We start from the raw sequence: 144,179 nt of genomic DNA, 5'->3' as shown, positions 1-144,179 counted from the left end.
GCAATAGACGGTACACTAAGCACTACGCACATTGCAACCTTAAGACTGGAAGGTGCTGGAGTAAACATCATTGGCAGACCACCAGCACATCCAATTTGCAATAGATGCGAGACTATGTGGGATTGAGATGTACAGAGGCCCAACAAGAACTAACTGGGACAGATACAGAGAAGTTCTAGGGAAAGCTGTACAAAAAATTTCCAACTAACGTGAGAGAACAGAAAGAATTGGATGAGGCAGTGGAACTATTAGAAGAGGTCATTATAGACTCATTCTATGAAAACTGTATTCTCAAAGAAAAGAAAAACACCAAAAAAGTCAAGTGATAGAACAACAAATTAGTCAAAATTAAAAACGAGGTTAGGATTTTGTATAGAATATCACCTAGAAATCATATGTGGGAGGGACGTATATAATAGGAAACTCACTGAGTATAACCTAGAGATACGGAAAGCAAAAAGAAGATCTTGGAGAATGTTCTATGAGAAAGTGGAATCGCACACTGAAACAGCAAGGCTCCAGAAGGTTCTGAAAGCAACCCATATAAACCAAGTGGGGACACTGGAAAAACCAGATGGGTCATTTACTCAGGCGGGAAGGGACATGCTGGAGATACTAATGGCATGTCACTTTCCTGAGGCTGAGGAGATGACAGAAGAAGAAATGGTTGAAACCGAGACCGGAGCTCGAAGAGCAAACTGTAACTGTGCCAACAGAATAATAAAACATAACCATGTAAAATGGGCAATCGATATGTTTCATCCTATAAAGGCTCTGGGGCCAGATGACATACTTCTGATACTCCTACAGGAAGGTGGGAGATACTCGTCAATGCCCTGACGGATCTTTTCAGAGCTAGTCTAGCTTTAAGGTACATGCCGAAGTCATGGTCTGAGCTAAAGCAGTATTTATACCTAAGCCTGGAAGGGGAAATTATGCCCAAGCCAAAGCATACAGACCATTATGTTTAACCTCCTTCATGCTGAAAGCAATGGAGAAAATTCTGGATAAATATATGAGAAGAACTGTGCAACTTAACGTTACATGAAAATGAGTTTGCATATAGACCTGGCAGATCCACTGAAGTAACACTCCACCATTTTGTTTGTAAACTAGAGGAAAGCCTAGAATATAAAGAAATTGCACTGGCGGCATTTCTAGATATACAGTAGAAGGAGCCTTCAGCAATACAACCTATGATTCTGTGATCAAAGCATTGGAAAAAAGCAAGGTGAATAAAACCGTCATCAAATGGAATAAATCCATGTTAGACTGAAGGTAGATAAAAGCAACCCTGTTTGAAGAAACACTGATGGTAAGGGCCACCCGAGATTGTGTTCAGGGAGGAGTTCTTTCGCCTCTGCTGTGGAACCTCGTGGTGAACAACATCATAGCTATGCTCAATGAACAGGGTTTTTATACACAAAGATACGCAGATGATCTCGTGATTGTGGTGCGAGGTAGGGTGACAAGTGTTATCAAGGACCTCACGCAAAGTTCACTTAACCTTGTGGAGAACTGGTGTCAGGAAGAACTATCAGTCAACCTGAACAAGATAACTCTGGTCCCTTTTACAAGAAGGAGAAAATTAGAAGGAAAGAGTTCACTGAAGCTATTTGGACAAAACATATATATGGAAGAACAGGCACTGCACATAGGTGTAGTGTTAGACAAAAATCTAACCTGGAATCCACATACAGAAAGGAACATAACCCAGGCCAAAAACTCACTGTATGCATGTTAAAGGGCTGTCGGGAAGACATGGGGCCTAAGACCATCAGTGGTAATGTTAATGGCCTATGCTGCAACCATCTGGTGGCAGAAAGTAAGTCAAGGAAAAGTCAACAGTAGATTGGATAGCCTACATAGCCATAACTGGGGCCATGAGAACTACGCCGACAGAAGCCTTGAATACTTTACTAGACCTTCCATCAATATGCAATTTCATAAAAGGGCAGGCTAGAATGAGTTCATATAGATTGGCACAATCAGAATGCTGGAATGCACAAAGACCCAAACTAGGACACTGTAAAATTAACAAAGTAATAACAGAGAAAGTTCTTCACATGCCTTCTGATCATATGATACCAAAGTACAACTTTGAAAATCATTTGAGACCCAGATAATAAAAAAGGAAGACTGGGATATCAACAAATGGAATACTAAAAAAGAAGATATAGTGTGGTGGACTGATGGCTCAAAGATGGCACAGGAGGAGGGATCAATGGGGGAAGACCTGAGAGAGCAATCCAGATGAGCCTGGGCAAACAGACTACAGTCTTTCAAGCAGAAGTGATAGCTATCACAACATGTCTTGAAGAAAATCTGAAAATGAACTATAGGAATAAGAACATTTTAATTTTTACGGACAGCCAAGCAGCCATTAAGGCACTAGAAGCAGTCCGGATAATATACAGAATTGTCTGGTATTGCCATTCACTTCTCCTGAAGCTCTCAAAGTACGGTACAACATTGTCAAAATAATATGGGTACCAGGGCATGGAGGTATAGAAGAAAATGAAAAGGCCAGAAAAGGGGCAGAAACATATTTTGTAGGCCCAGAACCTGTATGCAGGATTTCCTATGGACAAGCCCGACACTACATAGGAAAATAAATGGAGGATCCAGGCTTGCAAAAGAATTGATAAAAGGTCCAAACAAGAAGCATACTAAAGAACTGTTGAAACTCAGCAGAGAAAATACAAGATGAGTAGTAGGACTTTTGACAGGGCACTGCCATCTGAAAAAACCCCTACATATAACCGGAGTAATAAGAGACAATATATTTAGGAAATGCAATGAAGCAGAGGAATCAGCTGAACACATACTTTTCGAATGTGAGGCGCTGGGTAGAACCAGACTCTCCACTGTAGCACTACCAGGTGAAGAGAGAGAAAAAATCCAAGAAGACCCAATAAGTACAACCTGCAGCTTTGTGAAGGGAGCAGGTATATCTAGGTGGGAATGAAGGAAAAACATGGTAGCAAAAGATCTTAGAGGTCGATGCTAATTAGGAAGTAATATTTAGAGGCCCCATGAAGGAAAGAAGAGGAACAACAACAAGTACTGGTACTCTTGTAACCTGTACCACATATTTAATTCTAAACATCTCTTAATTGATATATAATACATGTCATAAGTAAACTCAAAACTACACTATCCTATTTACGATCTTATTAAAATGTCAGCCTTGTCTATTACCTACAGATTTTTTTTTTTTTTAATGAGAGCAGCATTGTCTACGGTGATATGATAATATACAAGTAACCACTGTGAACTGTAATTGAGAATTATAGGCACTAGAAACAGTTGAAATAGATAGGCATATAGGCACTAAAATAGCCAAAATAGACACATAAATAGGCACCACTGACATGAAAAAATTACTTACAATTTTATGAGACACTAATTTTAATAAAGGTAGTCTTTCATTTTCATGCCCTTCATGGCTGTTGTCTTCCTTTCACTGATATGTTCATTTTTTCCAAGTTTTGGACCACTTCCATTTATTTATTTATTTATTTATTTCTGATTAGTGATAATAGAGGATGGTTGCCTAGTTGTACTTACTCTTAAAACAATAACTAGTGGGCAAGTGGCTGTGCGGTTAGACGTGTGCGGCTGTGAGCTTGCATCCGGAAGATAGTGGGTTCAAATCCCACGGTCGGCAGTCCTGAAGATGGTTTTCCGTTGTTTCCCCATTTTCACACCAGGCAAATGCTGGGGTTGTACCATAATTAAGGCCACGGCCGCTTCCTTCCAACTCCTAGGTCTTTCCTATCTCACCGTCGCCATAAGACCCATCTGTGTCGATGCGACATAAAGCCACTAGCCAAAAAAACAAACAATAACTACCACCACTACCTGTTTATTCATGTAGGCTGTATGCTTGTATCAAATAAAATGTATTTTATTATACAGTACTACCTGTCTTATGTATGTATCTAAGATGTACCGGTATCATTGTTTTACTAGCCCTTTAACATGAATTACCAGTTTAATCTCAGCCTTTCTCTCCATTATTCCCATAAGCAGTTCTTAAGATTGACTTGATCAATGGTTTTACATGTTACTTTTATAAATGAAAACTCAGTAAAATATTTTCTCTTCTAGGATGTTCCTCAAGTAAGAATGAATTTTGGATTGCCAGAAGGAAATCTCCTCGACTTATACAAAAACAAAGTGGTAAGGAATACTATTTCCATTATTAATGCTTGGGCTTTCTTCACAGACTAGTGATCATAGATGTGCTTACTCCTATGTTGAAAGAGGAAGCGAGTTGTATCTGGATGTTTGTAGAGAGAGTTCATTTATCTGTTTATTTGCCATATTAGTAATGTACCTCAGAAATTTGCACATGTACCATAATAAATAAGTTACAGAATTATGAGTGACAGCAAAAATACATCAAGAAAGTTGTGAGACGAATGGCAGAAAATGGCATGATGGTAAATGAGATAAAAATTCAGGTTTTAAGTTCACCATAAGGAAAAGTCCTCTCAGTTTTAATTACTGTGTTGATGGAGTGGAGGTACTGCATGGGGACCACAGTAAGTACCTAGGTGTTAATGTAAGGAAAGAAATGAATGAGGTTACAGATCTCTTCATTATGTTATGAGGGTATTTAACCCTTGTCTAGTCGCGCAAAAATTATTACGTTGCTAGTCGCGCCCGGAGGTAACTTCCGGGATTAAAAATACACGTCATTTTTGTACTTTGAGATGTTGTTTTGGCATGTTCATTTGCATTATTGTTTGGTATAATTAAAAGAAACCCTTTTAAGTACCTGTAGGTTATTTGTACACAGTTTGTTTGATCTAAAAGCAGAATACCGGTACTGTAGACCTCAACTTATCTTATGATATTAAATTCATGAGACTCGCCATTACCTACGACGATCACATCATATGAAATATGAAATAATATTTTTCTAAAATAAGTTTGGAAGAACAAAACAACAAGGTCATCGACCTCTAAAATAAAAAATTATGCACTAAAATATAAATAAATAAATAAATTAGCCGTGTGAATCCCCTAAGGGCTATAGCCTTCTGCAATGCAGGGACAGTGCTCAGTTTAGCTCATCAGGTGAACAGGTCCTGAAGAGCATTATTATATTGGTTAATCTGTAGTTTGTTTCATGATAACGTATTACGCAATATTGTACACTTGTGTAGTCTCACCCCCGAGTGAATGCAATCGTGTTTTTCTGGATCAACAATTCACGAAAATGCACTGTTGCATTAATGACATGTGTACACTTTTTTCCCAGGGAGGGTTCAGGTTCCTTCTAGGTGAAAGCGTAAACTTGCACTCTTCGTTCTTGCATAGCTTCTTCTCCGAATGTTGTAGACATTTCTTGTCATTTCTTGACCTTATCCTCCATTGAAATTCTCTTGACATACATTGCAAGCGCATATCCTACTTCCACTATGTGTTCCGTGATGAGTTATCATATCACTACTTCATGCAAACGTCTGTCTGTTTGACATTCGTCTTGCTATTCTCCCGAGTGCTCAGAAGATGACCATCATGGTATCCTCTTCGTCGAAGCGTACAATTGTATGTTGTATACTTCGCCCCTGTCCTGAGAACGTACTTCAACATATTTTACATTTGCATGGCTTCTTTCCATAGTGTACGCGAGGATGATATATTCAGCACTTCATAGAAACCTATTTTTATCAATTTTACTGTATTATGCCGTAGTGATCAGAGAAGTGACCTTCAGGTCTCTTTGTGGAAGCACACTGTTGCATATTTCACTGCTGCACAATATCTATAATGTGTGTCTTGATCGACCTATGTTATCACAGGGCTTGAGCAAAGGTGTATGCCGTAAAGTCAGTGATCTCTGCACACAATTTTTCCTAGCTCTTTCCACTCTTGCCTTATCTTTGCTGTTCTTGTCCATTGTTTTCCTTCCCATCTCGCAAACCAGTCTGCCCATCTAGTTCTTTGTCTTCCCACGTTCCGTCTTACTTCTCTGGGATCCCACATTGTCATTTTGCAGGTCCATCGATTTTGCTCCAGTCTCGCTATGTGTCCTCCCCATTTCCACTTTAGCTGATCAGCTGTCGTCAGAGCGTCTTTCATGCCGGTTCTCCTTCGTATATCTTCGTTCCATATTCTGTCTCTCAATGAGACCTGGAGTATTTTTCTTTCCATTTTGTGCTGGCATATCTGGATCATTTTCCTTTGTTTTAGTGTTAGTGCCCAGGTTTGGCATCCATATAGTAGGACTGGTATCACACATTTTTCTAGGACTTCAGCTCTAAGGGTGAGTTTCCCAGTTAGAGTATGGTTCCAAATTCCTCACCAGGATTATTTGACATGAGAAATGGAAAAAGATCCAAAGGAAAGAGCACAATTTGTTCTGGGTGATTTCCGACAAAAGAGTAGTGTTACAAAAATGTTGCAAACTTTTGGCTGGGAAGGCCTGGGAATAAGGAGACAAGCTCCACAGCTAAGCAGTTTGTATAAGGAGTCTTGGTAAATTGTTATGAAGGGCATCAACGAGAACAACATGTTTGTACAAACCTTGTTGATGATGCTTAGAGACTTGATCAACTTCACAATATGTCACTCCATTTTCATAGTGCACTAATACTCTTAGGGCTTATGCCATACTTAAAGGGAATTTTTAATTCACAGGAATCTATGTTCGCAACCCCTACAGTCTCCTACCTTCATGACTTTTCTTTGACCTTCTTACTCTCTCAGCTCGTGCACTAATATAATGAGAGATGGCTGCTTGTATATCAAACCATATGTTAGGGGCATACAGTTCCCCAGTGTATGGTTAATGAACTTCATTTCTTTGTAGCCAGTTTGGTTTTTCATACTTCTTTAACATGTATCTTCAGTGGCGGCTCGTGAAAAAATCGTCCTACGTGCTACAAAAAACAAGCTAAATACGCTGTTTTAAATCTGCATATTGCCATGATGTACAACGCATACTTCAAACTTGGTAATAATAATAATAATAATAATAATAATAATAATAATAATAATAATAATAATAATACAACTTTTCTCACAATTTATAACTCATAACAAACAAAAACGTCCGCCTCTGTGGTGTAGTGGTTAGCGTGATTAGCTGCCACCCCCGGAGGTCCGGGTTCGATTCCCGGCTCTGCCACGAAATTTGAAAAGTGGTACGAGGGCTGGAACGGGGTCCACTCAGACTCGGGAGGTCAACTGAGTAGAGGTGGGTTCGATTCCCACCTCAGCCATCCTGGAAGTGGTTTTCCGTGGTTTCCCACTTCTCCTCCAGGCGAATGCCGGGATGGTACCTAAATTAAGGCCACGGTCGTTTCCTTCCCTCTTCCTTGCCTATCCCTTCCAATCTTCCCATCCCTCCACAAGGCCACTGTTCAGCATAGCAGGTGAGGCCGCCTGGGCGAGGTACTGGTCATTCTCCCCAGTTGTATCCCCCGACCAAGAGTCTGAAGCTCCGAGACACTGCCCTTGCGGCGGTAGAGGTGGGATCCCTTGCTGAGTCCGAGGGAAAAGCCGAACCTGGAGGGTAAACAGATGATGATGATGATGATGATGATGATGATGATGATGATGATGATGATGATGATGATGATGATCATGATGATGATGATGATAACAAACAAAAACAACATTAATTTGGAAGCAGATGAATTCTTCGACAACTGTCTACGAGATAAATAATTCATTCGAGAAATATTGTTTTTACTAACCTAATGGCGCAACTTACATCAGTGCAAATAGAATCGTGGGAATATAGATCCCCACTAAGAACACTAATTTAATTTCACTTTATATACACTGCAGTGGATAAATAATTTGATAAATCTCCGTATGAACTTTAGCACTAACACAATGACAGAAAAAAACACGCACCAGTAATACAACCACGAGATGAAAAACCGCACAAAGCAACTGAAAGAGCTGCCAACTGATTCATTGAGACCTCCCCTATTACCAGAGTAAATGTCCGGCTCCATGGCTAAATGGTTAGCACGCTGGCCTTTGGTCACAGGGATACCGGGTTCGATTCCCGGCAGGGTCTGGAATTTTAACCATCATTGGGTGTATGTGTTGTCTTCATCATCATTTCATCCTCATCACGACTCACAGATCGCCTACGGGCGTCAAATCAAAAGACCTGCATCTGGCGAGTCGAACATGTCCTCGGATACTTCGGCACTAAAAGCCATATGCTATTTCATTTCACCGTAGTAAATTACATTGTAATGCGGGATAACATTTAGGGTCAGTCAAAGATTCTTTGGCTCACCTACGAATTCCTTATTTTTGACACAAAAGGAAGATGGATATTTTAATAAGCATGTGTGAGATAGATTGCCTCCACTTACGCTTTACTTTCGAGCCCAGACGATGCTACTCTCTAGTGGCAGACTTGTTTACCATGTTCAACAACAAAGTAGCAGGAGACATCGAGTACTTCTACCCCCTTGCGGGAGAGGAAGTAACTACAGACGGGATCAGTGAAAGTTGATCCCGGTTTATGGTATACTCCGCCGGCTATGGGGAGTGTTGCAAGCTTGGCTGCGCCTGCGTATTGCTTCCTTCAGGCTACAGGCAAGGGCTCACTTCACATGAGCACGAGCCTTGTTCCCCGGGAGAACGGCGCTAATTGTTCGACAGATCTCGTCCTGATTTGCACAAAACACAAATTCATATCGTACTCAAAACAACGAAAAGGCACCAGGATAATTGTACTGTACATAAATAATATTTCTTAGAGTTCCAAGCTACGTGCTGGAGCCCGGTAGCACGTACTGACCAGCCGCCACTGTGTATCTTTGTACTTTGTGTTAAGAGTGTTTGAAATCGATTGCTTTGAAAGTGGTGAACTGATTTTACCAGAATCACATAGGTTTGAACCTAATATCCTTGATGATTTTGTCAATGCTCTGGACAAAGATGGAAATAAATATTGTTGAAGAAGATGATGTGATAGAACATACATATTTTCCCCTTTGTGCTTCACATGAACTTATTTTCATGTCAGCAGACAAATTAATGTGATCCTGGGTATGACGAGGACTGGACCCATTAACACATAGAAGAATCCACTTTTCTATTGCATAAAAAATGGTATTTACGATACCCAGTCAGCGAACACCAGTCAGTCCCAGGTCTGGAATATGTAACGACAAGGGAAAGGCATTGTGAAAATTGGTGGTCAAAGCCTTGAAATTGTTGATAGTTTCAAATATCTAGGGAGTGAATGCAGATTACAAGGCTGGACATCGAGATTAGATTAGCAAGAGGGCAATGCATTCTACCAGAGTATAAGAAACCTTGTCCGAAATAAGGAAGTACTGGCATAAAAGAGTGGAAAGAGATAATGTACTCATAGAAAATGTATTATGCACCCATATTGACTAACGCAGCTGAGACCTGGTTGGTGACAAGTAAGGAGAAGAGTAGAATTCAAACCAGTGAAATGAAATGCCTAAGAAGTATGATAGGAAAGACAAGGAAAAACATTGAGAAACAAAGATGTGAGAAAGGAGGTTGGAATGGAAAACTTAAATGAAAGAATTGACAGGAGTAAACTAAGAGTAAACTAAAATGGTTTGAACATGAAAAGAGGATGGAGGAGAAAAGAATGCCAAAATAGATGATAGAGATGAAATTTGAGGGAAAGAAAGTGAGAGGGAGACCTAGAAAAAGGCGGATCAATTCAATAAAGAGGAGTGCATGAAGAAGAATCCTGGACTGGGACAAAATGATGGCAGAGGAATGGTGGAAGGAGAGAGGAAGGTAGAAAAGTGCCGTAAATGCTCTGACCAGGCATGAACTGGATAAGGGGAAAGGAAGAGGAGGAGGAGGAAGCAGCAATCAAAGCTTTGCCACTGGAATACATTTTTTACATTTGGTTGTCTTAAATAAGATGCCATCAGGAATGAAGCAGGACATGCCAGAGATTGAAACCTGGGAAATAATTTTCTTCTCTATTTTAATTGCATCTGGATTTAATGACTAAATCAGAATGGGCTTTCAATCGGTGGATAAATTTAAGCCCCTAGCAGAATTGTTCAATTACTGACCTTTAGCTACTCAGGCCCCTAGGAGAGTATGAATTAAAGAAATACTACAAATATGAAACAATAATTAAACCTTATCTTTCTGTATGGAAGGGGGGGAGGGGTATAAGAGACAGACAGGTGGGATGGTACAGTCCCATCCCTAGGTGAAAGAGGAAACATGTCCGCTCACAGAATAACAAGTGAATCAAGATGGTGGCAGGAATGAAGTAAGACGACACGATTATAGGCGGAGCAGTAGATAAATGCGTGACGGATCGTATGATGGACCGGCAACCGCCTCTACGATTCACCACGTAAAATGAGGAGAGAAGTACGAGTTATAGGTGGGGGTAATATCTAACCTGGGAGGAGTGGCTGATAGCGGTGCTGGGTGGGATGGGTCTCTCCTCACAGGGAATGCCGCGTGCAGCCAAAGTTTCTTTTTCTTTATTTTTAGTTAGCTGTAGAGAGTAGATATGGGTTAGTACATTAGAATTAAGGTAGGGGATGCCCTAACATGCGGAGGTGTTCCTCGCATACCAGAGGCATCTCAATAGTTTTAGACAAGTTGGTGCAGTGCTAGGCTGGATTCTGCCAGCACGGACACCACTAAATAAGTAGAGTAGTTAGTAAATTGTTTTGTTTGGTTTATATTATTTTGTGTGGTTTTTTGGGTTCATAGTTAATAGTTTTAGTGTAGATAGTTAGAGCTTTACATTATATACAATAGTATGTTAGTTTATATTGTTTTGTTTGGTTTATATTGTTTTGTTTGGTTTTTTTGGGTTCATGTGTATTTTATGTTCTTTAATGCCTGTAACCGATGGTGCAAACTAGGGTGGCAATAAAGAGTTATCTTATCTTATCTTATCTTTCTGTAGAGACTAGGTGATTAAAGAGGAAACATATTTACAAGAAATTAACAGATATTAAGTACCAATAAATTAAGTGATGTATTTTTGCCAACAGGTTACACACACATATCAATAAGACATCTGTTCTAAAACCACTGTTCAGTATCCTCCTTTTGATGTTTGTAATTTCCGGCTGGATTACTGAGGACTTGGACCTGGATTTAGAAATCTGTGTATGAATAGAAATGGCATGTGCTAGCTTTCCAAAAATGAGAAATCTGCTGTGTGACAGAAGCCTCACCTTGGAGACATGTCACAATTTTGTCAGATGCTACACATATTCAGTCCTTCTGTATGGCACTGAATTATGGGCTCAGAAATATAACACCATTTGGAGAAAAAATGCCTTTGAGATGTGGGTTTTCCTAAGAATGTTACAGATCTTGTAGGCTGACTACATCTTCAATGCTGTCATACTCAGGCATATGAGGAGGGAATGAATGTTGGTGTGTACAATCAAGAAAAGAAAGACAGTCCACCTTGCGTATATCATGAGGAATGATAAGTACAGCTTACTAAAACTGATCATGCAGGGCAAAATTGATGGATGTAGAGGTCGTGGTCATGGTTAAAGGAAACACTCTTGGCTGAGAAACTTCGGGGACTGGACGGAACTAGATTCCAGTAGACTGATGAGGATAGCCGAATATTTTGCAGACTTTGTTTTAATTGTGGCCAACAAGAAGAAGAACTCATATTTCTCTGAAATGTAAAACATACTTGGAAATATTAGGGAAAATCAATTGCACAACTTTCTTGTTATTTCAGTGTGTGTCATTATTTCAAAGTAGAAGTACTCAATACTTCTTGGAGAAGAACAATTCTCAGGTGGCTCAAAATATTTCAGAAACATGTCAAAATATGTGTATTTATACGAAGGCTGTAAATAAAGCCAGCCCCATGGTGTAGGGGTAGCGTGCCTGCCTCTCGTCCGGAGGCCCCGGGTTCGATTCCCGGCCAGGTCAGGGAATTTTCTCTCGACCTGAGGGCTAGTTCAAGGTCCACTCAGCCTATGTGATTATAATTGAGGAGCTATCTGACAATGAGATGGCGGTCCCAGTCTCGAAAGCCCAGAATAATGGCCAAGAGGATACGTCGTGCTGACCACACGGCCCCTTGTAATCTGCAGGCCTTCGGGCTGAGCAGCGGTCGCTGGGCAGGCCAGAGCCCTTTTAAGGGCGTCAAGTGTCGTGGGTTTTTTTTGTTTTTTTGTTTTTGGCTGTAAATAATGTAGTAGCAATGTAGTCCAGACACTCTCAGGAGATCGGATATGGGACCAATCAGGTGGCACTGTTGTCGATGTGTAGTGTGCATTTGACGGGCATCCAGATGGGAGCCTTGTTGCTGTGTGGCATTGAAATGAAGAGTAACGATTTCACCACTCTAAAGCATTTTTTCAAATGGTGATTTCATTCGTGGATTAACATCAAGGTTGCCCATGGCAAAAATGCATCAGAATGTTATCGAGGATTACGTGAAGCCTGCGGTGAGAATGCATTACCATATAGGACAGTTGCACAACGTGTCAAGGTGTTTTGTGTGGGTCAGAATGAGACTGTGGATTTGCACCGCACATGTCTGCCGTCAATTACTCAAGATCAGATTGACATCGTCAGTGGTCTCGTTTCCATAGACCATCGATGGACTGTCTGGGAATTATCCATAGAGGTTGGTCTCGGTCATCAAACGGTGTGGCACATACTGACAAAATGTCTCTACATGAGGAAAGTTGCATCCCGTGGGTTTCACATTAAATCACCGACATACAGAAATGGCACTGGTATGCACTGGCTAGCTGATGACACAATTACCCTATCATGTTGAATGACAATACACATTGTCATGTCGCTAACAATGTCAAGCTCTTATTGCAACGGTGGCATTGGGAGGTCTTAGAATAACCTCCATACTCACCAGAAAAGAATCCTTGTGACTTCGATCCATTTCTGAAGTTGAAGGAACCCCTCTAATACCGCCGATTTCCTGATGTGGCATCTGTACTCCACGCAGTAGGATACTCTGTTGCTGTCATCAACAGAGAATGCCTTGCCATCGGTCCCCAATGGCTTGCCAATATTTAACTACTGTACATCGAAGGAATGTAATTACTTGTTAGTTCATTAAATATTGCGTTCTATCAATATGGCCACTACTGTATTTACAGCTCCCATATGTTTATAGAATTAAGATGAAAAATAAGTAGTTATAAGAAACACAAGCAAGAATGTGTAAAAATGTACCTTGTTTTACGTTAATTCATAATTACTCATATGGAATCTTCCAGACCTCATCGTAGCTCTACATAGAGAACCAATCTTACTTAGCAACAATAAGCTACTCTATAATATTGCTCTTAATGACCCACACTAAATTTCGTAACACCTTTGATGAAACTGATTTATTATTTTATTTCGAATTTGCAGGGCAAAAAACCAAAACTAGTGGCCTTCAATTATGAAAACTGTGGGTCTGATAATGACAAGCTGAGACTTAAACAACTTCAAATCACCCCATCAGCTAATGGTGATGTCGTCATTACTTTTGCTGGTGAAACAGACATTGACATTGTTCCACCAATACAGGTACTGTAATCTTCCTTTGTTATTTTTGTGTTTTACTTTGGTGTAGATAGTATAACAAAACTCTTGGGTAAAACTACAGGAATGGATTTCCCATGTAGAGATAAGAAACAAAATAGACGGGCTACATCTGAGGCACCATTGCAAGGTTTGTGACAGAGAATACATCTTTCTGACAGAAATGTATGTCTACACCTTACTCCGATTTCTTGATACGGAATCAGGGATGAGGTAACTGTGGGTCTGATAATGACAAGCTGAGACTTAAACAACTTCAAATCACCCCATCAGCTAATGGTGATGTCGTCATTACTTTTGCTGGTGAAACAGACATTGACATTGTTCCACCAATACAGGTACTGTAATCTTCCTTTGTTATTTTTGTGTTTTACCTTGGTGTAGATAGTATAACAAAACTCTTGGGTAAAACTACAGGAATGGATTTCCCATGTAGAGATAAGAAACAAAATAGACGGGCTACATCTGAGGCACCATTGCAAGGTTTGTGACAGAGAATACATCTTTCTGACAGAAATGTATGTCTACACCTTACTCCGATTTCTTGATACGGAATCAGGGATGAGGTGAGATGAAGTTACATGGCATGTTTTATGGCCTGATGTCCTTCCTGATGTCAGCCTCAACTGAGGAGCTAATGAAGATTTATTTGTTTAATGTATGGCTTTAGAGACACAATACATACATCATTTTGAAAAACAAACTATAATTTGTCTAAGTTCTGGCATGAGTGTTCTCTCCAAACTTAATTCCAAATGCCTTTCCAATATTTTTCTTTGCCACATTTTGCGTCTGCACTTTTGTCTAATTGTAGTTGCTAAAATAATGAAAGCTGCAGCTGTATATTCTTCTGCTGACCCTATTCATTGTAACCTAAAAAACTGCTTTTTTGGTGTGGACAGAATGTTGAAGAAGTTTGTGAACTAAAGTTCATTAACATTAACATTGTTTAATAACTTTGTTTCCTAACATTATTTATTAACTTTGGTGTGGACTAGGCTTTACTAGTATGGCCACTGTTCATGAAACTCACTCTTATGCAGGATGATTACAAGATAAATGGGCAATACTCAGCTAGTCTCCATTTGTCTTGGATTAGACAGAGATGGTATTAATAATGTGCAGTTAGGAGGCCTGATGACCTCAGGGGTCAGTTTTAATAACATACGCAAGTGGAACGGATTGATCTGTGGTCAGTCAGTGTCTGTCTGTTAAGTTATTAGCCCTAAGAGTGGCTGAATCCTCAAATAGCATCACCATGGGTTGTGCGGATACAGGGAAACCACCAGAACCAATGGCAGTGCTCTAATGAGTTGTAGCCAACTAGCAAAATAAGGAGCGAGGTTGTTTGGCATTGCTTTCATCAATGATTCAGAAAGTGCTACTGCAGCACAACTGACCCCTGAGGTCATCATCAGGCCTCATAACTCCACACATGTTGTATGTTGTGGTTTGTTGAGTATTCAGCCTGAAGGTTGGTTTGATCCTCAACAGCTCCACCATCAGCTGTCATAGATGGCCTAGGTGTCACTGGAGAGGCATTCTAGGGAAATGAGGAGTGAGGTAGTTTCCCATTGCTTTCCTCGCCAAGCCAAAAGTGCTGTTACATATCAGTTTGCCAAGCTCACTGAACTGCACACATCAACCGACCTAACGAGTGACATTTTCACACCACCCATAACAGGTACAGGCTGCGTAAGGCAGTAGCGTAGCCAGGATTTCAGTTTGGGGGGGGCCCATTCATCCAGAATTTTATTTTGATAGGTGTCCAAACTTCCATAGTTTAGGTGGTGTAGAATACCCAAAAAGGAAATGAGTGTCCTTGGATCCAAGTAAGAGTGGTGGATTCGTGCGGATTCCGGAAGCTAATAGTAATTTCCTTCTTCTTCCCCATTTTTCCCACATCTGTGGGGTCGCGGGTGCGAAATGTGTCGCACATGTGGAGTTGGCCCTATTTTACGGCCGGATGTCCTTCCCGACGCCAACTCTATATAGAGGGATGTAATCAGTGTTGTGTGTTTATTTGGTGGTTGGTAATGTAGTATGTTGTCTGAATATGAATATGTTGGGACAAACACCCAGTCCCAAGCCAGAAGAATTATTCAAACGCGATTAAAATCCCCGACCCAGCCGGGAATCGAACCCGGAACCGTCTGAACCGAAGGCCTCAACACTGATCACTCAGCCAATGAGTCGGACTCCGGAAGCTAATATTAATGCACATTATATATAAAATGCTCAATAAAAGAACTTTCGTTAAAACTCCTGGGGTGTCTGGACTCCTTGGACGACAACCCCCCGGTCCCCCGGCTACCTCTGTTACTCCCATCCCAACATAACTGCAGCATTTCATATATTCCGCGTAGAAGTGAAATGAATGCAAGAATAAACACTTTGAGTAAGGATGCAATATTCTGGTTTAGAACAAATACGGTAATGTTATTATAATAATAATGGTCATGTGATAAGCAATAAAGAAGTGACATTTTATACAAGTAATGCGGCAAAGATACACACACAAACACACACGCGCGCGCGCGTCGAATACAGGTTTCTCGTCCTTCTTGTCCATGGCTAGATGATGAAGGCAAGAGAATGATGGCCCACCGTGACTCGTTATTTCGACATTATAAACAAACCCTAGATGACACAGACTTCGAATCTAACCGCATCTTAAGAAATCGCACAAAGCAGTTAATCAGAAGTTTAAAAAATGCATATATTTTCGGATTTCAGCTAACAACTTAAATTCTAATCGCGCATGGGACCAACTTAGAGCTCTGGGAATAGGAAAACATCAACAGAGACAGACAACTCCTGACATTCCACTTGACGAACTGAACGATTACTTTAGTAGAATAAATATTCAACCTACCCAAATTAACTGCACCGACTCACCGCCCTCCCCTCCAGCCAATCCGTCATTCAGATTTCACAGTGTCACAGAAAATCAGGTTAAAAGGCTTTGTACTCGATTAAATCAAAGACTGCAGGTGTATATGATATTCCTATTACTTTTATACATAACATTATGAGTAACCATCAACAGCGTGTAACAGTAAACGACAAGGCTCTAAATGGAAAATGAAACTTAGTGTTGCCCCACAGGGCAGTATTCTACGGCCCCTAAGTTTCTGTATTTATATCAATGACATACCATCTGTGACAAGAAATAACACACATGACCTCTGTGCTGACGATCTTCAAATATATCGCCACTGCAAGACAAGATGTTAACAGGGACCTCCGACGACTCAGTGTATATGCACAACGAAGCTCTCTTATACTAAACTGCAAAAAAACTCAGACAATTATAATTGGATCACGAAAATTACTGAGCTTCTCAAACAATGTCGCAATCCCGCCTATCCTACTGAATGGTAACATTATTCCCTACAGTATAACGGTTAAAAATCCCGGCGTAATGATGAATGTAACAGTTGATTGGTCTGATCAAACGAAAGAAATACGTAAAAAGATTTTTGGAGTACTTCACCCTCTTAAACGACAGAGGAATGTACTGTATTTCCATTTGAGCTACAGGCCAAACTAATACAGACACTCATCCTCCCTATTCTTGATTATTGTGACGTTGTTTTAGTTGACATGACGAGAGAAGAAACACTTAAACTTCAACGAGCACTGAATTCCTGCCTGCGATTTATTTACAATATCGAGTACCGTACGATTTTCATATCACCCCATACTATCAGGCTGTCTCATGGCTGATGTCTGATAAACGTCGGCAGCTGCACACTTTAACGATGGTGATCAGAGTGGTAGCTGAAAGTCAGCCAATGTATATTTCTTCTAAATTCGTCTTTTTATCATCATTTCACTACATTAATACACGTTCTAGATCCATTCTTTCTATTCCACTGCACCGAACAAATAAAATTATTAGATCATTTGTGGTGACTGTCGCCAGATTATGGAATTCCCTGCCAGTTCAGGTCAGAGAGACTAGCTTTTTTAAATCACGATTTAAGGTCACCTGCCGAGACTACCTGGTGAGGACAGCTGACTGAATGGTTGAAATATGAATGTGTGCGTTCCTGAGGAATAGCCATGTTTAAGAGTTTTTAATATTAATTAGTTCTAATATTAATTTACATACATACATACATTATCATTATAGACTGTTATGCCTTTCGGCGTTCAGTCTGCAAGCCTCTGTGAATTTACTAAACGTCGCCACAATCCTCGATTTGCAACTAGTGTTGTGGCCTCATTTAGTTCTATACCTCTTATCTTTAAATCGCTAGAAACCGAGTCTAACCATCGTCATCTTGGTCTACCTCTTCTTCTTTTACACTCCATAGCAGAGTCCATTATTCTCCTAGGTAACCTATCCTCCTCCATTCGGCTCACATGACCCCACCACCGAATATTTAGTAAGTAATTTATTTAAATTTATTTTAAATTCTATTAATTTATGTAGTTTTAACTATTTTAAGAATCTCAGTATTTTATTTAGGATTTTGATTAGTGTGTGGTTAAGTGTACAAGAGGGCCTGGAGCCCTAACTTCGCCACTGTACTGAAGGCACTAATAAATAAATAAATAAATAAATAAATAAATAAATAAATAAATAAATAAATAAATAAATAAATAATGTAAAGCGTATGGGTATAGATATTTTGTTAGTTGGTAAAGAAAAATGCACGTTACAACAAATGCTATGTAGGGTTTACCTTGTCCTGTTAGTTTCCAACGCGGTTAGGGCCACGCAGCTGTGAGCTTGCATCCGGGAGATAGTGGATTCGAACCCCACTGTCGGCAGCCCTGAAAATGTTTTCCCGTGGTTTCCCCATTTTCACACCAAGCAAATGCTGGGACCGTACCTTAATTTAGGCCACGGCCGCTTCCTTCCCACTCCTAGGCATTTCCTATCCCGACGTCCCCATAAGACCTATCTGTGTCGGTGTGACGTAAAGTAAATTGTTAATTACTTTTCCACGCAAGTCTGGGATACAGAATATAGTAGCATAAAGTTAGAGTTTCATGACGCTAATATTCGTATCTATAATTTTTATTAACCTGCCAGAAATCAACGACACTGAGCTGTTGCCATTTCAACACCGTTTTAAGGGTTACCGATCCAATCCGGGATTTGAACCTGCGAACTCAGACACAGAAGGACAGCGACTCAACCAACTGTGCCACATGAAAAGGAGGCGTTTGTGATTATTGTTATAAATAGATGCAGCTAGTATTTTTACAAAGATTTTATGAGGAGCATTTATTAAGGCGTACGTTTTCTTACTGTCCTAAACGCACGAGGCCGGACAGAAGAACTAGCTGGAAGCTAAGGAACCTTGCAGGGGTGTCGCTTCCTTCTCTGTTCACTTTTCCAAATTAAACTCCATGACGTAGCAGCCCCGAAGCGCCATGGCCTACCAAGCGACGGCTGTTCAGCCCGGAGGCCTGCAGATTACGAGGTGTTGTGTGGTCAGCACGAAGAATCATCTCCGCTGTTATTCCTGGCTTTCTAGATCGGGGCCGCCATCTCACCGTTAGATAGCTCCTCAATTATAAACACGTGGGCTGAGTGTACCTCGAACCAGCCCTCAGATCCAGGTAAAAGTCCCTGACCTGGCTGGGAATAGAACCCGGGGCCTCCGGTAAGAGGCAGGCACGCTACCCGTACACTGTGGGGCCGGCTGGTACTTTTAGGTCTCCTTATTTTCGAATTTTACTTAAGACTTCCTGCATTCGATTCCCGACACTGACAGAGTTAAGAAAGGCATGGGATGGGGAGGATACAGCCTTGTTTTTGGGTGCAGTAGAGTTTTCCTTGAGTCTCTCGTAATCGAAATATATACGGCCTAGAAGGTAGTCACCTTCACGGGGTGTAGTACCAAAGTGGTTCCTTTTTTTTAAGAAGACAAATTAAATGAAGATTCTACTTCCTCACAAACGAAGAACGATATTATCAATAATGCAGCCGGTTTATGTTAAAAGAACAAAAGCTATGATTGTACATGGTAACAATCAAAACCAACAATATCTACTGAAGATCCGGTAGGACCGGCTTTCTTTTCATATTCACGGAGCGAGTTGGCCGTGCAGTTAGGGGCGCACAGCTGTGTGCTTGCATCCGGGAGATAGTGGGTTCAAACACCTCTGTCGTCAGTCCTAAATATGGTTTTCTGTGGTTTCCCATTTTCACACCAGGCAAATGCTGGGGCTGTGCCTTAATTAAGGCTACGGCCGCTTCTCAGCCCTTTCCTTTCCCATCGTCGCCATTGAAGACGTACGGTGCGACGTAAAGCAAATTCTAAATAAAAAATAAAAAATCTTTTCACAACCCCTTCCAAGGGAAAGTTGTATCCACACTACTGGCCTGGACTTACACTGAAATTATTTTGTGGGTACGCCACTGCATCCACTCACCATTTAAGGTACAAGGTAAGTCCGAAGAATGGTTGGATACTCAAAATACACCACCATAAATGATGCGGTTCTGACTCAAAAGTATAAGGAAAGATAAGGGACGGGATCTAGTTTTTAAGTAGAATCCGTATCAATAGAACGTGACTTCCCATTTTAAAAATGTTTCATGTATCGACTGCGATTCAAGCCTGGGCCGTCCTGATGAGAAGATAGAAGCATTGGAACTGAGTTATCATGCCCGCCAATTATAAAGTATTTAAACGCACTTTTGATGGTGCTATTTGAGGTTCCAATCAGTCCCCGGGCATTTGACAAAGTATATAGGCCTACCTATCGAACTTAGGCACGCATCCGCGATTGTCTTGGCACTGTAAGAATTTAAAAAAAAAATCATAACTTACCGAGGATGCACTTAGTGTTGGCTTTTCAGTGACAAAACGGTCCCTCTTCAAAAAATATTACTTATATGGCACAAAATGAGGAACTAACGTGCAGATCACAATCCTGTCACAGTCTTCCCAACGCTGCAACTCAAACACAGCACATCTCTCAACCACTGTACAACCCGAGGATCCCTAGGACATTGTTGTTTCCTGGAACCGATCTGCAAAAGCTGACACGATGTTGTAAGCTTGCAGCTGTTTCTGGACGTGGCCCCCGTTATCTCGGTGGTCACGTTCCGGCCCCCTACTGAGTAATCCCTTGCTAATTGGCCCTTTCTTCATGTCTTGACATTTGTTAATTCACGGTTTCATTCCCAATACTGAGGCCTCTACAGGAAAATATCCTCGCGCATCACAATCCTAAGTGTCTTCCTTTCATTCAAGCAGTGCAAATATGGAGAATTATGTATGTCCCTTTGAGCCCTACTAATAGATTCTTGTCGCTACGTTAATTTAACATTTCGGCGTACGTTTTTAAGTTGTCCGTACCGTACGTAAAACAACGGCTAATCCTCGCTCTAGTTTCAGGAATTATTTTGGGGGGGGCCCGGCCCCCCTGGGCCCCCCCCCGGCTACGCCAGTGGCGTAAGGAACGCATTGTTAGCATCGCTCATACATCAGTCACTTTCATATCATCAAAGCCAAGGATAAGACTGACACAGATCAATGAAAATAACAAATTTGATATAGCCCCTACCAGAAGACAAAGTAAACTCTAAACTCTAGGGCTTGCCAACAAAGGCACTTAAAACACAAATAACATTTTAATTACAATTACATTTCTTATTCTGCACATCTGCCTAGATCCATAAAAATATGACACTCATAGGCTTTATGATTACTACAAATAGCCAACTGAACCCCTGTAGTCCTTCATCAATAAAATATTGCATATTATGTATAAAACTTCCTGAAAAATATGCACATAATTCCCACTTATTGTTATGATTCTCAACCAAGACCCAGCATTATTAAAACTCATTTTGACTGATGACACGAGTGAAAATGGTGGAACATACAAAATTAGAGAAGAAAAAAAAATGCCTCGGTGAACATGCGGTCTCGATCAAACTGTTTCTGAGATTGTGGCAGATGATGATGTTGGTGATGATAGTAATGGCATGTTTGTGGCCTCTGGGAAGGTCTGGAGCAGGTCTTTTGAGTTGACCACCCTTGAGTGACCTGCACGTCTGTGAGGATGGGGCCCTCTCTTGGATGAAATCTAATGCTGAAGACGGCACACATATCCGGTCCCCAAGCCAGAGGAATTAACCAATAAAGGTTAAAATCCCAGAACTGGCCAGGAATCAAACCAGGAGCCCCTGGGACAAAAGACCAGCATGCTAACCAGTTAGCCATGGAGCTGGATATGATGGTAGTGCACCAGCTCTGATGTGAGGGTATATAAGTCACAGGTAAGACCCCAACTAGAGTATGCTTCCAGTGTACAGAAACCTCACCAGGATTAGTTGATTTGAGAACTGGAAAAATCCAAAGAAAATCCGCTCGATTTGTTCTGGACAATTTTGAACAAAAGAGGAGTGTTACAAAGATGTTGCAAAGTATGGGCTGGGAAGACTTGGGAGAAAGGAGACGAGCTCCTCAACTGAGTGGTATATTCTGAAATGTTAGTGGAGAGATGGCGTGGAATGACATTAGAAGACGAATAAGTTTGAGTGGTGTTTTTTAAAAGTAGGAAAGATCAAAATATGAATATAAAGTTGGAATTCAAGATGACAATTGGGGAAAATATTTGTTTATAGGAAGAGGAGTTAGAGATTGGAATAATTTACCAAGGGAGGTGTTCAATAAATTTCCAAATTCTTTGCAATTATTTAAGAAAATACTAGATAAACAACAGATAGGGAATCTGCCACCTGGGTGACAGTCCTAAATGCAGATCAGTGCATATCTCCTGCAATGCATACCTATATTTGTCCCATTCCTAACCAAAAATACATTGATTAGAAGAAATGTGTTGCAAAGATTTATTATAATGGTTCTCTTATTTTCAGGTGGATCTGGATTTTCATAAGGATATTTTTGGAGTGATGGTTCCACTCCCATGTTTCAAGCAAATAGGTTCGTGCCATTATGATGACTTCTGCACATTTGGATTGGAAAAATGCCCTTTCCCAGCATTGGATCAAAATCATATTCCCTGCCAATGTCCAATTAAGAAGGTATGTGTTGACTTCTGTTATATTATTCAGAGAAGTTACACTGCCAAAGCAGTGTAAGAGGAAAAGATTGGATAAGAATAAGATGGATGAATAAATTAATGAAGAACAGGAGGAACAAACCAGTTTTCTGAGAGAGGATACAGTAATAATAATAATAATAATAATAATAATAATAATAATAATAATAATAATAATAATAATTTTTTTTTTACAAGGGACTGTGGAAAATCCTCAAAAGACACTTGTGAAGGGTCTGCACTCCACAAGTATGTGGGATTCTTACCCACTAAAAACCACACACCCTTTTCCAACAATGTGTATCATCACCCTGGTACCGCTCTCGCATTACTCCAGGGTGATATCGTGCTTACTTTGTCTTTCAGACTTCTTCTTTCTTCATTTCTCCTTTACGAACGTTTGTACGCTTCCAAATCCTTCTTCTTCTGGCGAAGGACATCCTCCACATACACTGCCACGCGATCCCAAGATTCCTGATTTCGTAGCATTGCAGAAATAATATTATCTGCTGTCAATTCTCCTAGTTCAGTTTCCACACATCTTGTCTGTATCATCCAATGGCTGCACACAAAGAAGGTGTGAAATACGTCATCGATGTCATCATATATGCATGCGGCGTCACTCGCTCTGCCCACTCTATGCAGGAATTTCTGAAAATATCCATGTCCTGTTAGAAGCTGCATGAGGTAATAGTTTACTTCACCATGAACCCTTTCAACCCAGATATACAAGCATGGTATCAGTCGCTTGGTCCATTTACCCCGAGGGTCACTTTCCCATCTGAGTTGCCATCACCTCATCCGTTGACTGAAAGCACACTTCTTTGCACATTTCTTTCCCAGCTCTCCTTGGGTGCGCCAGATTTCTTGTTACTTCAATGCAAGTAGGTCTATTGGGGCTATTGCTGCCACCATGAGGATTGCAGGTTTGGAAACCATGCGGTATGCACATGCAATATGTAAAGCTGCTCTCCATTGTACGGCAGATATCCTTCTCCGATGCCAAGCAAATCTCACGGATTCAGTCCAGATTTCAGAGCCATACAGGAGTACTGACTGAACTGTCGACATGAGAAGAAGTTGTTTACTGGATTTCAGGCCTTTAATATTTCCCATCAGTCTGCTAATTGCAGTCATGTATTTTACTGCCTTATCTGTCGCTCTCTGAATATGATTCCAGAATGTGAGCTTGGAGTCAAGTGTCACTCCTAAATATTTTGTGCTCACAGATGTTTCAATCACTAACTCTCCCACATTCATTGGCACAAGAGTCTCGATCCTTTTCCTCGTCAGAAGAATTATCTCCGTTTTGTGTTCGGCTAGTGTAAGACTGTGACTCATCATCCATTCTTTTATGCGCCGCATCACCTGGTTCAGTTTGATTTGAGCGATTTCAACATTACGAGCTACTATCAAGGCGGCCAAGTCATCAGCATAGTCCACAAGCTTCGTGTCCTCTGGCATCTCCAAACGTAACAAGCCATCTTACATTATGTTCCAAATATCTGTACCAAGGATCAATCCCTGTGCTGCACCAGCCGTCAGACGTTTTGTCTTTTGTCCATCTTATATATCATACAGCAGAGTGCGATCTTTGAAGTAATCTCTCATTATGCGCATAAGATATTGTGGCAGCTTGAAAGTTTCTTCAAGAGCTACCAACATGTCACTCCACCTTGCCAAATTGAAAGCATTCTTCACGTCCAGGGTCACAAGAAGTGTCAATTTATGGGAATGATGATTGCCCGTTTGTGCTCTTTCTGCTGTATTCACCATCTTCCCTTCATAATACCACTACGTCTTTGCACCTCCTCAGCTTTCAACTCTATCCTGGTACACCTCTCCAACCTACACTCCTAGTGAACATCCTCTATCAATTCGTCACATTGCTTTACCAATCTTCTTCATTCATAGTGTATCCACAATTTGTTTGTGCTTGCTTGCTTGCTTGCTGCTTGTTGTTTTAAGGGGCCTAAAATCGAAGGTCATCGGCCCCACAATTTGTTTAATGGTTTGTGGATCCATACTTGGGGTTGGAAATGTCCCGAGTTTCTTCATTACAATCTTGTAACCTAGTCCCCATGGATCATCTTCTACTTCTTTAGCCAATGCCCACCATTTATCGGCTTTACTCTTTCTAATTGTGTTATGGAGTTCGTTCTCTGCTGACTTGTACACCGCTGTGACTGAGATATTCTCTGGACTGCCTCTCATCCTCTGAGCCCTGTGTCGAAGTAGCAGACAATTCCTTCTCAGTTCAGTAATCTCCTTGGTCCACCAGTACGCTGGGCGCTTGCTATTTCGCGGTCTCCTTCGGGACATTGAGACATTGCATGCTTGGTGGATTAGCTGCATGGTGAGTTCAACACATACACCAGCTGCTTCTTTCCCTCTATGACTAAAATATTTTTCTGTTGTGTGGTGGTCAATAACATTGGAAATGTGCCAACATTTCGATGCTCAGGATGCCAGGGAACAATACCGGATGTAACCTTCTCATCAGAGGATATTGTGCCTAAGATTACTGAATGGCAAGTGATCGAGAACCATACGGGGGAGTGATCATCATTACATCATCTTTTGACTGCTCCAGGAATCTCCTCAAGTAAGCAGTGGTCTGGAGCAGTCAAAAGATGATGTAATGATGATCACTCCCCGTATGGTTCTCGATCACTTGCCATTCAGTAATCTTAGGCACAATATCCTCCGATGAGAAGGTTACATCCGGTATTGTTCCCTGGCATCCTGAGCATCGAAATGTTGGCACATTTCCAATGTTATTGACCACCAAACCCGTTCTGGCTGCCATCTTCATTATATGCCATCCTCTGGAGTCTGTTTGTGGCATGCCCCATTCTGACGCTTGAGCATTTACGTTACCAGCGACCACTAGTCTGTTTTTCATTCCGCGTAATGCATCCTCAAGGAAAACAAGTTTCATCTGAAAGTTGGAAACAGATTCATTTGGTGTGAAATAACAGCTTACAATAGTGATTCCCCCAGTCTGTACCCAAACAAAACCATCTTCGCATCCATGTTCTGTTACTGAAACTTTTCCTAGATCTGGTATCCAAATTGCAACTGTTCCAAGGTTATCCACAAACCACCCTGGATGATCCCTCTCTTGATATGGTTCGCTAATAATAACGATGTCTGCTTCCATCTCATAAATCAGCTGTGTCATAAGATCGTTAGCTGTTTGACTCCTGTGCATGTTTGCTTGAAGGATTCGCATCATTTGCTGTGATTTTTGGCCTTTTCCAGAGCTTCACGAAATATTGTACATGCACCCGATCCAGGAACATGATTTTGTTTAGCTTCATTGACACACTTGCCTGTACAAAGCATGCATCGCAAATTATTCTTTTAAAGTCTACTGCATTGTGACCAGATTCTCCATACTTAAAACAGAGCTTACTTCTGTCAGGGCCTGTGCAGTTTCTTGCCAGGTAGCATGGTTCTAGCATGTACTCTGCAGTATAGCCATCCTATCTTAATTCTTCCTGCTTCCAGTAGTCTCTGAGCATCCTCATCTTTAGTTTCGAAGATGGCAAATTTCTGTCCCCAGCTGTTTGGTTTTGTGACTGATATTTTCAGCTCTCCATGGAGATTACCGGAATCTCGTCTTACAGCTTCCTCCACATTTTCAGCGGTAGTAATGCCATCCATGTCTCGAATCTCCAGTGTAGTTCGGGGGATTAAATCCTTTACATCACCATCTCGTCTGAGGGCACCTCTCAGAGATTTACCGAATATTTCCCTATTTTCAATCTTTGTTGTTTTATTGAATTCAAGACGAACAGCCCCAGCTCTTGTTTTGCAGATAGATCAGACGCCTGCTCCACAGTCTTCTGGTTTCACCCTGTTTCCTGATATCCTTCAAAACATCAGCGAAAGTCTTACCGTTCATTGGCTTGATGATTACAGCTTCTGAACGACTCCTAAACGCTGTACTTTCAAGAACATTAACGGCCTATTTCGTAGGAATATCTTTGTGCTTCCTATCCTCACTCTTCTTCTTTCTCTTCTTCTTGGATAGAAACATTTCCCATTTGCCTTGGTCTTCCTCCGAGTCATTTGTCACTGGTCATGTCCTGGACAATTTTTTATTCTCCGTGGTAGTTGATCTCTGTTTTAGTTCTTCTGTAGATTTCTTCCACGACATCCTGCGTGTTGCTCCAGCCCCTAAAGCTTCTTCCAACTTCATGAGGCCATTTTTTATTTCTGTTTTTAGATTCTTAAGAGGAATAGCCATGATGGTCTTCAACAGTGATCTTGCAGTCTCAAGATGCACCTCTTCTTCATACTGATTCTTCATTATCTGCCAACTGATATCATCAATCAGGTTTAGGTCAATACTCCTACCGTTTCTGCCATCGTGGATGCTTTCCCTTGATACTCCAGGCAGCTCCACTGTATCGCACTGAATCTCTGCTTCTGCCATCATGCCAATGAGGGAGTATAATTGGCCGTGTCTTGAACCAAGGGGATGATGTTCTGAGTGGGTGCTGAGAGTGCTTACACTAGAAAATGATTGTCTATCTACCGCAGTGCTACTTCTATGTGATTTTGATCTTTGGCAAGATGGCTGTTCACAACAAGATTTTTTCACCGCAAACTTTTCAATATTTCACTCAATATTCTGTCGTTCCAATTGTAAACAAACACATCTACCATGCAATAGTGCTTAAAATAACCATACAAACTTGTTTCGGTAAGTACCTTCACAATATAAACCTGCTTTCTTGAGCTATCTTGTAGCTGCAAAGTTCACGCGTCCAATAATAATAATAATAATAATAATAATAATAATAATAATAATAATAATAATACCAAGCTCGGTAGCTGCAGTCATTTAAGTGCGGCCAGTATCCAGTATTCGGGAGATAGCGGGTTCAAACCCCACTGTCAGCAGCTCTGAAGATGGTTTTCTGTGATTTCCCATTTTCACATCAGGCAAATGCTGGGGCTGTACCTTAATTAAGGCTACGGCCGCTTCCTTCCCACTCCTAGCCCTTTCCTGTCCCATCGTCGCTGTAATGAGTCGGTGCAACGTAAAGTAACTTGTAAATAAAAAATAAAAATAAAATGCAAATAACAATATCAGTTAACATAGGGTTGATGATAACACTAATTCTAGTAATAACAGTAATAAGAACATTAGAGGACTCGTACTGTTCCGCAGCATTCATTAATTATAAATAAGTCAGATAACTCATCTTGATATGCCTGTCGTAGCCATTTTGTTTTACCTGCACTTGTCAATGGTTTCATGAACATGTAATAATAAGCATGTTATGGTATGCCACAGTTCGTAATTAGAATTCATCCATTCTGACATCATCATGCTCTCTGATTGGTAAAAATCTATCCATATTTTTGCTTTTTTATCCTGCAGTTCTTGATGTAAAGCTCAGTATTGTGTTGTAGAAGGCAATGGTATTTTTAATTGCAGTTCTTCTATATAGAACGGTTGCCTTGTGAGCTCATAGATTAGTCTCGAAGGAGCACCTTTTGCCAGACAGAGAACTTTTTTAAGATACATAGCCTTAACTCTTTCTACTGTAGCTAGGTTATCCTTCGATAGGTGTTCCCAGATAATGTTCAAGGCGTATGTTATGATGGGGTCTGTGCGTAGACATTATTCTCTTAGCAGCATGTAAGTTATTAGGAACGCTCTGCCATCTGTTGAATATATTTGGAAGCTGGGAAAGGTTAGAGAATCAAAGAGTATCTAGTAGGAAATATTCTTCCATGATCAGAGGAAGTGTATACTCTCTGACTTGACATGTAGTATTAAAACATCGCTGCATGCAATAACATTACTAAGGATGAAAATCACATATAGCAGAATATTAATGAAAGTGTTAGTTGCATAGCAACCCGCTAAGTAAGAATGTACTATGGGTTAGGGTAAGCCTTCTCCTGCAAGTATTGGAGTGATCATTTAATGATCAGATTTTATAATGACTCGAAGTTGGCTGAACTTATAAAGGTCTATCAATGTCTCATGATTTACCGACAGTTAATTCCACAGAGAATAAAACAAAAATGATGCAAATCGGTCCAGTAGAAAGGATGGACAGATTTGCCGAAGCTGTTTTTAAGTAAACTCTTTTAATATATAGATTGGTTAACAAGTAACAAATAAATTGAAGGCAAATAGAGAAATTAACTTATTTACTTAAATAATTACACAAAATAATAATTAGCCACCATACATAAGAAAAATTTAATTTAAATTAATATTGAAAATGGCCTCCCCTGTGAACCATGTGACCTTGCCATGATGGAGAGGCTTGCGTGTTCCAATGAAGCAGATAGTCGAGCCGCAGGTGCAACCATATCGAATAGGTATCTGTTGACAGACCAGACTCATGAATGGATGATCGAAAGGGGGGTAACAGACTTTCGGAAGTTGCAAGGGCGGCAGTCTAGATGATTGACTGATATGTCCTTGTAATAATACTGAACATGGTCTAGCTGTGTTGATACTGCTATACGGCTGAAAGCAATGGGAAACTACAGCCGTAACAAACTCCTGAGGACATGCAACTCTCTCTGTATGAATGGTGTACTGATGATGGCTTCCTCCCGGGTAAAATACTCCAGAGGTAAAAGTAAAATAGTCCCCCATTCGAATCTGTGGGTGGGGTCTACATGAGAGGGGGCAAACATCAGGAAGATGGATACTGACATTCTGCGAGTCGGAGCGTGGAATGTTAGAAGTTTGAATCGTTGTGGTAGGTTTGATAATATGAAAAGAGAGATGGAAAGACTAAAGTTAGATGTAGTTGGTATAAGTGAAGTACATTGGCAGGAAGAGCGGGATATTTGGTCAGGCGACTAGAGAATTATCAGTACAAAATCAAAGAGGGGAAATGCAGGAGTTAGTTTAATAATGAATAAGAAAATAGGGCAGCGGGTAAGCTATTGTGACCGGCATGTTGAAAGGATTATTGTCGTCAAGATAGACATCAAACCAATGCCCATCATAATAGTGCAGGTCTATATGCCTTCTAGTTCAGCAAATGATGAAGAAATCAAAAGAATATATGAAGAGATAGGAGATTTAATACAGGATGTAAAAGGTGATGAAAATCTAATTGTGATGGGAGAGTGGAATGCAGTGGTAGGCCAAGAAAGAGAAGGTAATTCAGTAGGAGAATTTGGATTGGGACGAAGGAATGAAAGAGGAAGTCTGGTGGTTGAATTCTGCACCGATCATAATTCAGTCCTTGCTAATACTTAGTTCAAATACCACAAACAATGGCTGTATATGTGGACTAGACCTGGAGACACTGGAAGATATCAAATAGACTTCATTATGATTAGGCAGAGATTCAGAAAGCAGGCCCCGTGGTGTAGGGGTAACATGCCTGCCTCTCGCCTGGAGGCCTCGGGTTCGATTCCCAGACAGGTCAGGGATTTTTCTCTTGACCTGAGGGCTGGTTCGAGGTCCACTCAGCCTACGTGATTAGAATTGAGGAGCTATCTGACAGTGAGATGGTGGCCCCGGTCTCGAAAGACCAGAATAATGCCCGAGAAGATGCGTCATGCTGACCATACGACCCCTCGTAAACTGCAGGCTTTCGGGCTGAACAGTGATCGCTGGGCAGGCCAAGGCCCTTTCATGGGCGTTAAGTGCCATGTGGTTTGGTTTTTTTTTTTTTTAAGAGATTCAGAAACCCAGTGTTAGATTGCAAAACTTTCTTAGGAGCAGATGTGGACCTTGACTACAACTTGTTGGTCATGAAATGCCATCTGAAGTTGAAGAAATTGAAGAAATTAAACAATACAAGGAGATGGGATTTTTGGCAAGTTGAAAGAAAAGAGAGTGAGGAACTGTTTCAAGGAACATTTTGCACAAGAACTAAATGAAAAGGCTGATTAAAACAGGATACAGGAAGAATGAGGTCTCTAGGGCTGCTAAAGAAATGTTAGGAAGAAAGGAAAGATCAACTAAGAATCAATGGATAACTCAGGAGATACTAGACCTGATTGATGTACAATGAAAGTACAAGAACGCAAAAAATGAAGAGGGCAGAAATGAATACAGGCAATTAAAAAATGAAGTGGATAGAAAATGCAGGATAGCTAAGAAAGAATGGCTGAAGGAGAAGTGCAAGGATGTTGAAGGTTGTATAGTCCTAGGAAAGGTAGATGCTCATACAGGAAAATCAAGGAGACGTTTGGAGAAAGGAAAACTAGATGTATAAATATTAAGAGCTCAGATGGAAAATCACTTCTGGGGAAAGAAAACAAGGCAGAAAGGTGCCAGGAACATATCCAGCAGTTGTTTCAAGATGAAGACTTAGATGATATGTTTCTGGAACAAGAAGAGGCTGTTGATGCTGATGAAGTGGGAGACCCGATTTTGAAGACAAAATTGACAGAGATTTGAGAGACCTAATTAGACATAAGGGACCTGGAATTGATGATATTCCCTCTGAATTACTGACTGTCTTAGGAGATACCAGCATGGCAAGGTTATTCCATTTAGTGTGCAAGATGTATGAGATTGGAGAAGTGCCATCCGATTTTTGGCAGAATGTTGTTATACCTACTCCCAAGAAAGCTGGTTCTGACAAGTTGAAAATTATTGTGCCATTAGTTTAGTATCTCATGCCTGCAAAATTTTAACATGTATTATTTACAGAAGAATGGAAAGACAAGTTGAAATTGAGTTGGGAGAAGATCAATTTGGCTTCAGAAGAAATGTAGGAACACATGAAGCAACCCTGATTTTATGTCTGATCTTAGAGGATTGAATTAAGAAGGACAAGCCCATGTACATGACATTTATAGATTTGAAAAGGCATTTGATAATGTTGATTGAACCAAGCTATTTGAGATTCAGAAAGTCATCAAGATCAGGTACCGAGAGTGAAGAATTATCTACAATCTATATAAAAATCAGTCTGCAGTAATAAGAATCAAGGGCTCTGAAAAAGAAGCAGCAATCCAGAACAGAGTGAGGCAAGGTTGCAGTTTGTCACCTGTCCTCTTCAATGTTTATGTACTCATAGAACAGGCAGTAAAGAAAATCAAAGAGGACTTTGGAAAGGGAATCACAATCTGAGGAGAGGAAATCAAAACCCTGAGATTTGCTGATGATATTATTTTATCTAAGACTGCAGAAGATCTGGAGAAATTGATGAATGGTATGGACAGAGTCTTGGGTAAGGAGTACAAGATAAATATTTCGTGTGGCTATGTTTAGCCGAGTGCAGCCCTTGTAAGGCAGACCCTCCGATGAGGGTGGGCAGCATCTGCCATGTGTAGGCAACTGCGTGTTATTGTGGTGGAGGATAGTGTTATGTGTGGTGTGTGAGTTGCAGGGATGTTGGGGACAGTACAAACACCCAGCCCCCGGGCCATTGAAATTAACCAATAAAAGTTAAAATCCCCAACCTGGCCGGGAATTGAACCCAGGATCCTTTGAACCGAAGGCCAGTATGCTGACCATTCAGCCAACGAGTCGGACAGGAGTACAAGATGAAAATAAATAAGTCCAAAATGAAAGTAATGTAGTGCAGTCGAACGACGTCAGGTGATGCAGGAAATATTATATTAGGAAATTAAGTCTTAAAGGAAGTAGATGAATATTGTTACTTGGGTAGTAAAATAACTAATGATGCCAGATGTAAGAAGGACATAAAATGCAGACTAGCACAAGCAAGGAAGGTCTTTCTTAAGAAAAGCAATTTGCTCACTTCAGACTTTTTTGTGCGGATACAAGAGGAGTGAGAACAAAGTGGAATGAGGAGCAGTCCATTGTATAACATGCATTCGTGCTTAGCCCTGACGGACAACAACCCAGAAGAAGACCAAAGAAACGGTGGTTGGATTCCCTTCATGAGGATATAAGAAGTGTAGGCATCGATCCTACTGATGCCACAGACTGAATGAAGTGGAGAGAAACATGCAGAAAGGCAGACTCTACACGCCTAGGAAGAAGAATTATTCAATCATCTGGATTTAGGGCTGTTACCCAGGTAGCAGATTCCCTATCAATTGTTTATCTATCCTTTTGTTAAACATTTTCAGAGAGCTTGGAAATTTATTGAACATTTCCCTTGATAAATTATCCCAATCCCTTACTCCTCATCTTACAAATTAATATTTCCCCCACTTTGTCCTCTCAAACTTGGTCTTCATACTTTTAAAATTTCTGCTCGAACTTATTTTCTACTAATGTCATTCCACACCATCTCTCCACTGACAGCTCGAAACATACCATTCACAAGTATTCCCAGCCCAAAGTTTGAAACATTTTCATAACGTTACTCCTTTGTCGGAAATCATTCAGAATAAATCATGCTGCTTTCCTTTGGATCTTTTCCAGTTCTCATATCAAGTAATCCTGGTGTGGGTCCTGTGTACTGTACTCTAATTGGAGTCTTACCAGAGATTTATATGCCAGCAGCCCTGAAGATAGTTTTCCATGGTTTCCCGTTTTCACACCAGGCTGTACCTTAATGAATGCCACGTCCACTTCCTTCCCACTCCTAGCCCTTTCCTGTGCCATCGTCACCATAAGACCTATCTGTATTGTGCAACGTAAAACAACTTGTAAAAAAAAAAAAAAAAAGAGAGAGAGAGAGAGTGTGAGAGAGAGAGATTTATATTATGCCCTCTCCTTTAAATCCTTACAACCCCTAAATATTCTTGTAACCATATAAAGAGATCTGTAGCTTTTCTTAACAACTCGTTATTTTGATTACCCTAATGAAGATCATTCCTGGTACTACTGGTACTGCTAGTTCTATAAATGGCAATCAGAGTGAAAACTATCTTGAGACTTATAAATATCCTTCTTTACCTACATTAGCAACATTCTTTGCAAGCACTTATTAGTTGTCTAATCACCACAGGACTATTAACAGACTCCACATCTTACAAATGTAAAAACAGACTCAATTTGCTGTAATTGGATGTACAACCATAGTGGAAAAAAGTAATACCAAATGTGATTTCAATATTTTAGTACATACTGTGCTTTTTGTTCTACCAGGGTCTATACACTATCAACATGGGCTCATTCCCAGTTCCAAGAATGCCAACAGCTGACTTACTGAAGGGCAGCTATAAGGGTAAAGTTCTTGTCAAGAACGCGAAGAACGAACTGTTGGCTTGTTATAATGGAACCGCAACTCTCGATGCTATTGAGGTTCCATAGCTTAGTTACCTTATGTGTATTGTTATATACTTATGTTCATGAATTAAAACCATTTTCATAGAATTTATTTCACATCTGATAACCACAACTGAATCTGTAAAATTTATGTCAAATTGTAAGCAATAAAATGTACATTATTCCATACCCTGTTTCCAACAGATGAGTGAAGAGTTAGGTGAATGTTTTCACTTCTTTCCTGACATAAAATTTACATAAAGAATTTATATGTAAATTTTTGTTGCAAATTAATGTTATGAATACAGTATTTACATATTAGTAAATACTGATCTTTTCATTATTATAATTTCATCTTTCATCAGTGACCTTGAAGATCAATGCAGAAGAGCTGGGACTGACTAAGAGAGAGTCCATCTACGTGAAGTTGAGAACCATTCAAAAAGAAATGAGCCAGAGGCTATAAAATGAAAACCCCTGAAAGGATCGTGATGCAATTGCCTGCAGAAGAAGGTGTGGTCCCTATAAGAGCGCTGAGGTCCTAAACTCGCTGCTGGAGGGACATGGGTGCACACCACATGACGACAGAGTAAGCATGTGCACCCGTTGATCGTCCACTGCATCCAGTTGTGCTGACAACAGTGAAATGGAGGCTTCAAAAAAAGAGCAAAGGGGTGTAGAGTGTTTCCTGACAGCAGAAGGAGTGAAGGGAACAAAAATTCATTAAAGGACGGCACAAGTGTACGGAGAACACTGCATGTCTGTTACACGTGTCAAGACATGGCACAAGCGATTCAGGCAAGGGTAGATGTCATTGACCACACCGCATCACCGATGCCATTGTCCAGCAGGTGGATGTGCTCATTATGCAAGATGGGTGAGTTCAGTAGCAGCCATTGCCGCAGAGGTCAGAATGAGCGTAGGAAGTGTTCACGTCATCATTAAGGACAGATTGAAATTTCGCTAAACGTGCACCCAATGGGTGCCTCACAGTATTCAACAAGCACAGGAAGCATGTCAAATGGACCTCTCTCTTGAACATCTGCTGTGTTATGCCACGGAAGGGGATGAGTTCCTGTCATAAGCGGTCGCTGGAGATGAGACATGGTGTCATCACTTCGAACCCGAGTCAAAACGACAAAGTCTCCAGTGTAAACATGCAGGGTCGTCGCCACCATAAAATCCAGTGTGAGCAAAAGAAGGCTCTGAGAGGCAAACGATTTACCTCAAACGATGACAAGCAGTATGTTTGGAACTGGTTCACAACGCAGCCCCAGGAATTTTATGAGATGGCCCTTCATCGCCTTGTGTCGCAGTAGACGAGTGCCTTAACAGTGTTAGGCAATACTTTTATTTCATTTTATAGCCTCCGGCTCATTTATTTTTTGAATGGCCCTTGTATGAAGATATGGAGACTATCACAGTCCCTTCTTTTTGCTGCTTCCTCATCCCAACTGACCTGTTACTGTATAACTATAGGAAAGGAACAAATGGAGGGGGTGTGTATAAGAAAGGAACACATATTAAAAAAAATAGGACGAGGGTGCAACATACACAGGAGACAAGGACTAACATGGAAACACAAAAGGACAAGGACAATTATCCCACTGGGATGCTTATCTCCTTTTGTATTTGTCCTGTTTTCCTATTCTTTTACCAGCTGTATTTATCGTTGTCTTATGTTTCTTCCCTTTTCCTGTACTTATCCAGCTTTCTTCTTTTTCTACACAATATTTCTAAATGGGTGTGAAACCTGGGCACTTTATTACCATCATGACATAAAGAAACTGGAAGGCTTCCATCAGCAGAAACTTAGATCCATCGTGAATGTCAAATGGGATGTCTACATAAGCAGTGTGGCAGTTCTTGACAAGGTGCATATAAATAGCATAAAAGACTTCATCATCACTCATTGGCTTAGATGGGTTGGTCACATCTAGTGTACGAATGATAGCAGACTGCCTACACAACTTCTCTACGGTGAGATTAGTCATGGCAAAGGGCCTCAAGGTGTTCCTTTGAAACGTTATAAAGACCAGCTTAAGAAGACTATGAGTAGCACCAACAAAAATGCTAACACCTGAACAACAACTGCACAAAACTGTGTTCTTGGGTGAAAAGCTACTGCAGAAGGTGTTTCACTGTTTGAGCAGGCACGTTGCAGACAAGAAATTGAAATCCATGAAAAGCAGAAACTACGTCAGATCCAACCACGTCCTCCACCCACCCATCCACCCACTGGTGTGGTCGCATGTTTCATGCAAAGATTGGCTTGATCAGTTATCAGCGACATCTCCATTAGCGGTTAATAGGTTACCTACATACGTTCAAAATCAGGTTAGATATGAAGTTAAGCGAAAGTTACTTTCATCTTTCAATCAGAAACATACTGGTTCTGGCAAACCCAATAAAGAACAAGTCACCAACATATGCAATCTCAAAAAGAAAATTAAAGATAACGATTTAACAGTAACTAAAGCAGATAAAGGTAATGCTACTGTAGTTATGGAGAAAAGTGACTATGTAAATAAAGCACAATTCTTCTTTACTAACAATAACTTTAACACAGTAAAAAAAGATCCTACTAATAGAATACAAAGAGAACTGAAAGCTTTAATTAAGAACTTTTTATTTTTGTTTAATGACGTAGAAAAATCAAAATTGATCATCATGAATCCCAAGTTACCTACGGAAAAAGCGTTACCAAAGATTCACAAGGCGGATGTCCCCATAAGGCCCGTTATTAACTTCAGAAGTAGTCCAACGTACAAAATATCCCAATTTATTTACAATTTTCTTAAAACACATTATTCCTTTCAAGCTAACACGTCAGTTAAAAATTCCCTGGAATTCTGCAATAGAATAAAAAGTCTCACATTACCGAAACATTACACCCTTCACTCCTTTGACATAGTAAATATGTACGCGAATGTACCCGTCAATAAAACCATCGAAATAGTAAAAAACAATCTTTCCAAATTCAGTAAATTCACTATAGGGGAGATAGAAGAGTTTATTCAGATCCTCAAGCTTCTTTACTTTTAATAACATCATAATACCAACAGAAGGGGCTTTCTATGGGGTCACCGGCCTCGGGAATCCTCGCTGATATTTACGTAGATTTCCTCGAATACACTCACATTATAGGTAAAATTAATGGGATCAAACATTGGACTCGGTATGTGGATGATACTTTTATTATCCTGGATTCTCACATTACTGACAGCAACACCGTTCTTGCATTACTTAATAACCTGGATCCACACATAAAGTTTACGATAGAATCCGAGAACAACAATTCCCTTAATTATCTCGATTTAACTATTACTCACAATCAGAATAAAACCGTTTCTTTTAATATTTACAGGAAGCCCACTCACACAATAAACACAATCCACCAAACTTCTCTACACCCAGGGACACAGAAGAAGACAGCTTACAATAGTATGATTTTCAGAGCTCTTAATGTTCCTTTATCCCGTAAGAATTTTAGAAAGGAAATCAACACCATTTATGCAATAGCCGAAGGTAATGGTTTCAATAAAGCTTTCGTGAATAAAATTCTCAATAAATTTAGAAATAAACCCAAGACCACCTTAGAAAAACAATCTTCCCATAAAGAGAAGTTCACCACATTTACCTTTAATAATAATAATATATATATCCTATTTCAAACATCTTTAAAAAACACAAGTTAAAAGTAGCTTTCAAGACCGTTCACACCAATACAAAAATGTTTTTTAATTCTCATACTGTCAACAGCAAAAAATTTTCTAACTCTGGAATATACAAATTAAAATGCCAATCATGTCTTTCAACGTATATTGGGCAAACAGGCCGCAGTTTCAATGTAAGATACTCCGAACATCTTAATGCCCTAAAGTATAATCGCTACTCAGCCATGAGCGAACATTGTAGAGAGAAAAATCATAAATACACAACAATTGATCAAGATTTAAAGGTCCTGCATTACGAACAGAAAGGTCCCTTACTTAATATACTAGAGAATATATGTATATATAGATATCGACCAATATAACAATCCTGTCTATAACTTAAATGAAATCAACAAAAAGAAAAATATTTTATTGGAAACCTTTGTCCCGCTCATCTGCGAACAGTTCATTAATAAAAAAGAGTTGCACTACCGACATCCTAGAACAAGACCCGCCCTTCCATCAACACCCTCCTTCCGCGAATCACAACGTCCCTCCCTCCCTGCCCCTCCCCCTCCATTACCCCTCCCAACCACATCGACACAGATACACAGTAAGCCACACACAGGCTTAGTTGTCAATGTGACTTGAGACCGACAAGGTCATCACCATTCGAGACGACAACTTTTAGTTACAAGTAAGTCATATGAGTTTTATTTTCGTACATCATTTTTAACTTGTTCTTCATCCACTCATATATTCCTTTTTTCTCATTACAGATGGTATACATGTTTTATTCGTAGTATTGACGGTCTCAATACACTCCTCAGCATAGTGTTTATATTTAACAGTCAGCAAGATCTATTAGACGAGAGGACTTTGTATCTCAATGTGTTTTTAACTCACTAATCATGATCACTGTCACTTCACATCATTACGATTTTTAATTTGTTTGTATATTATGTAATCATTGTTTTACTAGTGAAGATGGCCTTGAGATTAGGCTGAAACATGTATAGACTTTGCTTCATCTAACAGATGACTTGACTTGTATTGATAGGAGGATTTTATAAATATTTTCTTTTGTAAAGTGATCTCCATAGACCCAACATACTTTAAGAAGAATTGCAGGAGAAAAATGTATTCTCGGAAATGAGTAGAGGCCGCTGCTGACACTTATCCCACATCAAGACTCAATATCATCTGTCCTGATAGCTCCTCAATGAGCATTGATGCCCGCCCTTCTGATGAAGCTGAGAAGCAAAAACGAGCTCGTCGAGGGCCGAGAAGAGATGGATGTAGAAGAGATTGATGATGGAAGTGTGTGTAGTTTTGGAGACTGTCCTTGTCCTTTTGTGTTTCTATGTTTGTCCTCGTCTCCTATTTATGTTGCTCCTTCTTCCTACACCGACCAAACTGCCATTGTGTTCGTCCGATTATATGCGATTTTTCATTGTGTTTACTATACTGTGCGTTCTAATCAGCTACCTCTGTGGATCAGTGGTCGAGTGTCAGCCTCCAGATCGCAAGCAGAAGTAGTCGAGTTTCAAAGGACAGCACAATGAGTCTGGCTGTTTAGGGAAATGGGAGGTGTAATTCATTGCTGTATTTTGCATTTTTGGAACATGTCATCCCAGGACAAAGATGAACCTTAATTTGCTGAGACTTGGTTGACACAGTTAAGAACACTATGCTGCTAAGGTGAACTATTTATTTTTCCAACAGCCCTAGAACTGTTCTCAGACTCCTTAACCCTCCGTCAGGTGCAATATGGAAACTAACACGATTTAGTGTAAGGTATCTGACAGATACACTAGTGTATTCTCATGTGATCTCTAGTGTTTTTTGTTTTTTAATATAATTTTTATTATTTTTGTAAAGGAATATTTATTGAAGACATTTTATGTACAGTATTTGCAACTCAATACAAGAATATTACAGGAAACATAACTTTTAGTAAAATCAACATGTACACCTGTAGGGTTAATTCAAACCTGAAGTTGACTGACAAGTAGTGGTTAGTTTGTATTAAAATAATAGAATAACTATTAAGTTAAATACATATTATATGCACATGCACTCTAAAAACAGCAGTTTACAATGGCATAAATAGGCACAAGCAGGCATCAAGATATCACCTAGCCACATTTGCAAGCTGTTTGCTAGAGATCATTCTGAAGGGTAGAAGAGGGGAAGGGAAGTAGATACTGGAGGAGTCACCCTGGCCTCTCCTCCCCACTGCAATGGTACAGTCCTAAAATGGATGCTGGTATCTGTCAGATCTTATGTGCGTAATGGAGGGTTAATGATGACATGTTTGAGAAGTCAAAGAACTGCTGAGAAACAAGGATTCTGACAAAAATAGGGTGTACTGACTTGAGTTTGTTTGGGATGTTGTCTTTCCCAGGACTATCTTTCTCCCTTGTCAATTGACAGACTGGCATACAGCACAATCTGGAATGAGTACATGAGTAGACACTCCAGTTATTTGTCTGCAGAATGCTGGAGGAGGATGATTGCACACAGGACAGGAATATTGTACAAGATAAAGCAAGTCCAGATAGACATTCATTGTCCTGTCTATGTTGGTGTTTTATCCTGGCATTCTTATTCCTTCCAGTTCACAAGTCTCAGTGAGTTCAAGAATGTTTCACAAGGCAGGTCTAAGTCTTGGCTCCATTGTGGGACAGATTTAAGGTTATTTGGCAATGCTGGAGACAATAAGATAATCTCGAATAACTCATGTAACCCACAACCAGTCACCAGAACACCCTGCAGGTTCTTATAATGGGTGCCTGGGATAAGATAGGAAATGGTAAACGCTGCACCTTCACACTTGTCTAATCTCTACCTCAATGTCTACAGATGGTGGTTGGGAAAAAAAGTTACTGGTCATCCATGTTGTATGAAGTTGGAATGATCTCTGGTGACATAATTGGTTTTTATTTATTTAAATAAATGAATAAATAAATAAATAAATATTTATTTATTTAATTTGTTTACCCTCCAGGGTTGGTTTTTTTCCCCTGACTCAGAAAGGGATCCCACCTCTACTACCTCTAGGACAGTGTTCTGCAGTGTGAGACATTTGGTCAGGGATACAACTGAGGAGGACCAGTATCTCTCCCAGACAGCCTCACCTGCTATGCTGAACACGTGCCTTGTAGGGGATGGGAAGGCTGGAAGGAAGAGGGAAGGGAATGACCATGGCCTTAAGTTAGGTACCATCCCAGCATTTTCCTGGAGAACAACTAGCAAACCATTTTGAGGATGGCTGAGGTGGGAATCGAACCCCCTGTATTCATTGGACCTCCTGGGCTCACCGGACCCCATTCCAGTTTTCAAATTTTGTGGCAGAGCTAGGAATCAAACCTGGGTCTCCAGGGGTTACAGTTAATCACACTAACCGCTACAAGACTGGTGTTTATCTGATTAAATTAATTAAAACTCAGAAAGAGATTACCCAGTAGAGAGATATCCAGTTTCTGTGCTTTCAATGAAATTTACATGCAGGCAGGCAGGCAGGCAAAATGGAATCAAATCAAAATGCCTGCAGATAGCAGCTGACGCCTTGTATTATTATTCATCTTCCTGGTCCTTTTTCCAATTTATTGGGGTCAGCACTCCATGTGGATTTGGCCAAATTTTACAGCCAGATGTGAACACTATCAAGAGGGATGTATTCACTATTACGTGTTCCTATGATGGTTGGTAGTACAATGTGCTATAAGTAAATGATCGTGTGTATTAAGACAAACACAAACACCCAAACCCCAAGCTATAGGAATTAACAATCCACAGTTAAAATCCCCAATCCAGCTGGAAATCGAACCCAGCGCCCTCTGAACCGAAGGCCACTATGCTGACCATTCAGCCAAGGAGCCAGACTTATTATTATTTTCCTACCCAAGTTTCTGTTTTTTTTACATATGAAAATGTAATAAGTGTATGATCTTATCTTAGTCTAGATGTTTCACTAAATAAAACAGTAAGAGAATATTTTAAAACTGAACTGAACTCCAGAACACAAGAGTATTACATGTTCAAAATATGACTGCACACGGCCGTGTCAGGAACTACTGCTTGTTTACATCTGGTGCTTTGTCGCCAGGTACAGCTGCATACTATTTCTATGACTGCTCAATTAATCGAGGCTCGGTGATAGAGCAGTTTCATTCACTCTAACGTCACTATCCCTGAAAGATCCGATACACATTCCATTCTGAATTCACCCTAATGCTTTTGCATTTGTTGCACTCTCAGATTTTTCTAAAATTCATCTTGTGCTGTCAGTAATGCAAGACTTGTGTGATCACTGACCTCTGTCCACTGACATGCCCATTACTCGCCCCATTGTTCATAACTGCTCTCATAAACGAACAATAACGTCACCTCGCTGAAGTGCAACTGTTTTTTGAATAAGTAGTCCGGCTCCGTGGCTAAATGGTCAGCTTGCTGGCCTTTGGTCCAGAGGGTCTTTGGTTCGATTCCTGGCTGGGTCAGGGATTTTAACCTTAATTGGTTAATTCCAATGGCTCAGGGGCTGGGTGTGTGTGAAGTTTTCAGCATAAGAAATCATCCTAGGTAGGGCCTTCATCTTCATAGACATGCAGGTCACCTAATAGGCCGTCTACAAGAATAAGACCCACACCACGCCACTCCGGAGGCCGTACACCATAATAATAATAATAATAATAATAATAATAATAATAATAATAATAATAATAATAATTATTGAATAAGCAATATGCAGAGTATAACAATAAGATATGACTAAACTTTCAGTAGACATTCCTCACATGTAGAAGAAAATATTTTATATGGACATGGATCCGGAAATGCTTTATTTCCATGTTAACACTCATCTTCTACAGGGTCATCACAGAAAATGCTGGAAACCATTATTTCAATGCACCAATAGGTTACTGTCACATCTGCACAAGCGCATCTCCCGCGCTCTGTCCCGAGTAAACCGGTCTCGTTACAAGTGTGCGAGTGAGTGAGAGGAGCAGACATGTTTCGTGATCAGTTGAATGCAACACAAAATGGTGCTCACAATAAAAGAGCGCGTGTACATTGTCGAGTGTAATGCAAGGCACAATTTGTGGAAAGCCTGTGCTGAACTGTTTGCCCAAGTGTTTAAGACAGAAAGCGTTTTGGCAAACCCTCTACCACAAGTGCAAAATTTAGTGGCAAAATGGGCTCTGTAGTGAATAAAAGCCGTAACTATCTGAAGAGAGTTTGAACACTAGAAAACATTGTTCGACTGAAGGAAAGTCCAGAACAAAGTCCGATGAAATAATCTCAATGCCATTTATGTGTGCAAGTGGGAATTAAGAGATAGTTGCATAAAATAAATTTCATTATAAAGCCCGTATTGTCATCTGTATACTTAAAAGGTATGGTCAAATGTTCCACCTTTACAATACTATAAAATAAAAAAATAATTAAATACCATTCAAAAAATAACGGAACATGTTTCATCTATCTTGTAGACATCATCAGCCGAAAAGCTTTAAGAACAAAGGATAAGGACAAAAACACAAAAAATAATTCGGACTGCCGAATGCGTCAGTTGAAATGTTGAAGAATATGCTGGAATGTTCTGAGCACAACACTAGAATACTGTTAAAAGTGAAAATTAAAATATTGAACACGAGATGGTTCGATAAAATTGGTAATAGAGTTCTCTTTAACGTGATGATGCTGTATTGACATACAGATTGCCGGTGCGTCAGTAGAAACTCTGTGATATGGAGCACAATGTTTAGTTCCAGTAGAATGAGAATAATTGTTAAACGTATGTTAAACATGAGTGAGGGTTCCAGTAAAATGGTATTGAGTTCGTCTTGTTGGCGTGATGATGTTAACAATTATTGATAAAAAAATGTAGGTGGAATATCTGATCGTGATTTCATAAGTGGAATGTGCAGTAGAGTGTCCTAGAACGAGAATGATGGATATTATTAGTGTTAAAAGTAGGCAAGCTTTTCAAGTATCTTGTAATACAAAAGAATTACCAATTTTATTGAACCATCTCACGTGTTCAATATTTTAATTTTCACTTTTAACAGTATTCTAGTGTTGTGCTCAGAACATTCCAGCATATTCTTCAACATTTTAACAGATGCATTCGGCAGTCTGAATTATTTCTTTGTGTTTTTGTCCTTGTCCTTTATTCTTAATCTTAAAACGTTTTGGCTGATGATGTCTACAAGATAGATGAAACATGTTTGGTTATTTTTTAAATGTTATATAATTAAATAAAAAAATTATAGTATTATAAAAAATTAAGAGATTGTCATGTCAAAACATTATTGAATAAGACCTGCATCTGTATCCTTACAAATTTACTGTTGTTCATGAGTTAAAGCATCCAGACGAACCTTTGCATGTTGAACATGTGGGAAATGCGCACATGTAGACATGCAACAGCAATCGAATGGTGCATTTTTCCTAGTCAGAACTTCACCAAGATTATCCTACCTACTTTAATTTAACAAACATTAATTTTATGAGCAATCAAAGGTTGCTTATCTGTTCTCTGTGGCATCACACATGTTTTATTTAATAGTTTTTTTTTTTTTTTAAAGAAGGAAGCCATACTTTTCAGTGTCGACTCAGTTTAAATGTAAACTTAAAAGTTTGCCAGTCTGCCAAACACACAATTTCAATATAAATATTATACTATAATATACCTGTAAAAAAACATTTCCAAGGAGCACAAGGTTTAATTTACAAAAATTAGAATAGCCTATTAATTTTTCTTAGTCAGAACATCACCAGAATTACCCTACCTACTTCAGTTTAACCAACATTAAGGTCATCCTTTGTTTAATAGTGTGTATTTATTCCTTGTTTAATAATGTATCTTTTTACAGGTATGTTATAGTGTGTTATTTGTACTGAAATTGTGTGTTCGGCAGACTGGAAAGCTTTCAAGTCTTCATTTAATAGATGCAAAGCGCTTGTTATGCTGTCACTCCTGTCTACTAGGAACGGGAAATGAGAGTGGTACTATTCTTGAGAAGCTCAAGAACTTCTTAATGCATTGTAGACGAGAGACATCCCATGAGCCTCTTGAGAAGACTACACATGCTTCTTACCTCACACAGTATACTAACAGTAATTGTCAGAAATGGTTGGCAATGAAATAAGTAGAGCAAGGGAGAGTGGGAGAAAACTCTGGTGCAGTCTTTCTGCCAGAATCAGAAAGACATAGGAGACAGGGGTAGAAAGAGCCACAGAATAACACTTTCTTTCTTGTTCAGAGAGTAGGTGCATTGATCCAAAAGCTGTTTTTTTCTCTCTCTCTTTCTCTCTCCTCGCAAAGGAATTTCATGAGGAAATCTAACAAATGAGGAACATAAGATGGGCCAGAGGGTTCAACATATGCTAACTGCTGACACCATCATAGATAAAGAGAGGATATTGGGCTTCAGGGGCTGTTCCATCTATGAAGATGACGAGTACAATACGTTCGGAGATGTACCTATTGAAGAGTCCAGATATAAAAAGCAAAGGAATAACCTTTTGATCAGAGTACAAGTATTGGACAGATACAAAATCAGAGAAGTGAAGGTCTTGGAATGCTGTAAAAATCAGTTCAGGAAACTTTCCAGTGTCAGAGTACTGTACAGATATGAAAGTACTGCAAGAGAGTGCAGAACCACCCAGGACTACAAAATGACCATCAATAGAAGGACCTTCAAAGACTTTGAATCTAGGGCAGAATATCTCCAACATCATTTGACCAGTATGAAATCAGGCTGGTTTGATGTTGTCACCAGGCAAAATTCACATATAGTGTTGTCTTGCATGATGCTTAAGGAGGGAGTTGCAGATAGTCATATTATTGTCAGTACAGAATTCCAGTAAGTGCACCCTTATTTGTTTCTCTCACCTAAGCCATATGATCCAACCAAAGATCAACCTTAGTAGTATTCCTGATCTTAGCATTACAGTCTGCCTGATTTATTAGTACTTTGCTATTTGGTATTTTGTTGATGGCACATTCTAGCTGTTCTTAAAACTCTTTGATTTCCTCATCAGCTGCACACGTGAAAATTGTTAATCTTGCAGGGGTAAGCATTCATCTTGATGGGCATGATTTTGTCATTGATGAGTTCATATCCCAGGATAACATTTGTTCACTCTTGGGGACCACTACAGTAACATCATTCCTACTTCAATTCATGCATCCTGAAAAGTACATTGTTCTTTTCGTGGGTCATATAATGGCCATATCCCCTCCAGTGTGTCTCACCGAATCCGAGAAGATCCAATTTGTGTAGGCTCATTTCTTTTTCAACAATTGCGAGCTTACCTAGTTTGCAAAAGACCGCAAACAATCCATGTTGCATTTTTTCTAATGATGTGCAAAGATAATTTGCTAAATGACACAGAGGCTTCTCTCTGCCCATCTTCATTGAAGAACTACACAGCAGACTTGAAATTCTGGAACACTTAAAGTGAGCAAAACTATAACGGGATTGTAAAGGAAAAATATTACAGTGGTGGTTTTCCATTGCCTTCCACTGTTTTAAATATACAAAAATAAAGCACTTCTACACAGATGTTATTCTGTCAATATAACCTGGTCAGCTGATTGATGTTCTTAGTATGTAAAAATGTAAAAAAAAAAACCTTAGGTTGTTAAGGGAACAAAAAGGGAACCGAAAACTATACTAATGAAAAGAAATGAAATGAAATGGCGTATGGCTTTTAGTGCTGGGAGTGTCCGAGGACATGTCCCGAAGGCGACCTGCGCGTCGTGATGAGGATGAAATGATGATCCAGCCTCTGTGCCAGCGAAATTAACCAATGATGGTTAAAATTCCCGACCCTGCCAGGAATCGAACCCGGGACCCCTTTGTTCAAAGGCCAGCACGCTAACCATTTAGCAATGGAGCCGGACACTATACTAATTTCCAGATCCAATGGAAAAGTCACATTCACAAGTAAAAATCATTTTTAAAATTAGATGTAACATAAGGAGCACATTCATTCACCACAAAACCAAATCCAAAGCTACCTATTCCATATTGATGTGCTATTGTCAGGGAAAGAATATAAAATGTACAAACTGACTTTCTATTACTTTCTAACATCATTTCCATATCAATCTCAACGTTGCCAATGAGGCAATTGAATATTAAATGTGTTTAACAAACAACAAAGAGGTACAATTATACCCTTCTTCCAATCTTCTAGGATAGTATTTTCCTGCCATGCTGTGTTAAGGAGTCTATATAACCACTAGAGTTCTGCTGCTCACAACATATCTGTACTTAACTCATCCACTCCAACTGCTTTTTCTTTCCTCATAAATTTCATGGACTTTTCCATCGCCAGCCATGCTTCTACTTTCCTCGTTGCTACTACAGGGTTTCTCACTGTCAGATGTAGTGCTCACTACATTTAAGCGATTATTTTTTTAAAAAATCTTGAATTCATTATCCATCCAAGTATAAATTCCACAGTAAACCACAAACCTCACATAGTAGCTCTGTGCCAAGTTCAAATAAAGTTAGTGCGATGAGCAGACCTTCATTAACGGGCCTTCCATTGAGGGACTACGACCTAAGTCACCTTGTAACTTCTAGGACGTTTGGAGTGGGTCTTTGGGAACTTAATCGTGTGCATGGTGAATGGAACTTTGTGGTAATGTGGTGAACGAGTACTGGAAAGTTCATGTTCCACTGCAGCAGATGATCTATGTACTGTATTAGGTGATATAAAATTTGTTTGGAACTTTATTTTGTAAATAAAATGATGTTTATCTTAAAGAGTATAAGAGGATCTCAGTTTAAATCTCTCTTTGTACCATACTCCAATTAGTGTACCGTACAAGATCTTACTCTACCCTGACTAGCATTCCTATAAAAGTTTGTGTTTTGAAGCTGAAGAAAAAGTGGTGTTGAACAGGTTCAGTTTGTGATGTACAAAGGAAGCAGAAAGGACGTGCTGAAGATAAACTTAGGGATACTCAGGCACATTTAGAAGAAAGTCCCAGAAAATCACAAAATCGGCCACCGCAAGGAACAAACATATTCATGGGGTCATGCCAACAAAGCGACCAGACTGCTGAAATTTCAACCATGTAAAGGAAGGTTTGTGCAGGAAATTCAGACAGATTTTGCTGCAAGAATAAGGTTCTGTAAGTGGTCTCTTGAAAGTGTTACAATGGAAATTTGGATCCACAGGTAATGTTTTGTCTGACAGGGCATGGTTCCACCATTTTGGACATGTAAATCCTCAAAACTTTGGAGTAATGAGACCCTTATATTGTACAGAAACTACAATCGCACCCTATATGGGTAATGTGTGTGGTAAGCACTCTGAATAATTGGACCTCTCTTTTTCGATAACTGTGTGAATTCTCATGTGTATGTGAGAACAATTTTCCATCTATTCTTCAATGAACTGACACAGCAAGAAAACTATTATAGATAATTTCAAGAGAATGGTGCCACAGCCCATATAGCTCTTAATTCTACTTTACGTCCAATTTTTGATGACCAGATAATTAATACAGGCTTATGGCCCCTACATCAGCTGACCTAACTTGCTGAGAGAGAAATCTAAAGGGCAAAGTTGGCCAAAATAGCATGTGCAATACAGGCTATTACTTAAGCTTAATTACAGAAAGTGGGAAATAATGTGTTTAAATGATATGTGGCATGTCTTAGCATAGAACGAGGTCATTTTCAATATCACCTGAAATAAATGGAGAGTAATAAACCTGCATACATGTGAAGTATTTTTAACAATATTTAAATTTGTAGGGTTATTTTATTTTATTCTTTACTTGCTAAATCCTACACTGCAGTTGAGAGAGCCAGAAGTTGGCCAGCAGCAGAATAATCCAAAGTTTCCTCGTAAAATGACAGCAATGTAACAAACTTTATTATTTCTATATTCATGCCTTTTCATTAACACTCGAACCGCGGCTGGGTCATTTGTGAACCAGCTGCTATTTCTTACTTCCCTATCTTCCAAAAAAAAATATTTGTAGCATGTGTACAGCCACAGAATATTATGTATTCTCATTGCGTGTGTCGTGTGAAGTGCCATTCCTACAAATAGACTATATGCAGCATAATGTACATCGTGTGTACTGATGTCAGATGATTGGTCTCTAAAAATGGAGGAAGTGGAAGCATTTCTTGCTATACTGTACAATCGCTGAGCCATAGGAGCCAGGGCTTAGAAATGGACTCATTGTGGGTCAGCAAAGTGGGGCAATCTTATTGTCCACATTGTCCTTATTTGTATGGTTCATATTCATCAAAATATACTATGTGTATTCAATTTCAAAAAAAAAAATCCACCGCAGGTACTGGTATATTCATTGCCTCTACATTTGTTGCAAATAGTTCTTTTTCAGAGTACAGAGAAGAAAGAACTAACAGCTGGGTCACAAATGACTCAGCTGCAGTTCTAGTGTTAACCCACACCTTCAATAATTAGGAAAAGGTGTAAATAAATTAAACAATATTTGTAGAAAGCTTCAGTTTTTATTAACTTGTAAATAACAACTTATGCAGTTTTGGAAACCACAAACTGGATTTAAAATTAAGTCTGCTTTAAGGAATAAGAATTCTAAACAGTGTCATTAAGTAGAATCAGATAAAGAAACAAAGGTACTAAATATAAAAGCAAACCTTAATCCACACCTTGAAAGAGGATGTTCACAAAAGTGCTAACAGAATTAACATGAGTTCTATTATATATAAACATATTGGCAGCACGTTTGGCACAATTTTACATTATTAATTAGTTTCTCGTTAACTCCAACACCTGAGAGGCAAGAAAATTATTTGCATATAAATGTAAGTTTAGTTAATCAACAAACAGCATAGGAATTAAGAATAGAAAATTCTAACTTCACACTGGAGAGAATGGAATATTTCTTTACTCAGACAAACATGAAGTGAACGGTACAGAATAGAGAAATGATCTAGAAGAGAAAGTTTAGGAATTCAAATCGGGTGCTAAGTGACAAAAAAAAAAAATTACTGTATTACTTTGATTATAACTTTAACTAAACACATTTCTCTTGAAACCTATACAGACAGACTGGCAGGTTCAATCTGCAAGGCTGCATGGTCTGTAGAGGTAAGGTTAGCAATATCTGCTGATATAACTGTAGTAACTTATTTTTAAATGGTGTGACTGATTTCATACATAATACATGGGGCTAAAGTTACAAGCACTTAAAATGAAGCTACAATAACAGTGTATTGTAATCTTGACACTGTTTTTATACCTACTATTGTATTAGGAATAATCAACATTACTAACACAGTATGTGATTATTTTCCAAATCCGACAAGAAATCTGAGAAAATGGAACGCAGGAATTTCAGTGTCCTTGACAGAGCTCACATTTCTCCCTGACCAATACACCAGATTCTTAACAGGTGAAGGATTTCTGCTATATAGAGCAACAAAGGAAATATCACAACATGACTGAAATTGGAGTAAATCAAAATGTGCAGTTTCTTATCAAACATTCGAGTAATTATTCTTTATTAGTCTAGAATACCTGAAGCTAAACTAGAGAATATTTGTTTCCATTCCTCAGATTTTCAAAATGGAAAAATTTATTCTAGAACATATTTTCAACGCAGTTTGGCAGATGTTTTCAAGAGAGACTCGTTAACACGTAATACATTTTTTTTTAGAAGTTAAAGTACCAATCAAAAAAAAAAAAAATCTTCCAGAAAACTGACCAACGGTATAGACACATTATGAGAAGAGCACGACATGCTTCATTCCATACCTATACAAAAATCATGAGGACACATAGGAGCCCCTGAAAACCAAGAAGGATGATGATTGGAAAGGATGTAACCCCTGACTTGATGCTGGACAGAACAACCTGGAGAAACAGGATCAGGAGACTCAATCCCTTATAAGGATCAACATAGTAAGAGATAGATCTTTTAAAATTACTGCAGCTCACTGATGCAACTTCCTAAAGCATGTAATTAAACTGAGTCTAGAATACTGTACTCTATCAAATGCAAGATAGAATTCTCTCGAGAAAGGACAATAAATGGTAAAACTAGAGCTATTCAACATAGTCTGATTACATTTAATAAATCTATATTTTCTACATTCTACATAATCACAATATCGAGTGTAACTAATTAAGGTAATTTACATGAAAATACAATTAAGGGAATAAACGGAAAAAAGCTACAAGAAGTTCTTTAAGTAATGCTTATACACATAAAAAATTCTAGTTTGACCAGGAAACTAAAGTGCTATGCTTGATTATTAATCACAAAACAAGCAATAGTCAAATATCTCCCATTCAACATATCCAGAGTACAAGGCTTCATCTGAAAATCAGAAAACGCTGTTGATATTATGGTAATGGAATGATTAATACCTTATCACTTTTGTAATGTAAGGCTTGTTTGGCTAGGGTTGCCAGATGTAAGTCCTTGAGGAAAAATAAAATAGCCAAGTTACAGTAGCAGCAGTGACCAATGCAACTAATATCTTCAGTAGTCTACTGCTGTCCAAAGTCAAAATTTGAAAAAGGGTGTTGAAAATGAAACATAATAATCACAATTCCAAATAATCATATGTAACACTTCCTTAATCTGCTTCATATGCAAGTATAAAATATATATTTATACCACTAAATATTTCTAGTATGGGTTTTTTCTTTTAATTTTCAAACAACTGCAATGGTGTCTGCAACTTTGTTTCTTGGCATGCCAGAATTTTTGAACATATATGTAACTGATCTAGGAACAGAATTATGATGAAAAATCATTTCTAAATTCAGGACAAAACTTTTCTCTATGTAAATAATGTGCTTTATAACAAACGTGCACAAACTTCTTTGCATTAATGAAAGAAGTGCATAAAGCTAACCCATGGCACTCTTTTTCAGGAAGAGATGAATATTCGGTAAATACACACAATTTGTATGGCTTTATGAAATTAAAAAAAAAAAAACACACCAACATTTCCAATTGGTGTAAACTAAATTAGAAACATCAACAACTATCAAAAATAAAATCCCAAAGACTTTCTGCTTGGGAAAACATATCACAAATACAGGTTATAACAAATAAATACAATTTCTACAAAATGTATGTCTTAAAGAAGGAATCTGAATAATTTATTACATAAAGACAGGGCAGGGTCTGAAAAAAAATATCTGGTTAAAGAAGGCTCTATCAGATCTGTGTAAACTTCAGGATAGCAAAACTCCACAATGTGCAAGTCTCCTGAATTAAAGAAAAAATTCAATATCTGTTTAATATATGAAAGAAGTAGGCACATTTTCTTAAGGTAATGAGAATAATAATTTAGATTTAATTCTCTGACTTACAAACTTGAAATATATAAGGCACACACACCTGTGATACTTCTGCTCACATATGAGTGACTGCATTGCAAGTATCAGAATAGTTTCAATTCTGCAAAATGGAACATGAGAACTCAGAGAATCAGAATAGTTTCAATTTTGCATATGTAACACATCCTTCGCATCCTACAGAGAGGAAAATTAATATGTTTCTCATATAGCCAATCTAATCACTTTGCTGGACCAGTTTTGTAAAAATACACCATCAAACACACCATAAAATAACATAATAAGACTTTGCTAGACATGAATCCCCAACACAAGCAATTTTTGTGTCACTGGGATAAGTAACTTGAATGAAAGCATTTCTTAAAACCCAAGAATGCAGGTTCACTCCCAAACTTAGTTCATTATTATTTAAAGCTGTTTAGATGTAGCAGTCTCATGCTGGTACATTGCACATTAAAAAGAGCTTACAAGAAAGAAACACCTGACAAACCATACCTCAAAAACTAGATATTAAGAGGAGATAAATCACACAAAATTATTAGACTAGTCTCTTTTAGGCAAAATTATAATAGCCTTTTATAAAAAATTTCTGATAAGTTAACAATTGAGAGGTGCAGTATATAGATAGAAGAATTAGAACAATTTACGTGATAAAATAATTATGCCAATCGTTTATTGCATTTTATGAACTGTACGTAGAAAGTAAAAAATGTAATGTTGCAGCTGTTCATTAGCAAATTAGTCCTAGGGACAAAACTCCAACATTGTTATTTAGATTTACTTGTTTTTGACAGACTTGTAAAAAAAAAAAAAAACCTTTTCCAACTTTAGTAAAATTATAGTATTCCCCAATCCACTGATGTATCAGACTTAGTTTTGAAGACATATCTGGCATATCAAATATGTTACTACAAACTCAACATATACACTAGCTGAAAAAATTAACTGAATAGGGCACACAACCACATAAAGCAACTTTGAATTTTCATTTGAATTTGTTTCAGAAAAATCACAATGTTTCACTTTGGCTGTGTGGTGCCTGGCTGCACATCAGTACAAACTTCTTATGTAACCCAATTGTGTGTAATGCTGGATAGTATTGTTAGTTATGGTCCCAAATGAGTTACATTTAATCACACACAATATCCGAGTTATATGTAGCTAAATGTTGAAGTTGTGAATGACCTAGGGCACATTATTGGTTTAAAAAAAAAGGTCCCATTTCCATATGAAAGTAGACCTATTTAAGATCAATTTTCCCAAACATCAAAATCAATCACGGTGTGATCAGCAATTAAATGTTACCTTAGGTTTGAATTCCATTTCAGTTTGTCTAATTGCAGTATTCAAAGTGACAGTTTAAATTTAAAGAATAATTCCATTAAGATAAACAGTCAATGAGATCACATTATTTTGTACAATTAATTCCATTTAATCATGGTGCCAATGACAGTGACTTACAAAAAAAGAGGCAAATTCATCTGAAGACAGAACACAGTAGTACAACAAATCAAAAATTCAAATATTGAAGTTTGTATAGAGATTCCAATTTAAGTTATGGCTAAAACAAATCAATTGTTTTGTATGTGATTTCTGTGTCAGATTTGCTTAAAAATGTTCCTCTGCATCTAAATATAAACCAGTTTCTTTTGTACACAGATACATGCAACTCGCATGGCTTAATGAAACTGCTGTAAACAAGTTAGAAACATCATTAACTATCTATATAAAATAAGAGTTTTGTCTGTACATTGCTCAGAATTATTAAAAAATGAATGGTATTTCCTTATCGGACGTTTTCATAGAAACAAGGAAAATGAATGCACTTTAAATTTCTGTATTTCCTGCCTGTCTGTACGTACGTGCATCACGAGAAAATGGCTGAAGAGAACTTAATGAAAATCGGTATGTAAAGTTGGGGAACGAGGCACTACAATTTAGGCTATAAATAATTTTGTTCACTCTGAGTGAAATGGTAGCTTAGGGGAAAGCTCAAAATTTAATTCTCAAATATCTATGTTATTAGTGGCTCTATCGACAAATACTACCTGATCATTTATGTCTTGTACATTTTTACCATACCGGCTATGATAGAGATATTCATGAATTTTGATTTTTGTTGCTAAGTCCATATCAACACTGAACCACAAGAAAATGGGACAAAAGAATTTACTGACAATCGGTATGTAAAGTCAAAGAATTAGGCACGACAGTCTACGCTATAATTTTATTCATGCTACATAAAATGGTGGTTTAGGGTAAGGTGCCTAAAATTTCATTTTAAAACCTATGTTATTGGTCCTATCGAAAAGTAACAAAAGTTATACAGAATGGATTTTCCAATCATTTATATCTTGCACTGTTTTACCGTATCAACTGTAATAATTCATGAATTTAGACTTTCATTGCCTGGTCCATATCAATGCCCCCACTGCTAACATAGAAATATTGTTCAATCGTGTTGACTGGCTGAGGTTTTCATCATGATTATGTTAAGGTGTAAAATCGCAGTCATCGGTCCATATCGACAAGGAAAATTGCAAAGATAATTATTAAAAATGAGGAAAAACTCTAAAGGAACAATCGTTTGAAGAATAAGACAAGAGGGAGTCATGAAAGAAGGTGCTTGCTTGTTGTTGCCCAACATCTAGATCATCGGCCTCATGAAAGAAGGAAGAAGTCTCTTTACATTACATGCGCTAATATCACAGAGATGGAAGAAAACTACCTAAATGTGACGGCCTACAATATCTAAAGCTCATAAAAACTGATCAACAATAACATTACATTGACCATAGTTTGTTGTGATGTGATTTGTCTCTTCTGCTGCCAGTCATCATCATCGATATATGATATTGCTGCTCCGTTCCGAGTCAAACAGCATGCCTGAATATTGGCAGAATGTAGCTAGGGAGTTATATAACTTTGCACATGCTATATGACTGTCCCATCAATGACTGGTATTACAGCTAGTTTAATAAAGATTTTCTGCTTGGGAAATCATATTCAATATGACATGGCTGGTTTACTGATTTGGACTCTTAAAATTGTACTGTGAGAAGGAGATACTGTAAGTCAGTACTTCAGCAACTGATGATATTATTATAAATCATAATTATGTAATTCTTGTAACATTTTTTAGAATACTAACAACCATTCAATTTTGTATGAAAATCTCTAACATGAACAATGAGTGTAATTAATTTTATTAATAGATTAATATTACATCCTTGTTTTTTTTTTAAGCCATGGAATTTCTTATGTATCAAGCACATGAATTTGAAAATTATACATACATTATCAGAATGAATTGTCATTTTTAAATTATTTAAATAAAACAATTTCAAATGATTCCACTAAACTGTACTACCGTTAATAATAGGCACTATGGGATGGATACAACCTACACACTGATAATCCCCATCATGTTTATCCGATATCAAATATGACAAAGACGATACTAAAAATTCTACAGTAGTTATTTCAGGTTTCGGAGTTCCAACAGCACAAGCAGCAACTATTGAGGTGTCTTTTTTTCCAACATACAGTACATACCTTTTTTTATTCTTAAGGAAGACAAACGTATGTTGCTATACGTTAATACGAATTTCCATTCAACTGGCTATAATCTACTCATATCGTCATTGTATCAGAGTAAACATATCACAGATAAAGGAACAGAAGGGTGGAGTGGAATACTTCAAAGCAGGAATGATGAACATTCCTGTCACAGAAGTAAAACTGCTTATACAAAGATAATTCCATATTCACAGAATTACCAAGAGCCTAATTTCACTGTGGAGGACTTTTCAACTGACATGTGCCCAATTATACAGTAAACCATTTTAGAAAATAACTGCAATGATAAACAGCAAATAATCTTCATTACTGACTGAAAAAAAAAAAAATTAAAAAAAAAATCAATCTTGGCTTCTGCCTGAACTCTATATTGTACAAGTAACAAAACAATAAAATACACCTGTCTTCCTTTAAGGATGCATTTTTAAAAATAGATTTTCATGAATTCCTTGAGCTTGAATATCCATCTGAAGAATGAGAAGATGCATCATGTTCCATTTATATCCGTCATTGTTTTATAATTTACTAATAGCATATACCATCTGGAATATTAGAATCTGAGTTGAAGCTTTAATATATATACTTTTCAAACGTGTATCATAGCTAAAGTATATAAAAAGAACATTTTGCAACTAACAGGATATTGATGACAAAAATAATATGGGTAATCATAATAATCAATATTATTTGATTTTGCTTCAATTTCAAGAACAATCTCTTACCATAAATCAAGGTGAAGGTGTCTTCTGAAATCTACGTAAAGACGGAGTGTGTCAGCAAGACAACAAATGTTACTTTACGATACAGCATAGTAGCCACGACTGTATACCTTACAGGGACACAAAACATGAAGAGATTTATACTGAAGAAAACCATATCTAACCAGGTAACAACATACAAGTACAGCTGAAGTAAATACATACACAGTAAAGTAAGAACATCACCAGGATTATAGAATTCTGTGATCCTTCTCTATATTCTTTACATAGAGATAGTATTACTATTTGTGTCAAAGATGATTTACAGCGCAAGTATCTAACAATAGCAATGCACAAAGCGAGTTAAAATTTATGACAGCAATAAGTAGTACATAACTTACAGCCTAGTCATAGGTCAGGAGGTTCCTTTATATTGTATATCATAATTGAATAATTCACATAATATCTAGTGACTTAAGATGGAAATCTATGAAAGCAGATCAAAAAGTAATGCAGAGAATTCTTTTAAATGAAATATTTAGTGAATAGGAAAACAAAAAATTATGCACAGAAAACCTACAGGTTTTTCCTATTTTTGAACATATGAATAATTTTATTTTGTGAAACCAAGTTAAATATGTCTCACTCATAGAACTCCGCTCCCTGACAGTAATAACCACCTGCTCACGACCGATATCACTTCTTCATCTGAAATGAAGTATTGATTCCTAGGAATTTCTTTGCTGGTCGGAAGAGATGAAAATACTCGCCACGTCTTCTGTTCACTGGGAGGTACTCTATCATTCGCTACACAATCAAGATATTGCACTGTGACTTTTAACTCTTTGGAACACTGAAGAAATTCCTAGGTCAATGCTTCGCTTCAGATGAAGTGAAATGAGTCATGTGCAGGTGTCTATAATCCCAGGGAACGGAGTTCTACAAACAAGGCATATTATTCTTGGTGTTACAATGGGAGAAAATTCTCAACAGACTTCATTCATAAGTTCAAAAATAGGAAAAGCCCGTAGTAATTTTGTGTATAATTTTTTTATTTTTCCTATTAATTAAATACATCATAACAAATGTTGTGTGTTTACTTTTCAATCCACCCTTATATGATTAAGCAGCTATGAATTTTCTATTTTTTATTTTATTTGCTATTTGCTTTACGTCGCACCGACGCAGATATGTCTTATGGCGACGATAGGATAGGAAAGCCCTAGGAATTGGAAGGAAGCGGCCGTGGCCTTAATTAAGGTACAACCCCGGCATTTGCCTGGTGTGAAAATGGGAAACCACGGAAAACCATCTTCAGGGCTGCCGACAGTGGGGCTTGAACCCACTATCTCCCGATTACTGGATACTGGCCGCACTTAAGCGACTGCAGCTATCGAGCTCGGTATGAATTTTCTAAGCTCTGCACTTGGGTGTGTCACAGCATTAACACAATGAAACCCACGCTTACCCTGTAAAACGCTTGTGGATACCATGCTCAGGTATAGGTTGGGGACACACTTCTTACATTGTTACATGTATGCCCACAGTTTGGGTTACCACAGACTTATTAAGTGGTCTGAAGTGATGGAAGTCAGACAGTGCAATATCTTTATTGTGCAGTGAATGATAGAGACTTCCCAGTGAACTGAAGACATGGTATGGGAGTGATTATTTTCATCTCTTCAGACCAATGAAGAAATTCCTAAGAATCAATACTTCAGTTCAGATGAAGAAATGTAATTGGTCATGACAGGTGGTTAATACTCTTTGATATTGTTGATATGTGTCATCATCTGTCAACTAGTTAGAGAATTATTAGGAAATACAAGACATGCAGTATAATGCAGCAAGATCTTGTGTCATCTTCATTGAAGTTAAAGCAACTATTTTCCATACGTTCCCATGTTATTCACCAGTATTTCTTCATAAATAGGCCAAAAATTATCACGAGTTGCTCAATCTGAAAATGAAACTTAGTTTGCTGTAGAAGAAACTATTGATAATTCCAATTAAGTTTGCTGTATAAGAAACTATTGATAATTCCAATTATACTTATTACACAAATTCTTTTCTGATTAAACATAGTTGATCCTCATTCTTTTAGAGTCATGATTTGAAATAGTCCTAAAATGCCCGCAGTTTCGGTAATGGGATGGAACTCAATGTGTAAAATGAAAAGGATTTTTGTTTCTATCCTGGACTCCCTTTCTCCCTCCTACCAGTTCCTATTGGCAGTAAGAGAATCACAAACAATTCTGAAACACTGTCATATTCATTATTGTTGGTGTTGTTGATGTATCTACTTGAGCTGTGTTCTTTTATAAGCAAGATCGGATCTCTCACAATATTTAGCTACCTTACGAGAAACGATCTCAACAGACTGGTCTTTTCAGTAAATGCAAAGCAATTTATGTAAACTTAACTGTAGCTCATTAGATCCACTTCAACTTCACAAATACAAAAGATGATTCCAATAAACTCCACATTACTTTTTCAAGAAGCAAAATAATTAATAAACCTGTAATTAACAGGTCAATATGTACATGAAATATACCAAGCTACAATTCTCTTTCACAAAGCAAAAATAATCTACATGCCTTTACAGTAACAGAATAGTGAATATATACAAGACTACATTTTTCTCAATATCATTTACATTTCATTCTTTTGAGTTACATGATGATGAATATGAAGCCAAGTTAGTTGATAAGTAGAAAGCCATTACATCTTCAACAGCCATCTTTAACAGAAAGGAGTGAACTAAAGGATGTTTCAAAAAGATGCAACAAATATTGTATTTATACAATTAAATCTAACAGTCAAACTGTTTCATCTATATAGAATTATCGATAGCAAACATCCACTGTCACAAAAATATTTTAGTTGAAATTTAGAACAGAAGCAGACATTCTTTTAAAAATATATGTGTGTATACTGCCTATCAACAGTTTTATTTCAATGTAGGTCACATGTAATAATACTGGGTACACAGTAGTGAGAGTTAAGGTACAAAAAAATTATTCACTCATTTGTAATAATGAATTCACAGTCCCGTCTTTGTTGCCTCTATTTGCTTCAAATACAGACTTGATAACTTCTTTATCCATATTTGGAAACATTTCTTCAATCTGGAACAGAAATATGAGAATATACTCAATGAAATTCATAAACTGAAAAATGAATACAGCAAGCAGTATCCGATCTATGAAAAAATCGCGCAAATTATATGGACGGCAAGAGTGGTCATGAAAAACTTATATTCTTGCAGGAAATGCAAGCCTAACAGCCATAATTAACCACAACTAACACAAACACTTCCCCTATCACAAAGTTATTCATACGGACTGAAGACAGAACAGAACGAGACATCTCATATTTACTGTTGTATAACGAGAACCCACATTTATGTAAGTATCCCCGATTACCCTGGAATTAAAAAATACACAATAATACCAGTTAATTGAATAAGGCCTAATAACAACCTTATACTAAAAAGTAAAATACATTTATTGAAAGAAAGAAAAGAAAGAATGAAAAGGAGAGCACCAAAACATGCATTAACCAGCAAGCAAATTAACTGGAATACTGTATTTAAAAATCCCAATGGCTGGTAACAGTGTCCTGCACACTGCTTATTCTTAGATCCTGCACTTTCTACGAAAGGTTTGTCGCTTCACTGAATGGTAATTGTCATAAGACAATTGCTTTAAGTTTGGATGTGTTGTACTTTTTACCAGTTTTGAGGTTAACATGTGAGATTTGTAATATCTATCCCACAAAGTGTAGAGTGATTTAGCATTATCATAGATACTTCTATGACATAGATAGGGATACTAAATTTTGTGAGGGTTTAGACATTGTAAATTCAGCCACAGCCAAAATAGAGAAATAGTGACAGGAAAAAGAAAACATCAAATTATGACTACTTTCTGCTTAGAAGAAGCAAATTAGATCAGGACAAAGATCTAAGGAGCACGCCAGAAGCAATGCACATCTCTTAATGTTTCCAGAGTGGTGTGAGAAGTGGAAAGAGGTCCACAGCCCAACCATGATACCTGGATAAGGATGTCATAGAAAGTAGTAGTATTCTTTTTTTTATTTTATTGTTTGGGATTTCATTCATGGACTGCGCAAGAGGGATGTAAATCTGCATGTGACTGAAGTCCGTTGGTTCAATATGCACAGTGATCAAAGAATGAGCACATTTGTAACAGCCCATACGACATCCTGTAAAGAAGATGTGTTTGGCATCTTATAGCTGGTCAGTATTTACACTGCGCCGTTTTGCTATCCACACCGAAGTTGCATCTCAGTCTTTTTCATGTTTGACGTAAAAACTTTCTTTAGGTAGAAACATAATCACTATAGTCGGTCATAAATACCTTTAAGAAAGAAAAAAACTAAATTAGTGCAATATAAACATAACTTCTCAGAACTGCAGGAATTATATTCCTTTGTTATTGACATCCATAAATTCAAGTACCAACTAATTACAAGTTAACTAAAAAACAATAAACAACTCACGTAATAAGTGCAGGTTTTAACAAACAACCCCTCAATCTGCTGGCGCAAATGCTACTAAAATCAGCTGGCAAAACAGACCTCAGTAAGATATGTAGCACGCTAGAGTTCTTCATTGTATTCTTTTCTTCATGGGCCTCTAAATATTAGGTCCTAATTAGCGTCAACCTCTAAGATCTTTTGCTACCATGTTTTTCCTTCATTCCCATATAGATATAACTGTTCCCTTCACAAAGCTGCAGATTGTTCTTATTGGGACTTCTTGGATTTTCTCTCTCTCTTCACTTGGTAGTCCTAAAGTGGAGAGTCTGATTCTACCCAGCGCCTCACCTTCAAAAGGTATGTGTTCAGCTGATTCCTCTGCTTCATTGCATTTACTACATATATTGTTTCTCATTACTCTAATTCTATGTAGGTGTTTTTTTCAGATGGCAGTGTCCTGTCAACAGTCCTACTACCCATCTTACATTTTCTCTGCTGAGTTTCAACAGTTATTCAGTATGCTCCTTGTTTGGTCCTTTCATAAGTTCCTTTGCAAGCCTGCATCCTGGAGTATTTAACCAGTTCTCCATTTGTTTCTTTTGTACTCATTTTTCTATGTAGTGTGTGGCTACACATGGCATGCCCTAGTACCCATATTATTTTGACAATGTTGTATTTTGAGAGCTTCAAGAGAAGTGAATGGCAATACCAGACAATTCTGGATATTATCCGGACTGCTTCTAGTGCCTTAATAGCCACTTGGCTGTCCGTAAAAATGAAAATGTTCTTATTCCTATAGTTTGTAGTATGTGGTGAGACGGAGAACTGCAATAGTGGAAATATAATTTTAAAGTTTTTATTTAAAGTGTCTGAAAGATTTCATTTTTGGTTGGAACTCTGGACTCTACTGGAATTATTTTATGTAACTGCAAGAGATATTAATTTGGATATGTGTGTAATAATTTTTCTTTTAGCCAATAGGCAAGATATATGGAACTCTAGATGAACATTCCAAGATGCAAGAAGTATTTTGATTCAAAAATTATGTAACTAGTAAAAATGTAATTTAAGAAAACCTCAAGATTGGATTGTTAACATTGCAAGAGTGATTAAGTGATCTGTATATCATGATAATAATAATAATAATAATAATAATAATAATAATAATAATAATAATAATAATAATAATAATAATAATAATAATAATCGTATGGCCTCAGCTACCGTGTGCAGACATTTCAATTTGACGCCATCTGGCTGTCTGCTCGTCAATTTCGATGTTCCGTTTTTCTCTAGGCCCCCACTAGGTGGCAGACCGAGTAAACTGAAACTCTCTTGGGCGTCTATGGCTGAGATTTAATTAATTTTGTCGGGTAAACACCAAATGTGTCACCAGAGATCTTTTACATGCCGACATCGTACGACATGGAGTGTCGAATGGACTTTTTCCGCCCTTCAAAAATCCGACTACCTCTGCCGGGTTTGAACCCGCTATCTTGGGATCCGGAGGCCGACACTCTACCGCTACATTTAATTTGAAACAGCCTGTACTGGGTGGTGAAATAGGTGTCGCAATAGGAAATCTCGAGAAGTTGCTAACTATCTTAATATGACCATATATGGTCATGCAATTTCATTCGTTAGAATAACAAGATCTCCTATTGGCAAAAATATAGGGAATCTAGTGGAAATTGTTTCCCATTGGTCGGTTGTGATTGGGCCATTTCCAAACTTTCTGCCGGCTTCGGAATAATCATGCATGAGCTTGGCGTCCTTTACATCCGACTGCCCTAGCGAGCGCAAGCTCGAGGGCTTCCCTCGGGAACTCCTGCCTTTCCACGGTAAGTGTTATTTTAATGTTATTCTCAATGTTTTCTGGTTTCATTTAATTTAATTACTTTGGTTTTCCTTTTCTTAATGTCATTTTTAAAGATTTAAATTTAATGTGTCCGAGTTTCACCTAGATTCCCGATGTTGGTAATTTCATGTCTTTCACCTGGATTTTTTAATCAACAATCCATTAATTCGTAATTGTATCAGTTTGTCAAAAGCGTTAAGTATCGCCTGCTTTGCTAGAGGGAGTTTCATGTAAGTCTTTTCTCCCCCATAACGCCATACGTTCCCATGGACCTCGTAGGGCCCTCGCACTTTCCACTCTCCTCTCTTGTCATTTTTAGGCCTGTAAGTGTTCCCTAATATTTGATGTAAGTTTGCATATCGAAAGATACTCGTCACGTTTCCACGTTTTTATGCGATTCACCGCCACTGTGTCATTTACCATTTCCTTATTCATATTATTACGTGTCTTATTATTATTATTATCATCATATGTCTGCTATATTTATTATTATTATTATTATTATTATGTGTAAGCGTAATTGTCCCGATTATGGTTACATAGTTCATTTCCAGATTTTCTTCAAGCCATGTCGTGAATCCTTTCACTTCCGCTTGAAAGACTGTAAAGTGGTTGCCCAGGCTCATCTGGATTGATCTCTCAGGTCTTCCCCCATTGATCCTTCCTCCTGTGTCATCTTTGAGCCATCAGTCCACCACACTATATCTTTTTCAGTATTCCATTTGCTGGTAACCCAGTCTTCCTTTTTTTATTATCTGGGTCTCAAACGATTTTTCAAAGTTGTACTTTGGTATCATATGATCGGAAGGCATATGTAGAACTTCCTCTATTATTACTCTGTTAATTTTAGTGTCCTAGATTGGGTCTTTGTGCATTCCAGCACTCTATTGTGCCAATCTATATTAACTGATTCTAGCCAGTCCTTTTATGAAATTGCTTATTGACAGGAGGTCTAGTAAAGTATCCAAGGCTTCTGTCGGCGTAGTTCTCAAGGCCCCTGTTATGGCTATGCATGCCATTCTCTGTAGGTCATCCGATCTACTGCTGACTTGTTCTTGACTTACTTTCTGCCACCAGATGATTGCAGCATAGGCCATCAACGGTCTAATGATCACTGTGTATATCCACTTTACCACTGATGGTCTTAGGCCCCATGTCTTCCCGACGGCCCTTTTACATGCATACAGTGAGTTTTTGGCCTGGGTTATGTTCCTTTCTGTATGTGGATTCCAGGTTAGATTTTTGTCGAACACTACACCTATGTGCAGTGCCTGTTCTTCCATATATATGTCTTGTCCAAATAGCTTCAGTGAACTCTTTCCTTCTAATTTTCTCCTTCTTGTAAAAGGGACCAGAGTTATCTTGTTCAGGTTGACTGATAGTTCTTCCTGACACCAGTTCTCCACAAGGTTAAGTGAATTTTGCGTGAGGTCCTTGATAACACTTGTCACCCTACCTCGACCACAATCACGAGATCATCTGCGTATCTTTGTGTATAAAAACCCTGTTCATTGAGCATAGCTATGATTTTGTTCACCACGAGGTTCCACAGCAGAGGCGAAAGAACTCCTCCCTGAACACAATCTCGGGTGGCCCTTACCATCAGTGTTTCTTCAAACAGGGTTGCTTTTATCTACCTTCAGTCTAACATGGATTTATTCCATTTGACGACGGTTTTATTCACCTTGCTTTTTTCCAATGCTTTGATCACAGAATCATAGGTTGTATTGCTGAAGGCTCCTTCTATATCTAGAAATGCCACCAGTGCAATTTCTTTATATTCTAGGCTTTCCTCTAGTTTACAAACAAAATGGTGGAGTGTTACTTCAGTGGATCTACCAGGTCTATATGCAAACTCATTTTCATGTAACGTTAAGTTGCACCGTTCTTCTCATATATTTATCCAGAATTTTCTCCATTGCTTTCAGTATGAAGGAGGTTAAACATAATGGTCTGTATGCTTTGGCTTGGGCATAATTTGCCCTTCCAGGCTAAGGTATGAATATCACTTTAGCTTCACACCATGATTTCGGCATGTACCCTAAAGCTAGACTAGCTCTGAAAAGATCTGTCAGGGCACTGACGAATACCTCCCAGCGTTCCTGTAGGAGTATCAGAAGTATGTCATCTGGCCCCAGAGCCTTTATAGGATGAAACATATCGATTGCCCATTTTACAAGGTTATGTTTTATTATTCTGTCGGCACAGTTCCAGTCTGCTTTTCGAGCTCAGGTTTCTGTTCCAACCGTTTCTTCTTCTGTCATCTCCTCAGCCTCAGGAAAGTGACATGCCATTAGTATCTCCAGCGTGTCCCTCCCCGCCTGAGTAAATGACCCATCTGGTTTTTCCAGTGTCCCCACTTGGTTTATATGGGTTGCTTTCAGAACCTTCTGGAGCCTTGCTGTTTCAGTGTGTGATTCGTTTTTCTTACAGAACAGTCTCCAAGTTGTTTTTTTTTTTTTTGCTTTCCGTATCTCTAGGTTATACTCAGTGAGTTTCCTATTATATACGTCCCAATACCATTTCTAGATGATATTCTATAAAACATCCTAACCTCCTTTTTCATTTTAACTAGTTTGTTGTTCCACCATCTTACTTTTTTTGGTGTTTTTCTTTTCTTTGATAGGACAGTTGTCATGGAATGAGTCTATAATGGCCTCTTGTAATAGTTCCACTGCCTCATCCAATTCTTTCTGTCCTCTCATGTTAGTTGGAATGTTTTGTATAGCCTTCCCTAGAACTTCTCTATATCTATCCCAGTCAATTCTTTTTGGGTCTCTGTACATTTCAATCCCACACAACCCGGGATCTGGAAAGCCTAATCCTGAAAACTAAGGGATTGAAAAGCAGTTGGGAACCCGGTTTTTGCGACTGAATCCTCTATTTACATTGCACTGACACAGATAGGTCTTGCGGTGACGATGGGATACGAAAGGTCTAAGAGTGGGAACGAAGCGGCCATGGCCTTAATTAAGGTACAGTCCCAGCTTTTGCCTCATGTGAAAATGGAAAACCACAGAAAACCATCTTCAGGGCTGCCGACAGTGGGGGTTTGAACCCACTATCTCCCGAATGCAAGCTCACAGCTGTAAAACAAGTGGGCTAGTTGAAAAACGAGGCTCAAAACTAGACCATTCCACAAAAGATATGCACGACAGTGTCTCAAACTCGAGTATGGCATTATGATTAACTTAAAGAGATTACATTATTTAAGAACACATTATGCTTTTAACTCTCTCCTTCAGATTTAACCTGGCATTCACCAACATTTGTTTTACAGATGAGCAAAACCCTGAGTGCTAACCAACACCTTATACAAAGACGGTATCTGCTAAAGATAGAGAAGGTTCTTTAAAAGCAGGAAAATGAAACACGCACCAGGCCCTGCAAGTGACACTGTTGATGTCAGCAAGTACAAATAACTGGAAGCAATATCAGTTTCAACTGAAATTCCATGAACGCTACTCCTTGATCAGAAATTGAGACTTCTGGGTGGGAATTCAATGCAGTCCCTAGTCTACAGTTCACCTTCAAACAGATCACCAATGGATGCAATATCACACAAGTCACTATCGCTGCATGATCTACTGTATCACTACCTTCCAAGTCCTTCAGTATTAAGCTGCCAAAATCTTCTATAATTATTTTCTCAAGTCTGGTCAGGATTACCTTCTAAAGGATGGAGTAGACCATACAGCCAGTGACTCAATGCCAGGTGCTGAGTGGCAGGAAATAATCCAATCTCTAAAGGGGCCAATGGCTTTGGACAGAGGAGCTACTATAATTGGGTGCTCGTTCCTTGGTGGAGGAAATGTTACTGAAACCCAACAGGCTGCATCTGTTCTCCAGGTTACAGGCGGCCTTATTGAGAACTGGCAATTACATATATAATGCTTGTGGGTATGTGGATCAGAACAAAGATCTAAGGAGCATGCCAGAAGCAATGCACATCTCTTATGTTTCTAGAGAGGTGCAAGAAGTAGAAAGAGGTCAACGATCCAGTGCCCAAAATGATACCTGGGTAAGGATGTCATAGGAAGTAGCAGTATTCTTTTTTTCTATTGTTTATTTGTGTTTGCAAGCATATGTTTGCAATTGTTCTCATTCATTTCATTAGGGTAATTCCCAGTTATACGTCAAGTCATGAAGATCAAACATGTTCTACAACGGAATTGATTTCTCCTTCTGCATGATAATGAATAAGTCTGACTGCTGGAAAATGCTGCTGAATATCATTATATAGAATCATTGTTCCAGTTCTTGTGTTAGCATGATTACTGTGTATGTAAAACCCTTTCTCCCTCTATTCCTTAACCTGTTCCCCGTTATGGATGACAAACTGTCGTTGAGCACAAAATGCTATGGCATCTTATCGACGTAGATTTATTGCAGATTATTTTGACCAAATGTGCCTTGTATTTTACTGAATGTTTTGCGAAAAAATACTTTTCTTGAAATACTAACAAAATATATTAATATCAGAATGGCGTATCTTTGACACTAGATGGTTGTAGAACATTCTTTACATTATAACTAGGCTATTAGGCACTCTAGAATTTATGAGAAGATATGTTGTGACATATCCTTTTAGAAGCCTGGCCAGGCAATATATATAAGGAGGCAGTCTTGATGGTGGCGTTGAGTTATTGCTTAACAGGAGTTGTTTTAGTGTGTCTTGTGTAGAAGTCATGCTAGCAAGTGTTTGAAGTATGTGAATTGGTTTTGTTGAGTTGGTAGTTGACATGCCTCTGGTGCAGTCTTCTTATTCTTTGTGATAGGCAGTTGTTCAATATGGTGGTTTATTGATGTGTGACATATGTATAACAGTTTGTAAATAAATTAGTGTAAGCAACTAATAGCATTTTGTGTGCATCTTTGTGGATATATTAAAGCTTGTAAGCTTTCAAGGTTCGTCATTTCTCTCTGGGGATGGGTTGTTCCACATTTTCTTCAGCTTAAAAACCTATGCTTTTCAATATTAGTTTAAGACTAGGGGTCCCTTCCCTTTAGTTTATACTTTCCTGAACATTTTTTTACTCTGGGCATAGATTCTTTTTTGATGCAGAAATCATACACTATTGAATCGAAGTCATCTATTCTACATCATAAGTAAGCTGGAATTCAGTGTAAAAACATAACTGTATTTTGGGCTATTGTAGCCACCATACTGGCAACTTTGGTTAAAATATTACCAATAACAACATAGGTGTAAAGTACTAGAATTTTTGTCTGTATGACAATTCTCTGGCATTTCATTTCATTCTTTTGTCATTGAACACACATTTTAAAAAAGTTTTTACACAGTTTAAGCTGTCTAGAGTGGGAGTTGGCCCACGAGCAGGAATAGTATTATAATGATATAGTATGTCTATGTATCTTCACACTAATATTTGGCCCAAATGTTCAGGAGCTGCTTGTGCAGCGACAATTTACACACTTGCAAATTCACTTCTTAGCTACGGCAGGCTGGAAGTGATTTCTGGTGACGGGTTTCAAGGACGATAACAGCATGCTATACATGGCAGCTCCGTTCACCAAGCATTCACAACATCCTATTAGTGTTAACCGAAGCACTGAGTGTGGAAGTATCTAGCAACAGGATGCTAAAAAAATTAAGCAGTATTGGGAAGAGCACATAAATTACTGCTCGTTCCAATGCTAAGTACAGCCACAGTAGCATCATAGAAGCCTGCAAGAAACATGGATTTGTTGTTTCAAAGAATGACATCTCTTTTGTTGATTAAGGCTTCTAAAGCCTCGATAAGACTAATTTCAAACGGGCTGCCACACGCTGTACTCGTGAGATGATAAAAAAGGTTAACACACAAAAAAAAAAATCCAACCCCACAGAGATCTACTGCAAATACATTTGGCACATCTGCGTATACTTTTAACATCATAATCAACTGAACCTTCATCTAGAAGAGCACTACAAGAACTGAACACAGAAGCTACTACTTCGCCATATCATGGAAAGAACAATCAATAGTAGGAAGTTGTACGGCAAGTTAAAAATTTGTCGAGTAACTGAAAATGTGGAAGTCAATTCTAACTACTATCAAACTAATGACTCGAGTACAATTTATCATTCTGAGACCCCAACTCTGTTTGGTACAGTGGTAAATAACATTTAGGTGATTCAAGATAAGGCACCTAGTCACATCTCTGCTTCAAACTACCAATTTCCGGCACAACTGGAAACAGAAATAGGAATACACGCTATTTCCTTCCAATCAATTGCACCCATGGACTTCCGAGAGTTTGGACTCCTCAAAAGGGTACTGGGAAGCAGATGACCTGTCAAGCAGAGAGGCATAATTTTGACATGACTAATTTGCTGGAGTTTTCTACAGGGGAAGATGTGATGGACAGTCACAGCTGGGATGCTTGCCAGTATAGCAGTATCCAGCAGCCACCATAAATCCTCAGGTGAAAGTTTCCCCTGCATTTGGCATAACACCTTTAATAATTTTTCCACCTTGGTCAGTAGAAACTGCGTGGGATTACTGAAGTCATTGATGTCTAGTATAAAAATGTACTTCATCTATCACCTCCAAGATGCTGTTCATACAACTTCCTACTATTGATTGTTCTTTATTTCTGTTATGGAAGTGCTCTGAACCAAGTTAACATGAATAAACTATGTCCTTTGAAAGTATTATAAGTCATTATGAAGTGAATACAAACAGAATGTACAAATATATTTAAAAACTCTGCATCAAAAATCCTGGTAGTACTCTCTATAAGGTGACAAAATGAGTAGCAGAGACAAGTATTCCTTAGGCCAGTATTCACTGTGCGAGAAATAAACTGAAAACCACCAAAGGAGCAGTTTCCTGGAGAACAATGTAATACAGATCACTTATTGGAGAAGTACAATTGCCTTGCAGAGATTGCAGTTTGACTCAAAACTTGAGAAATCTTTTTTGAGTATGATATGTCTACTACTTACAAAATACTGGAGACTGTTACCAATAATGATAACTAGAACCTGCATTTCCATGCAAATGCACGTTTTAAAATATGTTGGTTACACTTCTCAAACTTTACATACAAATTTTTGCTTTAGGACTGAACGATTCCAAATAACCGTTCCTTTTCCATGCATATTTGTATGTTTTGGTCGTTTTAGGAGAAAATTCATGCATAATGCATATTTTGAAGATTTTGGATTTAACACAATATTTGGACGTTTATATATCATAATATGACTCGTCTTCTGACTTTAGCGCATATATAAGGTTAAGTTGTGAAGTCTTTCTATTAAATAAATATAAACTGATAATGACTTATGGAAATTTGGGAGCCATAAATATACAAATAAATAATTCTTAAAATTTGCCGGCTGTTGAGACTCATTTTCCAGGGTCGTTGCCTTGTAACAAGGAGATCTGAATCACTGATACCTGGAAAATAATATTGGAAAAGGAGTCCATCTGGTACTTTCCCCCACCCATAAAATTAAACAGAATATATCTTAATATCACACAAATTTACTTAATCAATTAAACCAGAATATATCTTAAAATTTGAGCATAGCTCGTCGTAATACACCCTTGAACATATATATAGCAAAATAAACAGAATATTAATATGAATAATTAATGTATCTATATTATGAAGCAACTCTCTCTCTATAGGAACTCAGTTTATCCCGAAACGCATATTATACACATGCAGTCATGACTTTTTCGAAAATGGACTCCCTTTTGCTGATAGCGTTGATATACTGTATTTTGGAACGGCCCAACTCGTTACCTCATGTAGATATTCTTAACCATAGCATATTATCCCACTCCAGCATCACTCTTCCTGGTTCCGTCAACTGAAGATCTCCAAAAACTCCCAACATGGCATGAGACCTCTTCCCTCAACTCGTACCAAACACTTCTCTGATTACCACCAGTATCACCTCTGCACACTGCAAGCTGCAACTTCCAACTACTGACGCATGCTTGCACCACACTAGCCCAAGCCAACACAACAGCATCTTAAAATAGCCCAATTCCGGGAATTTCTCTACCTCAGCTCCGTCAACACGTAAACATCCACTCGGAGAATCGTCACGTAGGTACACAACCAGGAGATAAACTGAGTGAACTAAACACGCTAGTCCCAAATAAATATTGAGATTATATACAATAATGAGAGTTCCAAAAAGAGTTACTAAGCCACGACGGCTAAATACACACATAACTGAAATATACACATGAATAAATAATAATAATAATAATAATAATAATAATAATAATAATAATAATAATAATAATAATAATAATAATAATAATAATAATAATGTCTGACCGGGGTTTGTCAGGTTACAGTTGCATGATAGTGTCTTAAGAATGTTGGTTTGCAGAATTTGGGACAGTTTTTCTGCACTATATGTCTATTATTGAGAGACGAGGGAGAATGTATTCCTGGCATCCTACCTGACAAAGTTAGTACATAGAGTAGAGGTCCTATAATCCAATCAGCCAAGCAATTTCTTATCTGTTGTCTGAGTAAACATTGACAGAAGCCAAAAAGCTCCCATGTTGATTACTGTAATTCTTAGAAATAAGGTGTCCCAGTATAAATTGCTATAAACTGAACAGTAAATTGTGCATTACTAAATAACAGCTAATTTTTTCGTCTATGTTAGACGAACAAAACAGAATTGGTATCACACTTCCGTGAAACTGTGTTACTGTAAGAGCGGCTTAAAAACCTTGGTTTGTACCGAACCCTCTTCCATTGTTATCCTGGAATTTCCTGTCTGGAACTCTAACTAGTCACATGTCTGAGGCCAAAATAATTGAAGGAAGGAAGCAGCACGCTTGCATGCTTCAGAATGGATTTAGAGTTGGACTGTGCTGTGAAGTGTTGTCATGCCACTGGTTAAAAGTGTAAGAAGAGACTTCTTGTCTAAATGGATTGAGGGAAAGGAATTTCTAACAATAGATGGTGATGTAGTCTATTGTGATTTTTTAAAAAAAAATTTAAAAATCTATTAGCACCTTATACTAGGCAATGAACCATTTTATTTAAATTTTACTACTTCTGGAAAGTGCACATGTAAAAGAAAAAAAAAAAGAAAAAAGAAAACAGTGTTTCATTTGTAGATTAAATGTTCAAAATGGGAGCAAATATAATGCTTGAAAAACTGGAAAATCCCATATTTAAAATATTTTTTGAGATGTATACAAAACATTATTAGAAAGATCCAACAACCTTAAGAAAAAAAATTGTCCAATATCAAATGCACACATACTGTATAGAAAATCAGATTTTTATTAGTTTATTTATGCTACTTTTTACATGATCTCCATTTAATGTTATTTGGAAATATGAAATTCATTTTTGAAAAGAGGTAACTTTTAACCTACTTTCTTTACATGAATTGTATTTTATTTGATGATGATGATGATGCTTGTTGTTTTAAGGGGCCTAACATCGAAGGTCATCGGCCCCTAATGGTACGAAATGAAAGAACAAAAATTACAAAGGCATCCACTGACCAAAATAAAAATTAAAAATGTCATGAAGAATGAATGGATGAACATGAACCCAACAAAACACAAAACAAACAAACAAAAACAAAAACCAGTGGATCGGATTCAACAGAGAACGAAAATAACATTATTACCGACCAAGGAACCACTCATAAAGCACAATGATGCTTGGTGTCTAAAGGGGGTGCAAAATCCACGTCTAAGGCCCCACAGAATGGTACATGTCGCGAGTAAAATAGAACCATGGTATGTGTCACGTTGGGGTATTAATCAGAAGTAGCGAGGACTCACGGTGTTCCACAAAAGATGGTACTACTCACAAGTATTGTACTTCGTACAGGTAACGCAGACCTATGGTGTTTCGCACACAATGGCGCCACCCACAGCCAACGCAAACCGATGAGTTTCCTCACCTAGGGTACTAGTCACGGGTGCCGGTCCCAAGGGCCCCGTGGTGTTCCGCACATAGTGAGTACTAATCACAGGCAATGCAGACCCACGATGTTGCTCATATAGTGGCACAACTCACAGGCTACGCCCAGACCCGCGGTGTTGCCCACATGGGTACAACGCACGGGTACTGGAATCCACCAGGTGAGGCTTTTTACTGCAACGAATCACAAACATACTTCGTACCATGTTGGTGATACTACTCGCAAGTACATGCAACCTATGGTGTTCCCCGCATGATGGTACGAATCAAGAGTCGTTTCATGGTTCTAATTCATTCATCCCTTGGTCGCCCCTTTTAGTCGCCTCGCACGACAGGCAGGGGATACCGTGGGTGTATTATCCGTCAGCCTCCCCCACCCACAGGGGGTGTGTGTTTGGTCCGCGAGAGGTATTTTATTTCCCTCAAGTCCGCCGGCAAGCCGGTTAGGACCCCCCTATCCGCCACCTGGGACGCGCCACGTGGGAGTATCACCTCTCCCCCTGCTACGCCTGCGTAGCAGGTTCGTGGTGTATTTTATTTACATCAACTAGATTTTAGATAAAATTCGAAATGACCTGGGAGATCAAACATATGGGCTTCTGTAGACAAAACTATGGATTCAGCAGATCAATGTGTTGCCAATTTGATAGTTGCAAACTTAAGTGAGAATGGACCTGGTCAAGCTCATCTTGTGTGCTGCCAAGTTTTACAAAAACAAACCATCCTTCAATTGTGAACTTCTTCGACAAAGGAATGCGTGAGTAATCACATTACGTTTACTAAATGATCGTACAAAATTCTGTACATCATGTTTTAAGATGTAACTGAATTCTGATACTACTGATATTTCAGGAATATTCTGGTCAAATCTACATAAGGAAAGGGTTCCCCAACTGTTGAGTGATGCTGTGCCATACATAAAAATGAAAATGCATAAAATATAAGTAGTGTTGAATATTAATTAAATAGTATGCTGAAAAGCAAAATTTTTTTTTTGCTAGTGGCTTTACGTCGCACCGACACAGATAGGTCTTATGGCGACGATGGGACAGGAAAGGGCTAGGAGTGGGAAGGAAGCGGCCGTGGCCTTAATTAAGGTACAGCCCCAGCATTTGCCTGGTGTGAAAATGGGAAACCACGGAAAACCATTTTCAGGGCTGCCGACAGTGGGATATTTTTAATACAGTGAAACCTCGTTAGTGAATTCCTCATTATCCCGCTTAGCAAGTCGTAAATTCAAAGTCCCGATTCTCATCATATTAAAGCTACTGGTACATAAAAATACCTCACTTAGCGAGTCACAAATTTTCGGTATTACCGCTTAGTACGATCACATTTTTTATACACCAGAAAATGTTACTTTATTTGTCATCCCTTCTGAAAGAAACTTTATTTCCAACTCGGATAAGAGCTGATGCCTCAGTTGTGCGATTACGGGAAAAGACCTTCCTGAACTTCAAAGGATAAGTTGCACTTTTGGGGAGCAAGCCATTAGCCTCAAGAATGTTCAGTTTTGCTTGCCTGTTTATGCTTGTATTTCACATTCCATTCAGAAGGTAGAAATTTATTTTGTGCTGAGTGAAGTGTAGCTAATATTTGTCACATGATACGGTAGCCTATATCTAGAGTAGGAACAAAATCTTGTAAATCTGACTAGTGTGGTGCATATTCATCTTGTGATAGCCTAGTTACGGATATGGACAATGTGAAATTCCTTAATAACTTGTCGGAGACACTAATGTTTGGTTGAGTGTCACCTGGAGGGAGCGGGTGCGGGGCTCTCTCTGTTATTACCTACATGTCGGAGACACTAATGTTTCGTTGAGTGTCACCTGGAGAGAGCGGGTGCGGGGCTCTCTCTGTTATTACCTACATGTCGGAGACACTAATGTTTGGTTGAGTGTCACCTGGAGGGAGCGGGTGCAAAGACAAAATTAAAATATCGCCAGAAAGTGGACTGACATAAGCACACAGAGATCACAAATGTTGAAACTTGCACCTTCGAGTTTCGACTCGAACACTCAAGTTGGTCAAAGTTTTGTCCGATTCAAAATGGAGGCCAAAGTCATTCCTTGCAGTTGCACACAGTCGAATGTAACTTCCAATTCACTGTCTAAGGGTGTGACCAGAAAATAATGTTTAATAACCCACTGCTCCGAAATAAAAGGCTTCTACTAACATTTGTTTTAGAAAAAGTGTGATCCACAATGATTCGCTGATATTTTTGTTGGCCTCTGTGCACATGTTTTCATATTTGCTGTCTGGTGTTTTTCACACCATTCAGTGCATTGGTACTTGTTATTTTATAATCCCCAACGGAAAAGATTTTCATATTTGTTCCCTCGTGTTTTTCACACCTTTCAATACTTTTCTCTCTTCTTTAGAAATGGTAGATAAGCCTATAGTTTCCACTGTACCTGCAGATACATAACATAAAATGCCCTCATGTCAGAGAAAATCTTATCTATCGTTTCCATATTCCTGTTGGTTAGTTTTTGTTCATATATTCCTATATTCATTAGTACGTTTTCTCACTTAACACGTTCTTTTTCCTTGTCCCCTGCAGATTCGTCTTAACGAGGTTTCACTGTATTCTAAATCGTATATTGACACATTATTTTCCATATTAACCTTTTGCGCACTCCTATGTCGAGTGCGGTTCGACATTAAAATATTAGACTTGCGCTCCGATGTCGAGCTCCACTTGACATGACAATTTCTCGTACTTTCAGCGCTCGTATGACGACTGTGCCGTGTTCTGGTATTGTAGAGCTATCTAACGGTCTCTGGGAGAACACGTTTTCCTATTTACAATAGTTTGCGGGAATTGTGGTAACTTTTTTAAGCTCTGTTATTCTCAAATGTTTATGCAAGCTCACAGATGTGGTGGTTTGAATGTAAACATGGCTTCTGCTTCGTCTTCACTCATGGAACTGGATATTTTAGAACAGTTAGAGGACAGTGATAGTGACGATGATAAACCAACAACTGAGTTGGATGATTTATTAGTGAATAATGTAAGTGAAAGTGAACAAAGTGATAGTGATAATGAAACCGGAGGTGGTGATGCTCCTCCATAACCATGGCGCGAGTGGAAAGCTGGCGATACTGATTTACCTGCATTCTCATTCAATGAAACAATTTTTGGATACAAAGCATCAGGTAGGAACAATCCCTCAACACTTTACGGATTTTTTCAACTTATTTTTAGCGGCGAGTTATTCAAGCAAATTGCCGATGAGACCAACAGATATGCTAAAGTCAAAATACAGAAAGTGAGAAAACCCGGTCTCCACCCAGAAAACTGTTTTGAAAAGTACCACACAGTGAAAACATACAAGGATTAATGTATTTTGTGTGCCTAATTGTAAATATATTCATGTAACATACTTATATTTTGTGTTAGATTCTTTTGCATCGTTCACATCCTACAGCTGTTTATAGTGTACAAATTAATTAGGAGTGGAGCAGGAAGCATACGCTAAGGGTAATGGAGTTCAAAAGGTTAAAGGTATTTTTGAAAGCTCCTGCTTGTGTTGCTGCAGACAGAGAGAGCTTGCCAGATTTGCCTTTGCCACCAAAGCCTATTCTAACGAGAACCTGGGTAAATGCTGCAATCTTTTACTGCAATAATTTTGAAACAGATAAGTCAGTAAGAAATCATTAATCTGGACTATAGGTTAAATAGTAAACTTAATAATTTCTCGAATTTACCAACAATGAACTTAATGCCACTGTAGGCATAATATCACTCAACTGTTAATTACATCCAGATGAGATCTCTTTCTTGTACCTTTCCCATCACTGTTCACTGGTTATGTATTACTTTTGATTTTCCTAGTCATTTTCAAAATTATACGAAAAACAACATTACCTGTTTGAGTTCCTGCTCTGACAGTTGTGGAGGTGCTGGAGGGGCAGGAGGTGCTGTATATACAGACACTGGAGCATATGTTGGTCGTATACCATATAGTGGAGGAGTAACAGTGGGAACCATTACTACAGGCGCAACAGCTGATGGGTATAGTCCATATGGCTGCACAGGTGCATTCTGAAATTCAAAATTTATAACATTCAACTGCCAAAGAAATACCATCATTTCTAAAATAATGACCATGCATGATTTATGTACTACACAACAAAAGAGTACATCTCAAATGTTAACATTTTCACTTGCTTCGATACCTTAGGTGACAAGACAAGCTCAGTTTACAGTTGTAGCAGCTTTGCAGCAGAAGGGGTTCAGTGTTTTAGAATGTGAGCAGCGAAGACAGCATGAAGTACACTGTCCAGGCCCCCAAAACATTATGTGATGGTATGAACAGTTCAGGGACACAGATTGCTTGTCGTCATAATCATCATTTCATTGCACCCGCAAGCCGGGTGTGGTTATACAGAAGTCTCTTCTTGTTTGTTCTGCCCCTCTGTTCGTCCATAACATAATAATTACAATTCATACATCGCTTTTCAATATCTTTGAAAATTTGTTTCTTTCAAACATCACACGGTCTTTCTCTAGGTCTTTTGCCTGTGACAGTCGAAGTAGGCTGTTGCCTTACTTGCAGCCATTCTCTTCAAATGGCCATATCAGTGCAATCTCCTCAATTCTAAAGTGTCAGACTAATCCCAGTTACTGTCTTATTTCTTCATTTCTTATTCTTTCCTGTCTTTTGCAGTAGTGTCTCTACTGGTATACTAGCCAGCGTCCTGGAAAGTTGCATTATTCAACTAACGAGCCCATACGGCACTGGGGCAAAACACTGGTAATTTTATGATTGAATTTCCTGACTTTCATTTAGTTACCTCAATCAAAAGACATATTTTTGGTCATGCTAGGACATATATAGCAACTGGAGATATATTTCTCCCTGAGTACACCAGCACCGAATCATGATCAAGTTTCCTTAAACTTATTTACTTACCTCAATCGCAAGCCATATTTTTGGTCAAGAACAGAGGAACTTCCTTTCAGTTGCCTAGAGATTTGGCTGACCCAGTCAAGGTTGCTGCTTCAAGTCCAAGTCAACACTGATACAAGGTATGCTTTGTACAGGGAGATCTCAGAAGGCAGAGGAAATGTTTCATCCCATTGAACAGAATGGTAGAATTTAGAAGCTGTTCGCATTCTGTTGCCGATTTAATCTTTTATGATACTGTCCCAGAAAATAAAGCTACCTAAATATTTAAAGTTGCAGATAGGATCCATTTTATCACTTCCAACTCTCAAATGGACAGTTTCAGAATTTCTACTAATCAGTCCCACTCTTTTAGGTTCTTCTTGCCAAACATCTAGTTTGACATAGACCTCTGCTTGCGTTTCCTTCATATCGTTACATCATCAGCAAACACTGAAGCATTCGTTGTTTGGTCTTTCCTTTCAACTGCTTTAATGAACATGTGGCTTGTGCAAAATCACCAGATGATCAAGCATTTCCAAGAAACAGTGGAATGGGTTGGATGAAGATTCATACGTACAGTAGTCCATATAAGTCGCAAATTTGGAATACCAAAGTTAATTGTTCAGAAGATTTTTTTTAGAATTTGCTTATGGCGACAATGGGATAGGAAAGGCCTAGGAGTGGGAAGGAAGCAGCTGTGGCCTTAAGGTACAGCCCCAACATTTGCCTGGTGTGAAAATGGGAAACTCTGCCAACTTGCTCAGTACCTGGAAGATTTTATGACGTTTACGACAAACCACATTGTCTACAGCTACTACAACAATTCCAGTGGAATGCTAGGGAAAAAGGTACAAAATTTGAAATGCAATGCTAGAACCATACGAGAACTATTTTGGCACATGCCTGGAGTTCACTGACAAGGCAACTTTTCATTTAACCACAAGATCTTGATACGGGGTTCAGAAAGTCCTCATGCTGCTGTGGAACATAAAAAGGGATTTTCCAAACTGAAAGTCTCCTGTGCGATTGCAGAACGAAGGTGGTATACTTGGCACACTGATGTGCGTCACTACCTGAATGCGGAACTCCTACACTGTTGAATTGGGCACTGTGTTGAAGATGGATTGGTGCTATTCAAATAACCTCCTAAGTCTCCTGACCTTTAATGTTATTGATTTTTCCCCATGGTGATATGTTAGAGACTTTGTTTACATACCATACATAATTGCTAATACCATTGGATGCACTCTGGGACTGCATTACTACTACTTTGATAACCTTTGCATTGATGTGTCTTGTGACGAAAGGACAAATCAAACATTTGCAATTTTACTTTGAGAGTTTCCATATCTTCCTCTCGAAAGAACCAGAGAAAGAGGGGAATGCCTTTTGGTCCCAGTTTCAATGACTGTGAAACCCTCCCTGTGGCAGAGAGGGGGCAATGGATGAATACATTATCTACAGGCGGCTAACGAATGCAGGGACCAAGTATCTCCTGGTATAAGGAGACTACCTTCTACCAAATGCCAACAGCCTCCTAGGAGGGCGGATGAGCACGTAGAAGGAAGGCACTCTCTTGCCCTTGAAGGGAGAAACTGCTCCTAAAGACAGAAGAGCCACTAGATGGCCAATAGCTGGTTATAACCAGCAAATCCTATTCTAATAGAAGGGGTGAGGGCAAGTATCTGGTGCCTTAAAACTAGGACTACTCGGCTAAGGTATGGCAACCCTGACAAGGTCTCTGGCCCTCCAGGTTGGGGGTTGCACATAGGGTTAACGGCTCTATTGCGTAAAAAAAGATTGTTACGAATATCTTACATTTGCCTCGGATGAATAAGAATGGATATCCAAATATGACAACCCTGCAACAGGAATCGCCTTTACGAATAGAAAGTTGGAATGTAAGAACCCTGTATTAACCTGGATCTTTCAAACCTCAGTCAACAGTTGGAGAAGTATAGAATGGGAATTGCTGCAATTCAAGAGACTAGATTATTAGGTAATGGTATACAGGACATGGGGAAGTATACACTTTTTAAGAGTGATAAAGAAACTGGACCCCACAAATTTGGTACTGCATTCTGTGTCCAAAATTCACTAGTATCGTCAGTGCCGTCATTTGAACATCTGAATGAAAGACTATGCTATTTGAGGGTACATTCTAAATGGTTTAACATATCACTGGTGAACTGCCATGCCCCCACAAACAACGATGATCATATTAAAGACTCCTTTTATGAGGATTTGTTAGAACTGTGGAATAAATCACCCAAACATGATGTCAAAATAATTTTGGGTGATTTCAATGCAAAAGTTGGAAAGGAAGAACTTTTTGTGCCAACAATAGGAAGGGGAAAGTTTGCTTGACTGAAGCAATGATAATGCCATTCGACTAATCAATTTTGCTACATCCTTAAACATGAATGTGCAGACTACCACCTTCCCACAAACAAATACATAAGGAAACATGGTATTCATGTGACTGTAGGACTGCCAATCAGATCATGTGCTAATTGATAACAGGCATAGAAGCTCCATAACTGATATCAGAGCTTACAGAGGAACCGAGATAGGATCTGATCACAATATTATAATTGCTTCTGTTAAAATTAAATTGAAAACCTCTTGTAAATCACAGACTGAGGAAAGATGCAAAGTTGACACTGAGAAACTGAAGCAGGAGATGAAAGATTTAAGTATAATGTGGAAATTACAAACAAATTTGATATTCTGGGAAAAGATCCTATACAAGTCACTGATGAAACAAATGACTAAGTTGTGAACGAATGTGGAATAATGCGAAACAAATCATGACAGCAGTAGCAATGAAAGTGTTACCAAAAGGTGTTAGTAAGAAAAAGAAATGGTTTGATGAGGAATGTCAAGATGCAGCTAATGAAGTGGCAGTATGGCAAAATAAGTGCCTGCAGTCTAACAGGAATGTAGATGTTGAGGAACTATACAGAGAAAAACAAAGAATGTAGTAAATTAATTCGTAGAAAGAAAAAAGTCTACCTGAAACAACAAACAGAATCAATCCTAGATGACTACAGAAACAGGAACATCCGCAAGATGTATGGAACTGTCAACAATTAAAAAAGGATTTCAAGCAAGATCAAGTATTATAACAGATAAGTAAGCAATACTTTGATTATTTGATTAATTCTGCTGATCCAGAAACCTGTATGGTAAACCATCTAGTTCCACATCAGAAGAACAAATACCAGAGCCATCATATCAAAAGGTATTAAAAAGTATTATAAATTTAAAAAACAAAGCTTCAGGTAGTGACAACATTCCTGCTGACCTTATTAAATATAGTGGAGAAAGATTACATAAATACACATATAAGATCATTCTAAGGATATGGCACGACGAAGTTATTCCAAAAGACTGGCAGGAATCACTTATTGTCCCAATTCATTAAGGAGGGGATAAGGAAGAACTTCAAAATTATCGTGGTATATCTCTTGTAAACACGGCTTAAAAAATTTTGTCTCTTATTCTTTTACAGCGTTTAAAATCATTTGCGGTAAATGTTATTGGGGACTATCAGAATGGTTTTCATACTAACAGATCCACTACAGACAACACATTTGCAATTAAGGCTATTAATAAGGTGTGGGAACACAAGGAGTCAAATGAGGAGTTAAATGAGACTATGGAGTGGGTATGTGGGAAAATGGGAGTGAAATTTCTAGATACTAATAGGTGGGTAGGAGATAGGGATCTGCGCTCAGATGGCCTTCACTTAAACCGCAGTGGTACATATAAGTTAGGAAATTTGTTTAGAAGGGTTATAGGGAGGTACATTCAGGGAAACAGGGTGCCCTAGGCAGCGGTGTTAAGGGAACAGGGAACTGGAAATCAAGTAGGGATGACATAAAACTGTTAGTGCTCAACTGTAAAAGTATTGTAAAGAAAGGAATAGAATTAAGTAATTTAATAGATATATACTTACCAGATATAGTAAAAGGAGTTGAATCATGGCTGAGAAATGATATAATGGATGCAGAAATTTTCTCACGGAACTGGAGGGTGTATCGTAGAGATAGGATAGGAAAGGTAGGAGGGGGAGTATTTACTCCCGTGAAAGAAGAATTTGTAAGCTACGAAAAAGTTAAAGATGACAAGCATGAAATTCTAGGGGTAAGGCTCATTTCTAAAGATAATAGGCAACTAAATGTCTTTGGAGTGTACAGACCAGGAAAGGGTAGCGCAGATGCTGATTCAGAATTATTTGATAAGATAATCAGCTATGTGGGAAATGATAAGGAAAGGAATGTGATCGTAGCAGGTGATCTCAATTTACCAAATGTCAATTGGGAATGTAATGTGAACGACAGGAAGCATGACCAACAAATGGTAAATAAGTTAATATGGGAAGGGCACCTGATTCAAAAAGTGATGGAATCAACTAGAGGGAAGAATATTCTGGATATGGTGCTGTTAAAACCAGATGAGCTCTATAGAGAAACCGAAGTAATAGACGCTATTAGTGATCACGAAGCTGTTTTTGTGGTAATTAAAAATAAATGTGAAAGAAAGAGATTAAAATTAGGACTGTTAGGCAGTACCATATGGCTGATAAAACAGGCATGAGGGAGTTTTTAATAAGCAACTATGATCGGTGGAAAACGGTAAATAAAAATGTAAACAGACTCTGGGATGGGTTTAAAGCAATTGTTGAGGAATGTGAAAATAGTGTAGCTTTAAAGGTGGTAAGGAATAGTAAAGATCCACTATATTATAACAGAGAAGTAAAGAGACTAAGAAGGAGGTGTAGGTTGGAACGAAATAGAGTTAGAAGTGGCTGTGGAAGTAAGGAGAAATTGAATGAACTTACTAGGAAATTGAATCTAGCAAAGAAGTCGGCTAAGGATAACATGATGGCAAGCATAATTGGTGGCCACACTAATTTTAGTGAAAAATGGAAGAGTATGTATAGGTACTTTAAGGCAGAAGTATTCAGTCAGCAGTATGTAAAGACTGTTGGTTACAAGGATAATGTCCAGATAGAGGAGGTGACTAATACTAAAGAAGTATTAAAAATTTACCTATGACAGCAATGACATTTACAGTTTTGTTTTTTTTTTTGCTAGGGGCTTTACGTCGCACCGACACAGATAGGTCTTATGGCGACGATGGGATAGGAAAGGCCTAGGAGTTGGAAGGAAGCGGCCGTGGCCTTAATTATGGTACAGCCCCAGCATTTGTCTGGTGTGAACATTTACAGTAAGATACAAAAGTTGAAAACTAGAAATGCAGCTGGAATTGATAAGGTTTCAGGGGATATACTAAAGACAATGGGTTGGGATATAGTACCATATCTGAAGTACTTGTTTGATTTTTGTTTGCATGAAGGAACTTTGCCAAATGAATGGAGAGTTGCTATAGTTGCCCCTGTATAAAAAGGAAAGGTTGATAGGCATAAAGCTGGAAATTACAGGCCAGTCAGTTTGACATGCATTGTATGTAAGCTTTGGGAAAGCATTCTTTCTGATTATATAAGACATGTTTGCAAAATTAATAAACGGTTTGACAGAAGGCAGTTTGGATTTAGGAAAGGTTATTCCATTGAAGCCCAACTTGTAGGATTCCAGCAAGATATAGCAGATATCCTGGATTCAGGAAGTCAATTGGACTGTATTGCAATTGACTTATCTAAGGCATTTGATAGGGTGGATCATGGGAGACTACTGGCAAAAATGAGTGCAATTGGACTTGACAAAAGAGTGACTGAATGGGTGGCTCTGTTTCTAGAAAATAGAACTCAGAAAATGAGAGTAGGTGAAGCTTTATCTGTCCCTGTAAAAATGAAGAGGGGAATTCCTCAAGGCAGTATTATTGGACCTTTATGTTTTCTTATATATATATATCAATGATATGTGTAAAGAAGTGGAATCAGAGATAAGGCTTTTTGCAGATGATGTTATTCTGTACAGAGTAATAAATAAGTTACAAGATTGTGAGCAACTGCAAAATGACCTCAATGTTGTGAGATGGACAGTAGGCAATGGTATGATGATAAACGGGGATAAAAGTCAGGTTGTGAGTTTCACAAATAGGAAAAGTCCTCTCAGTTTTAATTATTGCGTTGATGGGGTGAAAGTTCCCTTTGGGGATCATTGTAAATACCTAGGTATAAATATAAAGAAAGATCTTCATTGGGGTAATCACATATATATGATTGTAAATAAAGGGTACAGATCTCTGCACATAGTTATGAGAGTATTTAGGGGTTGTAGTAAGGATGTAAAGGAGAGCATATTTGTCTCTGGTGAGACCTCAACTCGAGTATGGTTTCAGTGTATGCGACCCTTACCAGGATTACTTGATTCAGGAACTGGAAAAAAATCCAAAGAAAAGCAGCTCGATTTGTTCTGGGCGATTTCCGACAAAAGAGTAGCATTACAAAAATGTTGCAAAGTTTGGGCTGGGAAGACTTGGTAGAAAGGAGACGAGCTGCTCGACTAAGTGGTATGTTCCGAGCTGTCAGTGGAGAGATGGCGTGGGAGGACATCAGTAGACGAATAAGTTTGGATGGTGTCTTTAAAAGTAGGAACGATTACAATATGAAGATAAAGTTGGAATTCAAGAGGACAAATTAAGGCAAATATTTGTTTATAGGAAGGGGAGTTAGGGATTGGAATAACTTACCAAGGGAGATGTTCAATAAATTTCCAATTTCTTCGCAATCATTTAAGAAAAGGCTAGGAAAACTACAGGTAGGGAATCTGCCACCTGGGCGACTGCCCTAAATGCAGATCAGTAGTGATAGTGATAGTCAGTTCATTTATCTCTTTATAGATTTCTTCAAGGCATATGATTCAATCCATGGAGAAGGGCTGTGGAAAATCATGGACTTTGGCTTTCCAATAAAATTAAATAACATGTCCAAACTGTGTGTGAATGGTAATGTTAACTATGTTTTGCTCAAGGGCAGAAAATCAAGTTCCTTCCAGAATAAAACTGGACTGAGACAAGGGGATGCACCATCTCTTCTATTCAACATTGCACTGGAGAAGATCATCATCAAGGGTTATGAATTTCATATTGTTAGTCCATACTGAACTTGACTGATTTTTTTTTCCCTACCTCCAATAACCCATCCACCTAACTCACCCTAAACTATTCCTCCTGTATATCCCTATCCTATCCTATCCTATCCTATCCTATCCTATCCTATCCTATCATCTTTTAACTTCCACTTCTACTAATCCTCCTCATTTATTACCATATCCTATCTTTTCATTTTCTTTGTAAAAAAAAACGAGTTGAACTGTATACTGTAATATCACCTACAGTTCAGATCATTACAACATTCAAATTTAAATTCATACCTTACGCTACCTCAAATACGACCTGAATTCTTATCTTCAAGAAATAACACACTATGCATACGAGTTTTTCATTTGTTTCCAATATTGCTTTTTTAAATATTTTTCTCCTCACAATTGTTTATGTCAACTGTTCGGCATCTCTAAAGAATCTATCATACAAGATCCTATAAACATTAATATATACTCCAATTATATTAAATTTTATTATATATTTTTGCACCTAGAAGCATTTGCAAGCTTGATCATTGAACTATTCACTCAGTTTCATTAGCATTTCGAAGCGCAGTGCCGGACATTACGTATGTTGTGCTGCTCTTCAAGAACTTGCATCTTACTTCATTTAAGTGGCTTATCTTCGACTTCTATATAATTTTAGAACTTCAAATTTATTAAATTGTATTATAACTTCACGCCTAGCAGTATTTGCAGGCTTGTTCACTGAACTATTCACCAATTCTCATAAGCATTTTGAAGCACAGTGCCGGACATTATGTATGTTATGCTGCTCATCAAGAACTTGCACCTTGCTTCATTTAAATGACTGGTCTTAGGGTTCTTCTGGATTTTAGGATCTTACATCACACAGTGCTAATCCTCATAGTGTTATAGTGCTTCTTGAACTGCTTTTAGTGAAAGACTTATCCTTTACTTGTTGTTTTCCTATGCACTGTTTTATATTTTAATTTAATCGGCTGATGATGACCCGGAATAGTGGTCAAAACCAGTCCCGCTTTTAATCAAATAAGAATGTAAAGTTTACATTTCTTATTTTCCTTGCATTGAATAGGTTTAACCACTTTATTTCTTATTTCAATTTAACCTGGTAAAAGATAAGTTTTAGATGTTGACAAGTTTACAAAATGAACGGAACACAAAAACGGGTTGAATAATGTAAGTATAAAATACCATACTTACCGAATAACTGAGGACTAAGTTTACCATTCCTTCCATTCCATCACCCTGTTTCCCATTGAGTGGATACCAATCATCATGAGTCTCTCCATTCAGAACTGCCTGCGGAATGACAATATGGGTCCATGCAATCAGCTCATCCATTGTGAAGGAGCATTCATCAAATATTTCAAGGTGAATGGTATTGACACCTTGTGGAAGGTAGCTAGACAAAAACAAAAAATACAAAATATATCCTGGGTATAGGTAACAGAGTGTAGAACAAACATTAATGAGTTATACAAGTTTCATAGTTTATAATTTTCATTATCCATGTTGATTTCCCAGTTCCATGTGGAAAAAGGACTTTATTAAAACTCCCACCTAATCAACACTATAAGTAAGAAATTCTTGATCTACCTCATTAGAAATAGTACTGGTTTTGGTCAATATCTGACCATCCTCAGCTACATACTGAACCCTATCGTTCATGGTGTGATAGATTGATATTTAACACAATTATGGTATTGCAATATAGGACTCAATTTACATTTGGCACAAAGCCATGTTGGAAGCTGTTGTTGGGATTCAGTCCGATGAGACAGGCATGTTATCATGTGTGAGTGAGAGGAAATGTGTTAGAAAGGGGCAGAGACACTTGAATTTTGTTTGGAGAAGCACCATACCATCTTGATAAAACTTAAAGCGGCAAAAAGCAGGCTTGTCACGGCAAGGAAATCAAGCCATATCTATTTTCCCAGAGGGTTATTACAGAAAATAGAAATAATCCTCGTAATTTTTCGAACGTCATGATGTATCGTGACAATTCAAGGTCAATAAAACAGCATTTGAGCATGCACCGTGGGAACGAGATGACTAGCCACATATCAATCTCAAGTGTGTTTGCCAGTGAACCCCCTGGCGTTGCGTACCCTGCTGCTCCCTAAAAGAACTGAGAAATTTGGAGGGAGGCATCTCCTTCTGTTCCAAGATTTGCTTATGTGCGGTCGTGAGTATGTTGGTTTGATCAAGAAATTGTGCCATAAACTTTGTATAGAACAAAGACCTAACGTCTATTCAGTGCAGTCGTGAATATACTAGTTCGGCTAATGATCACGCAATGAACTCATTGTAGAACAGTTTGATTAAACAATTCTATTCTGATGCTTTACAGTGCGGTCGTGAGTGAATAACGGTATGACCGATAATAATGCCGTATGCATAGACTTCGTCGTAGAAGCTGTATGGGCGAACTGTGTAAATATATAAATGTGGAGTATAGCTAGAGATATAAACTTGAGCAGCCAAGATTATTACCGCCAGACTTATATGTGTGTGCAGTTGAACACTAGATGGTAACGTTTATGTTTCAATTAACTAGGCTATCATTTCTGCCTTCAGTTAAAGTCATTTCACACACAAGTTCGCATGCAGTTGATCAGTAGACAGTTAACAGTTATGTTGCCATTGAGCTTTCACGGCCCATCTTATAGGTATGATACTGTATAGGCTTTTGGGCATATGCCGTGTCAAGAAAATAAGGTGAAATTCTTTACGTTTCGCAGAGAACTGTGCTCTGTGTCATCAGAAGAAAATCTCGACTGTCCACGAGAAAGGCTTCTTAAAAAATTACTTTTTCAAATTTAGACGTTATAACAGAAGTGGAAATGGTACGTTTATTCGTCACCAGATGGCTCCCCGAACATGGCACAGCGCAAGCGTTCAAAGCGGAAGCTGACCGAACGATCAGAATCAGTATAAGAGGGTCACATAACGTGTACGTAATATATGACATTGACAGGTGTATGGCACTGACACAAGCCTGGAATGAAACATCTGGGGATGAGGAACGTACGAATTTGGAAAACACCGAGACGAAATAACAATAGTGAAGGGGCAGGGAAGGGGACTACCTATGTAAATCCTTAATGGCTGGCAACCAGGTATTAATTGATAGCCAGTGTCCCTGTTGAAATTGTTAGGCTTTCTACGTATTTCCACAGCTTCCCCTATAATCCTGGACCTGTAGTGTCTAGTGTGGGTACGAGCTCGAGCATCTTGGAACATTATATCATGACCCGACTACAGAGCGTGCCGATTTGTCTGGCTGGTTGAGACGAATATTACGTTCATATTTCTTGATACAGCTACCAATGAACCGGCATGTTTGGCCGATGTATACCTTACCACAAGTACAGGGAATTTCGTATACCCAAGGGTGTAAAAGTGGGGACAATTTGTCCTTGGTTTTACTCAGACTATGAGCAGTTTTAGTGGCGGTGCCAAACACTGTTTTTTATATTGTGTTTGCAGAGGACCTTGGCAATTCGATCTGTGGTGTTGTCGAATGTAAGTCAAGTAGGCAGTTCCCTTCACTTCTTCCTTCTGTGAGCTTTGCTTGGTCATTTCTCTGGGATGCAGGGCTCTATGAATCTGCAAATTGCTGTAACCATTACCCTTGAACGTGACTGAGCGTGTCCATCTCCACCTGGATATTTGATGGCTCACAAATTCGTCTCACCCTCTTGGCGAGTGTCATGAGAATGCCTTGATTTTATGCTGGATGGTGGTGAGAATCTGCATGAAGATAGCGATTTGTGTGGGTAGGCTTACGACAGACGGTATCTCCTAAGGATGATATAGATGTTGAGTCCCACAGGGAACCTGAAATATATTGGTATTATATCCTAAGAAATATTGGTATTATACCCTAAGGAGCCGTCCGGTTTCTTTCTTACTAGAACATCCAAGAAAGGAAGGCATACGTCCGACTCCATCTCCATAGTGAATTTAATTGAAGGATGTTGCTGATTTAGAAATAGGTGAAGTTTCTCAGGACCTACAGTCCAGACCACAAATGCATCATCAACATACCTCCACCATATCATAGGTTTGACAGGCACCGAAGTAATAGCCTCCTCCTCAAAAGGCTCCACAAAGAAATTAGCCACTACGGGCGAAAGTGGACTTCCCATAGCTATTCCGTCCGTCTGTTCGTAAAAATTCCCTCCCCACAAGAAACAGCTGGAAGTCATGCAGTGGTAAAATAGCTTAAAAATGTCCTCAGGGAATAGATGTTCAATGAGAGACATGACTGAGCCAATCGGCACTTTAATGAACAAGGCTTCCACATCAAAACTCACCAAAAGTGCATTAGGTTGAAGGGTTATGGTTGACAGCTTGTTGACAAAATACAGAGAGTCCGTGGCGTATGATTCAGTACGTCCTATGTGTGGCTGAAGCAATTTGCTTAGGTATTTAGCCAGAGCATACATAGGAGAACCTATCGCACTAAAAATAGGTCTGGGGGGAACATCTTTTTTCTCGATCTTAGGCAGTGCATATAATCTAGGTGGCACTGCATCCCCCAGGGACAAATGTTTAGCCTCCTCTTTTGGAAGTGAAGATTGCCTTAAGAGCTTCACAGTGGCATTGGACACACGAGTGGTGGGGTCACATGAGCTCAGTCTGTAAACAGGCTCTGACAATATAGCCAAGATCTTATTCTTGTACTCGTCAGTGTCCATAACTACTGTCGCATTACCCTTAAACAGGCTCTGACAATATAGCCAAGATCTTATTCTTGTACTCGTCAGTGTCCATAACTACTGTCGCATTACCCTTATCAGCTGAGAGAATGGTCAGTTCAGAATCATCCCTAAGTTCCTTCAGAGCTCTCCTTTCACCTCTTGTGAGGTAGTTTCCCATTGCATTCCTCAGTCTTGCATAGTAATGACTGTAAAAGCAATTACATCTTTTCAGTTAAAGAGAAGGCTATGTAAAGAAATTTAAATTTCATGAAGATGTAGCATATCATGAAGAACAGATTTGCGCTATTCCACAAATAAACTGGGAACCAAATGACTGCTCAATTGTTTGCGTGAAATATTTTTGCGATTCATACTTTCTTATTCAACAAAAATATGTAGACAAGTACTGCATATAAATCAAGCCTCCGTTTTAAGTGACAGTGCAGAGCCAAAAATATTCCTGGGCTTGCCTTCTTATCTTAGCAGTAAGAAGACAGTCCTCTCATCTTTCTCTCCTGGCTTATACAATGGAAGCAGTTTACTGAAGAAAATTCTCTGTCAGAATTTTTGACATCGGATACTTACAATGCACTGTACGATTGAACTTTTCTTTTGAAAGAAGACTGTTTATACCCATAGCCAGCTTTATGTATGTACCACCACGGAAATTTGAAAGAGACAATTTGTAATCAAAGTTTGGAGAGTACCGACAACTAGTCAGAGGTAGTAGTAGCAGCAGCAATAGTAGTAGTAACAGTAATGAAAATCCACAGCCTGTTTCCAGTCCTTTGACCGGGTCAGGCAGCGAGGATGGGAATTGTGCCAGCTGCCAAAGCCTTTCGCACTCCTCTGGGGCAATTGTTAATGAAATGAAGTGATATTGGAGAGTGTTGCTGGAATGAAAGATGACAGGGAAAACTGGAGTACCCAGAGAAAAAACATGTCCCGCCTCTGCTTTATCCAGCACAAATCTCACATGGAGTGACCAGGATTTGAACCACGGGACCCAGTGGTAAGAGGCCGGCGCGCTGCCACCTGAGCCACGGAGGCTCGTAGTAGTAGTAGTAGTAGTAGTAGTAGTAGTAGTAGTAGTAGTAGTAGTAGTAGTAGTAGTAGTAGTAGTAGTAGTAATATCACAAATACCAAAATTCTCGAAAAGGAAAAGAAGATATGCATGGGATATTCTTGTTCTTCATTCTAAGAGACAGAACTGGTGCCTTTTCAGTAGATAGTATCGAATCCACACAATATAATTATACTAGGCCTATATATATGTTAGACTGTAGCCATAGGTCAATGTGAAAAGTTCTTAGGGGTTTTGTAAGAGAATTATCTGGAAAACATTGAATTCGGCAAGTCTAGTTTTTTCTGCATATTTGAAGTTATGCAGATTTTAAGCTTGCTGCAAGTGTAAATTAAAGTTACTGCTGTAAATTTACAATTAATAATAAGGGCCGACAAGATGGGTATTTTCAGAGACTGAATAGGGGAGAACTTTCAAATCCATCTTATATTTAAAAATCGGAAAGCATGTACCGCTAGAGGGAATTGCACAAACTCCTGTGTCAGCAAAGTATGAAAGCACGTTTTTGGCTGTATCTAACCAAATCAACATTCGACTTTTGAATGAAATTGGAGTCCAGAATGTCAAAACAATAATAAGTTTGCTTCAAGAATCGTGTTGATACGGTGGCAATTGCTTTAATTTTGTAAACAAGCTAAAGCTGCTGTCACCTGAAATTTATTCTGTAGAACTGAAAATCCACTTAAAACTGCACCACCAATGAAACGTGGGGAGGAAACATGAATGTTTAGAAAAAACATCCAGTTGTGTATCTGCAAAATTAAAATACTTCTTGCCAAATATCCATCAAAATCTTGACTAGAAGGATGCAGTATTCTTTTCAACCCATAATGAGGGCAAGAGGTTATAGTTCTTCTCTTACTGTATACCACAAGAAACTGCTACTTCTGAAGGAATTGAGCAAGGCTGAATTCCTTGAAGGCTTCTTTATTCTCAAGGAGGTAATGAAGGATCAGCAAGATAATCCTGACAAGTTTGTAAATCTGAATTTCTGCCCTCAATTACATCTGAACATCTAGCTTTTTCTGTGGCCATATTAAAGTTTATATGGATCCCTTCATCTAAAGTTGATGCTGAAAGATCATTCCCTACATACTCTAAATGTGAATGAAGGATGAAGTCTTAAGCCAGAAAATAGTGAAAGATTAACAACGGAAGCTTTCGAATGATTAGACCAAGTATCCATACTGTCTGTACATTTTGTGTTTCTTTATTCTTATATTTAGTTTAAATCACAAATGTGATGGTTTTAATTAATTTTCCTGTTTGTTATATTAAATGACTAGAGTATATTTGAAAAATCCACCTAATATATAGGTTACAAATACAGATTACGTTTATTATTATTATTATTATTATTATTATTATTATTATTACCGGTATTTATTTATTTATTTATTTATTTGTCTTTTTGAAAGTACACAGGCAGTAAGCCCAATACAGTACCTTCTTAACACAATAGTACTTATAATGCATACATGTAAGTAAAGATAAATACATAATAATAATGCTGAAGATAATAAAGACAAGGAAGAAGAATGAATGGAAAACACACATACAGAGAAAATGACAATCCAGAGTACAACAATGATTATTTCTACACTATAAAAATACAGGAATTGAAACAAGGATATAATAAAGTAGTAAGTGACTATATTAATAAATAAGTTAAAGAGCACCTATTATATAGAAAAGGAGTCTGAATTTATAAATTAGAAACAAAGGCCTTTAAATGTGAATTAATGACAGTGTGTGATTCTGAAAATAAATCTATTCCTGCAGCAAATGTGTTGTAAAATCGTAGCATTTTAATAAATGGCGAGTTCAAGTGATGAGATGTTCTTGATCTTGGAACTTGAAATACTGTGTTCATGAGAGCTCCAGCTCGTGGAACATGAAAGGAGATAAAATTGAGCAGTCCTATGGAATTAAATTTATTTCTTACGATTTTGTTTAACATTTTTAGAGAAATAATGATTCTTCTGTTGCGTAACGACGTGAGGTTAAAGTTACTTCTTAAATACCGTGTTGATGTATCAAAAGGGTAAAATGTCTTATTTGTTTTATAATACAGATACCGCAAAAACTTGTTTTGAACAACTTCAATAGTATGTATTTGTTCGTTAGAACACGGGTCCCAAATTACAGATGCATATTCTAATTTACTTCTAACAGGGCTAGTAAATAACTAAATAACAATCGATGATTGAGTAAATAATTTAGAACTCCTTATTATAAACCCGAGCATTCGATTGGCCTCGTTCGTTATTTTTGTAATATGGGCGTTGAATGTTCATTTTTCATCAAATATTACTCCTAAGTCTCTTATTGCTGAAACTGTTTCTAGTTTGGTATCTTTTATATAGTACGACGCAATCGTACCTTTCTTTTTCCTGGTAAAAGTTACTGATTTATATTTCTTTACATTAAGAGACATATGATTCATATCGCACCATTGTACAACACGATCAATGTCCTGCTGTAGCTCATCCTCATCCTTCTTGTGATGTATAACTTTAAATAGTTTTACATCATCAGCAAACAGCAAACAACTGGCATGACAAAGATTATTCGGCAAGTCGTATATCAAAATTAAAAATAGAAGGGGACCCAAATTAGGTCCTTGAGGAACACCGGAGTAACTAATGAAGTTGTCTGAGATTTCGCCTTTAAAAGACACAAACAGACATCGATCTTTCAGGTAAGTACATAACATTCGAAGTAGTGGTTTCGAGAACCCAAACTGGTGCATTTTTTTGGACAAGAATTTTATGATCTACCTTGTCGAATGCTTTTTCAAAGTCCGTATAGACAACATCTGTTCTTCCGTTGTTATCCAATACATCATACAGTGTCTGAGTAAATCCTACAAGATTTGTAATAACAGATCTATTAGGCAAAAATCCATGCTGAAATTCTGAAATACCTCCCTTAATGTGATTATAGATCTTAAAATATAGTATATGTTCATATACTTTTGCAAAGGCGTCAATAACGGAAACAGGGCAGTAGTTAGATATATTTTCATGAACGCCTGCCTTCGGAACAGGTGTAATTTTTTATATTTTCTACCTTTCAGGGAAGCAAGACTTTTTTAATGAAAGGTTGAAAATGAAGGTTAGCTGTGAAACCAGTATTTCAGCACATCCTTTAATTATATAAGGTGGGATGTTATCTGGACCACTTGCCGTTTTAGGTTTTAGTTTTCCATTAATGACTCTTTTTACCTCCTCTTCTGATATACAAGTCATATTGAGCACATCCATAGTTGGCAATACAGAAATCTCATCCAAGTCCATGTCATCGATATTATAATTAAAGTCCGGGATGGTATACACCGATGAGAAATATTGCGCAAATCCTTGCGCAATATTTCCAGTTTCTACCTGTTGTCATTATAGAAATAGGCATTATCACCTATTCACGTTTCTCTTACTAATAGTAAACGTCCAGAAATTATTAATATTGTGTTTTATTCCATTTTCTAAGTTGTGAATATATATTTTATTTGCAATGTTTATTTTAGATTTTAGTTCACTTCTAAGCTGCCTAAATCGTATGTGTATGTTCAGTCTTCCGCCCTAAGGCTGGCTGGATCCTCAACAGCTCTGCCATCAGCTGTCATAGATGGCCTAGGCATCACTGAAGAAGCATACTAGGGAAATGAGGAGTGAGGTAGTTCCCCGTTGCTTTCCTCACCAAGCCAGAAGTTGCTATTACATATCAGTTTGCTAAGCCCACTGAAATGCATGCACCAACCGACCCTATGAGCAACATTTTCACACCATTTATAGCAGGGATTGGCTACAGAAGGAATGGCATTACTAACATCACTCATACTCAGTCACTTTCATATTGTCAAAGCCAAGGATAAGACAGAGACAGATAATGAAAGTAACAAAATTACTCTAGCCCATACCAGAAGACATAGTGCACTGTAAACACTAGGTCCTGCCAGCGAAGGCAAGCCTAAATCGATCGTCATAATATTTCAAAAACTTTCTCTTCCTAGCACATTTCTTTTTTCGCTTTAGAGTTTGGTTAATATCGTGTGTAAACCATACGGGATATTTGGATTTTTGAATGAGATTCCTCTTGAGAATGCATACATCAAAACATTTGTAGAGTGGGGTGTAAAAGAAATCTACTGCAAGGTCAACGTTCTCAAAGGAATACAACGGGTTCCAGTCAAAGTCACGCACTTCACAGTAAAGTTGCGTAAAATCTGCATTTTTGAAGTCGTAATATTCACGGCTTATGTTCTTAAAAAGGGGAAGTTTCCTGGTTGGTAACGATAATGAAGAGAGTGCGGGATGATGCAAATCTTCTGGTACCAGTACGAATTCTTCATGTTTTATATTAATTGGTATGTTGGCCAAAACCAAGTCTAGTGTTCTAGAGTTAAAATTGAGAACATTGTTATATGATTTCAATCCTAAATACGACATGAAATTTGCTAGACTGACTGGCCGTTGATCCTTCATTAAAATTATAATTTACATCATTAATTTCAGCTAAATTAACATCACCCATAATGATGCAATCGGACATTATAAGGTGATCAATGTTTTCGACATAGTTAATGTAATCCTGATATACAGAGTAGCCAGAAGAGGGAGTTATATAGACAACATTTATAAATAACTTTCGCTTGTTATCAAGAATTTGAAGAGTAAGAGATTCACATTGTTGACTATTGTAAACAGAGGATAGCTTTACACGGTATTCCTTTTTAATAGCTATTAATACTCCACCTCCACGTGACTTTCCTGTTAGTGATGTGTCCCTATCATTTCTAAATACTACATATCAATCATCGAATAATTCACTATCAAATACATCATTTGCCAATAACGTTTCAGTTAACACTAGTACATCAAATGAACAGCAAAGGAGATTTTGAAGAAATAACTCACACTTTGTTCGAAGTCCTCTTAACGTTTTGGTAGTAAATTGACAAATTGTTCACAGACATTTAAAAGGCAATAAAAATGTTAAATAAAATGTAGAAGTTAACAAATGACTGATCATTGGAAAATATTCAAACATTAAGGGTAGTAAAGGAAACCAAAACGCATTACAGTTTACCTAAATCTTTGACACCACGTAGGACATGAACAGGACTATCGCCTTCTTTCCTCATTATTTTTCCACTGTTATTAACCCATAGATATTTATAATCACTGTCGTGCTGCAGCTGTTTTGCCTTAGCAAACAGAATTCTCCTCCCTGGGGATAAGGACTGATTAATATACACAGGATTAGCAACTGTAAAGCCCAGGTGAGAAGTGGATTTCTTTTGATTTTTCGCCTCTCAAGGAGCTGTTCCTTATGACATCTGCGAACGAACTTCACAATAATACCTGCAGTTGGACGATTGTTGACATTTTTTAATCTATGGCAAGCATAAATCATGTACTCTTTAAGCTCAACATCTAAGACCCTAGCGACATTTATGACGGTCTGAATAACGTTTACATTGGGAACCTCGGGAACACCATATATTTCAAGAGTACTTACCCTAGAATATTGTTCACCGTCATCACATCGGATTGAAAGGTCATTTACTGTTTTCTGGAGCCGCTGATTTTCGGATAACAGATTGTCAATTATCGTTTGCTGTCTTCCTATTACTGCTTGCTGATTATCAAGAACTTTCTGATGCTCATCTAATCTCTCATGGCAGATATTAATTCAATTACGCAGCTGTCTTTCAATATCAGTAGTTGATTTCCTTAGAGCTGTCATATCCGCCTTCAGAGTAACCAGAAGTTCATAGATGTCACCAACAGATGGCATCTCAGCTACTGACATTTCATCACTCACAGTGCTCGATCTTTTTTTACTATGACAAGCTTTCCACCTCCATTTATGATCACTGGATGAGAGTAACTTCAAGTCTCTGTCTTGGAGATTTACACATTTAGAATGAAACCATTTACTGCAATTAGAACACTATTTTAGCAGTGGTATCCTGCCTGGATACGGATTTTCCACACTCCAAGCAGGTGCTCACCGCAAGCGTAGGCAAGGTGGATATCTCAAACAAACAGTGAAGAACGTACTCCGGTGTTTTGAATTCGTTGGGTTTGCAACACTGACCGCCTAGTGTTTACATACAATATCCTTTATAAAGAATACAAATTAAAACAGTATTACGGCTATCTACCAGCGAAACTTAGTGTTATTACTGTTCGTTGAAACTTACTACATTGGTAGACACGCCTCCAAGTCAGGAAACCGGCATAATCAGCAAAAATAACACATTTACACCGGAGCACTATTCACACACGTCCTCACTCAACCGCCATCAATTATTCAATTCAATTATGCTTTTACGGCCTTAATGGACAACTTCTGTCAATCATTTTCTGGTCATCTTCATCGATAAGTTTTCTTTCTGAACTGCCCAGTAGCTTTTCATTTGTTCTGATCTTTCCTGTTGTTCTTCACCTGTAAGTACCCATTCATTGTATGTCATTTGTCTATTTTTGGTTTAAATCTTATTTTTATGTTTTTCAGTTTCTTTAAATTTTTTGTTTTGTTTTGCAAATCGTCCAGTTATTTGTATTTCTTCTTCTCAATTTCCTAAATCCTTCCTAATTGTTGCATCCAATTCCAGAGTTTCTCTATAATGTTTCCTGATCTTTGCAAATAAATAACAGATATAAGTGATAACTATGAATTTTTCAAATCTCCCTACAGATATATGATTTAAACAATTCCAACTGTCATTGGAACTGTCACCTACCAATTTAGTAAATCCGAAAACTGTGGATTCAACACTAATATCGGTCATTCAGGACATCTCTTTTTCACCTCTTTGGGGTCTCATGCCAACTGAGGCTGAACTTTTACTTCAACAGCATCCGGTGTGTCACTATTCATCTCAACGACACTGAAAAGTATGGATTCAACACTAATAATGTTTTTTTTTTTGGTCATTCTCTCCCAACCCCAAATTGTACAGGTGATTGGGGTGTCTTACCCCCCACAGTATTTTTCTCCAGATAGAAGTTCATATGCATACAAAGTTTTAGTTGAGAGCTATGACGGAACATACATATGGTATGAAATCGTGGTCATTTCAGACATTATCTTTTTCACTCTTTCTCAACTTAAACATAAGTGATCCAGAGTGTCACTATTCACCTCAGCGACCCCAAAAACTGTGGACCCAACACCAATATAGGTCATTTTTACTTATAGTTACATGTCACTCCCTCTCCATCCCTACCCCCAACCCTAGGAGTGCTAGGGGTGTAAGTTATGTACGTACCAAGTTCGGATGAAATTGCAAGTTTGCCTGAAGTCGCTGTAATTTTTAGTCATCCAGCTTCGCTGATATCTCTACGTAAAAATATTGCTCCTCAACTGTGTCAACCTGTTAAGTACAGAATGTATTGCGGGCTAGGGTAAGCCTTCACCTACAATTATTGGTGTCATCATTTAGCAATTTGATTTTAGGATTACAATGGCAGGTAATTCTGGAGAGAAAAAAAATATATTGAGGCAAATCGGTCCAGTAGAATGGATGAAAGGACTGAACAAAGATGTTTTCAGTGAACTTTATTAATATATAGATTCACCTTGTCAGCAGTGGCCTGTCGAAAAAATTCAAACTCACTCTCCCTGCCTGTTAATTCTCTGAGAAAAAAAAGAGGACTAGTATGGTATTCACATTAGTAACAGAATGAACCATATTCTCAAAACAAAAAAGTCCAATGATTCTTTCAACACTTACAGCATACCATACATCAACTCTGCAACAGAGAGGGGCACTTCATGTTTTTCTCTTCTTTACAAGTTGCTTTATGCTGCGCCGACACAGATAGGTCTTATGGTGACGAAAGGACAGGAGTGAGAAGGAAGCGCCCGTGGCCTTAAGGTACAGCCCCAGCATGAGGCTGGTGTGAAAATGGGAAGCCATAAAATATCACCTTCAGGGCTGCTAACAGCAGGGTTCGAACCCACAATCACCCAAATGCGAGAGCTCAGAGCAGTACACCCCAAACAGCACGGCCAACTCGCTTGGTGAAGCTGGCTTTAACAGCACATCAGTAACAATAATATTTTGTACATAACCATGGTGGTGGAACCAGGCCTCATCCGAGAAGAATATTACATATGGATCTGTGTGTCCAATGCATAAATTTTCTAGACTCCACTCACAAAATGCATGTCTATATACAGGGGCACCAATTCTACAGTTATTTTATATGGCTTTGAGTGAAATAATTATCCTTTTACACTGACCCATACAAAATTCCGACCAGTGTAAGACAAAGTGTTTTTTTTTAGATTTTTCCAAATAATGACCAATGACATCTAATTTATAATTTATAATCCCTGCAGCAAGGACTCGATAAGCTAAACGAATGGTCTCTGAGAAATGATCTAGAGATACATACCGGCAAAACAAAAGTTATGAAATTTAGGCGAGGAGGAAATATCTACAGAAGATGTCTTTGAGTGCGGCAATAACAAACTAGAGCTGGTAAACTCGTATCATTATTTAGGGTTAACCTAGCAAGTAACTGGGAAGGCGTTTACTAAACACATAGAGGAACGATGCATTACAGCGATCAAATCCATATTTGAAATAAAGAGTAATGAGAAACTATCAGTAAGAACCGCCCTCATTCTCTTTAACACTAACATAGCTCCAATAACCTGCTATGCCATCAGCAAAATATGGATGCACCTGGCCAACCTGGGGAGACTGGAAGCTCTGAAAGCCACCTACTTGAAAAGAGCATTATGGCTATACAGAACAGTTCGGACATGGTTAGTGTACAAACTGGTAGACACAGACTTTTTCATCAGGGAGATAATGATAAGTAATAATCTAGAATCCACCCCAGCATATGAAGCCCACATTGAACAAAGACAGCAAAAGCTTGCAGCAATAGATCCAGACTTCTATGAAACTGCTGCAATGAACACAGATGTATGGAAAGAGTCCAACTTTGAACTCCGACATGTCTTCATGTGGACTGCAGCGCATGGCTTTCACCACAGAATTTGTCACCAACGAGGTTACCATCATGCTTCAACCCAGTGTTCCTGTATGCTCTGTGGCTTGTATTGCCCACAGTACCACTTGATTGATTGTAAGGAGAGGAGAAATTCCCTGAATTTCTATGCAAACAATGATAACTTTCAAGGGACCTTATAACCAATCTTTGTTAAAAGTACACAGTGTATTTAATAAATCTATATATTTATATTTAGTGTGGATACTTCCAGTTTCCTCAAATTTAATATACAGGTTATGGACAACTTGGAACATTTACACCTGGGAATATTCCTTGAAACTGGGAAGAGCTGAAATACGACTGCAACATCAAACAAGTGTACAAGATCAGCTAGCAGGGATGCATGTGCATACAAAAAGGCCGGTGTCCGGGAACGAAATATGTGATAGCATTCCGCACCATTCCCTTGCTGCACACAGCATACAAGTGGGGAGTTCGCCCATAGGAAAAACACTGTGTGCACCAGAGTAAAGTATATCTGATCTCTCTGTATTTCACAATCAGAGTATAAAAGAATAACGTGGTAGCTACCTTAAACTAGTAAGAATTAAGTATCACAAAACTTACTTACCACTGCACTACTTTATTCCATCTAGGGTTCTTCCCACCATTAGGATCAGTATGAGTTTCATAAACACAATGTCCAACTCTCAGTCTGACATATGGGTCCATACGGGTCATTCCATAATTTTTAACAAGTTTGGCCTGGAAAGACATATCATATATAATGATAAATAATATGTCATTTATCATAATATATCGATTATTTCTTTAGTGTATGGGATGCATGTAGAAATAATTACAATTTAATATTCGAATTATCAATACTTCACAGTTTGCTTTCCAGTACTGTAGTCACAAAATGAAAATTATTTTTTCCATTTGTAGAGAAGGGCAATGGTGTTGCTTTATGGCTAAGACACAGCAAAATAGGGAAAAAACACGTTTCAGTTTATTATCAACTATAGATTTCATGTTGTTTGAGTCATCAGTCTATAGACTGCTTTAATACAACTCTCCATGAAATGATATTCTGTGCTAATCTTTTCATTTCTACATAACCACTACATCCTATATCTGCTCTAATCTGCTCATCATATTCGTACCTTGGTCTACCCCTACCAATCTTACCACCTACGCTTCTCTCAAAAACCAACTGTAAAAAAAGACCTGGGTGTCTTAAGATGTGCCCTATCATTCTATCTCTTCTCGTGGTCAAATTTAGTCAAATCGATCTCCTCTCACCAATTCAATTCAGTATCTCCTCATTCGTGATTCTACACTATGTGATCAAAAGTATCCAGACACCCACAAAAACATAAGTTTTTCATCTTAGGTGCATTGTGCTGCCACCTACTGCCAGGTACTCCTTATCAGCAACCTCAGTAGTCATTAGACATAGTGAGGAGCAGAATGGGGCGCTCCGTGGAACTTACGGACTTCGAACGTGGTCAGGTGACTGGGTGTCACTTGTGTCAGAAGTCTGTATGCGAGATTTCCACACTCCTAAACATCCCTAGGTCCACCGTTTCTGATGTGATAGTGAAGTGGAAACGTGAAGGGACACGTACAGCACGAAATCGTACAGGCGACCTCGTCTGTTGACTGACAGAGACTGCCAACAGTTGAAGAGGGTTGTCAAGTGTAATAGGCAGGCATCTATCCAGACCATCATACAGGAATTCCAAACTGCATCAGGATCCACTCCAAGTACTATGACAGTTCGGCGGGAGGTGAGAAAACTTGGATTTCATGGTCGAGCAGCTGCCCATAAGCCACACATCATGCAGGTCAATGTCAAACGACGCCTCGCTTGATGTGAGGAGCATAAACATTGGACGATTCAACAGTGGAAAAACGTTGTGTGGAGTGACAAATCACGGTACACAATGTGGCGATCCGATGGCAGGGGGTTGGTATGGCGAATGCCCAGTGAACATCATCTGCCAGCGTGTGTAGTGCCAACAGTAAAATCTGGAGGCGGTGGTGTTATGGTGTGGTAGTGTTTTCATGAAGGGGGCTTGCACCCCTTGTTGTTTTGCGTGGCACTATCATAGCACAGGACTACATTGATTTTTTAAGCACCTTCTTGCTTCCCACTGTTGAAGAACATTTCGGGGATGGCAATTGCATCTTTCAACATGATCGAGCACCTGTTCATAATCCATGGCCTGTGGCGGAGTGGTTACACGACAATAACATCCTTGTCATGGACTGGCCTGCACAGAGTCCTGACCTGAATCCTATAGAACACCTTTGGGATGTTTTGGAATGCCGACTTCGTGCCAGGCCTCACGACTGACTCACTACCTCACCTCAGAGCAGCGCTCCATGAAGAATGGGCTGCCATTCCCCAAGCAAACTTCCAGCACCTGATTGAACATATTCCTGCGGGAGTGGAAGCTGTCATCAAGGCTAAGGGTGGGCCAACACCATACTGAATTCCAGCATTACTGATAGAGGGCTCCACAAACTTGTATGTCATTTTCAGCCAGGTGTACAGATACTTTTGATCACATAGTGTATCCACCCATCTCACCTTCACATTCTTCTGAAACACTTCCATACAATGCCACATTCCAGAAGAAAGTCTTCAAAAACAACTTCCTAATTCCTATATCAATGTTCGAGGTGAACAAATTTCTTTTCTTAAGAAAGGCCTTCCTTGCTTGTGCTGGTCTGCATTTTATGTCACCTTTACTTCTGCCATCATTAGTTGTTTTGCTACCCAAGTAACAATAGTCTTCTACTTCCTTTAAGACCATTTCCTAGTCTAATATTTCCTGCATTACGTGACTTTGTTCAACTGCACTCAATTATTTTTTTTATTTTGGACTTATTTTCATCTTGTATTCCTTCTCCAAGACTCTGTCCATACCATTCAGCAATTTCTCCAAATCATTTGCAGAGTCAGATAAAATAACAATATCATTGGCAAATCTCAGGGTTTTGATTTCCTTCCCTTGAACTTTGATACCCTTTCCAAATTTCTCTTTGATTTCCTTTATTGCCTGTTCTATGTAAACATTGAAAAGGAGAGGTGACAAACTGCAGCCTTGCCTCACTCCTTCCTGGATTGCTGCCTCTCTTTCAAAGCCCTCTATTCTTATCACTGCAGACAGATTTTGTATAGATTGTAGATAATTCTCCTTTCTCAGTATTTGATCCCGATCACTTTCAGAATCTCAAATAGCTTGGTCCAATCAACATTATCGAATGTCTTTTCTAGATCTATGAACGCCAAGTACGTGGACTTGTCTTTCTTAATTCAGTCCTCTAAGATCAGACAAAGTCAGAATTGCTTCAAGTGTTTCCACATTTCTTCTGAAGCCAAAATGATCTTCTCCCACCTCAGTTTCAACTTGTCTTTCCATTCTTCTGTAAATAATACGCATTAAAATTTTGCAGGCGTGGGATACTAAACTAATGGTGCGGTAGTTTTCATACTTGTCAGCACTGGCTTTCATGGGAATAGGTATAACAACATTCTGCCGAAAATCAGATGGCACTTCTCCTGTATCATACATCTTATATACTAAACGGAACAACCTCTCCATGCTGGTTTCTCCTAAGGCAGTCAGTAATTCTGAGGGTATGTCATCAATTCCTGGTGCCTTGTTCCTACTTAGGTCTCTCAAAGCTCTGTCGAAATCTGACCTCAAAATTGGGTCTCCCATGTCATCAGCCTCCTCTTATTCCAGAACACTATCATCTACTTCTTTACCTTGATACAACTGTTGAATATGTTCCTGCCATCTTTCTGACTTGTCTTCTTTCCCTAGAACTAGTTTTCCACCTGAGCTTTCAATATTCATACACCTACCTTTCCTTTCTCCAAAGGTTTCCTTGATTTTCCTGTATGCAGCATCTACCTTTCCTTGGGCCATACAACCTTCAACATCCTTGCACTTCTCTTTAGCCATTCTTCCTCAGCTGTCCTGCAGTTTCTATCTACTTCATTATTCGCCTGTATTCTTTTCTGCTGTCCTAATTTTTTTGCATTCTTGTACTTTCGTCATTCGTCAAAGTATCTCCTGAGTTATCCATTGTTCCTTAGTTGATCTTTTCTTTCTTCAGCAGCCCTAGAGACCTCATTCTTCATGGCTGTCTATTCTTCCTCTATCGTGTTTCCTTCAGCCTTTTCATTTAACCCTTGTGCAAAATGTTCCTTGAAACAGTTCCTTACACTTTTCTTTCAACTTGTCTAAATCCCATCTCCTTGCATTCCTTCCTTTCTTCAACTTCAGATGGCATTTCATGACCAACAGGTTGTGGTCAGAGTCCACATCTGCTCCTGGGAAAGTCTTGCAATCCAACACCTGGTTTCTAAATCTGTGCCTAGTCATAATGAAGTCTATTTGATACCTTCCAGTGTCTCCAGGTCTCATCCATGTATACAGCCTTCGTGGCTCAAAGAAATTAGCTGGAATATAGGGGGTTTCAAAAATACGGGCAAAATTGCAAAGTTGGATTTCTCATATGTAGAGGAGACTAAAATTTTATATAAACATGCATCCTGAAATAAGTAATTACCGAGATATCAGTATCAAGTATTTTAAGCTAGGATGTTATTTGCTAGAATTTGGTTTGAATTTCCTGTAATGGTGCATTCTCTCAGGTAACTTAGAAGAAGTGTATGAAACACCCATCCCCTGCCATACTGCAGGCTTTTACTAGTCGTCTCACTGAGTTATGAACATGTGCAAAATGCCTAGTGTTGTGTATATCGTGTGACAAGCCTACACAATTCTTCCACCAAGTGTTGCTTCATCTTCCAGAGCAGTTGCATGCCCAATGACTAAGTGCCCCACACAAAACAGTCCAATGGGTTCAGGTCAAGTGCGTGTGCAGGCCAAGCAATTGGACCAACCTCCACCATTCAGAGATTACGATGACAGGCATTAACATGCTCACAGACACAAAGACCAGTTATTCTGTTAATCTCAACATCATCAAATTCTAACTAACAACATTTCAATTTACATTACTTGAGTGATATCTCAGAAATTATGAATATGCAGTCCATGTTTATATGACCTTTCTGTCTGCATTATATATGAAGAATCACAGCCTGCAATTTTGCCGTGTGTTTTTGAAACATGCTGCAGATGCTGGTAGTCCTCTTCATCACTGGAAAATTATGGAAATGGTTCCCATCTGTAATCAGAAATGTACCATATCAGGTACAGACTGTATGGATAAATCTTAATTTTTTATGGTCATGCATTGGCAAGCCATCATGGACAGTCTTTCTCAAACGCTCTGCTATAGTAGCTTTTTTGGGTTTTCCATTAAGTCTTCTTTCCCTTCCCAGAATGTATTTTTGATTCTTTGAACTTTTCTGTGAATTTATATACGACTGGTTTTTCCTACTGCACTGAGATGGACTGGCAATTTTTTGCCACTTCTTGCCAAATATCTACAAATTAATTTCCCTCTAGTACGAGTACAAATCAAATGGAAGGCTATGTTTTTCCTGAGAGGCATTTAGAGCTAGTCTTATGTTGCAAACCATTACTTGCAGTTTCTTGCTTGAAGACACCGCTTTTATGGCTAGTTTTGTATCTATTTAGAAGGCAAAAGTTTCCTAGGCATAAATTCTTAAGAACTAATGAGTTCAGCTTCTATTTCACCACAAAGCTTGGTTTTGTTAGCACCTCCTAATCCACACTGAGAATGGTTTGTAGCACACTCTGGATTCTATTACCTTTATAACCAATCATGTGAATGTTATTTTTCAACAAAATATATCAATAAAAATGCTGTCATTTGTTTGCTATTTAAGATAACTAAGCTAACTTTCAACATTTTAATTTATAAATATGCTAACTTTCTACTTTTTGACATGAATGCCATTTTACTACTTCATATCCCACCCAAATAGTAAGTTGTTATGCATTAATTGCATATTTCTACTACACAAATGGCTTGGCAACACCTCTTCGCTCCATTGTATGACTGATCCATTTGTAATACCAGCCTGATTGAATGGCCAAGTTATTAGAAGGGTTGTGTCCTTGTGGTGAGAATGTCTGATGTCCATTGTGTAGGGCAGGAAGTTCCTGCAGATTATTTATCTAATACAATAGACAAAATATTAACCAGTCTAGCTCACTGGCTGAATGGTGAGCACTAAGGCCTTCAGTTCACAGGGTCCTGGATTTAATTCCCAGCTGGGATGGGGATTTTAACCACGTCCGGTGAATTTGTCTGGCTCGGGGTGATTATGTTCATGTTAACACTCACCTCTCCATTTACACACAACATACAACACTACCAAACACCACAGTTAATACATCTCTCCATACAGGAATGACATCAGGAAGAGCATCCGGCCGCAAAATGTGGCCACGTCCATGTGTGCAACACAGGTCACACCCACAACAGGTGAGAGTCATTCCATGCCAGGTTACATACTCTGTTCTCAATGAAATTTGGTGGACATACAGATTTTACGGAAGAAAGCATTCGCACCAAGTTATAGGTCCGTAAGTTTTTATTTATTCTCAAAGAGAGAAATTAGCTTATTAATAGTAAGTGAACAAGGGGGTCTTTAACCCATTGAGCCCTGCATATTTGTTGGATTGAAACTGCATTGGCGCTGGGATTATTTTGGAGGAAATATAGTGTCGTTTCATATCAGGAGAAATTTCTTAGTTACAAGACCATTAAAGATTTAAATATACATGAACACAAAAGGCTTCCATACCACAAACTGCGGAACAAGGAATACAGTAAAACACTTTATTTTATTAGCATCATGGGACCGTAGGCCTACTCAGTCCGCCTGCTGAGCTGTAACCCAGTTTTCTTTTTGCACTTTCTCTTCGATTTCCACATCTATTTGTTATTCAGGAGCATTGCTCACACTAGTACTAATATTACTACTAATTTCACTGAAAAAATTACATTCCTAATCATCATTACTTCCTAAAAGGGGTTATATATCTGTAAATATCAGTTCTATACTGGCAGCCATCTTGTTTACAAGCGAATCTCAAAGGTAGAGATAGCCCACTTCAAACTAATATTACCAAGCACACTATCGATATATATTACCAAAGAGCATATAACATTGCAAAGAAAGAGTCCCTACACAAATCACAAATGCAACTCACTCTGCCATCTCTTGAGGAAAAGTAGAATTACGTAGTAAAATGAGACAAGGGAACAGTTCTGTGGTCCGGCGTTTGGTCCACCGAGACGAAGCACGGAACGGTTCCGTGGCTCGGGCCCAATGAGTCAAACAAAAACAATTTCTTGTATTGTTGAATATCAATATGCATACTTTATTAAGGATCGACTGACTCCCTGTCATCATTTCCAGCTTCAATGTCTTGGGTGTGATGTACAAGCGCTCGCCACTTCTTCCTGTCAGAATATGGTTTCTGTTGTTCTATGTCCTCCCACTTGACATTCTCTTTGCTGACTTCCAATTTCATTGAGTCTATCCATTGATTCCTTGGTGCCCCTATTGGTAGGGATGGGAATTTCTCTTGCTCAAAAGTCTTGAGACAAACAGCCAAAATCTCTGAAACCTCAAAGCATCTCTGAGAGAAAATGGATAGTGCTGTACTCTCGAGCATGTTTGTGAATTACAATGAAATTTTAGTGTTAGAACTTCTTGTTCAAAGCGCGGCATTTGGGTTATTTTAAACGACCGCATTTTTCTTTTAATCTGCCATGGAACACTCAAAATGTTTACTTTTACCTTATATTTAAGTTCATATGAACACAGCTGCTTGTTTACAGAAAGGAATGATGAACAAAACTTAGTTTAGACGATCTTGTCACAATAAAAACTGAATCAGTTACTTTATTCCTAACCCTTGTAGTTCTTTGGCCGTGGAATATCGAAAAATTATTTGAAAGGATGTAATGGTAGAGTCCCCCATAAGTCCAACTCCTCGTCCACGTCGTGGGGGACGGGCAACGGTATGAAGTAGGGGATAGCCTGTAAGGGTGAAGTACAGCGGAGACCTTGTGTGCCCCAGGACCACTACGGTAGCTGTGAAGGCCTTACAGGAACCATGAAAAGTAACGGCTAACGGGGCTCTGGTGAAGTCCTTAACGGCAACTGAGGCAGAGAAGGAGACCTTTGGTACGGCAAAGTTGGCGGAGGGGGCAACCCTTTCTCTTGGGGTAAAATAAAGAGGAAAACCACTGCCTTGCAGTGAAGAGGGATCTTCAAAGGCTAAGGGAGACTACCCCAACAGAAAACAGCAGGCTTGGAGGCGTAGGTGGCAGCCCCACCACCAAGCTCGGGTGCTGTGGGCCAATAACTCGCACAACCTTAAATTACCTTATTACAGAAACATCAACAATGAGAAACCAGACTGATCCAAAGATGATGACCTTTGGCTTGAAAAAGCTAACGAAAATTGGGCTATGGAATGTGAGGACTGTGCGGGAAAGTGGTAGGCTATGACAGGCAGTGGCATGTATGAGGAGTTATGGCCTGAACATCCTAGGTTTGAGTGAGGTAAGATGGAGTGAGTTTGGGGAATTGGCAACCCATGGAGCTACATGTGTATACTCTGGAAGACCCAAGGGCGACAGAGCGAGTTGTGGAGGTGTGGGATAAGGATAAGGAGGCCAAGAGGAGCCTTATGGAGTGGTACCCAGTGACGGAAAGGATAATACTGGCACGTTTTAAGACCAATATTAAAAATATTGTGTTGATAGTATGCTATGCACCTACGGAGTCGGCGGAGGAGGAAGACAAACAGGCGTTCTATGGTCATCTTAATAGAATGGTTAAGAAACAGAAAAGGAAGGATATCATCCTAGTTGGAGGAGATTTGAATGCTAAAGTGGGACAGGACAATGAAGGACTTGAACATATTATGCGAAGGCATGGTTTAGGAGAACGAAATGAGAATGGACAACTGTTTGTGGACTTCTGCGCAAGCCACGATTTGGTTATTGGTGGTATTGTATTTCTACATAAAGACTGCCATAAGGTGACATGAGTATCACCGGATCATAGGACAGAAAACCAGATAGATCATGTGGCTATTGGGCGAAGGTGGAGGAGTTCATTGTTGGATGTGAGGAACAAGAGAGGTGCAGACATTGGTAGTGATCACCATCTTGTTGTGGCTACCTTTAGAATGAAGATCCAGACACAAAAGAGAAGGATAGAGCAGATAAGGAAGCGATATAATGTTGGAAAGTTAAGGGATGACAGAAATGTGAAAGAAGCCTTCAGGATAGAACTAAAAAATCGATTCCAAGCACTCACTGAGGTGGAGGATGAAACTATTGAGGAAAAATGGGTGAAGACTAGATCTGTATTTACTGAAGTAAGTGAAAATATCCTGGTTTTTAAGGACAGGAGGAAAAAAAGACTGGATGACTGACCAGATATGGGAAATTATCACACAAAGGAAGAGATAAAGGAAGAAATGAATGCATGTAAGACATGAGCAAGGAAGGCAGAATTGCAATCCAAATATGCTGCGAAGGATAAGGAAGTAAAGAGAAGTGTGAGGAGAGACCAAAGGAAATGGATAGACGACCTATCTCAACAAGCAGAGGAGGCAGCCAGAAAGAGAAATCTTAGAGAACTCTATACCATCACCAGAGTTCTGGCAAGGAAGCAGATTCAGAAAAACCGTCGAGTCAGAAACAAAGATGGTGTCCTCCTAACAAACTCCGAGGATCAACTGAAAGCGATGGCAGGAACATTTCTCTACGGTGTTAAACCACTCCTTCGAGGAGCTAGTAGATGCAGGAGAAGGCGAAGGAGAAGAGGAAGAAACCCAGCCTGACCCAAGGATTAAAGTCTGCATTCCAACAGTGGAGGAAATCAAGCAGGCACTGAGAGAGTTGCATATTGGTAAGGCAGCAGGTGTTGACAATATTCCAGCAGAAATCATGAAGGTTGATATGGATACCACTGCAAATATGTTGCAGCCGCTATTTGAGAAGATATGCGTTAATGGAGAAATGCCGACAGACTGGAAATGTGGGTTGCTGGTGAAGTTGCCAAAGAAGGGCGATACGTCAAACTGTAACAACTGGAGGGGCATTACACTTCTTTCAAACCCTAGCAAAGTCTTCACCAGGGTTCTGTTGAACAGAATTAAGGAGTATATCAACTTGAGGCTCCGACGGGAACAGGCAGGCTTTCGATCGAATTGCTCGTGTATAGACCAAACAAATACCTTGAGGATAATTCTGGAGCAGTGTGCTGAGTGGTCATCTCGCCTCTATGCAGTGTGCATTGACTTCAAAAAAGCTTTTGATTCGATCAACAGAGAAGCTATGTCGAAGGAAGTGAAGCGGTATGGAGTGCCATCACAAATTACCAACCTCATTCAGGAAACATACCGTGATTATACTTGCAGAGTCATTCATGAGAGCCGTGTATCTGAGCCTATATCTGTACGTTCAGGAGTACGTCAAGGTTGTATCCTCTCGCCAACCATGTTCCTGGTGGTGACTGATGCAGTAATGCGGAATGTAACGCGAAATGTGAAACGTGGTATCCAGTGGGGATTGGCTAATAGGTTAGAAGACCTAGAATTCGCTGACGATGTGTCTCCTGTCTGAGGCTAGTTTCACCTACTTGGGCAGTGTAGTTACCAAAAATGGAGGAGCAGTACAGGATGTTTCTCAACATATACAAAAAGCAAATGGTGCCATTGTTCGGCTCTATCTGGTATGGAAGAATAACAAAATATCTATCAGGACCAAACTTCGCATTTTCCGAAGTAATGTCACGGCTGTTCTACCATATGGGTCCGCGACCTGGAAAGTGACCAAGGTGATTAACTCCAAGTTGCAGACCTTTGTCAACCGCTGTTTAAGGAAAATTCTAAACATCTACTGGCCGGAAGTAATCTCCAATCATGAACTATGGAGAAGGACGGGTGAAACCGAGATGGCCATACAGATAAAGCGGCGAAAATGGAAATGGATAGGGCATACGTTGAGGAAATGGAATGAAGCCACTGAGAGAGAAGCACTGGATTGGAACCCGCAGGGTAAAAGGAGGAGAGTAAGGCCCAAACAAACGTGGCCAAGATCTGTACACATGGAGGCAATGGAAGAGGCAAGACCTGGGGAGAGGTGAAGAGGTTGGCTGACAACAGGATCAGATGGAGATGATTTGTTGATGACCTATGTTCCACGAAGAACAACAGGAACTAAGTAATGGAGAAATCTAGTGTAGACACTCCAGTATATAACACAACTTTGCAAGTAAATATATATGCTTCTTAGCTTAAAATGCTTTTAAAGGAAAGATGTGTTCATTATGAATGCCAGGGACCCAACCTGCATGACCCAAAAAGCACATTTACTTTTATAACCTAATGAAACAATTCAGATTCCATTGCCCATTAGTTGACTGGCTGCTTGCTAGTGCTGCCATTGGCCGACATGACGTCATCTCCCAGAATTCATAACCTGCAGCTTCTGTTACCAACCTGAGGAGAAAATAAAACACAAGAAAAGGTTCTGTAAGTGGCTGTAACCTATCTTTGCAAATCAAGGCCAATCTCGGTCATGAGAAAACAACTCCCTTCGAGAGGATTTTTTCTATCACCGCGGTGCATACTTCCCACACGGCCTTCCTTTCCCCTGCAATAGTTTCTTAAACTTCATTTCCCTCGCTATAGTTTTGTATAATTTCGTAACAGTTGGTGACAGTTCGTAGCACGTACAAACACTCCTATTGGCAATCCCATGACCTAAGCAGAAAACATAAATAAAAGAGCATCACCCTCCGCCGAGTCTCCGTGTGCAAAAAGTGGAGTGCATTAACTAGGCTTGTGTCCATCATAATTATTGGCACAACATTTCTTTTCTATTGAATAAGTCATATCTTGATCTTCCCTTCAAGTAGCCTACGATTTATCTGTCTTTCTTACACACTTTGTATGTACAGCTGAAAAAGAAAAAAAAAAAAAGACAAAACTTTACATTTAACTTACATATATAACAGTGTATTCGCAAAATTGCTAAAAGGGAACAAAAACAACATTGCAGTTTACTTTCTGGAACATCTATGAAATACCCCCAAGGCTGATTATTTCCTCTTGGTAGCCATCAATATGCACTAAAAGTACTGAATTGCATTCACGCCAAGTGAAATTATTAGGCTTAAACACAATGACTGATTTTTATTTGTGGGTTGAGTGTGATGTTGCAGACCTAGTTTGTTTGTGTATGATTACCTGCCACTAGAAGGCCAAACTTCTGTTCACGACTCAGCCTGTTGTCCCAATGGGCAAGATATCAAAGCCCATTCTGTGGGCCACGTAATTGAGATGTAGAAAGCGTGCTTATGTTTCCAAGAGTCTTGTGAGGCATGCTTTTGTGAGAAAAGCATTGAGAAGTTCTCACGATTCTCGAGACATGAGCTTTCATTTTCCATCCCTATCTATTGGTCTCTTCTCTCTCACTTCTCTGTCAAAATAATTCCTTGCTGTTCTTGTTCTGTCATTCCTCATTACTGTACATGTCTAAACCATCATAGCTCGAGTCCTTCTAAAAGCTCAGTAACATTTTGACGACAGCATCCTTCCTGTTAGCTTCATTTCTAATCTTGCCTTTCATGGTATTTTGGTTCATTTTTCTGATTAATTTAATTTCTGTTCACTGGATTTTACTATTAGTCTTATTGTGTAGGGTACATGTTTTGAGTCCATAAATGAGACTTGGAATGGTCAATTTTGTTTTCTGGGGTATTTTATCTTCCCACGGTAGATTTCTCACTTGAAAAAAAATTGAGAAGCTTTTTGAGTCATATATAGTATTTGTTTTATTGTGTTATCTTCTGAAATGACACTTCCAAACTATTTGAAGTTAGAAACAGATTGTAACAGAGTTCCCTCCAGAAAAATGTTTAATTCTGTACCTTTACTGTTCATAGTCATTTCAACAAATTTTGTTTTATTGATACAGTATATAGTTTCGCATTCTTTAAACTTGTCACCCCAAAGATTTAGTTTTTCCTGTACTTCTGCTTCAGTCTTTCCCCAAATGAAAACATAATTTGCAAACAGAGTGTTAGGTTCTTTGATGGATTTTATGTTCCGATCCATGACTATGATGAATAGGAGTGGTGACAAGGCAATTCCCTGCTGGTCTCCTGTCTTGGTTTCAAACCAATCTGATCTTCCATCACCTACTTGGACACAGCTAATACATCTATGACAGTCTATCATACAAAGGTGCCAATTATTATGGATTGTCCATAATAATTACGGATTTCACTTCGCGATTATGGCATTACGGTCAAAGGGAAAATTATTACAGAAAAGCAACATTATCATGATAAATAATTTTTATGAAAAAAAAAAGGAAAGAAGTAAAAAATATTCAATCCCTTAGAGCATTACTGGTCAACCCTCCTCGTTTCTATGTTTGTAAGTTGACAACTTAACATATTTGGCGGTTATTTGGTCATCACATCCTTTCGTTTCCCACGAGCGTTGTGAAATCACGGCCAACTACATAGATATATGCTGCTCTCTTAGCTAGAATGACGCATCAAGTTGGCCGTGAAGTAGGCTCCACTGTTCTCCGGTGTGTACGTTCGGCTCTCTCTGTTGTGTGCGTAGGCATGAGTGGTATATTTAGCGCGTTTCAATTCTAATTATCCTAGTTGTTGATTGAGAAAGAAATTGGTTTTGTAAAATGAAGCAGAGCAATTATCAAATTGCATCTACTAAGACGACAGTAGTGTTACAGAAATATCCAAACAGTTACACAAATTAATGGCCATGCCTACTTGCTTCACGTTGGTGAAAACTACATGTTCTGCAGTGTGATTTCTCTGTGGCTCATGGTGGACGAGATGATTGCAGAAGACACACAGAATCCACTAAACATCACACATACGGTGAATCAAAATTACAAAACCAGTCTGTTTCATCGTTTTTCATAAAAAGTAATGAAACTGCCTGACAAATGCTGAATTACGTTCACATTTCTTTTGGAGCATAATATTCCGTTATCAGTTTCAGACATTGGAAATTTATTTAGATCAATGTTCCCCGACTAACATTTCTTAGAAATATGATTGTGCAAGAACTAAAACCTCTGCTTTAGTTCAATACACGGCATGAGGCAAAAAAGGATATAAGTGAACTTTTGCAAATAACTTCTTTGGCTACTGATGGTAATCAAATGCAGTTAAACTTTATCCTTTAGTTGTCTCTTTAACGCTCAGACAGGCCAAATATCAACTTTTCTATTGTCATTGTTAGAGTACTGACAATACAGGCGAGGGAATTTTCTGTTATTAATAGTGAATTATCTTCTTTAGCCATTCCACGGTAAAATTGCATTTCTTTTTCATCTGACAATGCATACACAATGATAGAGGCAAATAAAGGTGTTGCCAAATTTGTGAAGTACAGGCATTTTTCTGTTTATGTCCTGGATTGTTCATGTCATTTCATACACATCTGTGCACAAAAAGCAAATGCCCAATTATTACCAGTCAATGTAGAGAACTTTTTGGTTCAGTTATATTACTATCTTGATAGTTTTAAAAGGCAAAACACGTTGAAAGTATATCAGGCTTTTTGTGGCACAGAGTCGCAAAATTTCGATATATGTCAGTACCCGTTGGCTCTCACTTCTTCAGTCTATTAATCGAGTTCTTGAGCAGTGGGAAGCTTTGACACTCATGATTAGTAGTGAGCCCCACCATAAAAATGGGAGCACCAAGCAGTCAAACTGTAAAATCTTTCTTACAAGACCCACACACAAAACTGTTTTGCTACTTTCCTCAGAGTACACTTCCTGTCTTTAACTCAGTGAATTTATTTCTGCAAGAAGATGCTCCAGCCACGCATCTTCTTAGAAGGAAACTTACTGGTCTTTTAATTGACCTATTGGGATTTGTTCGGCCATGTTCTGTTCAGTCAGAATCTACCTCCCTTTTGAGTGCTGAATACAAGAGGAGGAATGACCAGAAAGCCATTGGTAATTGGAGCAAAAGCCAGGGAATACTTAAAAGATAATGATTGTGATGAAGAGGTGATTTATAATTCTGTAAGAGAGTTTATATGGTAGCTTGCAGTTAAATTATCAGGAGGTGCTGGAATTTTGATGATTTATTTCTTCATGCCAAAGTTGTAGACATCTCTCTCAGAATGAAGGTTTCCTATTCATCTCTTAAATATTTTGTTCGAAGATTCCCACATTTGGTCAAGGAAAGTAGCATGACAAACTTTAAGAGGAATTTGCAGTTTTCCAGTGTGATACTTTCCCTCTAACATTGATGTGAACAGGGGCAACATTGCAGAGCTTAAAAATCAAAGTGGACAAATTAAGTATAAAACCTAAAGTAATGTTGTATTTGCAGTATTAAGTGTACCTTACAGTAACTCTCCCAAAGAAAGAGTTTTCAGTGTTGTTAGGAAAAACAAGACAGAATTCAGGCTTACTAAATGCAAAAAGTAAATAGTCATGCAAAAAAGAAACAATTTTCTAAAATGTACTGACCAAATCAGAAAGTTTTTATTTTTTCCCCCATATTTCCTCAAAATTTCAAATACAAAAAACATAGCTGGCCTCCAACCACCCACATCACCTAAAAGAACATTTAAAAATGAACAAAACCACTAAATTTCAAAATGTTATTTGAAAAAAAATAACAGTTATTGAAGATTAAACATAAACCAGCAATTAGTATTTCTCGGCACATAAATTTCATATGTTCACAATAACACTAGTAAATAATAAGAAAACCCACAAAAATGTCACTGTTCATGAAAATAACATTAACTTTAAAAAAATTACACTGTACTATTTACAGTTGATATATTTACAGTATATATGTACAAACTTTTAACATCTGTGCAGAGGATAGCATGAAGGGTGCAATCCTTTTTTGCACTCTGAGCATATAAAAGTAGATTTTTTTCTTTTGCCTCCAGATTTCGTGCAGGCTGCACCACATACACAGCAGTCTCTTTTCATTTTGAAAGGCAATGTTTCAAAAAACACTCTCTCTACAGTACGCCTACTGGCATCAACACCGTTCACTTCCCTCCAACAATGCAGTCAGCTGGCACACAAGGTCAATACTTTGCTCGCTACTATACTAAACTAAAGCTTATTTAAGCAGTTGATATGAGTAGAACATTTCTTCCCGATTAATTTGATGTATGATAGTGCATATTTGAAAGCATATTATATTTTCAAAAAATTATTTACGAATATACTATATCCTTCCAACGAATGTTGAATGAGAGTCAGTGAAGACATTGGAAGTTTATGGTAAGATAAAAGTTGATGAAATCGTACGTCCAGTTATTACACGTCCAAGTACGTCAGATATTCAAATAACTCGCTCAACTACATAAATAACCGACAACGGATTGAAGGTACCAGCAAAATCATAAGCTCAGAACTCAGTGGTACCTCATTAAATTATGGTCGATGATGGTATGTCGTAGCACGAAATACAGAATTAAATAAACACCGCAGTTTCTTCAAGCAGAAGATTAATAAATGTAAATAAATGGCGAGAAACATCGATGACAGAAATATGAAATATGTATCGGAGGCGATGGAATGAGTTGGATCAAACAGGCCAAGTTCAATCTATATATGGTGGCCATACCTTGCCTATCTAGTTCGATATAATTCGAGAATCGAGACTCGTAGTGAAATAGTCGATTGGTAAACCAAAATATAATGCAACGGATTGTTAAATGAATTCCTTTGCCGATGTTAATGATTGTGTAGGAGTACTCTGTATCAAATAAGTCAGGTGTTTAGAGTCAAAAACATATGGGAAGATACGGAACATGGACAAGTCTTTAAGAAGCAAACTGACTTATTATTGCAGTCTAGTACTAGATTTTGTTACTAAAAAAGAGAAGATTACAGTTTGTTTAAGGATTCTAGAGCATTACAAGGGTTACACACAATTCAGAAGGGAATCAGACGAAAAGCTGAATTTTATTACAATATTATCATTTGTAATAAGAATAATTCTTTGTAAAGAGGCAAGAAACGTATCTGGTTCTCTCTAAAAGCTCAACTTGTAGGATTCCAGCAAGATATAGCAAATATCTTGGATTCTGGAGGTCAAATGGACTGTATCGCGATTGACCTGTCTAAAGCATTTGATAGGGTGGATCACGGGAGACTACTGGCAAAAATGAGTGCAATTGGACTAGACAAAAGAGTGACTGAATGGGTTGCTATATTTCTAGAAAATAGATCCCAGAGAATTAGAGTAGGTGAAACTTTATCTGACCCTGTAATAATTAAGAGGGGAATTCCTCAAGGCAGTATTATCGGACCTTTATGTTTTCTTATATATATAAATGATATGAGTAAAGGAGTGGAATCGGAGGTAAGGCTTTTTGCGGATGATGTTATTCTCTATAGAGTGATAAGTAAGTTACAAGATTGTGAGCAACTGCAACGTGACCTCGAAAATGTTGTGAGATGGACAGCAGGCAATGGTATGTTGATAAATGGGGTTAAAAGTCAGGTTGTGAGTTTCACAAATATGAAAAGTCCTCTCAGTTTTAATTACTGCGTTGATGGGGTGAAAGTTCCTTTCGGGGATCATTGTAAGTATCTAGGTGTTAATATAAGGAAAGATCTTCATTGGGGTAATCACATAAATGGGATTTTAAATAAAGGGTACAGATCTCTGCACATGGTTATGAGGATGTTTAGGGGTTGTAGTAAGGATGTAAAGGAGAGTGCATACAAGTCTCTGGTAAGACCCCAACTAGAGTATGGTTCCAGTGTATGGGACCCTCACCAGGATTACCTGATTCAAGAACTGGAAAAAATTCAAAGAAAAGCAGCTCGATTTGTTCTGGGTGATTTGTTCTGTTTGAATTGAAATAATAACATTAAGTTATTTATTAGATCACCTAATCAATACAAAATCGTCTTGGATGATTTACATAAATTTGTTAGCTAATAGTGGTACATGTTTCGCCTTCCCTGAAGGCATCATCAGCCATAGTCTTAACCTTAAATTAAAAATAAGCGTCTAAATAACATGTAGTAATGAAATGAATTTTAAAATCTTGAAGAGATTTGAAGTGAAATAACATTAAAAATAACAATGATGGTTTGAAAATACAATGTGATGAGATACAATAGTGGAAGTATTAACAAAATTAACATTAGAAGGCTGCTAAAATAAGTACAATGGATAAAACAACAGATTGTTATACAACAAGTAGTAAGATTGCATAAAAGTAAAGTTGATAGTCTGGCGGTTATAATTAGACGATGGCGAAAAATCTTATATAATCAAAGTAAAGAAGAGAGAATAAAAGTCAAAGTTAGTCGAGAGATCCGAAGTTAATCATGATCATGAAGATAAAAGACGAAAATCAGATGCATATGGTGAAGTTGTAGAACACGTTGAGGATATGAAGTTGGTGAATAGAAGTTGAAGAACAGTTTCGAATAGGATCACTATGGACCATCTCAAAATTTGAAGTGATGTTCGAATGTTGTAAATTGTGAGTTTGTAGATATTTTAGTTGAAGAAGCATATAGAAGTGGAATCTGTAAATGGAAGCAAGAAACGTAGGGTTAATTGTGTGAAAAGATATTTGAAAAATATTGAAGTAGAATCGTATGCACTTACCATTTGACGGTGACAAAGATAGCTTGTAATATTATGAGTTAGAAGTATTTGCAACAGTAGACTTCTTGCTACGTGTGTTATAACTGAAGTTTTGTGCTGGAGGGGGATCTGTTTGCGTTGACGTAACTATTGGAGAGGGGCTGCTATTGGTGGGGGGGAAGGAAGAGAGTGTATTACTGCGCGTGTTGTAACGGTGTAAGGCTATTGGAGGGAGCGATGTTACGGTGGGTGTGGCTATGGGTTTATTGGTTGTATTTGAATTAGAGGTACTAGCGGCGGGGGGAAGGGAGGGGGGTATATTAGCTGTAGGGGAGGTGGGAACTCTAATTGATGTGAGGTTGAAGATTTTTAAGAATTTGTTGGTGAGGGAAGTTGATTCTCGTAATAAAATAAGAATCTGTTCATACAAGGGGCTTTTTTTTATCAATAGTGTCATTTAGATTTTTATCTTTATTAAAATGTTGGTCGAGGGAAATAAATAAGTTTTCATATTCTGTCATGAGTTTGCTTTTATCGACTCTTTTTAGGATATGGAGGTCTTGTTCTATTGTGGTGAATTTATGCCCGGTGTCCCTCATATGGTTGGCCATTGCAGAGAATTTGTTGTGTTTTTGGGCATTGTAATGCTCGGCGTATCTGGTAGAGAAGCTGCGGCCAGTTTGGCCAACATAAGAAAAATTACATGTAGAGCATTTCAATCTGTATATTCCTGATCCAGAGTAACTATTGTCTGTGATGTTAATAGAGTTGTGATTGAAGAATAAATTACGGTTAGTGTTTTTTGTTGTGTAGGCTATTTTTATTTCGTGCTTCATTAATGAATTGGTTATCGGGTAAATGCTATGGTTAGTGAACGTGAATTTAGCGTATTTTGGTTTGACGGGTTTTAATGGAGTTAAATTGGTAGCTAGTTTCAGTTTGGTTTTATTGATGATTTTATCAATCATACTCGTGTTAAATCCATTGAATTTAGCTATTTCCTTGATGAATAGTAATTCTTTCTTTAAATTAATAGAGGACATAGGGATCTTTAATGCTCTATATATTAAATTGTGATAAGTGGCTTTTTTATGTGAGTTGGGATGTAAAGAATCATTTTTTATGGTTGTTGGAGAAAAGGTGGGTTTTCTGTATATTTGGAAGTCGAATTTGTTCATTGCTCGTGTGATTTTGATATCTAAGAAGTTCAAAGAGTTATTGAACTCATCTTCTTTAGTGAATTTAATATTATTATCTAAGTTGTTGAGGAATGATAGTATGTTATTGCTGCTGTTGATTTGTTTATCAATGATAGCTATGGCATCATCAACATAGCGATGCCAAAGACAGAGTCCGTTGATGTTATTAATAATCTTACTATGTTCGAGATTATCTAAGTATATATCGGCTAGTATTCCAGATAACGGGTCTCCCATCGCTAGACCTTCTTGTTTGTAAATTTTCTTATTGAAGGTGAAATAGTTGTTGTCTAAAACGAAATTAAGTAATTTTAACCATTCATCAATTTCGATTTTACTCAATGTGCTATGTTTCAACAGATTGTTTTTTATGATGTTAATAGTATTGTTGATAGGGATATTAGTATACATGTTGGTGATGTCAAAAGAACATAAAACGTGGTTTGGTTGTAGACTGAACTTATTTAGGGAATTACAAAGTTCGATCGAGTTCTTTATGGGGTTGGAGTTGTGAAATTTGAAGTGTTTTTTTAGGAATTTGTGTAGGAATTGAGAGGTTTTATAGGTAGGACTATTGATACTATTAATTATAGGCCGAATGGGGACATCATTTTTATGAATTTTGGGCAGTGATCTGACTGTAGGTAATTTTGGGTTCATTACAGTTAATTTCTGATAATCTTGATCATTTAAAATGAAGTTAGAATTTTTAAGAAGGTTCTTTAAGTTACGCTGTATTTTGTTTGTTGGATCTTTGTTAATTAAGGTATAGGTATTGTCTGAAAAAAAAGGTTTCAGTTTTATTGATGTAATCTTGTTTGTTCATTATTACTATGGTGTTGCCCTTATCTGCTTTTGTAATTACTACGTTGTTGTTATGGATTTTGGATTTCAGGTTTAGAATTTGTTCCGAGACATTGTAGTTATTATTAGATGTTATCTCATTAATCAAAGTTGGGAGTTTCTTTTTTACTTCATTTTACATGTAAAAGAGTAGCGTTACAAAAATGTTGCAATGTTTGGGCTGGGAAGACTTGGGAGAAAGAAGAAGAGCTGCTCGACTAAGTGGTATGTTCTGAGCTGTCAGTGGAGAGATGGCGTGGAATGACATTTGTAGACGAATAAGTTTGAGTGGCATTTATAAAAGTAGCAAAGATCACAATATGAAGATAAAGTTGGAATTCAAGAGGACAAACTGAGGCAAATATTAATTTATAGGAAGGGGAGTTAGGGATTGGAATAACTTACTAAGGGATATGTTCAATAAATTTCCAATTTCTTTGAAATCATTTAGGAAAAGGCTAGGAAAGCAACAGATAGGGAATCTGCCACCTGGGCGACTGCCCTAAATGCAGATCAGTATTGATTGATTGATTGATTGATTGATAAAATATTAAGGCAAATGTTGTGTAATAATATTGTAAATGATATTCACGTGTGTAGCATTATACTAATAGCATATTACAAGTTTCAGGTATCATGATGTCTAGTACCAATAGAGACTTTTATAAGATGCTCATAAATCCCAGCATGGCTAACTAAATTATGAGGCGGTCTTGAAAGATCTGAGGAGTGTTGGGATGGATACCAACGGATAAAATATTAAAACTGGAGGATGAGAGGTTTCTTCTTCCTGAAGTCAACGACCAATAAGTACTCAAAATAAATGTCTTATTATTCTGCTATGTAGTTGCTTAAAGTAGAGTAGTATATTTTTAGAATGCAACCGTTTAGTCATCAATCATTACCTTATGATGGGTAGGAATGTTGCAAAATTTGACGTGAATAATTCTGAAAATTATGACATACTGTATGCTGTGTTATGAGAATCTAAGCGGTCGCTAGTAAGTGTCACACATGTAAAATTTAGGCATGGATAATGCATGTGTTAAGATAGTGATTAATATTGTATGGATCGTCTAAATGTTTCATTGGGATTAAGCATTTAATGGAATAATGCGGTGTTAGAAGTCCCGGTGATATTTATTGTAGTGAAGACTGATTTCGTCATGCATATGAATTTGATTCGAAGTAATCAATGGTGATTACTTAGGCATAAGGACGATACTTGCGATGATGTTTCGAGGCGTATTGAAGACACTTGTAGGATGATCGTCAAAGATACCTTAAAGATACAGTATTGGTAATTGCGCACAATATTGGAAGATGATAGAGGATCTTCATTAGTTAATGACACCATGCAGATGAGAGCCATGTCACAAATGGAATGTGTAACCTTCACTGATGTGAAGTATGTAGATTGATTCTTGCTAGCTAAATTTCTTCTTATAGATCACTGAATTGACGCTCAGAGCTGAAGTAGCTTTTCCAGGCTTCTTTCACGGAAGACACCAGGGCTGCAGAGTCATCGCGGATCTTGAATCATTGTAGTTGATGATGATTGTATTTTCAGAAATGTATTATTTAGGTGCAGATGCCGATGGAGATCAGAGGAGATTCATTTCACTTTTATTGCCCAACGTTAATGTTTTTTTGAAGGATTATAATGTTGTCCCATGTTTCTTTGATCATTTTCTTAAACCTGAACGATGGTAATATGCACAGGTTATTGGTGCGTTCAAGTTGTTTAGCTAAATTTTCAATTAATTAAAGGACGGTTCCAAAATGATAACGGGATATGTATTTTGAAATCAGTGAATAGGTGTGCCAAACAGACAAGATTTTACGATTTTAACCATCAGTTAGAAGACAGTTGTGACGAATGGAGTTATTTGTAAAATTATGCCTTCAGCAATGCGAGGTTGGTTTTCCTTTTGATTTTTCTTGCAAATTTTAAAGATTGTTATTGATGTTGTGACCAACCTGTTAGGATAAGAACATGACGATGTAAAATGGAACATTAACAAGAGTCAGGGATTAGAATTGTTTTCTTTTGGTCAATTTAATGCTCAGTCACTACTAATGTCCGTTTGTGTTGCTTCTCTTTTATTAATATTGTTGTTGCGATATCGAATATGTTGGTTATTAAACGGAACATCCTTCTACGAAAAGAAATATTTTCGGATTTCTCATTTAATAGAGTAAGGTATATCATGATGGTTTAGGTTAAGATATTAAGTAACAAACATCTTCATACACCAGTCAGATCAAAATAAAGCCAACAGTGCGATTCTGTGACCCAACTCGAACTTTCACGTCCCTAGAATGGAAACTTTTGCAACTTTTGACACCACATGAGACATAACTTTTTCAACAAGAACCCAGAATTTAGAGATGCGTGAAAGGTCACAATATGGACGTTGGGATTTCTTGCACATACTGCTGATGTCCATATATACGGACGCTGGGAACAAAAGGGTTAATTATTTTCGTGCCAAGTTTTTGGACACAGTAAAATTTGCCCAATATGCTAAACAAATTCTAGAACCTGTTCTGGCAATGGTCCACTTCTTTACTGAACCCAAGTTACATTCATTAATGGAAATGGATATGCACCCATTTTTTATATTTTTTTTTTCTCTAGTTTGAACCACTGGAACTCAAAGAGCTACAATTTTGTACAAATCTCTACAGTGGCTATGCACTCACCACATTTCATGGAAATCAAAGGGGGACCGATTGAAAAATTACACTATTTGGCATGGAATGACCATCTGTGGGGAAAAAAGGAAAAAGAAGAAAAATAGACAAATACTAACCACTACTTCATTTATACCTTGCCAGCATGTTTATCTTCAAGGAAAATGTGCCATTAAGTTTGGATCAAGAATTTAAAATTAAAAAAAAAACACTTACTCTGGAAACATTGGCTGTTATGCACCAGCTATGGATTTTATTAAGTAATTTCTTAAAAATGTGCTCGCTCCGCAGTGTAGAGGTAGCGTGCTTGCTTCTTACCCGGGTTTGATTCCCAGCCAGATTAGGGATTCTCACCTGGATCCGAGGACTGGTTTGAGGTTCACTCAGCCTATGGGATTACAACTGAACTATCTAACAATGAGATAGCGGCCCCAGTCCAGAAAGCCAAGATTCATCATGCCGACTACACCACACTTCGTAATCTGCAGACCTTCGAACGGTCGCTAGTTTTCTTACAATGTTGTGGAATATATTTTATACCTGTGCAACAGTAATGCTGAGCCTCCCAGCCATAGGTTGAGCATATGGCATGCCCACCATTTGTTGCTGTAGAGCTAAGGCAGCCTGCTGATCAGCAGCCTCTTGCTGTTGCTGTGATGAAGCAGTGATGCGCAAGAAGTCAGGTGGTAAATTTCCAAGAAATACCTGGAACAAAGAAACAGAATGGAAAATGATATTTGCTTATAAGTTACATTATCACTAGCACTTAAAGTTCATACCATTGACCTGCTGGTAGAACAAAGATGATCAACTGTCAAACCTCATATTCAATCACTGTTTGATAAAATGTACCATAATAATAATAGCCCACAATTCCCAATATATTAGGTTATTACGGGCAAACAAAGGCATTTATACTGATATAAAATCAAAACTGAGGGTAGACAATTTCTTGGTTCAAAGTAGTTGCACAAGAGTGTAATCTTTCACTTCTCTTGTTCACAGTTTACATGGATCATTTACTGAAATGTGTAAAATGGAAGTAAGGGATAAAGTTAGGTGGAAATGTAGTACACAGTTTGGCCTATGCTGACTACTTGGTGTTAATGACAGACTGTGCTGAAAGCCTGCAATCTAATATCCTGGAGTTTGAAAATAAGTGCGATGAGTATCGTATGAAAATTGGCATTTAAAGACTAAAGTGATGTCAGCATGAGTAGCCAGGAAAATATTCAGTCAACCCTCAGCAGAGCCCCACATGCCAGAGAGCGCCCGGTATTTGAAGATAGTTGCAGGTAATCAGCTTCATTTTCCGTATCAAATTCTAATCACAGAGACTTACAATAATTGAAAATCTTCCAACTTTTTGATACTTTTTATTTGCTTATTATACTAGACGTAAAGCAGCTTCAAACATTCCCCCTCCAGGGTCACGGTAGAATTGGAGTCTAACAACAGTAAGAAATCGAGATGAAGCTCCCTTCTCAAAAAGTGACTGGCAATCAGCTTCAAAGTTACGCATTAGACTCAATTTAGGGCACATTAAGTAAGCTCAAAATAAATGACAGGCTACCTGGAAGGAGTGAAAGAAATGAACATTCAGCAATAATTAGAACAGTGTCAAGAAGCCATTCATTTTTTAAAAAAACTTTTTTTTTTGCTAGTTGCTTTACGTCGCACCGACACAGATAGGTCTTATGGCGACGATGGGACAGGGGAGGGCTAGGAGTGGGAAGGAAGCGGCCGTGGCCTTAATTAAGGTACAGCCCCAGCATTTGCCTGGTGTGAAAATGGGAAACCACGGAAAACCATTTTCAGGGCTGCCGACAGTGGGGTTCGAACCTACTATCTCCCGAATACTGGATACTGGCCGCACTTAAGCGACTGCAGCTATCGCGCTCGGTAAAAAACCTTTTAAATGGAAGATAAAAGATATTTTTAGTGTAACAGAGTTGAAACTTAACAACTATTCCAATGAATAGATATAGTTTTTAAGCAGGCTAATTATGTATTCATCCTGTCTCATTTCATCAACCCATTAAACCTCACATTGTTTTAACATCATTTTAATTTAATTTATATTCAAATAGTCTTTAAGAGGAACAATGTACCTGAAAATAATGTATTCAGAAACTTAGCGATTCACCTAAGCTTAACAACAGCTGAAGATGTTCTCAAGTAAGAACGAAATATGTACTGTTTATAAATAATAATTTGTTAAAAAGCAAATAAAAAGTATCAAAAAGGTGGAAGATTTTCAATTATTGTAAGTCTCTGTGATTTGGAGATGAGCCGCTAGCAACTACGCTCCCAGTAGCCACATACTGCCTGGCCACAACCCAATACTTGTGATTCAAAACCGTGTGCGCACGCGTGCACACACACACAATCACTAGAGTGGCAGAAAAATGAAAATTAACAAGGTTAGGATAAGAAAAAAAGAAATGAAAATGAAGAACAAGAGCACAGAGGCCCCTAAGGCAACTTGTGGACACACCCTGTTAGCCTGGCCCTACTCAGCTACTCAGAGGACAATCCAGCATGGGTAACTCTGAGATGGCACATCCTTAGGGATAACAAGTACTCAAGCCTCCACACCGATGTCAAGGTCATGGTGTCCCTAGACGGGGGGGAGTCGATCGCTCAGGACTTCAGTAATCATAAAATTTTAAAATTTTCTTCCAGCACTTGTGACAAGTGAAGGTGGATTGGGATCCGAGTTATCCTCCAGAGTTATTAACTACCTGAGAACAGCTTCAGGCATATTTGCCATCACTCAATGACATTCACATCTCCCGAAGTGTGTTATGAGAAGGCGAGGTTAAACATTTAGAATAACACGGATTCTCCAATAATTCTGAATGTGTACATACGTGCAGGTGTAGAACTGGTAGTGAATGATTATGAGCTCAGAAGAGTGTGTACACGGGTATAAGTGATGGTATGAATGACTGGGTCTTTTTACTCTTAATATGTAGCCTATAGCATAAATCAAGATATTTATTATTCTAAGAGTACAGTGTCTGGAGTGCAAATATGTAAATTTTAAATTGCCTACACATCTGTAAATATTCAGTAGAGTTTAAGGCCCTTCTGTGTATGTGGAACTTGCTCTTTCTCCATCAAACACCCCTAGATTGTATATGTAAAAATTAAGGAAAAATTTTTAAAAAATAACTTTTTCTTCATTTTTCTACCATGTTTTCCACACCTGTGGGTTCGCGGGTGTGAACTGCGTCGCACAAGTGGATTTGGCCGTGTTTTACAGCCGGGTGCCCTTCCCGACGCCAACCCTGTATGGAGGGATGTAATCACTATTGCGTGTTACTGTGGTGGTTGGTAGTATGGTGTGTTGTCTTAATATCAAGAGGAGAGTGTTGGGACATATACAAACACCCAGTCCCCGAGCCAGAAGAATTAATCAGAGGCGATTAACATCCCCGACCCGGCCGGGAAACGAACCCGGGACCCTCTGAACCGAAGGGCAGTATGCTGACCATTCAGCCAACGAATTGGAAAATAATAATAATAATAATAATAATAATAATAATAATAATAACAACAGCCTAGTTGAAGATCACATACCGGGCAAGTTGGCCGTGCAGTTAGGGGTGCGCGGCTGTGAGCTTGCATCCGGGAGATAGTGGATTAGAATCCCACTGTCGGCAGCTCTGAAAGACGGTCACGGCCGCTTCCTTCCAACTCCTAGGCCTTTCTATCCTATCATCGCCATAAGACCTATCTGTGTTGGTGCGACGTAAAGCCACTAGCAAAAAAAGATAATATAACAGAAATGATAACATTTGCGGAAAGAAGCTTGCAGAGTACCATCATCATCATCATCATCATCATCATCATCATCATCATTTTCCAGCTCCAGTTTCCTGGATGTAGTGTACAAGTGCTCGCCACTTCTTCCTGTCAAAGTATTAGTTTCTGTTCCTCTATGTCCTGAGTTGCAATAGCAACCCCAGTGTACAAGCGAAAGGGTGACATACATAAAGTGAAAAATTACAGACCAGTCAGCTTGACAAGTGTAGTTTGTAAGCTCTGGGAAAGCATTCTTTCTGATTATATTAGACATGTTTGCGAAATCCACTGAAGCTCAACTTGTAGGATTTCAGCAAGATATAGTAGATATTTTAGATTCAGAAGGTCAAATGGACTGAATCGTTGCTATTGACCTATCCAAGGCTTTTGATAGGGTAGACCATGGGAGATTACTGACAAAAATGAAGGCAACTGGACTAGACAAAAGAGTGGTTGAGAGGATGGCTACATTTCTAGAAAATAGAACTCAGAGAATTAGGGTAGGTGAAGCGTTCATTATCTGATCCCCTAATGATTAAGAGGGGAGGATCCCACAGGGCAGTATTATTGGACCTTTATGTTTTCTCATATATATAAAATATAGGAGTAAATATCTGGAATCATAGATGAGAATATCTGCGGATGATGTTATACTGTATAGAGCAGTAAATGAGTTGCATGATTGTGAACAACTGTAGGGGGATATTTTTTTTTGCTAGGGGCTTTACGTCGCACAGACACAGATAGGGCTTATGGCGACGATGGGATAGGAAAGGCCTAGGAGTTGGAAGGAAGCGTCCGTGGCCTTAATTAAGGTACAGCCCCAGCATTTGCCTGGTGTGAAAATGGGAAACCATGGAAAACCATTTTCAAGGCTGCCGATAGTGGGATTCGAACCTACTATCTCCCGGATGCAAGCTCACAGCCGCGCGCCTCTACATGCACGGCCAACTCGCCCGGTGTAGGGGGATTTAAACAATGTAGTGAGATGGGTAGCAGACAATGGTATGAATGTAAATGGGATGAAAAGTCAAGTTGTAAGTTTCACCAAGAGGAAAATTTATTATTGAAAACGCACACATGCCATGCAGAAAACCATTACATTTACATTACTTTTCTTTGCTATAAGTTACGATGGATTTCTGCATTTTATAATATGGTATCTATCAAGAGGAAAAGTCCTCTCAATTTTAATTATTGTGTTGATGAGGGTGATAGTATCTCAAGGAGAAGAATGTTGTTTTTTTATTTGCTTTACGTAGCACCAACACAGATAGGTCTTATGGCGACGATGGGATAGGAAAGGCCTAGGAGTTGGAAGGTAGCAGCCGTGGTCTTAAGGTACAGCCCCAGCATTTGCCTGGTGTGAAAATGGGAAACCACGGAAAACCATCTTCAGGGCTGCCGACAGTGCGATTCAAACCCACTACCTCCCGGATGAAAGCTCACAGCTGTGAGCCTCTAAAGACACGGCCAACTCGCCCGGTAGGGGAAGAATGTAAGTACCTAGGTGTTAATGTAAGGAATAATCTTCATAGGGGTAATCATATTAACGAGGTAGTTAAGAAAGGTTACAGATCTCTTCACATCATTAAGAGAGTATTTAGGGGTTGTAGTAAGAATGTATAGGAGGACATTTAAGTCTCTGGTAAGATCGCAGTTAGAGTATGGTTCCAGTGTATGGGACCCCTCACCTGGACTACTTGATACGAGAACTTAAAAAAACTCAAAGAAAAGCAGCATAATTTGTTCTGGTGATTTCCGACAAAGGAGTAATGTTACTAAAATGTTGCAAACTTTGGGCTGGGAAGACTTCGGAGTTATTATTATTATTATTATTATTATTATTATTATTATTATTATTATTATTAGCATATGGTAAGGAAATTATATACATAATATACACTAACAAAAACATTGATTCACTTCAAGCATCAGTGTTATCTCGTATCTGAATGTCCAACTTTTCAATCCACTGTAGTGCTTCCGCTGTTGGAGATAGGAAGTCTTCCAAACTACCTGGATAATCCCGTTTTTGACACTTGCTTACAATGTGGGGAATAGTCTGGTAAGGGGCTCCGCAGTCACATTCTGGAGATGGTACATAATTCCACTTGTAGAGAGAATCCCTGCACCTTCCATGACCTGTCCTGATCCTGTTCAGTCTGGACCAAGTTGCACGTGGCAGTTGGGATCCATTTGCAATATTTTCCCCTCTGAAGATGTTATGCAGGGGCACGTCAGAAGAGTTATTCCAGCGGCCTTTCCACTCCTCCAAAGCATTGAAGTTGGTGGACGTCTTTAGAGCACCATCACAAAGGATGGATGTAGTGATTTCAGTCTTTTGAGACTAAGAGCTGGTATGTCATTTAGAACAGGTAGCAGAGGATTCTTGCAGATCTTGTTGTACTCTCGAACAAGAGCTCTGGATCTTCGTAAGTCAGGTGGGATTATTCCTGACAACAGTGGAAGCCACTGAACTGGGGCTGATCTGATTGTGCCAGATATAAGATGCCTGCTGGTATTCAATTGTGGGTCAATATACTTTGTATATGGACTATTAATCCACACTGGAGCACAGTAGTCAGCAGCAGAGAAAACCAGTGCTAAGGCTGAACAGCGTAGGATGTTTGCAGTAGATCCCCAAGTAGTACCAGTTAGCTTCTGACTAATATTGTTTTTGGTTTTCAATTTCTTCAACAAGTTCAAAAGATGTTGCTTGAATGACAAAGTCCAGTCCAAGGTAACACCGAGATATTTTGGATACCTATTGTGATTAAGTACTCGAGTGGAGAAGGTAATATTTAGTTTTAAGTTAGCAAGCCGGTTGTTCAAATGGAAGCAAGAAACCTCTGTTTTGGTTGTACTGTGTCTGAGTCTCCATTTTCCTGAAATATTCTGCCAATGTGGATAAGTCCTGAGTCAAAGTGTCTTCAGTTTTCTCAAAGATCTGGTGTTGTGTGGCCAGGGTCAAGTCATTAGCATAGCAGAACTTCCTGGATATTGTTTCTGGAAGATCAGAGATGTACAGATTAAACAGTAGTGGCGATAAAACTGATCCTTGGGGCAAACCATTATGCAGTTTTCTCACTGAGCTTTTCTTTTCACCTGAACAGACCAGGAATTTCCTGTCGCTGATCATGTTGATGATAAGCTGTGCAATTGTTCTGCAGGGTATAGCTCTTGAGTAATTTATAAATCAATCCTTCCTTCCAAACGGTATCAAAGGCAGCAGTGAGATCCACAAAGACAGCAGATGTTTTAAGCTCTTGCTGGTATCCAGCCTCAATGTAAGATGTTAATGAAAGTACTTGATCACAGCAGTTTTGGTTAGGTCTGAAGCCTGCCTGATCCACAGGAATGAGTTCTAAAATGATTGATCCAATTCTGTTGTAGATAACCCTTTCAAAGAGTTTGTAGCAACAGCTTCAATATGGAAATAATTTTAGCTTTCTTGAAGTCAGGTGGGATTTGTACAGTCTGAAGAATGTCCGTGTAGAACTGTGCCATCCATCTCTTTGCATTGTCTCCCATATGTATGAGGAATTCTGGATGAATGCCATCGAATGCAGGTGCCTTACCAGGTTTTAGTTCTTTGAGGGCCTCTTCAACATCAAAGGCTGTAAAGGGATGTGAATAGCTAGAAATGCGAGGTGCTGATTATTTCAGAGCACGAAGCTGGCATCCAACATACTTTGTATGCTTCTTATCACCTGGAGCTCAGGAAGTTGTTACAATATGGGAAGCTATTTGGTCAGGTGTCATCTGAGGTTGACCCTTCACTACTGGTGCACCTTCTCCTAGCCTTCTAAGAAGGCCCCAGGCCTTTCTGCTAGAATGAGTAAAATCTAAGCTTTCAAAAGTTTCAGCCCACTTTTGTCTTCGGCGACCATCCAGGCTAGCCAGAAGTTTGTTAGCAGTTTCTGCATCTCTGTTTTGTTGGAAATTCTTAAATAATTCCTCATTCTGGGCATTCCAGCCATGAACATATTCTTTCCGATAACCTCTGGGCATACATTTCTTAGCAGTAGATATAACTGCGCCAACAAGACGTTGATAACGTTGGTGATTTGGGGGAATCCAACAAATGCATTTATCTAGTTCTACAGAGAATGCAGACCAATCGGCTTATTTGGAAATTCCATTGGGGACGTGGCGTTGAACGTATAATGGGAATTGTGACACCAAATTTGAGTATTACTGGTCTATGCTGGCTATGAGGGAAATCTCCCATCACTCTGCATGTAGTGTGCGAAGGATTTCCATATATATTGGAGCTGACAAAGCATAAATCTGGATTTGAATCTACCCCATGCAGCTATTTGAAAAGTTCCTCGATCTTTAGCATCAAATACTAGATGGAGGTTATTACTTTTGCACCAGTCCATTAATTTAAGTCCACAATCATCTGTTTTAGAATACTTCCAGAGTTCATGATGACTGTTGAAATCTCCCACATAAATCGCAAGATGTTCTGCAGTTGGTACAACATACGGAAGCCATAAAATGCATGGTGGTTTGTAGATGATGGAGACATTATTCAGTCGGAAGACAACCTGATGAACATTTTCTTCTGTGCTTTGAGATAGTAGCTCAGCTTCTTTGATGTCATTATGGACATATGTGGCCACTCCATATGCTTCATGGTAAGTTGCTCCTAGTGCCGTGTACCCAGTAATACGACCTCTAGTAAGGAGTTGTTGTTCATTAGCAACAAGCATCTCTTGAAGGACAACAACATCTATGTTGTTCTCTCTGAATACTTTTGAGAGATAATCACACTTTGCTCTGCTGATACTTTCTATATTGAGTTGGAAAATACAAATAGTGGGACCAATGTTTCTTGTTAAAGAGCTCTGAGAAGAGCTGTTTCCACATAGTGTCTTTGACATAATTTGATAGCCAGGAGATCCTAGGATAGACTGGCTGCCTATTGCTGTTGCTCGCTTAGCACCACCCGGGGGACACATGCAGGGCAATCCATTATTGGACATTATAAATTTTCCAGCTAACTCTTTCCTGGTTGCCAGCGTTTCACCCCAGTGTGCTAAATTGGGCTCATGAATTGGTAAGTAGCACACCTACCAATACGCATGGCTAGTGCATACTGTAGAGGTCACTGCGTAGCCTACTTTGAGCCACCGACAGTGCCAATGCACTATGAGAGACTTTGTCTCATTTCCAAAATTTGATGCCTGCCTGGCCATCAGATGATACAGATGTTGATTCCCATAGGAAGTTGGAATTCAAGAGAACAGATTGGGGCAAATATTTATTTATAGGATGAGGAGTAATGGATTGGAATAAATTATCAAGGAAAATGTTCAATAAATTTCAAAGTTCATGGAAAATATTTAAGAGAAGGATAGGTAAACAATTATAAATAAATGTAAATATGAGGAAAACAACTGATAGGGAATCTGCCACTGGGGCAACCGCCCTAAATGCAGATGACAGATTGCTTGATTGAAGCATATTAGAAAGATATGGTATATGATTAAAGAAAGAAATGCCAGAACAGCAGAATACTCTGCCCCATAGACAGACATGACAAAGCACACTGAAGGAATTACAGAGGGATAGCACTGCTAAGTGTAGGGCCTATGTCACTCACTCACTCTCATTCATTCATTCATTCATTCATTTATTTATTTATTTGATAGTACGAAGGTACACAGGCTGAGCCCAATTACATTCCTTCATGGCATATAGACTTTAAACTTTAAATATATATATAATATATTAGCAAAGATACCAGGTAGACTAAAGGTGAAGTCAAATAAATATTAAAATTTATTTATTCCACCTATTCAATACATAAATAGAGATTTTAATTAAGAAATTAAATCTTGAATAAAATTATAGGGACATGTTTCGCCCTTTAATTAAGGTATACTGGTAATTTTATAAGAACGTAAATTGTTACGTTAAACCTTGTAAAGTGGCGCCCTGTGGAGGTTGAGGGCATTAGAATAATGATAAAAGAAAAATGCAGTTTATAATTCCAAATGGAGTATTAAAACACATTGAAGCACATTTCCAACATCATCCTCACTTTCATATGCAATTTTAATACAATCAGGTACCTGATTAATTACCTTTCAGATTGAGATTAAGGCTGAAGATGCCCTTAATTAAAGGGCGAAACATGTCCCTATAATTTTATTCAAGATGTAATTTCTTAATTAAAATTTCTATTTATGTGGAATAAATAAATTTTAATATTTATTTGACTTCATTGTACATTTCAATACGGACCAAAACATGAGAATTATAACATGTAATAGACTAAAGGTGTGCATGGAATTATATCTAGGCAACTACCAGTGTGGATTCAGAACCTACTGGTCTACTACAGATCAGATTTTTATGGCTGGACAAATCCTGGAGAAATGTTATGAGTATATTTGCGGATGTGCATCAACTGTTTGACTTCAAGCAAGCATACGATAACATCAGAAGGGTTCAGTTATGGCTGGCTATGAAAAATGTGGGCATGCCACCAAAACTCGTAAGAATGGTTCAAATGATGCTCTAAAGGATAGTATGTAAAAGACTGAAAGTAAATTATCATAGGATTTCGAGGTTAACCAAGGTTTATGACAGGGCAATGTGCTCTCCGGTTTTTTTTTTTTTCAATATTGCATAGTCATTAGAAAAGTACAAGAGAGTAAACCAGGAGGAACAATATTTAACTGAAGGACTCAAAACCTACAATATGCAGATGACAGACATGTTATCTAGAAGAAGGCAGGATCTTGAAGGAAAATTGAGGATAACAGAACAGTATGGTGCTGAAATATGAATGAAGATCAGTAAGTCAAAAGCTAAGTAGGTCTATATGCTATCATCAAGAAGATCTAGGCCTAGAGAACAGAATAAAATTGTGCAACTTGAAGGTAACCATTACAAATCCTGTCAGAGCTTTAAATATCTTGGGAGTTATTATTACATAACAGAAGAGATATATACAACAATACGCAACTTATTGGTAACAGGAGTTACTTTGCTCTGGTCAAAACATTCAAGGCACGAAGTTTCAGTAGAAATCTAAAGTGTGCTGTACTGTGACGAGACCTGTTGTGATGTACGGTTCAGAGATCTGGACAATGGCATAGATGAGGAACTGTTAAGGAGATGGAAAAGGAAAATTCCTAGAAAAATGTATGGTCCGGTGAATGATGAGGATTTTAGAGAGTGAGGAACAATGAAGTAATTGGAAAACTGTACAACAGACCACATATTGTTCCAGAAATGAAAGTAACAGATGATAATAATAATAAAAATAATGTTTTTCGCTTTACGTCCCACTAACTACTTTCATGCTTTTTGGAGATCCTGAGGTGCTGGAATTTAATCCTGCAGGAGATCTACCGACATGGAGCTGGCGTATTTGAGCACCTTCAAACTCCACCGGACTGAGCCAGGATTGAACCTGCCTAGTAGGGGTCAGAATGCCAGTGCCTCAACCGTCTGAGCCATTCAACCTGGCAACAATAACAGAATGTGATGACTGGGCAGTACAGAAAGATTTTTTTTTTGCTAGTGGCTTTACGTCGCACCGACACAGACAGGTCTTAGAGCGACGATGGGATAGGAAAGACCTAGGAGTTGGAAGGAAGCAGCCGTGGCCTTAATTAAGGTATTCTGGTGTGAAAATGGGAAACCACGGAAAACCACCTTCAGGGATGCCAACAGTGTGATTCGAACCCACTATCTCCTGGATGCAAGCTCACAGCCGCGTGCCCCTGACCGCACAGCCAACTCGCTCGGTTACAGAAAGAATGTCAAGAGGACAGGATGGTTAAAAGGGTTTTTAATGGGAAGCCAGGAGGATGTCAAATGAGGGGCAGGGTTACAACCAGGTGACTGGATAATATGGAAGAGGACCCAAGGGTAATGGGAGTTAGATAATGGAAAAATAAAGGAACGGACACAAGGGCAGAAACTGTCAAGCAGGCAGAACAAATAAATTACCCTTACATCACTCCATTTCCTGGATGACTCTGTTGAATGAGAGCGATAATTGGATGGGTTCCAGTTGTCTAACCATCTGTACGAACGACATAAATATAGCAAGTGTACATGAAGATTCAAATAAGCAAGACTGTAACAGGAAAGCCTTTATAATGAAGAGATAAAAGATTGAAAAATGAAATTTGACTTGCCATATCGTATTAATAATTTCATTTATTACAATATGGTACCAATTTTCCCCTTATTTCTTTGTTATAAGTAGCCTATAGTTATAAACAGACCATGTTTAAAACTTATTTCCTGGCCATCATGACATCTGGAAAGTTGCATCATACATAAGAACTTGTGAAATTAAGTTCCTTAGATCAGCTGTATAGAAAACAAGGAAAAACCGCATTAGGAATAATCAGATATGAAGAGAACTGCTGGTCAGCCAGACCATGGAAGAAAGGACAAGTGTTGCAAGGTTGAAATGGCTAGAACACATTAAGCGGATGCAGCCGATAATTTCAAGGCAGTATTTTGAGTAGATCCTTCTGGGGCGCAGACCGATTGGATGTCCTATAAAAAGGTAGTTAGAGAAGAGAGGAGAAACATGGGATACTCTAGAGAGAGAGAAGCAGCATATCGCTGCACCAAGCAAAACCGCTATGTAATATATTTCCGTTTATATCTCTGACCAGAAAGGTTCTGTAATCTAAGGTTCAGTACTGTATGAACTATATCAACGAATTTTCGTTGTACGTGATACATGTGCTGTGGGTCAGCATTTCTCCCGGCAACATTGTCACATAATGGTATTTCGAGGCACAATGATGATATCAAAACTGTAATGGAGGCACATTGTTCTAAAACATCCTACCCAGTTTGCTAGGAGTTCATGATGATGAAGCACCTCTAATATAACTCAGCGTTATGCAGTCAAAGTATTATAATAGATTAAGATGTCCATACGAATCAAATTGGTTTAAGTAGTGCAGTCATGTGAGCTGGATGGAATAGAGTAGGCCTAGGTTATAAATGAGAAGAAATGGATTCTGCTGTGGAAGTTGAAAAACAAGGGGAGACTTTGTTACAGCCAGTAATGCATTAATTCAGGCAATAGTCGGTCTTGATTCAGGGTAAGACGTATCAAGACCGGGAAAGTATCGGCTGGGAATTATGGATTACAGATGAATATGAATCAATCATCGGTGATAGACTGAAAGGCATAACATTCAATTGAAACTCTATTGTCTGTAAGACATGTATGTAGCCAACTACTGGATATCGACCAACATTAACACATAATTCGTCATTAGGTCTACAAATGAAGATATGAAAACGCGAACAGCTGTAGCGACAACCCGAAAGTGAAATGCCGAAGAAATGAATATTTTGATATTTAGTTACATTCACACTGGCATAATTTTTAAACGAGATCAAGAATAAAAATCACAAAACGGCTGTTAACGTGAATTTAGTTTAAAATTCCTAACCATAGGATCAAATACAACGCAATTTAATTACATAACAATTTTATAGAAAACCATTTGTATCATATTTAACTCACTCTTTTGCGTCTTTCCGCATTCTTTTCAGCGGCTGATACTTCTGCCATTTCTAAAACACAAAAATATTCACAATCGACAATTAACCTTTACGAAGACTCGGTAATCACCACAACACCCATACAAGAACAGCTGACAGGCTGACAGCTGCTATTTTCCGCCCGTCATATGAAGCTGCACGAACATACATTTAGAAATTGCCAACTGCAAAAGAATGAAAGTCAATCAAGTTTACTTCTAAGATCTAACAGTTATTGTAGCTTTTTCAGTTGAACATTAATTTCTTTTTTTTTTAATTCGTGTATATATAGACCCGTTTTTGGATCTTGGTTGTTCTCGAATACAAAACTATCACAATTCAATGCTATGTTAATTTCTGATGGTTCTTCAGAAAAAGAAATTTCGCTTCAATCTGGCCGCAAGCATGCATTCTCTTTGCGTGTGGGTACTATGGCAACACAAAGATACCCTGTGCAAAGCGATAAAGCGTTGATATATTAAACCAAAAGCATGAGGTACAATCGTGAATTAAGAATTTTGTTGGGCGGTGAATGAAATAACTCATACTCATAGATATAAGCTGTATAAAGGAAGTAAGTTTAAAAGACGGCTCACGACCTTAACGAGAAACTGCGTTGGGATTGAGCCGTCATGGATTACGACAAGCCTGGAAAAGCAGACTTCGTTCTTCATCGCGGTTTCTATTCCGAAAGTATCGGAAAACCTCGGCCAGAAACTGGAAGGCTCAAGGAGCCAAATCCAGCTTGTAAAAGAGCCAAGTTAACATGGCAAGTGAAAACCGAAAGATATGCGCCCATAGTTCCTAAAAGAACTATTTCCCCTCTCAGAAAACGACACTTACTACCTCCTGAAAGGTGGATAACTTTAAATGAAGAAATACAACTAGTAAGTGACATTTCAGAAAGATTTTTAAAAATCATTTTTAACTATCAGTATTATTTGTCTTTGAACTGTCAGCTTGTAAAACCTACAAAGAACATTACGGTGCAGTAACGTTCACACTTGACTCATAATCCAATGAAGATAAAGACATTAAAAAATCCTGTTTTCTTTCTATGTTACTTTGTGCATTCTAAATATATGGCCCTTGACAGCCTGTGTAGATCTGCAAATGGACTGGTTTCCATCCACCTTACATCATTCATTAAAGATTGTGCTTTCTTTCCAAAAATGTTTGTAACTACTTTGCCTTGTTAAAGTAATAAAAGTAGAGCGTCGTCTTTGTCCTGAAATGATCTTCTACCTTGTTGAGACTGACAATACGGATTAATTATGAAATTTATTTCTTGTGGTAGAATAGATGAAAGTGAGGAGCTTGACACAAGTAAGTGGAAGCAATGCCAGGACTCGGCTAAGGACCCCGACGTCGCTAACCCAGACTCCCAAGTTGACTTCAGGGGGATGAGAATAAAAATAGCAGTAGACCTTCTGTCAAAGCTGAGAAACAAAGAAAATGGAAAAGAAAATGAATTGATGAGGATTGTGGTCTTTCAAAATCAGAATGAGGGGAAACCAAGAGACAGAGGGAGATATGTTCTATCCTTGTTGCTAGCATTTTACATTTGACTTTGTCTTGTGTAATGATTTGTGAAATACTGTGTTCTTGCAATTCTTTCTGTTCCCTCACTTGTGGATTAGTGAAATTAATGTTGTCCAATCAGGAGGAACATTACACAAGTATTATACTAATTTATAAAAACATACTATATTTATGTATATTTAACCATCCCTGACTAGGTATGTTAGAAACTAGGAGTGGGATTTGTAGATCCTAATAAGTAGATAGGAGATAGGGACCCGTGCTCAGATGGCCTTAATTTAAACAGTGCCACATTAAGTTAAGAGAATAATTTAGAACAGTCATAGGGCGGGGGTGGGCAACAGTACTGTAGTCGAAGCTACAGTAGCAGCCAAGTTATGGTGGGGACCCAGGTCCATGGGGTATAACATGGGCCCTGTGCACAAGGATACATGTGAAGACCTTAACGGCAGTAAAGGCGTAAAATGAACGTTTTCAATACAGCTGAACCGGCGGAGAAGGCAACCCGTCCATCTCGGGATAGTACAGAAGGAACCCACTTCCTTGTGGGAAGAGGAGGGATCCTCAAAGGCTAAGGGGGTAAACCCTGAAAGAAAACCTCTGATTCATTAGGCTTAGCAGGTCAGCAGAAGAGTGTTATTATGTGTTGCTTTCAATCTGAGAATAAACCAAATTTAGGCCAAACTCTGTGTACCCTTGGAACGAATGACAACTCACCAGAATTTGAAGATAATACTAGGAATACAGGAAGTAATATCAGTGAAAGACAAAATACTCAGACTGGACTAAAATACAAACACAAACTGAGAGTAGGAATTCTAAACGTGATAACTCTGACAGGCAAGAGTGAAGAGATTGAAGATATGATGGAAAGAAGGAAGATTCATATACTGGGATTGAGCTAGACAAAATGGAAAGGGACAAATTCAAAATTATTAAGAGGAGGTTACACACTGTACTGGCATGGTAATAGAAAGAAAGCACAAAATGAAGTAGGTTTGGTACTCCATAAAGATATCACATGTCACAGGTGTTACCTTTGTAAATGATAAAATAATGAAAACTCAGGTAAACTTAGGGAAGAATACTTTTACCATAGTCCAAGTGTATGCCCCTTAGCAAGGATGCAGTGATGTGAGAAAACAGAGTTCCTGGATGATTTGGACAGATACGAGAAGATAAGATAATTGAGGATCTGAATGCTGAAGTTGGGTCCAATAAATACAAGTTGGTGATAGGCCCTTTTGGATATGGAACAAGAAATGTAGAGTGTGAACATATTCTAAATTTGTGTGTAAGAAACAGTTTTTTAATAAGAAATACATTCTTCAAAAAATGGGATATGGCTGGGATGGGAAAACAAATAAGTTATTGATTATGTGATAACTAATAAATTAATTGGAGAAAAAGTGAGTGATATGAAAGTTATCCCAAGTGATAGCTTGGATAGCAAGCACAGACTTCTAGTAGTGGATCCAAATTGCATACTTAAAGCTACGCCTGCAGGAAAGAGATTGCCAAAGATTAAAGAATGGAAACTGAATAATGAAGAAATCAAGAAGGATATTCAAAATTTGATTGCAACTAAATTGTCAAAATATGAGACAGATAGTGTTGATGAAGAATGGAATGCATTTAGAACAACAATAGTTAACTATGGTATAGAGGTATGTGGTAAAACAAAAGGTAAAGTCAAGGAGAAAGAAACAAGTTGGTGGAATGATAGAGTAAAGCATACAATTGAAGAAAGAAATATGGCAAAAAAAAAACAAAGGTGTTGAGAAACATAATCAGGCTCAGGGAATTGTACCAAAGGTCAATGAAAAAACAGGAATAAGAAACTCCAGGTAAAAGAGTAGTGGAAGAAGATAAAGAGAAGACCTGGGAACTGTTCACCCAAAGAATTGAGCAAGATAGTAAAGGAAATCAGGAAATGTTATACAGGTTAATGAAAAGTAAAACATCAAATAGGGAAGAAATTAAAGCTATTGAAACAGAGGATGGGATCATTATCAGAGACTTGGTAGGAATCAGAGAAGAGATTAGTTATTTTGAAAAATTAATGAATGGGGAGTGTGATCAAGAAAAAGTTACTGAAATAACTAATGAATTATAGAAGGAACAACCTCCAATTACCTGGAAAGAGACAGAAAATGTTCTGAAGAATATGAAAAGTGGAAAGTCAGTGGGAGCAGATGAACTAACAGCAGACATGATTAAGGCAGCTGGAATACAGTGGCTATATCGAACATTGGGTGTTATATGGAAAGAAAACAAGGAATTATAATACCATTGTTTAAAAAAGGAAGTAGAAGGAAGTGCACCAATTATGGAACCATCGTCCTTTTGTCACATTGCCTTAAGATAATGGAGAAGATTATATAACAGGGACTGAGAGAAATAATGGAAGATCAATTTGAAGAGGAACAACATGGATTTAGAAGAAATAGAGGAACCACAGACCTAATTTTTTCACTCAGGCAGCTAACAGAAAATTTTTGGGAATGGCTTGATAATAGTGTTTATGGATTTGGAAAAAGCATATGACAGGTGGAGAGAGGAAAAATATGGGAATGTTTAGAAAAACATAACATCCCAGAAACACTAATTAAAAAAGTTCAGATGTTGTATGATGGTTGTGAAAGCAGTGTGCAAGTAAGAGATGGAACATCCCAGTGGTTTAAAACAAGAAGATGTGTCCAACAAGGCAATTCTCTTTCCCCATTGCTCTTCATTTCACTCACTGATACTATTATAAAGTAACCCAAAGAAATAGATAAGAAAGATCTTAATGCATTTCTTTTTACTGATGATATTGCCATTTGGGGAAAAACAGAGAGATGTTCAGAGGAGACAAGTTAGACAAGAAGTTAACTGTGAGCATGAGCAAAACAGTGGTATGAAAGTTAGCAGGACAAATACACCTTGTAATCTCACCCTCGAGGGAGAGAAGATTGTATGTGTGAATACCTTTAAATATCTGGGGATAAATATCAAATGATGGAAGTACCAAGAATGAAGTATTGAACAGGGTGCAAAAAGGATCAAACTTCTTCCATGAAGTACGGAACATAGTATGGGAGAAGTAAGTCAACTGCAAGCTGTTGAAATAAAGTTCCTTAGATCAGCTGTACAGAAAATAAGGAAGGACAGAATTAGGAATGATCAGATATGAAGAGACCTGCAAGTCAACCTGACCATGGAAGAAAGGCTGAAGTGGGTAGGACATGTTAAGCGGATGCAGGTGACTCAAACACCAAGGAAGTATTTGGAAAGATCATTTCAGGACAAAGACCAGTTGGACGCTCTAGAAAAAAGTGTTTGATCAGATAAGAGAAGACCTAGAGATGAGAGGAGAAACATGGGATGTCTTAGAGAGAAAAGAAGCATACCAGGACCGTAATAAATGGAGGCACATTGTTCTTAAACATTCTACCCGGCTTGCTGGAAGGAATGCATGATGATTATAAAGAGTGCTAAACTGTAGAAATATTGTAAAGAAAGGAATAGAATGAAGTAATTTAACAAATAAATATTTACTAGATAGTAGGAGTTGAATCATGGCTGAGAAATTTTCTCATGGAATTGGGGTGTTTATCTTAGAGACAAGATGGGAATGGTAGGAGGAGTATTCATACCGGTGAAGGAAGAATTAGTAAGCTACGAGAAAGGTAAAGATGGGAAACATGAAGTTCTACTTATAAGACTCACTTCTGAAGATAGTAGGCAAGTTGATGTTTTTAGGGTGTACAGACCTGGAAATGGTGGCACTGACAGTGATGCAGAATTATTTGATAAGATAATCAGCTACCATGGGAAACAACATGGAAAGGAACAAAATGTCAACTGGGAAGGTAAAGCGAATGACAGAATGCATGACCAACGAATAGTACATAAGTTAATCTGGGTAGGACAGCTGAATCAAAAAGTGATGAAACCAACTAGAAGAATATTATGAGCATGGTGCTGATAAAACCAATGAGCTCTATAGAGAAACTGGATCAATAAATGGCATAAGTTTTTTATTGTAGTTAAAAATAAATATGATAGAAAGGAAAGATGTAAAGCAGGAATATAAGGCAGTACCATATAGCTGATAAGACAGGCACGAGGGAGGTTTTAAAAAGTACACCGAGCGGTTAGGAGCGCGTGGCTATGAGCTCGCATCTGGGAGATAGTGGGTTCAAACCCCACTGTCAGCAGGCCTGAATATGGTTTTCAGTGGTTCCCCATTTTCACACCAGGCGAATGCTGGGGCTGTACCTTAATTAAGGCCACGGCCGCTTCCTTCCCATTCCTAGGCCTTTCCTGTCCCATCATCGCCATAAGTGAAATTACTAACTGGTTTGATAGAAGGCATTTCAGTTTTAGGAAAGGTTATTCTTCTGAAGCTCAACTTGTAGAATTCCAGCAAGATTATAGTAGATATTTTAGATTCTGGAAGTCAAACAGAATGTATCACAACTGACCTATCTAAGGGTTTTGATAGAGTAGATCATGGGAACCTACTGACAATGAGTGCAGTTGGACTAGACAGAATGATGGCTATATTTCTAGAAAATGGAACTCGGAGAATTAGAGTAGTTAAAACATTATCTGATATTGTAATCATTAAGAGGGAAATTCCTCAAACCAGTAATATTGGACATTTATATTTTCTTTTATATATACAGTAAATGATATGATTAAAGATCTGGAGTCTGAGACAAGGTTTTTCTGATGATATTATACTGTACAGGGTATTTTGCTCTATTGCGTGTAAAATAGTATTACCGTTAATAAAGTATTGTAAATAAGTAAGTTACAAGATTGTAAGCAACTGCAAAAAGATATTGACAATATTGTGAGATGGACAGTTTGATGGTAAACGGGGTGAAAAGTGAGGTTGTGAGTTTCATGAAGAGGCAAAGTCCTCTCAGTTTTACTGGGTTGATGGGGTGGAAGTTCCTCAAAGGGATCACTGTAATTACCTAGTTGTTAATATAAGAAAAGTTCTTTATTTGGATAATCACATAAATGGGGTTGTAAATAAACATTACAGATCTCTTCATAGGGTTAAGGGGATATGTAGGGGTGAAGTAAGTATGTCTAGGAGAGGGCATATAAGGCTCTGTTCTTCTTCAAGTGCCATATCCGGTTGCCCAGACATCGGCGATTACTCTGGAGAAAGTTTTTCTGTCTTCTGCCAGTCGGAAGAGTCTTTCAGTTGTCTCAATACCGGTCCACTGCTTGATGTTGTGTAACCATCTTATCTCTGGTCTGCCAACTCGCTGTTTGCTCTCTATTTTACCCTGGAGAATGAGTTTTATGAGGCCATATTTGTTTCCTCTTAATATGTGGCCTAGATAAGCTATTTTGCAAACTTTTATAGTTATTATTAGTTCTTGCTTCGTCCTAGCTCTCCTTAGGACTTCATCGTTTGTTATCAAATCTGTCCAGGGTATTCTAAGCATTCTTCTATGCAACCACATTTCAAAGGCAGCAAGTCAATTGATACTTGTGGCTTTTAAGGTCCATGTTTCTGCTCCATATAACAGTACTGACCAGATGTAGCACTTCATTAATCTCTGTCTGAGCTTCAGATTCAGATGATTATTACAGAACAAAGAGCTCAACCTGCAAAATGCAGCTCTAGCGTTCTCAATTCTGCATCTGATTTCCTTATCTGGATCCATACTGTCTGTTATTATGCTGCCGAGGTACTTGAACTGGTGGACTTGTTCTATTTTATGGTTTTTAATGCCAAGGTGACATTTTCATTACTATTTCTGCTAAATACCATTAACTTAGTTTTTGCTACATTTATATTGAGACCATACTGTAAACCTTTGACATGGATTCTGTTCAGGAGTTCGGCCTTCTATAGTGTTGCACAGAATCAGAATGTCATCTGCATATCCAATATTATTGATCAAAACACCATTTACTTTCACATCCAGTTCAACATCATGCAACGCTTCTTTAAAAATGATGTCAGAATAGATATTAAAAAGGAGCGGTGAGAGTATACAACCTTGGCGTACCCCCTCCCCCCTTATGATTTTTACATCAGATGTTTTGGTTTAGTTGATTTTGACTGTTGCTTGTTGGCCTCAGTAGAGGTTCTGTATGATGCATATGTCTTTTCCATCGAGATGTTTTCGTTGGAGAATCTCTATCAGTTTTTCATGTTTCACTCTTATCAAAAGCTTTCTCATAGTCAATGAAACATGCAAATACATCTTTGTGTAGTTGGCAGCATTTTTGGAGCAGGACATTGATGCTGAATAAGGCTTCTCGTGTGCCAAAGGCATTTCTGAAACCCATTTGGTTGTCATCCAAGTCTATTTCGCACTTCGTTCTAATGCGTGCGTGTATTATACGTAAGAATGCTTTTAGCATATGACTCATCAGACTTATGAGACGGTAGTCATTGCATTTCTTTGGATGAGACTTTTTAAGTATTGCAATGAATATTGATTGCAACCAGACCTCTGGGATTATTCCAGTATCATATATTGTATTGAAAAGTTTAGCAATTTGGTCAACATTCTCTTCAGTTATTAGTTTTAGAACCTCAGCTGGTATCTGGTCTGGACCTACCGCTTCTTCTTTTGTTATTTATGGACCTTTTGCATTGTGTAAGTACACAAAGTCACCTCTGTTATCACTGAATGAATAAGTCTCTGGTAAGACCACAATTCAGAGCACAAATCGTGTCTGAGTGTAATGAAAGGTGTTGCTCATAGGGTCAGTCGTGCTGCAGTGGCACATTCTGGTCCAGTGAGGAAAGCAATGGGAAACTACCTCACTCTTCATCTTGCCTAGTATGCCTCATTTGGGCTCTGCCATTGGTTTTTGCGGTTTCCCTATAACTGCATAGCCTTTGATGGTGCTATTTGAGGATCCAACCA

General features: G+C 38.4%; 1 protein-coding gene across 1 annotated transcript; it reads right to left on the bottom strand.

Moving 5' to 3' along the window:
* Window positions 1–54,798: 54,798 nt before the first annotated feature.
* Window positions 54,799–135,871, bottom strand: LOC136867425 (toll-interacting protein). The gene is made up of 6 exons (XM_067144626.2): window positions 135,728–135,871; window positions 122,929–123,093; window positions 99,644–99,777; window positions 85,445–85,646; window positions 76,163–76,339; window positions 54,799–59,128 (listed from the first exon to the last, which is right to left on the bottom strand). The coding sequence occupies exons 1-6, from the start codon at window positions 135,773–135,775 to the stop codon at window positions 59,018–59,020; spliced, it is 837 nt and encodes a 278-aa protein (XP_067000727.1). The 5' UTR covers window positions 135,776–135,871; the 3' UTR covers window positions 54,799–59,017.
* Between the last annotated feature and the right edge of the window lie 8,308 nt (window positions 135,872–144,179).

The sequence above is a fragment of the Anabrus simplex genome, chromosome 3 (assembly GCF_040414725.1).
Source record: "Anabrus simplex isolate iqAnaSimp1 chromosome 3, ASM4041472v1, whole genome shotgun sequence".
Taxonomy (NCBI): Eukaryota; Metazoa; Arthropoda; class Insecta; order Orthoptera; family Tettigoniidae; genus Anabrus; species Anabrus simplex.
This window is presented reverse-complemented; position numbering and strand designations above follow the sequence as displayed.

Bases quoted from the DNA above. Each gene is read 5' to 3' on its own strand.
- LOC136867425 (XM_067144626.2), bottom strand. From the start codon at position 135,775: ATGGCAGAAGTATCAGCCGCTGAAAAGAATGCGGAAAGACGCAAAAGA. The intron at 123,094-135,727 runs GTGAGTTAAATA...TCTTTGTTCCAG, and splicing joins ATGCGGAAAGACGCAAAAGA to GTATTTCTTGGAAATTTACC. The intron at 99,778-122,928 runs GTATAAAATATA...ATGTCTTTCCAG, and splicing joins TCAGCATTACTGTTGCACAG to GCCAAACTTGTTAAAAATTA.